Below are 144,179 nucleotides of genomic sequence, written 5' to 3'. Positions count from 1 at the left end.
ATTGATGTTTTGTAATAAATTATCATGTGAAACAGTAACTAGAGCATCATCTACAGCCCACATTGCTGGTGGTCATGTAGATGCCAATCCGGCATTACAAGCCCTGCCGAGACTCTCACAGACATCACGGCGCCTGTCTTTAACGCGTTTACTGGACGTGTGAGAACTTCAATGGCGACATCTATTAGCTGTAATTACACCAACCATTAAGTATTTATCTTTGCTTTGAGGCCTCTTTGCACATGTAAATGTGGTCTGGGGAGAGTCTATATAAGAAGACCTTGTTCTGAAAGCCCCCAGTAGTGCGATTGAAGATCTGAAACTTTGAAACGCAAACATTGACCATGCTGGGAAACTTTTCAGTGGAGTGGCTATCTCAGAGCATTCACACGATGGCACATTGTGGGCATCAGGATGGAGAAGAAGACGCCAAACTGGAGCATATAAAGCCTCATGTGCCTCGCCGGCCCAGCTGCGCTTGCAGAGACGTGCTGGTTCTGCCCAAAACACAGAAGAAAGCATCCCTCCAGAAGGAAGAAATCATGGACGTGTTGAACCCATCCTCTCCAACCGGTACGTATCGTCTCTGTTTGCATGATTATGGTATAATATGATTATTGATGGGCAGTGAATGAATGGTCAATTACAATTAGTCACTGGTGTTTTTGATTTCAGTCTCAGACAGTTGCGGGGATTCCTCGGGCTATGAAAGTGAGACTCAGTCCCCCGGACGCCCGTCTCCCGAGGAAGAGGAGGGCGAAGGGTCCCGGCGCAGGACGAGGACCAAATTCACGTCGGATCAGATCTGCAGGCTGGAGAAAACCTTCAACAGACACAAATACCTGGGCGCCACCGAAAGGGCGAAAATTGCAGAAAAGCTACAGCTCTCTGAAACTCAGGTAAGCAATATGCTCCTTGCTTCTACAAATACTGCCAATACACGCATAAATGAGCATAGCGTTTGCCGTATAATTATTGCAAATTCAATTCAGTTAATTTAACTATTCAAAGTATTGCTTTTTATAGTCTTACATACATTTAATAGCTTTGTCGATTGTTTTTACGAATTGGCCAATGTTAAAGTGGAGGCTAGATGAATGCATGTTTTAATAATGTGTAAATTATGGAGAAGACCTTCAACAAACACAAATACCTGGGCGCAAAGCTACATCTCTCTGAAACTCAGGTGAGCCAGCCTGACCCTCTGAGATACAAACTGCACTTTATTCCTGACAAGAGAGAGATGGGGCTCGAGTGCTGTGCTTGGCCTTGGCATCTTTGATCTTGCGTTGATCTAACGGTATCTTCCTTGTTTCAGGTGAAAACGTGGTTTCAGAACCGACGGATGAAGCTGAAGCGCGAAGTGCAGGACATGCGGGCGGAGTACCTCAGCCCCGGCCTGCTGCCCCGCCTGGCTCTCCCGGCCTCCGCCTGGGTTCAGCACCACAGCCTCCCCGGACAGCACCTCCCCCCGGCCCGCTTCAGCCCGGCGCTGGCCGCTCTCTACCCGCCTCTGATGCCGCACATCCCCGGGACACCAGGGCCATTCCCCCCGGCGGCATTTCAGTCATTACTGTTTCCAGCAAACTATTACTGAGGCTTGCACACTTCTGATTTTTGTGCTGTCTGGTTAACTGGATCGCACTGGATCTCCTAAAGCGTTTTGGACGTTAACATGGAATAATTATGTTAAATCAGGTTTGAATAATATTTTCCCTACGATTTATATGTATGTATGTATGTATATATATATATATATATATATACAAATATTTATTTATCTGAGAAATGTGAATTTATATTTTTCTACTGTAATTAATAAACATATTTATGAATTATTATTATTGCTTGCATCTTTATTCGGGTTAAGGAGTTATAGCGAGTGAAAGTCTATATCCTTTCTACGCCTCTCTCTCTCTCTCACACACACAAATAAACAAATGTTACAGTGTAACTAATACAAAATATTTATGACTGATTTTTAATGATTGCTTCTTTGTTCGGGTTAAGGGTTTATAGCGACTGAAAGGCTATTCTAAATATAAGCTACTAAGTTCTTTATAAACGCAGTAGGATTGAAAGTCTAGATATTTATCAATCAAATATTAAGAATAAAGAATAATTGTATATCGTCTTTACGTACAATTTGCACGAAGGGAAAGTAATCTATCTGAACAGTTTTCGAAAAAAAATATGTATGCATAGATAACACACACACTACAACTCTAGATGCGTGTGAAACAACTACACTACCCACAAACCACGGTGTCTGTTCCCGCTGTTGCTTTGAATGCCACGCCTGTCCTCCCAGCCCGAGCCCAGGCAGAAACATGTGAAAAGCGGCTGCACTGGGATGAGCTGGAGCCCATCGTCCATCTGCAGAGGAGGGGCTGCACTGGAGACATGTGAGTACAGACCAACGCGCCTGAGTGCCATGTCACCCTGTCTGACTTGTAATTGCTTGCATCTCGGTTATAAAAGTTTGCACACAACTCTAAGTAAGTCATTGTATTCGTGTGTGTGCATAGCAAACACATGGTAAATAAGTCAATAGCAGGTCATGCTTGGTGTGTGTGGTGAGAGACGGGGCACTGGCGCAGTTTAACAGGGTGCTTTACAAACCGTCTCAAACCTTTGAGCTTTCGTGTCAAAGAAACGCTTCACCTGCAGCGCCTTCACTGCACACCTCGCATCACCCATTGGCTGCGCTCAGACACGCCTGCGAGTCTGCGCAGTTTCTGCACTGACTGCAGAAAACCGGCCAGTCTGTTGACAGCTGCGCAGCTTTACCGCGGTACTGCGCAGCTGCAGACACTTTCTATTGATGCACTTGGCAATGAATTACAATGGAAGTCGCTTTGCTGCTGTGAATGATTATAATGTGTTGGTGTTTTTGACGTAAGCTGCTACAATCTCCATATTTGATAAGTCTGCTCCGGCAGTTGCGTCTGCGCAGACAGTGACGTTGGGCTCAGACCGTGTCCTGTCTGTTTTATTGGATTGCACTGATATTATATCAGTGGGACTTTGGGCTCAGTGGACATTTCCATGTTTATTGCTACAATATGTAGATATCTTGTGAAATATTGAATTGAATGGGATGTATTTTCCGTCTGTCAGTATTGCGTGTGTGTGTGTGTGTGTCTCTGTGTGCGTGTGTGTGTGTGTCTGTGTGTGTGTGTGTGTCTCTGTGTCTCTGTGTGCGTGTGTGTCTGTATCTGTGTCTGTGTGTGTGTCTGTGTGTGTGTGTGTGTCTCTGTGTCTCTGTGTGCGTGTGTGTGTGTGTGTGTGTCTGTGTCTGTGTGCGTGTGTCTTTGTGTGTCTGTCTGTGTGTGTGTGTGTGTGTGTGTGTGTGCGCGCTAAACCCCAGTACTTCACATCCTCACCTTTTTCTGTTGTCACTTTTCTTGTAAGACATTTGCATGTGTGAAGCAACATCACGCATCAAAGCCGAGATTAGCTCTGGATCACTGAGGGCCATTGAACCAGACAGAGAGTCTCTGGAGGTTTTCACACCCCGGACAGGCGCTCGGAGCCGGCGCAGTCCTGCCACTATCTGTCCCCCACTGAACCGGGGTCCAATGAAAGGTCCACACAAATAGAAATGGTGTCAAATCAGCTGTAGTCATTTATTTTTCGATTTCATGCTGCTTTGATTTGCAGAAATTACTGTTGTTTGCAGTCAGCAGCTTGATTTTTCCAAATATAGACCACCCACCTAGTTTTAACCTGTGAGAGGGGGCTTTTGCGCGCAGAGCCACGACGCTGGAGTCGCTGATGTTTGAAGATGAAAGCCAAGCCAACAAGTGGAGAATGGGTCGGCATTGGACGTCCTGGGACGAGTCCCGCCTACCTGCGCTTTCCCTTTTCCACTGAAGACCCCAGCGCCAGGCTAACTGTTAGTAAAGACTGCGCAGTGTTGTAGTAGAGCTGTATTGTAGCTCAATAGCCGATCTCCCATTGCACTGCAGCGCACGTCATTGCACAGCATGGAAATGAACTGCGTATCGGTGCTGGAGGACAGCATGTGTGTCACTGGCACCCCAGCATTGTTTTCACCTCGTACTTGCCGCCAGTCTCCTCCGTCCTCTCCCTTTAATTAAGCATCATAACTGAATTCTATGGAACACCACTTTCAAGGACACAGAAAGTGCAGGTAATTGAACCCTTTAACAACAGGTATATTCTGTTTGAAATGGCTCTGTACTAGGATGTGCTTTATTGACTCATTTCAGTACTTACTGTTGTCTTTTTCTTCACCATTAAGTGCCGCAGACACTTTGGATGCAGCCAGAGTGGGCTGTTGAGACGTGTGGACCCCCTGAGCTGGAGGGTGAATATATTAGCCCAGCGGGGACGGTCTTGCTCATATTAGTGTCTTGTATACAAATAGTGATTTCCACGCTGAAATGCTTTCCTCAGATAAAGACCCTGTAGAATGAAGTATTTTGCCGCCTGATCTGATTACGAGCCTCTGGTTATGTGCTCAAACTAATATAATGTCTTTTTAATGTTATCAGATACAAATCCAGATTACACCACAGAACCCAGGCAGCGACTGTATTCAAAGGACATTGTGAGGCTCCTGTCATAACGGAATGGATTTGTATTTCTTGATCCGCTAATCTATAACACTGTATCCCCCTCAACCCCAATCAATGTATGGATGATATGTTGCAAGATTTTGGCTTCTTTGCAGACTTCACTGGCTAATAGATCTAACGGGAAACAATTCAAAATATAGACGTCATAATTAATGTGTATTTATACAAATTGCAATATTATTTGTCTTTTATTATTATCATCATCACTATTATTCTTATGCTTAAGAGTTCATCTGACTGCAGATTGTAAAGAACAATAAAGGATTGTAATTTAATTTTAAAACATGATTTAAAGTCACAGAAGAGCAAATGCATCACTGACCCGCAGTTGCTAGAGCCAGTGCAGATTTTTAATCCAACCTTTAAGATAATATTGATTTAATTACGTCTTACTCATACTACACCTGCACAGCGTTTAATGTGCAAAGAAATGTGAGTTTCACAGGAAATTATGTGGTGCTGGTTGGATAAAATATACTGTTCCTAGATTGCCCCAGTAAAAACCCAGCTGTGTCAATAGGTAATTGTATGTAAGAAAAACAATGTGATATATTGTTACAATTGTAAGTCACCCTGGATAAGGACGTCTGCTAAGAAATATAATAATAATTACGTTATTTTATTTTAAGCCTTTACAAGAGGAACCCAGTTCGAGAACTTTAAAGATGTATTATTTATTAAGTGCCAGTATATGAAATATAAGCACCAGCTTGTAAACACCTTTTTTGTGATTTAGGAATTGTTTCCTACATGTTTGTGTTCAGCATTAAAAAGCACAGTCACATGTAATACAAGGGAACCATCAAGAGCTTGTCTTTTCAGTTGTCGATACTTAGACATATTTGTGTAACCATCACACAAAACATCAAGGGTGACCGTAACAACCATAACCATAACCGTAAGACCATACCCTGAAAACAATCAACAGTCCAATGAATGTATTTGTTTGTGTGACTGTACACTTTAAAAGTCAGATATATTCAGAGCAGACAGATTAACACTGGAGAAATATGGGAGCCAAACGGAAAAAAACACACAGAGAACTATTAAGCAGTTCAACATTGAAATGTTTCAAACATACTTTAATGTAGAAAACAAAGTGTGTCTGTCTGTCGGAGTGCATTAGTGACATTTACTAACATCAGAACTAAATAAAAGTCTATCCGTAAGATCTTAAATGAGAAAAAGCCAGAGAGAAGGTGACAGCAGTCAAAGGGAGTGCTCTTCGATTGCTCCACAGGGCGCAGTGAGGTATCCAGGTATTCTCAGTCCACACGGTCCCGGCCAGCCGCTCCAGGCTGCTGTCTGGTGAATTACCTCTGCAGCCCCATTTTCCCATGCCGTATGCCTCTTTACAGCTATCTCTCAAAGAGGTATATGCATAGGAAAAAGGAACAGCGAGTTCAGCGTCTGGAGGTCCTGCTTCCCTTTCAATCTAAGGAGAGACAAATCGCAGGATTTAAACCTCAGCATTAAAGCCTGTCTGTTCCCTGCATAACTGTGGTAACCATTCAAGTTTTTTCCTTGCTTTCTTTCTGAGTCCCTCTCCTTCAGAAGAGAGAGAGAGACGAGGACACAGAAGTGTGCTTGGGGAAAAGTGCAACCAAGCCAGTTAAACTATTTCAAAATGTAAAATCTGTTATATGAAACACATGCTACGTATGGAATCAACATTAATCATCAGCAGGAATCCCAACTGAAAAGTGTATGCAGCATTCATTGTTTTTAGATGATAATAATAATAATAATAATATAATATACACTCATAAATAAGTTTGATGAGGCAGATCAAATAAAAACATGAATTTCCTTCTTCTGAGTTTGGCCTAGCAACATCATAATATAAAATAAACAAATAAATGAACCAACTTACCTTGCGAAGCGGTGCGATGATCTCAGCGCTTCAGGCACTTCCTCGTCACAATTTATTCTTTGCTGGGGACCTTGAAGAAGCTGTAGGAAAACAGAGTAGCTGTTTTCGCAGCGCAGTAATCAGGGCGTCTTTCTTGGCAAGGCCTGCGGCTGCACCTGCAGGAACGGGCACGAACGTATCTTTTTTTCAACAACAGAAACAAAATGAAAACAAAACCGTTTCAGTCTGGATGGTTACTTGCTATTTTCTGTTCTTTTTTTTTAATCTGGCACCAAGTTGTGCGGCTGCATTTTTAAGAGATTGGCTGGCGTTAGAGGCTGTTGTAATTCTAATTATGTAGTCGGACAGATAGTAAGCTATCTGGTCTTTGGACGTCAGTGGTGTGGAAAAGAAGGGGGAAGGACGGAACTACTTGTTCCTAAGAGTTGAAAGTTTCTTATCTCCCAGGGTCTTTCACATCACAGATTGTTGTTCGGGCCTCAAGGTCTGTGGACAAGGCTTCCAGGAGTGATTTCAGCCAAACCAAGGCAGACTGTTCTGCATCAAGGACGAGACAATCTGTGTTTTGCTTAAAGAGACTGAAATGATCTTTTAACTGTTTAATTGCCTCGGAGACTGTCTGGTGTGCCTTACTCGATATTAGACTTCACGACCACGTTTGATTTTTAATCGATACAAAACCCGAATGATCTTTCAGTGTACATACATCTGGTGTTCGATACATTCGCAGCAGTCAAGCAATAAAGTGAATATAAAGTCGAGTCCATTTGTATTTTTGAAATCGACTGGCATTACAAGGCTTTGGCAAATGTGAGGCATGGTTTGTTTAAACTCAATATATTGAAGCGGCTCTAACTCTCTGTTTGAATTATTTCATTTAAAAGAAAGTAAATACATCGGTTAATAACTTCTACTGACCTTTGTTTGCTGTGAATGTACTTGTTTAATATCTGTATTTGTTTGCAGCCATTTAGGTCCTAGTTTAGTACAATATTATGAGTCATTTAAGAAATAGTATAACGCTACCAATTACATTCTGATCTATAACCACTAGATGGCAGCACTTCCAAATATATGTATATTTGAATCCATGGAGAGAGTTTATTCTGTTTATGCTGTTCATATTAACAGTTTAAAGTAATCATTATTAATTGTTTATTATTGTGCACATGTATAAATTGAAATGATTCAATCTAAATGGAATACTCAGTGCTAATGTTTTAATTGTGTCTTACAACCCTTACAAAATACCTGCTAGATATACTAGTTTACACATAAATAAAGCAGAGCTATTCAGTCAGACATAGTGTAAGCAGTGCCATTGATATTATTGTGTTTTGCTGGTGTAAAGCAGAGATTTACAGCCTGTGTTTACATTCATATTCTCACGTGACTCACAAATAGCAGCTGAAAACTGCACAGTAGATGTATATATTTAGTTTTGAATAAAAGTACAATAAAAGTCAAATAAACAATGTAAAACTCAAAGAACAATGTTGTCTTCGTACTCTCTTTGCTTTCTTGTGATCCAGTAGGAAATTACACAATGACAGATATTTGTTTTCCGCCCTGAACTAGAAAGTAAAGCCTCCTGTTTGCCAATCATGACTTTTTGCTGACAGCTGTGTCTGTGTCTGACGTTGCACAGCCTCCGGCCAAATCAATACACTGCGCGGCTCAGACTGTAGTTGTGACACGGCTGTGACTCTGAAGTCACAATAGGTCAGAGACAGATCTACAGTTTAAATATTTATGCACGTTTTAAAAGACAAGGACTTTTGATGCCTACTTGCATACAATCTTGCTTTAGAATTCAGCTAAAAAGCCCCCCCCCCCACCGAAATGTAATTTTATCCCATTAACATGTAGATCACGATTTATTTTTGCATTCATTCATCTCTTCTTCTTGTGAAGGCAGTGCATTTTTGTAGTCAATGAATGCAAATAGCAGTCCGTGGGATGCAAACAGCAGACATTGCAATTAAAAAAAGAGACTTTTAGGGACCAAAAATATAACCCTAATTTGATCCCTTAATTCAGTTAACCCTAGCCATCACCAAAATGTCAAGTCAGCAGTAAAGCAATCCTAAGACAAATCTAGGTACATTTTCCCTGCCCTGCAGTTTGCAGCCCAGCATGCTTATCTGATTCACTTTCCCCAGGTATTTCACAGATTTCCAAATAACTGATTTAATAGAAGCATGACTTTCACAGCTTCTAAGGCAGCACTTTTATTTGAAATGCACACCACAGTAAAAAGACGGACAGCACTTTACTCTGGTTCTGCGCAATGCCATCGAGGTCACAATTCATGCTCTTTTACTCTTTTGATATGAAACAACAACTAAAACGAGTGGTGGAGTGTTTGAAGCAAGCTGTCTTGAGCAATAAAATATAATTGACTCGTTAGAACTAGTGGGAAATAGAGTGTAACTGCGGTGTCCGCGTATCAGTTTATTATGAATACAGTCAAAGTGTTTATCAATACTGTTTGGCTTCTGGGAAAAGTCCACAGTGTTACCAGCCCCTGATGTTATTTACTAACTGTCTGCTTCAAAATGCCCACAGTTAGGAATAATAAACTCAAGTGTCTACCCTCGGTCGAACCCGGCCCATACTTGGGAATCGCAGGGGTTGTGCTGCTGGGACAGGGCGGGCGTGATTTTGACACAGAGTTCTGGTTGTTTCAATATTCCCGTCCTCGCTATCAGACAGCTGCCGTGGAGTAACTTGCAGCTGGTGTTGATCAGAAGTGCCTCCTCTCTTTCCCCATCACCCCGAGTACGAAATCCCCGCAGCGAGCTAATCAGCACACATTCACACACAAGGCAATTACACACTGAAACGGGAAAGAAAATCCATTCGGTTCTCCTCGTGAGTTTCCCCTCCGAAGGCTGCGTTTAATTTTTAAAAGACCCCTGGAAAATGGCACCTATGGCGTGTGTTTCCTGTCAGAGCCTTGCAAATATTGATGCAGTGTGCTGAGGCTGTTTTGAAGTGTGTGTGCGGGGGGGGACGGGGATGATATTAATCCACACAGTACGTTCCCTGGATGATCTGTTCTTGTAGGCATTATTGACTGTTGTCACAGATTTATGCAAAGCAGAAAATCCATAATCTTTAAAGTAACAAATGTGCATCCCCAACAAATAAGAATTGCAGTCTGTTGTTAAGTCATGAATTCCCTTTTAGTGCTTATCAGCCTTCAGTTTGTGGAATTGAATTTAATAGGCATAAATCAAATCTGTTTGATTAATCAGACGCCATCCTTTAACTGAATTGGGTAGTTTTCAATGCTCAGAAAAAACGTTTCACAAGTTAAATCCAATCTTGAACTGAAGTTTCCTAAACTGGCTGCTCGACTTTTTAGCGAGGATTCCTCATCTGTGTGGGTTTTCCATTTGTTTGCCAGGTTTTGTCTTGAATCATTCTGTGCACAGTCTGCATCAATATTTATATTTGTTTTCATAATAAAGATTACAATATGTATGGTATCTATGGAAACATTCAGTGTCCCTGTCATATTCTGTTGTGCACTCACGCAGGCTAAAGCACAGGTTGGATAGAGAGCACAGATTTTGCACATTAGACATTCCTGTGACAATTTCTTAGTGATTTCTCTTCCAAGATCCAGACACAAACGTATTTCCTCGCGTCCCTGATGCTCTGTGCAAATGGGTTTCCAGATTCTGAGATTAATTTCATATTTTAGCAATATATACAACGATCAGCCATATCATTATGTCCACTGACAGGTGAAGTGAATAACACTGATCATCTCGTTATCATGGCACCTGTCAGTGGGTGGGATATATTAGGCAGCAAGTGAACATTTTGTCCTCAAAGTTGATGTGTTAGAAGCAGGAAAAATGTTCAAGCGTAAGGATCTGAGCGACTTTGACAAGGGCCAAATTGTGATGGCTAGACGACTGGGTCAGAGCATCTCCAAAACTGCAGCTCTTGTGGGGTGTTCCCGGTCTGCAGTGGTCAGTACCTATCAAAAGTGGTCCAAGGAAGGAAAAGCGGTGAACCGGTGACAGGGTCATGGGCAGCCAAGGCTCATTGATGCACGTGGGGAGCGAAGGCTGGCCCGTGTGGTCCGATCCAACAGACGAGCTACTGTAGCTCAAATTGCTGAAAAAGTGAATGCTGGTTCTGATAGAAAGGTGTCAGAACACACAGCGCGTCGCAGTTTGTTGCGTATGGGGCTGCGTAGCCGCAGAACAGTCAGGGTGCTCATGCTGACCCGTCCACTGCCGAAAGCACCTACAATGGGCACGTGAGCATCAGAACTGGACCACGGAGCAATGGAAGAAGGTGGCCTGGTCTGATGAATTACGAGTTCAAGGACTCCCCAACTTACAGGACTGCTGCTAACGTCTTGGTGCCAGATACCACAGCACACCTTCAGAGGTCTAGTGGAGTCCATGCCTCGACGGGTCAGGGCTGTTTTGGCGGCAAAAGGGGGACCTACACAATATTAGGCAGGCGGTCATAATGTTATGGCTGATCGGTGTATGTCAGATAAAGGATGTTTTTCCTCTAAGTGGACTCAACCCTCACGTCAGCTTCCTGTTACATAAAGTTCCATGATGTTCATATTGCAATCTCCCTTAAAATGTTTTGCTCTACCAACACAGCATGTTTAATTTAAGTGTGTGTCTGTGATCAGGGTTTATAGTCCATATATCATTACCTGCCCACATGCTTTTGTGCACAATTAAGCCAAGTCTGAAGCCAAGTGTGGAATTTGAGGAACACACAGTTTTTCGCTCCTAATGCACAATTTCACAGAAGGCTCTTTGCTTGTTGATAAAACAAAGTTTCCCGTCCAAGGTGTGTGCGTGTGTGTGCGTGTGTGTGCGTGTGCGTGCGTGTGTGTGCGTGTGTGGGGTGGGGGGGGGGGTGTTGGGCGATATTTCCCTCTTCCTTTTTTTAATTTCGTTTGTCGCAGTATTTTCATTAGCGCTCTGTCAGAAAACCGTTCGCTGCATCCGTTGAGCTTTGAAATGTGTATCATTCTCCACCTCTAAAATCATGTGCGTGTGTGTGTGTGTGTGTGTGTGTGTGTGTGTGTGTGTGTGTGTGTGTGTGTGTGTGTGTGTGTGTGTGTGTATGTGTGTGTGTGTGTGTGTTTAATGTACTCCACCATTAATTTCCTTTTTCAGGAGCAGGCACAAGCATTTGCTTTCTAATAAGTTGAAACAGACAGCAGGAAATGGAGGTCCCATAGCCAAGCCAGAATGTATCTCTGTGTGTAACCAGCAATCTGTGTCACACGTTGACAGAATGGGGCCAGAGGAAGTGAAGATACAGGGAAACTGTAACTTACAGCACATATATAATCATCTGAGAGGATACAGGGAACATACTATTCACCACGCACCTGGCAGGACAGTTAAAACAGCCTTGTGCAAATTAAGAACACGTAGCAAAGCATTATGAGTGAAGATTGCATCCATTGCATAGAACAATGTGACCTTTCTGTCATAAACCACATTATTTCCCCCCCTGTAATCCTCTCGGCAAAATGACACTCTGACTGCTTTATAACTGCTCTTCTAAAGGTCGCACGTGAACGCTTTGTTGTTATTGACTCGGTTTAAACAAGGCCACGGTGTCTGTCAGCGTTCCCACCCGTCGCAGCTCCGAGGGAGTGTGTCGATACATGTCCCACGGGGCCACTGTTTCATTTGATCTGTTCATTGATCGCTTGGCATGCGTTGTGGTGATTTTATGTAACCGGTTCTGCTGCTGTGTCTATTTCAGCCTCATTGCCAGACGTGCTGATTCGAATGTCGCTTGTGCTCAGACCGAGGGGCAGGGGGATGAGTTCGTGTGATCTTGTGATAATCGATTTAGTCATCTTAGCACCGTGGAGATGTTGTTGAAAGTGTTTTCTGGCGGATGAGAAATTGGACGACGAAGAGGTGGACAATGTGTTTTTATTAATGGACGTAGCTGTCTTACTGTTGTGTGTCAGTTGTCCTGGACTCTTTTTGAACTCTCACAAAAGACTCCCAGCATGCATCTGAGGGTGAGTTGTGGGTGAGCATGGACCATTAAACATCTGTATGACATCTCTGGAGCAGCCGATGGAAAGATAACACCTGCAGGGTCAGATACTAAATACAAATATTTGATTATGCATTTCTATTGCAGTTATGGGACCTGTTTGAACAAAGAATATAAAGCAGACAAACACACACACATTAAATTAAGTGATGCAGGACTTTGTGTCCTACCCTACCCAATTATGCTTTTTATACATGGTTTTATTTCCTCTGCACAGTATCACTGGAGGATCAGTGCGATGACCACGACTCGGGTGATGCTGTTATTCAGAGCACTGCTTTGGGTTTTTTCCCAGCTGGTGACACTTAATTAACCTTGAAGTCTTTGTAGCGAAAAACAGAAATGAAACGAAATGAGTGACCCCTGCCTGCTGACACATGCTGCAGGCTGCGAATATACATCAAGGCCCGCGACGCCGCCGCCGTCCCTTCGGAGGGAGCTGTGCTGTATCATCCCTCCATTAAGACTGCGCCGCTTTCTCCAGGATCTCTGTCACCGAGCGCCGCGTCAAACCGAGCGCTGTCAGCGGCTGTCAAAACAATTCAATTTGCATTCCCAGTAATGGCACATTAGCACTTAAAAGGAGATGCATTCCCTGTTCCACCTGCACACAATGTCAGGGACAGTGTCTGCCTTTTAGTTCAGTGGTTACGCATGAAATGTGTTGCATGCTACCAAGTTGCATCATACTTGCAATATTAGGTTTCGGAGTTGAAAACAGAACAAATACGTAAAAAACATTTCTGTGTTTCCCCCCACTGTTATTAAAAACAAATCTAGATTGTATTCAGTCGTTCTCAATATTCATGTATTTTTCACTGGTAATTTGATTAGCTGAGCTGCTTTTCTACCTAATGATACTGTAATAATCCAATTACAGATCAAAGGCTAATTAATTTAATGCTAAGCCTCACTCCCATATATAGTTTTTTTTCTTCATTATAATTTTAAGATTCTTTTTCAGTGGTTCTCTGAAGTGGTTTTTCTTTAAATCTCCCATAGTTGGTGAACTTTCAATCGGGGTGGGGGATCGCACGGACTGGAGAGAGTGTGTGTTTATTTATTGATTTGTTTATTTTAAAGAAAACAAGTATAACACTCCCTGTGGTAGAGAGTTTGTCACCAAGGGAATAAGAGGCCCCATTGCTGACACATCTTTGGCTGCCAGACAGACTTTGAATCTGCTAAGCTGTGTGTCAGGATCTGGCCCGGGGGCAGCCGGTAGCGACTCCACTCTCACATGTCCCTTCAGGTAAAGCTGAAGACAAGAGAGGATGCATAGAGTGGAACCAGTCCTAGATACACATGGAAAACAGCGCCTTTTTGACTGTAAATTAATTATTGTTAAAAAAAACCCGAATGAAATCATGAGAAACGGGAGATTAAACCGATCTGAGGTCGAAATCGCTCCTAAAGTGTTAACATTCGTTCCTCGGCGCCGACAGATTTCAGAGAAAGTCTCCGAGAAAGACCCTGAACCCTTCGATTCTGTCACCTACTTTCCACAAGCGCTGCACACTCGCTCCCACTGCGCTGGTGGGTTTCGAGATGACTGGGTTTTTTGTTAGAGGGAGAAGATTAAATTCCTCAGTGGTCCAAGGTGAAAGTCTTGGCAAATGGCTTGCATAACTCCCCACGGTATGCTCTCAATCTAACCCAGTAGTCTAGCATCTGCAGTGTGAAAGTGGTCTTGTTTTTACTGGTCTTTTACAAGTACATTTTTCCATGGACTCTTCAGCGAGATCCCACAACCTTTCTCCCCCTTTCATAAACAAAAATGCTCCGACTCAACTCTTACAGGCCACTAGTGTGCGAGTCGTTCGGGCCCGGTTGAGAAATAGTCTTGCACCGCCACTCGACTCTCCGCAGGAATCTCACGAAGTCTGATTCAGCTGCTTCAGGGGGATTCAAAAGGGAGCAGAGGAAGAAGGGAAGCGGCTGGACTGTGATGCCAATGCAGGGCCGTCCCACCGCGAGGTAGACCTTGAAGAATCTCCTAACGAAACTCTGGGGTGCGAGGGCCGTGTTATCGAGGGGTCACAAGAGTGGCTGGCTGGACACGTGTGCCGGCAATTAGTTTCCGAGGGGCCCGGCGTTGTGCGGCAATCTGTGACAGTGACAGCCGGCCAGTGGGTACCTGACGGCACACAGGACTCATTATTCCCCACCCTCTGTGTCTCGTTCTCTGAGCTGATGGGTGTTGTCCGTCGTCAGAGACCGGGGGATGCGGTCATAATCCACACATTCAGATATATACAACTTTGATGAGAATAATAATAGCAATTTACTTTATATATTGAAGTTATACTCTGTGTGTAAGCATATAAATCATCCATTATGTCTTTGTAATGGCCACTAACTGTTTTAAAGGCCGTTCGTTCAATTTGTGTCTAGGTTACACTGAATATTAAATCCAAACTGAAAAGCAGGAAGGGTTAACAAAGGGAGATGTTCCACACATTATTTTTTTTACCTGGCAACTATTCTGAGAAGGCGTTTTGGCGCAGAATTGTCCAGGTATCTGAATGTTTTATGTTGATTTGGAAGGAATGTGATCTCGGGGAGAAAGGCACTCTTTGCATGATGTCAAGGATGCCAACAGCTCGGCATTCAGGAGCACACAAAGGGAGGGGGCAGTCATTCTTCCATTTGCTCACCCAGATTGAATCAAGCATACCCCGCCACTTAAAGACTTTTGTAATTGCTTTTTTTTCCTCAACACAAAAGAAGACAAGCGCTTTTCTCTGTTATCATCTCCTAAAACAGAATAGCCTTTGAGAATTAAAAGCGTAACCTTTAAGGACCCCAATTTCAGTCGCTTCTCTTTTCTGTTATATGCCGCTCACATTCTTAACCCTGTGCAGGGGGTGTTGTTGCTTTTTCTACAAAATAGTTTCCTGAAGTACTTAATTATAATTATAATATGCACATTTGTGTAATTGAAACATCCAGCTCATGGAAATATGCTGCTGCATCCTTTACTGACAAAATTATTTCTTAATAAAAACACAACAAGAATCAAGCACTTTGTCACTGATATTTTAGGAAACCTTATAGCTCACATTGCTGTACAGTTTAACCAGTACTATTCTGCATTTTAATACCTTAAAAGCGATGATTGAAAGGGAATGTCTGTTGCAAATGTCTTCTCTCCCAACTATAATCATGCTTTATTTGCATCTGAAGACTGCCGCGAGGAACTCTCGCAGAAGCGGTAAAATGAGCTTTATTTACACACACACACACACACGCACACGAGAAAAAGGCTTGTAGGAAGAGAAAAAAAAACATCTGTCGGAAGCTGTCTCCAAAGAGCGATAAGCGTTGTGTTCAGAAAAAGCCTTTTGTGATTTTGGGGGGCATCATTTGTTGCAAGGAATAATGTGCAGGCGACTGAGCATCTCTCAGTCCGCCCGCGACAGCGTTTCTCTTGAAAGAAGTCGGGGAAATAACTTGTGCTGAGTGTTGGAGGTATAAGATGTTCCTTGGCCCCTGTGCTTTCTCTTTGTTCTGCAACAGCTCACACGCCAGCAGATAATTAGACTAACAGAAGGCTTTGCTTTGTATGGCTGCTCCAGATGACTGAAGCAGAATAATGCAAGCTGCCTTCCCTGTCTATTATCGGGCCTGTGTTCCTGCGCTAGGAAGGGAGTCGTGCCAGTGGTACCCCAACCCTCGAAACTCAGGTGTTGCAGTGTCTTCACAGCTGCTACGAACGGCTCGTTGCGATTGCGAACACACAAACTGTCTGCCAGTGGTGCTGTCTTGGGCACCCAGTTTTGGAGCAGTGGGTCCCAGACTTCCAGGAAGATGCAATTTCTCTCTCTCTCTCAAAAGCAGCTTGTGATTCTTGCTTTATTTCTCACTTCTGCACTTAGTCATTTGTGACGCTTTGCTTGTTTTGTGTTACTTTTAATCTCTGAGTTTGAAGGATTGATGTCGGGGGATGTGATGCAGATTTCTATTTTCTGTCAGTGTATACTTGTACCTTTAATTAATAACCAATGGAGTGACTGGAATTTGTGCCGTTTTTCCAACGCTTTAAAAAAACTGCAGTTTTCAATATAGTCACTAGAGGGAGTATACAGCTCATCGGATAAATAGTAACCTGCCCGAATCATTAGAAGTATCTGTGTGTTAAATATTAAACTGTTTTGATGAAATGGTATAATTTATATGTAATATGTAATGTAATATGTAATGCAATATCATTGTAGAGGCAACACTTAGTTCCTGTAAGATATTATATAGCACTCCAGAAATGTGTAAAGGCAAAAATGGGCATAGAAAGTGTGTCTCGGTTTTCTTAGATTATTTTACATTTATTTTTGAGGGTGACATAATCTTGAACTCTGACCCTGCAAGAACAGATGCGTTTTTAAAGAAACCAATGTTGTATTCAACTGGAGTGAAAGCCTTTGAAGAGGGGAAAATCCAAATCCACACATTTTATAGTGACTTCTTATTATAATAAAATATCCTCCCTCTATAGACTCGCACAGCTGCCTGAGGAGGAGAATTAACAACACCCAGACGGCTGATTCTGCAGATCTGCACGGGAACTCGTTTTAATGGGCCTCAAAACGGGCAGGAGGAGTGAAGTGTTCTCCCACAGTCTGTGCACTGGCTGTCCGCACTCATCCTGGGCTCGCGCTGAGTCTGTGAAAATGAGTGCTTCAGCGTGTACCGGGAGAAGGAGCTCGTTTTCCCCGGTCCTGTGTCCGGCCCTTGCTTTTCAACGTGACTCATGCTGTGAGATTCGTTAAAATAAGGACTTCCCAACTTCCCTAGGCGGATAAAAAATGTCCAAAACCTCCAATTTCTATTTCATTTTTGCAAATGTGTTGATTTGGGCAAGTATTACAGCACAAATTGAGACCCACCCCCTAATCTTGAGTCCCAAACCCCAAATCTGATGGTAGCTTTTCATGTGTAGATTTAAGAAAACCCCCGGCAAAGCAACGGTTGCTGGGTGGGTCATGATTTTAATTTATTCACAGGGGTTGAGTGCTTGTAATTTGCGTCAATTTTGTAATTTGATGTTTTTTTAAAAGCAAAAACCTGGAAATATACACTCACCTAAAGGATTATTAGGAACACCATACTAATACTGTGTTTGACCCCCTTTCGCCTTCAGAACTGCCTTAATTCTACGTGGCATTGATTCAACAAGGTGCTGAAAGCATTCTTTAGAAATGTTGGCCCATATTGATAGGATAGCATCTTGCAGTTGATGGAGATTTGTGGGATGCACATCCAGGGCACGAAGCTCCCGTTCCACCACATCCCAAAGATGCTCTATTGGGTTGAGATCTGGTGACTGTGGGGGCCAGTTTAGTACAGTGAACTCATTGTCATGTTCAAGAAACCAATTTGAAATGATTCGACCTTTGTGACATGGTGCATTATCCTGCTGGAAGTAGCCATCAGAGGATGGGTACATGGTGGTCATAAAGGGATGGACATGGTCAGAAACAATGCTCAGGTAGGCCGTGGCATTTAAATGCCCAATTGGCACTAAGGAGCCTAAAGTGTGCCAAGAAAACATCCCCCACACCATTACACCACCACCACCAGCCTGCACAGTGGTAACAAGGCATGATGGATCCATGTTCTCATTCTGTTTACGCCAAATTCTGAGTCTACCATCTGAATGTCTCAACAGAAATCGAGACTCATCAGACCAGGCAACATTTTTCCAGTCTTCAACTGTCCAATTTTGGTGAGCTTGTGCAAATTGTAGCCTCTTTTTCCTATTTGTAGTGGAGATGAGTGGTACCCGGTGGGGTCTTCTGCTGTTGTAGCCCATCCGCCTCAAGGTTGTACGTGTTGTGGCTTCACAAATGCTTTGCTGCATACCTCGGTTGTAACGAGTGGTTATTTCAGTCAAAGTTGCTCTTCTATCAGCTTGAATCAGTCGGCCCATTCGCCTCTGACCTCTAGCATCAACAAAGCATTTTCGCCCACAGGACTGCCGCATACTGGATGTTTTTCCCTTTTCACACCATTCTTTGTAAACCCTAGAAATGGTTGTGCGTGAAAATCCCAGTAACTGAGCAGATTGTGAAATACTCAGACCGGCCCGTCTGGCACCAACAACCATGCCACGCTCAAAATTGCTTAAATCACCTTTCTTTCCCATTCAGACATTCAGTTTGGAGTTCAGGAGATTGTCTTGACCAGGACCACACCCCTAAATGCATTGAAGCAACTGCCATGTGATTGGTTGGTTAGATAATTGCATTAATGAGAAATTGAACAGGTGTTCCTAATAATCCTTTAGGTGAGTGTATATATATATATATATATATATATATATATATATATATATAAATTGAAAACTCGAATGATCTATAGTATAATTGTAACCACCATTAAAAATAGAAAAGCATAACTGTTATTTGATCACGGTGAAAGCCTGGAACGCCATCCATCCAATTTCACATTCTAATTAGGACATTGGCTGAATAAATAATGAGGTATTTTTCCCTTTTTTAATTGACTTAACAAGGAGATGTTCCAAGTAGCCAGATATCGCCCCCAAACCCGTTTCATATTGCTGTGTCTTCCTGTGTTCTTAAAGTAATTATCCGTCTTGGACAGTTAATTATTTGTGTTATTGTGAATGTAATAATTAAAAATAGAGTGATTAGCTTTGCACTTTCATTGAGCCGAAAAAGGTGGCATTTTTTAATAAACCGTGCTGCAAGGTTTTAAAGAGAAACGGCAGCTTTAGTTTTAATTACTTCTGTTGACACAGATCAGTAAGTTCTGTCTGCAGGCGCGTATCCTGAGAATCTGTGAAGATCTGTTTGCGTGCATCCATCTAATCCTGTTGCATTGATGTCAGAGAAGCTGTGTTAAAGCCAAATGTGAATAATGCTTACCGTGCACGGCAGGGATGCCTTGAATGCCACCTGAAAAATGAAGGACAATGCCTGCACAATGAGGGACTTGGGCCTGTACCCAGAGAAAGTCGTTCTAAGGGTATTACCTTGATAGATTTTTTTCTGTAGGCATTTTTCCACGGCTCGTTGACATTTAATCTCCGAGCCCCGTTTAGTAAACAGATCCCATGCATTTCTTCAGCTCTTCGCTCACACACAATGCGATCTGTCTGCACTGAGAGCAGGAGCTGTATATTTCTCGGGCTGATAAAGGCAGAAGCTCGGAGGCAATAAAGACTTCTGAACTCCAAGTAGGCATTTGTGAATCGCTTGGCACACTTAATTTTCACACTGACTCTTCACTGTTCTCTCGCTTCCTGGAACAGCGGCTCAGACTGTCGGAAGTGTGTGTGTGAGTGGATAAGTGTGTAGTCATTAAATCATATCACATTTACTATCTGTTGCTGCCCTTTTGGGCCTTTTAATGCAGAGAACATTTAAACAGAAGTACAATGGCTGAAAGGTATTTTTTCTGTTTATGTAGGAGTTAAAAATGCTCTTAATGGTCTCTTGAGCAGAAGATTTAATAGCTTTTGGTGACAGGCACAGCAAGTGCTGCCAGCTCAGTGTGATGGGCACAGTTGCAGTGATGGGCGATTATTGTTCATATACATCTGAAGTTGCCGAAATTGAATATTGAGTTATTTCTTTGTTCCCACGTGTCAGTGATTGTATAATATACTCATAGTATTAATTATACAACAGGAGCAGCTACTTAAGTAAAGCTATTGTCAAGCTATCGACATCATTAACAATTTTCTTCATAGCTGTGTTTATTCATCGGACGTTTAAAATGCCTGCAGTAAGATTGCATATAAAAGTTGGCATAAAACACTGTGTGAAGTTGCTGTTATGATGTCATAGAGTATTGATGCAGCTTATTAACTAAAACGACTTTAATTAGTGTTTTTGTTTTTCGTTTCAGCCTCATCTAGGGGAAGGAATCGAAGTACTTAAGACTCCAAGGAGTGTGAAGACTAATCCTGAATGCCATATCAAGCCACTTCAGTGCGAACAATTTCATATAATTATCGAAGCTGCTTTCTGTTTGTATAAATGTTTTGCTCAATCGATACGCATTCTTCAGTTCTCCAGGGTTTTAAATGATAATTAAACCCCGCACGGATAAAATATCCGTTTATCAAGCGCTGGAGCTTCCACTTGGTAGGAATGGCACTTAACTGTCGGTTCAATAGCGTGGTAACTAGCAGGAGTAAAAAAATAATTTTAATTTCAAATAATTAAACGTGCCGTTTCCTTCTACTCAGTTTCAAAGGTGTTGCATCACCACGGGACACTAAACTGTAACTTAATGTTTCTGCTGTTTCCCTGCAACGTTAATAATCTCACTTCAGTGTCTGATTAGCAGCACAAAGTCAGTGTATTCTGATTATTTATTATATATATAAAGGAACAGAAAAGGAAACCATAGCCTTTCTGAAGTTTATTTTGAAAGCAGACTTTTTCTCCTGAAGAAGCTGTAATGCACACAGACCTGGCCCTCACTGATTTTGCTGCTTTTCTCCCGAGCGCTGTTTCAAGTTCATTTAAGATGACAGTGAATAAGTTGAATACCCTGAAAATGAAGCTGTGGAAACATTACAAAGTGTAAATAGCATTATTCTCTTTCTGTAGTTCACCCTTCCCTGTAGTCATGGAAAATAGATTCCCTCCACAAACCGGGCCTTGCTTTCATATGAATATATACATCCTGGCAAAGTGAGGCACGTGGCAGCCCAGGGTGGACAACGATTATGACTCAATGAGAAAGAAGACCAGGGGTGTAATCATTTTTGGTTCGTCGACACAGAAATTAAATCGGATTGTTTGCTTGTATTTGGGTACAGAGCAAATGCTAGGTTATTGTCTGTGAGGGAGCCAAAGAGGTTTCTGACAGTGTAATGTATGACTTCTGCGAATACAAGGGGATACGTGTGATTTGCTATCCATTTTAGCATTTCTAGTACAACTAGGTTAAGCATCAATATGATAGACCCTGTGAAATGTTTTGAATGATTCAGAGATGTGTCGAAATGTGTTCAATTGACTCCCACAAAATGAGTAAATTGATGAATTAGGTCACCTCTGCAGATAAATAAGTATTATTCATGGATCTATAATGTCCATATCTGCGCCAGCCATGTGAATAGTTCTGCTTTTTATACATATGGTGCGAAAGTGTCACCGCAATTCGGGTCAAATGGGCAACAAGTCAGAGAGGCACAGCATTCCCGTTGAGGGGAGGATATAGGTCAGAGGTTTGAGCTGAGGCATCATGTCAGGCTTCAAGTGAGATCACGTCAAGCAAAACGGACTATAGCAGCTCTGAGTCACAGTGACATGACTTTTCTGCACATATAACTGAACACAAAAAGAAACGTATTCATGCCAAGGTCCTTGCTTCCTCTGACGGAGCTTCCTCGTACTGCTTACATTGGGTGGGTTGTAATGCTACAGTACAGCTGTCTGCCCTGCGTTGATCGGTCCAGCAAGGAGGAAAGTGTGGCGGGGGTGGCCTCTGCTGGTATGAAGTGGAAGATCACGTAGCAGCACAAAATCTGGCTTTGCAAGGGGCTGGCACTGTGGTGAGGACAGGGCACTGCCAACACAACATGGGATCCAAACTAGAGCACCCGTTTAGACCGGCATTTAGGTGTGTGTGTGTGTGTGTGTGTTGACATTGGGAGGATTGCTTCATGAATTGGTTTCGCGCTGGTACGATAAACATCAATACTTCTCTTTGAGTATATTGTTGCATGACTTTTTGCTGTATTGACTTACCTTCAGTCTCTCAAAAGCCACCAGGAAAGCGGGATCTCAGTTGGGAGGTCTGCGCCGATGTCAATGTGAACAGCTGTCATGTCTACAGGCTTGTAGGATCTGAGGGGATTAGGACCCCATCAGAGGCGCACTGTTTGATATTTAGTGTTTTTTTCCCACTTTTTCTTCTCATTTTTGTCGCTTGCTTTCACCTTTGTTCCACCAGTTCCTGATCTTCATTGAAATATATTATTTGAAATCAAACGGATAAATTAGAAGTATGTTTTGAACCCGGAAGCACAGATGAACAGCCATGGTTTTGATCCCCCCCCCCCCAGCTAAGTTTAACCCCTACGGCATTTTGATGAAACTGTTTGTTTCTTAGTTTTTGGGGATTTTTTTAACCTTAAAAATGCATGAGAATAAATGCATTGTTGTCCATTTAAATGCTTGTATATGTCCTTTATAAAACAGAAGACCTTGTGTCTATGTAGCATCCATCAATATTGAATATTTTAACGTGTGAACATTTTAAATTCAAATGAAACTGTCAGACATCAGATGTCTCTAAGAGAGAGACCATGTTGATGGGTGATTTGATTTCTTTTCATTTTCGGTTGATTATGTTCATTTTCCACTACAGAAATGTGCCTTTCAGTTGGGCCGTGTCTGTGAGAGGCATAGATCACTACGCCTGTCGGAAAGTAAAGGGAAGTTTCTCATCATGACTACACCCAAAGGTGATCAACTCTTTGCTTAGACCTATTTTTCTCATCTATTTGTAGGGATGGTTGATGGCAGGAATGGTGCAACAAAATTGTGCAATTTCTTTGAAAGGTTTGCATCAGATTTGTGTTTTTTATTTTTTCTTCCAAGCAATAAAACATCTGTATTGGGATTAAAGCATGTAAGGATTAAAAGACAAGGCCTTTATTACTAAAAAACAAAACAATCGCACTAAGGATTATGCATAGACCTGTTTTTCATTATGAAACTACTTAGTTTGAGGAACTGGAAATAAGGTGAATTCTACCCCCAGGGCATGTTCAGGGGAGGTTTATAAAGCAAGATCAAATGTCTGGTATCTTTCCTTTAAAGGTCTGTCTCAGAACTCGGGAGCTTTTAGGAGTTTGGCTGGAAGCAACAACATGTATCAGACTTTAATGAAGAATGGTGTCTTGCTTTTCTGATGCCAGCCCTCAGTCGCTCTCTCACCCTGCCGGTCGTGTCTGTTAGTCTCCCTCTTATCATCACCACCGTGTGACAAAAAGTCCCGAATCTGTGATCAGTGCGTCTGCGGAGGGCGATCCTTTAGTCTACCTATCACAGGTTGAGTGTGGAATAGTCTCGGGGGAGAGTGCACCGCCAGGCTTCCCTCTCTTTTCCTCTATTCTCCTTTTTAAAAAGCTTTTGGCTGCTTTTCCTTTTCACACATTAGGTACCCTGACAGCGTGTCCTTTTGCTGCAGCTTCCTTAACACCATTTTGCCCCTCCGCTTCAGGGTCAATGCTTACATATTACAAAGTCCCCGAGAGGTTAGATTTCGATCCAAAGAGCACCGTTGAGTCTCAGAATGAGTGCTTAGTGAGTTTGGGGAAGAAAGAGATGCTCACATACTCGCACACAGACACACACACTGTGTAATCACTCCAGTACTTTTCCATTTCCAGAGTCTATCCCTAAACAGGTTTGATTATGTTATTTCAAGCAATTTAAAGGACTGGCTGCAATATTTATATTGAAATTAATATTTCATTCTGTGAAACTTAGGGTAAAGTGTCAAAACATTTAATCTGTTCTGCTGTTTTAATTGTGTTGGTGTTTTTTCCCCTTTTCTACGCATTACTTATTTATTCCTGTCTAAATCCCCCAGTACAAAGCTTCATCGCTGAACGTCCTGAACTAAAAATCAACAAGCAATATGCGTCTGCCTTCGTGCCTTTGGATTCAGCTTAATATTTGAAGAAGCTACGTTTATTTATGTCTACTCCCCTGCCACAGTTCAATTAAGTGTGTAGCGGTGCAGCTGTGAAATACTGCATAAAGGAAATTGTGTTAAGTTAATTACAAATCTGCAATAATGTTTAACGACTGTAAGTAAGACTAGTGAATATGCACTACTGTTGTAGTACTGTATTTATATTTATTGATCTACTTAAATTAATTTAGTTTTCAAGAAAATAATTGGATGAGTGTAAGCATACGAATATAACATTAACCGATATGATTTGTGTTAATGTAAAGAGTGACAACTTAAACAGCAGTCATAGATTCAGAGCTTTACAGTGACTGGTTCCAATCACAAATAGTCTGTAGGCAAGATCTGATATTTGGAAGAAATTATTATTAATATTGTCATGAAAAATGGAAGCCAGGTTCAAATAAATGTTTTACTCTTGTTTGTGAACTGAATGGCATTGTGGGAGTCAGTGGTGGTACATGTTGATAATCCCTGAAGGTCGCTTTAAACTAAACGTGTTTATCTCTGACTGGAGAAATCTGTTCCCAGGCAAGAGGGATACCAAAACTTTCTGTGCTGCGTAAACTGAAAACAATGCCCAAGCAGACACAGCAGAGGCCTTGAAGTCCACAGAGGAATTGACTGTTTGAGTCCCAGCAGAGGTAAAGCAACCGCATGTGTGTTTTTATTGCTCATCTATTTACCATCTTTATGTATGGATTCCAAAAGTTCGCTCAAAGAAACTGCAGCAAAACCGCTTTCCGCTGTATAAATGGAGTCTCTCAGATGTCATCTCCCGACTCGGCGGTGGTTATTTCATTGATTGCTCTAGGCACCGGTGTGCTTGCGCGACACTGTCTGTCATTTCAACAATCACCGTCGTAGACAAGCATGTCAGCGTCGGGTTTGCTCAGATCCACATCTTAACGTTCCTGTCTCGCAGCGGCCTCCGTCCCGTTGGTCGGGATTGTGGGCGAAATAAAACTGTTAATAAATCTGTTTCACTCCGTTTAAAGCAGTACCATTTATTTAAGAACAAGAATTTCAGACAAAAATGTTTGAGTTTCCACAAAATTGTTTGCAATTATCTGCATCTTCACATACAGTACACTGGATTAATACGTAGGCTGCCTCCCCTCCACCCCCCAACCCACCCACCATCTCCTGGCCTTCCCCACCCACCCCCAGTTTGTTGAAAAATATTCTGAAGACATTAGAGCTGTAGAAAGGCATCTTCAAAGAGCATCGAAAGTGGTCAACTCCTTCAGCAATGTTGATTGTAAAGTGCTTTCACTTTTCAGCATTGTTACATAATGTTTTTGAATGTTTTGGGGGTGCAAAGTGAGAGTATAAATAAGATCAAAACCTTTTGCAGAGCCTTCTAATGCCAGTCAAAGGAACGGTTGACCAACCTGTAAAAGTTCTGGTTGTGTTCTCTGAAGTAGGCATGTAGCTGCTCCAGCACTGTACTGTTCACCACCGGGTGGGGGCGACCCTTTGACTCGTGGAGACACCTCTCTCTCCCGTCGCTGCGGATGCAGTAGAACCCCTTGGTCTGATTGAAATAGAAGTTTGAGGGCATTATCCTGGGAGGGAGATTGAGGAACTTCTCCACCTTCTGCAGTTCGGGCAAGGGGTCTCTGATCAGGGTGTCTCCGTCGACAATGTGGATTTGGTCCAGCGAAAAGTACTTGAGCCAGTTCTCCATGTGGACGTCGTAGAGGCTCCGCTGAATCGCCTTGTATTTCGTGTTCAAGGCCCCGTTGTGGATGACGATGTCCTCGATCACCTGCACCGGCTTGTGGCTCTCCAGGCGGTTGTAGTAGACCTGGGTGTAGTCGGAGATCACTCTCTCGGTGGGGTCCCTCAGGATCAGCAGCAGTTTGATGGAGCTGTTCATCTGGTGGATCCTCTCGGGCGCGAGGGCCGAGGTGAAGTAGCCGGGTGTTTTCTCCACCGTTATTTGGTGCGCGTAAGAAAAAGGCATCAAGTTCTTGTACCAGTCAAATCCCTTTGCGTAGTTTTCGTCCCAGTCGAAGAAGTGGACCTCGGTGGCGGCGACGACGATCTCGGGGTGGATATCTAGCATCTCCAGCAGGGCCCTGGTCCCTCCTTTGCGAACGCCGATGATGATGCTCTGTGGGATCCGTCTGTTTGTCCCCGGAGGCTTCACCTGGGGAGGGTAGTTTTCGGTCTGATTTGCGAGCAATCCTACTTGGAGCTTCAGCGACTCCAGCACGGCTCCCTCTCCCCGCTGGGAGTACTCCTTGGGGGCGCCGTGCGTCTGGGCCGCCAGGAAGAAAGCTGAAACCAGGAGACAGGCCATGAGCGAACGATGGCAGAGCGCGTGAAGGACGTAGAGGAGTGATGTCTCTGCGGTGACTCCGGGGGAACCTTTGCGATCAAATCATCTGAGCAGGAATTCTTGAGTTCGCATCTGGTGGAGCATTTGGGGACGCTGAGCAGGGGACGCAGGTTTGATGTGCATCTGTGAGAAAAAAAAAAAAGGGAAATGAATTAAATGCACTTACTTAATTGCATCAGGCTGTTGCTTCGCACACAGTGCTTAACTTCGGTTACAGAATTGGCACGAGGAACATAATCGCGTCTCGTTTCATTTAATGCGTCCCGGAATAGAAATGATGGCAGCCGGGCTTCTATCTTTTTTCCTTTCCCTTCTCTTTCTTGGTGAGCTGAACTGCCTCGTGCACTAGGGGCAAAGAAGAACCGACAGCACAGCCCGGGCGTCTGCCGCAAACCCCGGATCACTGGCGATCTCCAACTGTGGCTCTGCACTTATCGTGAACCGTGCTTTTGTAATGTGACTCATTTCCCTGTCATAGCACTGGGAATAATGAAAGCTTGTCTTGAGGTGTGAAAGTAAACTTCCCCTCGATTTGTGTTTCCAATACTACGATATTACTTTTCCTTTTAGTTTTAAAGAGACTTTGACGCACTCGCCTGAGCAAACTTCCCCTTAGTTTTACCATGAGCAACACTGTGAACTGGCCCAGGTGGGGTGGACTTGCTTCCTCTCTTATTATTAGGTTTCTTTAGATGTATCTAATATAGAGCAGGGTAATGCAGTCGGACACACTTTCACTGTTCAGTCATTTCCAAAAACCCAACGCAAATAAACATATATTTAATGAAAACACAGGCATGTGCAGCTCTGCTTATGAACTGCATTAAGTGGTTTATTTATGTAATCATCCACACAACATTAAAGGAGCGTGTATACTGGCAAAGTGGAGCTGTGAGAATATCTGCCTTTGAACCTCAATAAAATCAAATTTAATTTAGGATCAGAGAAATGCAGCTGAAGGGTGGGAAGTGTTTCCTTTTAGAAAGTGGTTGCTTTATATTGTCACCAAACTCAAACGAGCATCTGCAGAATACGAGGAGCGCAAGATTAAAGTTGGAATTTAAAGGCATTCGTTTTTAAAAAGGTGAACCATTAAATGATGTTTACTTTGCTCGTGTAATTAAATCAATGTGAACATTCAAATGAAGGATATGAAAAGGGTATTTTAATCAGACCGATTTAAAATATGCTTTGCTCGGTACTTCATTTTGTTTGCTCCTTTCTTTTCTGTTTTTTCTTTTGCAAGTTATCTGCAAAGGGGAGCGAAACAACATGTTTTCCATTTAGTTTTCCTCCATCGATATCTGCACAGAAATCCTCAATCCCCGTGCACGAATGGGACGAAACGGGCACAGGCAAGGGCTGTGCTGCAGCGATGAAACACCTTGAAGCCATTCTTCCTCTCATTTGTAATGGCAGGGTTCATTAGGAACCTAACCGCAAAAAGAGAATAGATTTTTGCCTCCTTAGAAACCCAATCTATGAAGTTCTGGGGGTGAGATGGCGCGCGGCTGTAGATCACTTTTCCAGAGAAAATGCCACTTAAAGAATGTCAGCTCAAAATCCTCACATCTGTTCTTTTTTGGGGAGGTTACATTTTCAATTTCGAAGGGTCACGGCGAAGCGGCGGCCCTGCTGATGGTGTGGTTGTGCTGATAAAAGCCGCAGCCGCCAGGCTCCCAGGCTCCCGGGCTAAACCAACCCTAATCCGTGGGGCTACAGCAATACGGCCGAACTCCACTTCACAGGAATGCTATTCAGCGCAACTGAAGCATTGGGGCGACTGTTTGCAGCATGAAAAATTACAGCCTAATGATCTGGGCTACACTTCAGACCTGTGCCACAACAATTTATCTTTCTGGAATGAAACATTATCCCGGGGAAAAAATAAATACCATTCCTCAGTACCTGTCATTTTATAAGCTGTAAGAAAAACTTTTGCTTTGACAAACAGAAGCCCAGCAAGGATCACTAATTGTGTTTCCTTAAACACAAAGCGTTCCTGGCCTAGAGTTCCCCCACAATCTGCTCATCACTTTGCACAGGCTGCACCCAACTTGGGTGAGACTTTGGTTTCACGCAGCCAGGTTTTTCAGGAACTCAAACTTTTGTTCCACAGAACTTCAAAAGAGCAGCGCAGAGCCGGGCTGTTTTGAACGGCACTTGTTTTTCCCCCATTGATGAATAACAATTGCTAAGTCTGGCTTGCATCATTGATTCTTTTAATCAGCTTTATCTTCATAAGTGCCACAGAAACAAAGTCACTGATTCGGGGCTCCATAGGAAAGCAAATTGAACTAATTACTCAGCTGGACTGGTTATTTTTAAAATTCTGAAGGAAAAAAAAACTCGTTAATGAAGAGACTGCATTTGAATTAATTAATTCTTTGTCTTCAAGGCAGCGGGTAACAGTGCCATATTGCTTATGGGACTTCATTAGAGATGTATTAATATAAAATAATTATCAATTCAATAGAGCTCATAATTATTTTCTGCTAAATTCTATAATGACTAGACAAAGCCATGGCTTATCAGTTTTAAGGGTTTGTTTATTTGAATATTGGTGTGTCTTTTATGGGTGCTGGCAAATTCCCGTACGTGATGCACAGATATGTGTGTTTAATAAAATAGGGAGCATCTTCTGTAGCACAGCCGTGTCGCTTGGGAACACAGTATCAGAGCTTAATAAAGCCAAGGTGCAGCTTTACATCTGCAGTCCACAGTGGTACTTTCAGTGGGAACAGAAATGTATTATAATGCCCCCCAGCAAAACTCCAGAGTCTTGTTACCACCACGAAGGATGGCCGCCTGAATCGCAGAACGAATATTGCAAATTGAAGTGATAGATTATATGGAGCTCAATAATGCACAGCACTGCTGCTCCAGAGCTAAAAATAATGATCCACAAACAACAGCAAATTACCAGGAGCAAGGTTTCGGAGACGTCTTGTCTTCAGGCAGATAGCCAATAACAGTCTTGGCTACACATCTGTGATCACTTCATCTGCACGATGCAACTGTGACTCTTATGTCTCGCTGCACAACTGTACAGCTCTTTGCGTAATTATGTTCTGAGCTTTGTTTTGCTCCTGCAGCCCCGTCTTCAAAGCTCGAGTCTCTCCCCCCAGATGTTTGTCGCACAATACCGCAGGTTTTTAAATGGACCCTGGTGTCCACAGCGCATGTAAAGTGCTTTTTCAATGTATGCTATACTACCTCCGCAACAGTGTTGTTGAAAACCTTTTTAATACTAAGCCGTGGCAATAATACTAATCAAGAAAGATCAAGTACGGAGTGTTTCAGCATCTTTCATTTCTCCGTAGAAGAGAAATTAAATGAAGGATAGGGTTTAACCCCACTGTCCTTACAAACATGTATTGTAACAGACTTGTGAGCAGGACAGTTTAAATAACCTAAACCCACTTATCTCAGAACACAAAATTTGAAATCCAATCGATAATATTCCCTAATATTATCCAACTATTCTTTAAATAAACAATCTTAAATATATATATATATATATATATGTCGTGGTCACAGCTGTATTATAATGATAAGCCCGAGTTTTATTTTGATTTCATGTTGCATCAGCTGCAGTTATAAATGGCGTTTGGATTTTTCCCCTAAATGCCACATTAAGAACAGACAGCTGTTTTGTAGACACATCCAGTGAAAGACAATTCCCCTTTAAGCCAACACGTTTGTTGCTTTAAGTCATATAAATAATTCAGTGTCATATTTCTATAAATATTGAAGTGCATGCACATCATTTCATCCCAGAGTTGCTGGGAAAACTAGGAGCATGAGATTTATGATGGGGCTCCGGCACAGATCCTGTACGCATTATATTTTTAAGATGTGCTGGAGCAGGTTTTGCCTAACTAGTTACAAATTTCCTCTGGGAGCCATTGAGCTCAAAGAAAGCATCCCGGACAATGTGGCTTGATTGATTTGGAGGAATCTATATAGTGCCTGCTCTGTTGTGGGAGAAATATGCTGCTCCACAAAAAATCCAAGGTTGTGATTTATATTTTTTAAGGCAAATAAAATAGTTGCATTCCTGAAATAATTCTGCTCGATCAGTGCCAAACGATGTGGAGCCCCAGATAAAAACCACAATCATTTGATTACTCCTAGGGCTTTGTTTCCCCTGGCAGAGAACAAAAAATAAATACTTCAGACGTGTAAAATTTGAGATTAAAATTCAAATATTCAAATGCTAAACAGTATATCATTCACACCATAAAACAAAGTTAACCACAAAGTTATCTTATTTGTTTAGGCTAGCAATGACTATAAACTTCTGAAGAACAAAAAGTGATAATATCACCCTTTTAAGGTGTTATAATTGTATGTAAATGTAAGATGTGCTTTTGTTGCCCCCTGGGGACTCGAACACAAACTGCATGTTAATGAGAATATCACTAATTTGCCACATTTTCCCCTTGATTAAACATTTCTAAATCATAACTGCTTTTTATATTTACATTTCTTTCAGTTTTGACAGAAGCACTATAACGACATTTAAATTCCCATACAATAAGAACAAGCCAAACAGATTTGAGCCGTTTCCTCAAATAATACATAAACCAACAAAGGGTGAGCAGAATTTTTTTTTAAATAGGCATGCAAGGCATGCAAGGTTAGTTATATAAGTTGTATCTTTAGTGTTTGTTCCCTGGTTGACCAGACTGTCTCTCCTCACTATTCACAGAGCTGGTACTGTTCAGTCAGTATCTTAGATAAACGTGTCGGCCCCATTCAAATCTGGGATACGGCATGACAGCTCCTTCCCGAGGAAAACAATGAAACGTGAGCTCTGTTTTACGATTATTATTACTTCTTATTTACATCCTGGAACTGGTAACACAAAGGTGACAACACGTCCTTGTTAAAGTGGGCAGAACAGCCAAAGAACGCGTCTTATAGACTCATCGTTATTCTGGAAGGGGTCAAAGGAACCCAGTGGCCACAACATGCTCTCACAGACTTCAGCCTCTGACTAAATCAATATATAAATACATGTATTAATAATTGATTTCACATATACAGCACTAGCCAACACGTGTGGCAGTCTAACCCCCTGTCTCTTTGCTCCCCACATCCTTCATACATCTAAAATCAGTTATTGACGATGCTCTGCGGAGCGTGTCTACTCCAGACACCCTGAGCCGTGGGCTTCCCGGGCAGTGCTGACCGCAGCGTTTAAGTGTCTCTAAAATTAGACTTTGCGAAGTTCAGCAGTTTGAAAGCAGTGGAAGAAAGAGAAAAGTTCAAACTGACGTCTCACCCCTTGCTCGGGCCTCTGTAGGTTAGAGGGTCACTCTATCAACCGGCTTATGGATTTCTCGAGACCAGCATTGGTATCGGTGGCAGCAACGCCACACACAACACAACGCATGGGAGAAAGATAATTTTAATAATATGCATCTTCAAATGTGGCATGAATACAATCAAGTAAAAATAGCCGGCAGCACACACCACCTACATTGCTTTTACAATAATATAAGCATCATAGCATTGAAGCAGTAAAACACTACTGTGACATTACTTGCTTTAATACAATTTCACTGCTTGAGCCCCCGTTCACGGTGTTGTAGGTCAAACCCACATAGTCAGACGGCCTGGAAGTCTAACTAGGGGCTAATAAAGCACTGCCTGAACACGGAAAGGCCATTCAGCCCTTGTGGGCCCGATTTCACACCAGGTTTTCGACCTTCTCTAAGTAGACTGTGGAGTGGGGCGCTTCAGTGAAGTGTAGAGGAGAGGTGGACTACGTTTGTGTCTATTAACACTCGCTGTGATGTAATTGAGCTCCATGGCGGAGGTGGCGTTCAGGCTGACGGTGTTTAAGACCCAACCTGACCCTACATCTCCACCTCAAACCCTCCAGAAGATGGGCATTAAGAACAGGAGGGGGTAACTCCATTTAACAGTACGGTAAACCTGTTTATATCTAAAGAAAACAATAAATACAGATGTGGCATTAATAGCACTACATACTTAGAGACCACATAGGCACAGATCAGTCCTGTGTTTCTGTGGGGCAGAACGAAGGCAAATCTCAGGAGAAAAGATGAAAAAACGATAAAATATATCAAGGGTCCTGGTTACAACCTGATTAAAGTCTTCTTAAAACCTCTACACAAACAAACAAACTTAATACATGTGGTATATATGCAAGAACGTGTCTTTTTTTTTCCCCAGCACAATGCCTAAATCAGAGAAAGATACACGAGAAATGAGGTGCAGGACACGTTTTGGTATTAAATGAAGTGAATTGTAAATAAAAAAAATAAGTGAACGCTTTTGTTTTTCAATTAGCTTGATTAAAATGTGATCGCTCTGTTTGTTTGCAAAGGCTCAATCTATATCCAAGGGATTAAATAGGCAGCCCTGGCCTTATCTGCGGATTATGCTCCCTGTAATATCAAGATTAAAACACTCGAGTTCCACATGCTTCGTAGTTATACCTAAGAGTACAAGTAAATCAATAGGGTTCATTTAGCATCCCTGGAGGAAATGAGAAGTGCATTATAAAGTCAGCGGTGCAGTACATCATGTGAACTATGGAAATGTCACTGCAGTTTGTTTGGGGGCTCCGCAGCAGGAGTTCAGGCCCGAGTCAGGGTCAAAACAGAGGTCGGGGAGAATGAGTCAGCGCTGGGTGACTTAAAAATAACAGGAGAGAAGTCGGCGTCATCTCTCGTCTCAGACATTGCTCAGGGAAGCATATAGTTCAGGATAATAAAGAAACTGTGGAGCCACAAAAGGTGTATTTTACAGTAAATCTGTTCATACTGAGTGCGACTCGAACACGAAGAATACACGAGAAAGAAGCGAAACATTAAATCACACGCATAACAGTTGGGAACAGACGTGCTTTGAAATCAGACGTCACTTTAGATTGCTTATGACTTAAAGGTTTCTCGACAAGATTTCAAGTGGCAATCAAACCTTATATTTGTATTTATCTAAAGGAATGTCCCTCCGCCTAAGTGTTTGAGTCGTAAATCAGCTTTTTAATTGCTTCAGTATTATAAGGATGAGAGAGCACTTGATTATGTCACTAATTCTTCTCACAGACTACACAGCCATTAAATAATTCCATCTAACCTTCTTATGTTGTTGCTCATTTCCGTTTATGGCAAAATACTCCCATGCTGTTGTGCAGCCACTGCTCAGAATTCATTAAACCTGTGTAAGTCTTGGGATTGCTCCGGGTTATAGAGAGGGAGGACCAAACACTCAAGTGGAACAAATGCAGACGAGCTCTTATTAATTCATAACATTTGCCCGTTTCCTACAGCATTCAGTGGGACACCAAGAGCACACCATATAATTGAATACATTACTGCAGTTGCGGAGATTATTTTTGTTGTTGGTAAAACAATCTCCGAAAGCCTTTTGTCACCTTAATCCGTGCTGATCCGAAACACTGATCTCAATGCCACTCCCTGTGCGTACATTACACAAGACGAATATCCAATCTAATTCACATGCTTAGTTTTTATTTTTTGTTCGTTTAGATCATGCAAACAGGTCTGCAAACTCACAGCACAGATAATAGTACAGTACTGGTGTAGGATGTTCTTTAAATATATAAAAAAATATATCACATTTCCACCTCCATCAAAATGCACGATCTGGTCTCAAATCCCACATCCCCCTATCCAACTAGATAAACATTATACATACATGCATCACTTACACAAGATTAACATACTTATAAATGTATTACAGGGAATATTTTAAGTCTTCACTCATTATATTTTAATCGTTTTATAACGTTGACGTACAGTTGCAATTTCAAATGCAATACTCAAGAATCCAGGGGATGGACTAAACTGTAAAACACCTTTTTAGTCCAATAATTTGGGGTTTGTCGAGTGTATAAAATATAATTTATGGGATAACCTTCAAAGACACCAGCAAATTCCTTCGCCAACATGAATTAACACCAGTTCAAATTAACAGGAGGTGGTTTAATTTTCCTTAAGTTAATTAAGGTTGAGTTCACACTATTTTTTTTTTTTTTTGTATGTCTTCTTGCCAAAATGACCAGGAGATTTATTAAATCAAGCAGCAGGCCAAAGATCCTGTAGCTAAATTTGTAAATTGAATATGAGTGGGTGCCGTGCTGATGAATATTCAGTGGGAATCAAGGCTTAATTTTAACAAAAGTAAAGATGATTATACCATGGGGATACATTAGAGGGAAATAAATATGTATGTGCAATTTACACACTATTTTGTTTGCATTTTTGCATAGTGTTGTTGTTTAGCAATGCAGCGATTTCCAGGTGATCAAAGCCACACAAAGGCATTTTGACAACAAAACCACATGCAAAGACACCCCTTTAATCCTTTTACTGATTTCCCATAATCCTTAGTCAACAAACACCCTGTATCGCTGTTGTGCTTATCACAAACTATCCATGCCTAACTAGCAGCGCCATAATTTCTCATCAGTGTTTGATTTACAACAAGATAAAAGATGCATTCATTTATTCATTCAAACAGCTTTTTTTCTAAAGGGTAAATATGTATTTTCAAAACAGCGATGGAGCCATTTTCAGTTCCAGAATGCCTTCTGTGAATTCCATCAGACTGCCAAGAAAGGGTATAAAATAATCATTTTAAAAAGCCCTAGCCAGTACTGTGCGGGTCTGCGGTTCCCAAAGTGTCAGTCTGAGAAGCTGGAAACCCCATCTGTTCAAGAGATACTAAGAGGGGCTGGGTGCAGGGCTGACAATTCAAATCAAAGAACCACTCTGTCAATATGAATATGTGTAACTGTCGGTAGGAATCGCATACTATCCCTCCAGAGGCTGAGAGAGGATGCAGCAGGGCCTCACATTATACACTGTCACGTGTTGCTCTTGCTCTTCAGTGTAGAAGTCCCCCGCACTCTCACGTTCAACTTTTCACCCACGGTCCGTCCCGGGATGTGACCTTCAGGCTGATGGCTGACATTAAACCACACGTGCTGCCCTCTTCACAATTCTGCCACTTGCTCTTGCTGTGTAACCAGCTCAGCCCAAACTTACAGGCAGAACGCTGAAGTGTTGGGCCAAACACTCATTGCTGTCATTTTCAGAAATTCAACTAGTTCATCTACTAATGAGATGTTAATTCACGCTATAACTGCACCACAGGGATTGTGTTACTTCATTTTCAGGTTTTAATGCCGACCATATTTAAATACTTTCATTTTCACGTTGGTTCCAAAGCGTTTTCATTGAGTTTCTCTGTTGTTCAGTTTAGCAATATGCATGGTTTCAATTTAATTGGATATCCATTAAAAGTGTAAAAACAAATACAATAATAAAAACAAAATCTATAATAATTCCACCCCAGTGTTAACCTGCCACACCTGAAATATACAGTATTCTCTCCCACATTTTATAATGCATATCATGAGAACTAAGGTAAACATCAGCTAATCTGAGTAATAAAACTCACATAATATAAAATCTAGGAAAGAAATTAATTGATATCTCGTATCATATCACAAGTGTACAGTTTATTATAACTAGACGTGGAAGGGATGTTTAAGGCTGTGTTATGAGAACGCAAACTGCATTAAGGTAATTGTGCAAACAGTGTTTTGTTTCACAAGACATTTACATTACTGTCCTGGAAGGACATCCAGAAAATCACTTGCATCTCTTAACATGCTTCTACGACTATATCATTAAATTATTCACGTTGGCGTTGTTCTCCCAGAAGAGGTAACGGAGGAGAGTTTTGCCAGCTGGCTGCAAGTTTGTCAGATGGTTTCATACATTTACATAATAACTGAAACTCACTGTGAGCACTAATATTCTTCTAAAAATAACGGAGCATTACTTAATGCTTAACCTTCAGAAGATATCTATCAGGCCAACCCAGGCTGGTGTTTCTTGGTGCTGAGCAGATATATGTTTGTAAATAGTGCATTTGTATATAATAATCCTCAACTGGAACACCACTTGATCAATATCAGCTTCTTAAAAATAAAATGTATTTGAATAGCATGCTGAAAATGACGGAATTGACAATTTATGCATGCCACTGCATACATTACAACTATGTAAATACCGTTTTTTTCAACATTTAGAAATCCCAAAATAGATGTTTCAGGAGATCTGTTGGGGTTATAATACAAATTCAACTCTTCCTGAACTGCTGCTGGTATCTCACAGAGAATAAAGCAACCTAATATTACAGAAAGTCGTCGTCTTATGAGAGCACAATCCAATCAGCGTCAAGGAAAAGAAACGCCCCGACTTGCTTGCTTGTCTTCTGAAGGGCCCGATTCCTTTGAATGTTTACTTCTGGAGATTTTTGTTTGCACTTCCCCCGTGTTGATAAACCATTTCAATCTGAAGTCCCCCATCTAAAAAAATCTGAATTTTCAGTAAACAGGCTGATTAAAGGACGTTTATAATGCATAAAAAGCAAGCACCCGAGTGGAACATTTCTTATTGTGTTGTGCTAAAGGAAGGCCAGGTATATTTTGCACTAATTAGCCGTTTAAATGTAGGTTACACACAAGGCCCTGCATTGAAAGCTGGCTCAGATCATAGGGAGAGCATTTTGCTATTACACAGCTTTAAAAGGAACATTATCTTAACATTATACTCTTATTGCTTTCAATCTTATCGTCTTCTACTCATTACATCAATTCATGAATACGTTAGCAGGGTTTTCGGCCCCTAGCTTATTACTGGGTTCAATTTATTTAATCTATTGTATATAAACTTCTGCAGTATGTTTATGTGAGATACCAAACTATGAAGGTCAACATTGCAATCATTCTTTATATTCAAAAGATTTTCAGGACAAAAAACACACACTTTTTAAAGAATCATTTAAATACATATCCATAGACCTAGCTGGACTAACAGATATTTTGCATGATGATTTTTACTACTACAAATTGCAAAATACACTGTTTTTGGTGATAAATGTTGTAGCTAGCTATTTGGTGGGTTATTATCGCATTAGTATTCATTACAGATTTTACTGCATCTTAATAGAAAACCTACATTCAGTGCTTAAGTGTTATCTGGTGTGAATCATTGATATTTATTTCATATCTGTAACTGTATGAAGTTTACCAGAGCAACACTCCAGTTTAGCTTTCTCGAGGGACAGTGTTAACAAAACGGTCAACAGTGTGCATTTTCCAACTTAACCACATATATATATATATATATATATATATTTCTTTTTGATAATTAACTCTAATAATGAGGTTTATTATCTCTACAGTGTATTATATTTAATATGGTTGTCAGTACTTTTCTGTCAACCAAACATTCATAACACCTGCCTAATATTGTGTAGGTCCCCCTTTTGCCACCAAAACAGCCCTGACCCGTCGAGGCATAGACCTCTGACGTTAGCAGCAGATCCTTTAAGGGAAAAAAGTTGCGAGGTGGGGCCTCCATGGATCGGACTTGTTTGTCCTGCACATCCCACAGATGCTCGATTGGATTGAGACCATTGTAGGCACTTTCGGCAGAGGACAGGGGTCAGCATGGGCACCCTGACTGGTCTGCAGCTACATTATTACATTATTTGTCATTTTAGCAGACGCTCTTATCCAGGGCGACTTACATTTGTACCCATTTATATAGCTGGGCATTTTACTGGAGCAATCTAAGTGAAGTACCTTGCTCAAGGGTACAACAGCACTGCACCACCAGGGAGTTGAACCTTCCAGTTATGAGTCCAGAGCCCTAACTACTACTCCACAGTGCTGCCATATGCATCCCCATACGCAACAAACTGTGATGCACTGTGTGTTCTGACACCTTTCTATCAGAACCAGCATTCACTTTTTCAGCAATTTGAGCTACAGTAGCTCGTCTGTTGGATCAGACCACACGGGCCAGCCTTCGCTCCCCACGTGCATCAATGAGCCTTGGCTGCCCATGACCCTGTCGCCGGTTCACCGCTTTTCTTTCCTTGGACCACTTTTGATTGGTACTGACCACTGCAGACCGGGAACACCCCACAAGAGCTGCAGTTTGGAGATGCTCTGACCCAGTCATCTAGCCATCACAATTTGGCCCTTGTCAAAGTCACTCAGATCCTTACTCTTGCCCATTTTTCCTGCTTCTAACACATCAACTTTGAGGACAAAATGTTCACTTGCTGCCTAATATATCCCACCCACTGACAGGTGCCATGATAACGAGATGATCAGTGTTATTCATTTCACCTGTCAGTGGTCATAATGTTATGGCTGATGTATATATCAACTTCTTATTATCTCAGACAATGACAAAGTCACTGTGGCTTAAATATCAGTATTTTCTCTCAGTCGTACCTCTTCCCTGGAGCAATTATATATTTACTGAGAATTTACAACGTTAAGTCAGACTTAAGAAACAACAGAGACCTTATGCATCACATCTCAGACATATCTATGATATTTGTATTGGTGTTTGGAGGCAGAAACAACTAAGAGAGATATTTAATATCAACTCACAATGCCACATTTGCAAAGCTGCTGAGGACTGAGATAGGTTCTTCATGGAGCAGAACCGCTCTGTCAAATATTAATAATTTCAACCAAGAAAGCTGCCCAGAAAGGCAAGGGAGCAAATATGGTAAATGTCCACAAACTTACCACATATAAGCCCTACAAAATAACATAAAAACATCCCTTTTCTTGACACCCTCAAGTTCTAGATGTCACATCGTGTTACAAACAACTTTCCACGAACAGAGCCGGGGAAAAACAAATGGTCAGCTTCCTTGTAATCGTGACATTGACTTCAGCCACCAATCCCAGGTCAGCTACAGAAACGTTACTTGGGTAAAAATGCAGTCACAAGCGGATCTATCCAACCGCAGCTCCGGCCAGCGGTGAGAATAACTCCCAACAGAGGTCTATCTACGGTGTCTCCGAAAGGAAATGCCATTGTCCCAGGAAGAAGTTGGTTTCTTCCCCTCATAAATGTTATATTTCCTCAGGGAACATGTGCTTTGGCTCCAGTCTTGCATTGCAATCTAGATTTGTCAATTAAACATGTGTAAACAGAGGACAGGAAGTGGCTCAGGCTTGAATTCCCCTGTGCTCTACTACACAACACTACAACATTAGAGAAATAATATTAGTTTTTCTCCCATTACATACAGATACATAATTTTGCACGCTGAGGACAATGTATAGGCCTCTCACCAAGACCTAAAATTGGCTGAATAACCAGTGACTTCAATTAAGTTGGTAAAAAGCTCAGCAGGAATGAAAACCAGACTTTATTGCACTAAAATAAGTATAATATAGGAAGGACTACAAACCCAAATTGAAACAAACAATGTAAGATGCAATATTACAATAGAAGCAACACATAAACTATAACAATGATATAAAAATGGATTCAGGAGTCACTCCCCACATCTCCTTAAAGCCTGGAGTTTAAAACTGCATTGATCCAGCCCACTTTGAGTAACTGTAACATTACAGACAGTTTTCTGTGACATTACAAGAGGAAAATAATGTTTAACCCGACGGATTCTTTCTTTCGCTGTATTGGGGCTCTCAGTCAGGCCTGCACTGTCATTTTCCACCGTGTACTTTTATCTGAACGGTAAAAGTCAGCGCCACTCGCTCTTAACTGAATCGAAGCACACATTTCCCCTACCCGCATACTACAATTCATCTGCAAAATCCAAAACCTCTCATTTGGGTTCCCAAGCCAGCTAAATAAAGGACACTGACACAAATTGTGTAAGTAACGTGGCTCCTAAACTAAACATAACAAGCTTAATGCCATTTGGAAAATAAACGTTCAATACAAAGCGATGAATCTATGTGCAAGGGGGCGTAATAAAAACATTCTCTCTTAATTTATTACGCAGCTTGCAAAAGGATTTAATTCCCTAGACAATGGCTAAAAGCAGAAACTACACTTTTTTTTTTTTCCTGCGGTAGTAATATCCAATCCAGAGAACAATACTCACATGATTTAGGCTTGCAATTGATTTTTGGTTTTAGTATAAACCTTGGAAAGTATAAAGTTGGAAGCAGACCTTCGAGAGAGTTAGAGATAAATCTATACAAATGTATTATTATTCTCATTGTTAAGTTTTGTGAAGGGATGCTATTTTAGTGTCTCTACTACCGCTCTCCTTTACAATGTGTTTATATGAATTTGACTCACTTGAAAGGTGCAAACTGTTCTCAGGAGTTCTATGCATTTTTATGCAGGTCGGACTCCAAAACCAGGCCGATGATCTTTCATCTGAACTTCATGATGTGTAGATTTCATGCAAGAGCATCCTATTTCTTTTCATTGATTGCTTTTCATGAGGCTAATATAATTCAGTGGAGCGTGTCTCACAGGTTTTGTGTTTTCTATTCAATATCTATATATCAAAGATAGGAGTTTGAAATGACTTTAATAAAATGTTTTAATTTTGGAAAGGTGTGTAAAATATAGTTTATAGCTATATCAGTTTTTGTATACTGTCTCTTGTAAAAGAAAACAGAGAGTCAAATCTTTTTACAGCTAAATCTGTGCCTGGAAGAGGTTGTGCATATTTGTCACACTCATTTTGACTTTTCATGCAATGACTGGGCAATATGTGAAAAGCTTAAACAAAAAAAAGGAAAATTGGTTAATGCAAGAGTGTTTATACTTCTACAAAGAATACCACAGTATATGTTTTTACCACGATTATCTTAAAATGCTGATTAACCTTGTAATTCAGCTTGTGCTTCAGAAAATAAGCAGTTTCTTTTGTTTGACTGTTCTGCATAATCAAAGAATGAAGCCCTTCATTTAAATTCTGTGAATGCTGAGCGCCGAAAGTAAATGAAGCCGTTTTTATCAGAACGCTGCGAGTGATGAACACATATTTCAGGAATGGGGAGTCTTTTATTAATAAATCCAGGGAATTCCATTGTGTAGTGTGTATCTTTTCGAGAAAAGTTCTGATTAATTTAATCCATTGCTTCTCAGATTTGCATCACTTGAGCAACAAATTAATTATGTTTTCGCTCACAACAATGGAATTTAATCAGAAATAAACTTGCTGTTATCGTTATAGTTGTTTTAAGAATAAATTAAACGTTTAATGAGTAATTTATCTGTTCGAGTTTCCTCTCTGGGTCCTTTTATTCATGAAATAAATTATCTATTGGCATTTCCTGAATCTCTAGCTCAGAATGATAATGCCTACAAAAAGTTCAATAATGGTAACTAATAACTTTTTCTACTTTTTTATACCATTATACTTTTTAACTCAATTTTATCCCAACATTTAGTTAATTGAGCTGCTGGTTCCCACATGAGATCGTACTGATGTGAGATGCATCTGCTTCACTTCCAGGGCATTTCAGCACTTGGGGAAAATAAATACATACACTAATTTAAATGAGAAATTTCATGCAAGAAAAGTGTGAATCTCCTCAGCTGTCACTAACGAGCCACATGTTGCCACAACATTAACAATTTTGCAGCCAAAAGCTAAATGCAGTCACCCTGTTGCTCAGGTCTGTGGAAATTCTTTTAGTCATTAAACTCTAAATAAACAATGTAATGAATAAATTAATACGTTAATTAATTAATTAAATTAAACTCTTCTTATAGCCTTGTATTTATTATTTGTATTGTTGTTGTTATTAATCATTTGCACAGTAATAAAGTTTGTGCTATCCATGTATTGGAAACAATGTATTTTTATAAAGATGTAGCTCAATAACTCTTTTATACAAATAACTCCACACTGGCATCTCATCCCCCCTCCCCAAAAAAAATAACTTTCTCACAGACAAGGGTTTTACACCTTCTTAAGTCAAACCAAACCAACATTCAAATTAATTGTGCAACTGACAAGTAAATCCAATTTGATATTTGTTCATAAAAAGATTATCTACAGTATAAAATACATTAAAATGTGTTCCTTCTCGGGGGGAAGATGGGAGATTATTTTGAAAAAGTCACATTAATTTAATTGAGATAATTACGGTGTTTACTGCAAGATTTATTGCTCCGGAGCTTCCTGTCAACGTGATAACGAGTTAATGGGCAATCAAAATCACAGTGCTAAAATCATATTTTTATTCTAGCTCTGAATTAAATGAGCATGCTTAAATCATCAGGAATCAGGAATATACATTCAAGATTTTGCATAAAAATGTGTCGCACTTAAATAAGAGAAGGCACATATCTGATCTTCAGCTGAACTTGAACTTGTGGACAAAGATGTTGCATTCAAGTCCAGTCTATGTTTTGCTCCTACTGTGGGGGTGTTTTCTTTCAGGGTGGGCAGATTATAGAAGTCTGAATGCATTATTTACAGCGACTGATCAAGCTATCACGGTGCTTATTGTATAGGGGGTGTTTCTGGCTGTAAGACCCCTTTTGTAAACATTGCACACTTGGTAAGACCCCCCACAGTCACAGCAAACCAAAACATAATTCGCTTGCAGAACTAAATTGAGTCGCATCATTGAAACAGATAAAATCCTAAACGCGGAACTGTCGAACAGCATGTCCACCAGCGCTTGATTAACGAAGCCAAACTAACCATGTTACAAGAGGCCTGCTTTCACAAGCCACTAGTCCTGGATGTGCAAAGTTTTACATTTGCTTCTGGGGACCCCAGGCTGGAAAGGGTGTCCAACGCATGTTTAATACACTTCCAGAGGGTTGTTTTATTCGTTACACCGACGAGGCAGGGCTGGTTTGCATTCAGGGATGCTCCAGTTCCCCAGGACACGGTGGTAATCTGGAGAACAGTGTTTTGCCATTACATCTTTGTGGTTCTGCTCAATCTGAAGCTCGCAACCTGCGAGGACGCAGAGCCACCTGCCTCTCTTCCACAACAGTAACTGCCTGGAAGCCACAAAACCGGATTAACACCGCCTCAGAGCCCAGAAGATGGAGCATAACGGCACGTGGAAGACAGCTGCCATCGCAGGTCATATATAACTTTTACAGAAGAAATGGCATTATATTTTTTCATTAAATCATGCCATATAGTATCTATCTATTTATATCTCTCTACCTATCTATCTATATCAGTGCTTCCCAGCCCTGGTCCTGGAGTAGCCCCTACCCTGCTGGTTTGTGTTCCAACTGAGCTCTTAATTACTTAATTGAACCTTAATTTAACTAATAATTTCCTAAATCAGAGCCTTTGAATTATTTTAAACAGTAGGGGTTTTAAGTTAAGTATTGAATTGTATAAATAACTTACTATTTTATTACACAATTTAATAAGTCAAATCTAAGCAGATTGTTACTTCAATTAAGGTTCAATTAAGTAATTGAGAGATCAGCTGGAACAAAAACCAGCAGGGTAGGGGCTCCTGCAGGAACCCCTGATCTATATATAAAGAAACTGTGGTAAATATTCAAAATAACTGCCCCCATTATTTTAAAGAGACCACCTTCCTGTTGCTTTAACCGTACATCATTTCAATATGTGTAAGATGTGCACACAACCTTCTTCTCAAATGTGTCCCATCTCATCACCTTCTGACGAGCTCGGTTAAATGACTGCCCTCATTATCCTCACATCTCCTTGGAGTAAACGAAAAGGAAGAGAGAAGAAGCCTTTGTACTGTACCTCATTTCAATAAAACACATTTAAATTAAAATAAAAATTTAAATTATTTCTTAAAATATTCCGCTCGGAGGCCACGTGAAAGAAGAGGGGCATATTTAATAAACATGAGCTAATTCTCAAGTCAAAGATCAGTCGAATGTTTAAGAGTGCTTCATTTTGGCTTCAAGCACCACCAGTCTGTAGGATGTGTTTCAGCAAAACGCATCTTAAAAAGCCAAACACACTTTGAGATGCGCAGGAAGCAAATCAGAAACACAGTCCTGTGCCCTTTACCTCAAACCATTCTGCATGAATAGCATCATCAAAGAGAATTTCTCTATAAATATGAGGAGAAACCAGTGTGCACAGCTTAACTACATACATTTCATGAATCAAGAGTTCTGTTCTCAATAAATATAGTCTATATGTTCTATTGTTCGCATTGAATGAATAAATCAGATATTCATAATTCCCAAAATATGATACATTGAATACTACAAACCACAAAGCCTGTCTTCTAGTTTATATCTTGAAACCTCAACTCCCACCAGCTATAACACTGAAGGTTTCCAGAAAAACATTTCTAAGGCTTTGAAAAGCTTTATTTCAGGTGATATGCCGGGTTATTTGCTGCACAAATACTAATCAACTGGAGCAGTAGAATTGAACACATAAACCGGTGCACTCGGCCTCGCCTTACGTGCTCATAAATAATAAAAACGGCATATTAATATGCAAATCCCAGTATTAGCCCAGTTCCTCATACTGTAACGTACAGTGGCTTATTTATTATGTATGACCACCTGATAGGAAGAAAGACTTCCACTGCCACCAGAGCGCACACAAGTCCTCAGTCAAGCTTTATGATGTTTCACAGCCAGACATAACAATGTTAAGGGGGATTAACGGTGGCGGGGCCTCTAAACGCTAAAACTACATGATAAATGAGATCTCCAGAGGCCGCATTAGTTATCGCATTTCGAGATCACGTGACTGTCCAGAGCAAAAACAATTACTTCTATGGGATTTCATGCTTGTAAAAGCTGGGAGTAATCCCAACGTTTCCCAAAAGGCTGGCTGGAAATCTCGTTAGTTGCCCTCATATCGGCCCCGTCAGTGAATGGATTTGAGGGATCATGATTATACCAGAGGTAGGAAATCCCGGAGTGTAAACTCTGCTGATGGCCTTTACATTCAATGGAAGGACAGTGAGCACACGCCGTTGACAAGGCCAATTAATAATTGAGCTGGAAATCACGACCATGCCGTCCCCGTGTTTAGAACCGTATCAGCAAGTTTGTCCCTTAATGGTTCTCGCGTAATGTAGGATAATGAACACCAAGAAGAGACTATTAATTAAAAGCAGATATTAGGACATGGTGATTGAATCTGACACAGATTATGCTGAAAATATTAGAGCTTTAATGATGGCTTACCCGTTCCGAGGGGGATTCCTTAACATTTCCTCACAAAAGCCGGAATACATTTACATCTTAAAATGAACTATTCCCTTAGTTGTTCTTTTTTATTTGAAAAACAAAGACTCATACAATATTCATGACATTGTTTTGTTGTATAACATATATACAGCTCTGGAACAAATTAAGAGACCACTCCAAGTTCAGAAATCAATGTGAAGTGGTCTCTTAATTTTTTTCCAGAGCTGTATATATATATCAAAATTCAAAATCTGAAACAACTTTTAAATATTACTGCCAAAATAAAAATAAATGAATTACAAATAAGACCTGGGAACCTGTTATCTTATAGTCGGCTCGCTGTGCAGGTTGCGTAGTTGCGTACCTCGGTTTGAGAGTTCCACAGAATTATCGATTTCTCCAGAAATAAATCAGTGGCACGATCTCTACATGTTTGCTCAGCTAACTAAACGCCAAGCTTTCCAACCCACAGACCAGAATACACAGTCGGTCTTGTACATTGCAAGTTCCTACCTCAAAGCATTCTTTCATATGGGGGGAATACTTTAGTTTACTTTTGCATCTAGCGTTAGATCAACTGAATGCCATTGAAAGAATGCAGTGGAGTATGAAAATAATGAGCTTTCCTTCGCACTTCATTCTCCATCGCACATGTCAAACTCTGACTGCGTTAACCCCTCAGATAGCAGAGTCCGAGGGAAACTGACCATGGAAATATGGGTTTGCTTAGTCTGCTCGCTCGTGCTTCCAGTAACAATTCCCCAATTCAAATGTTCCTCTTGGATTTCAGTCGGTTTCCAGCATTATCTTCACGTTATACAAAACGTAAGTCATGAAACGTCTGCAAACACTGTTTCTGATTTTGAAATGAGTAACTGATTGAGTGTCCAGCGTTTTAAGGTGTGCTATCACTGAAGCCATCTTCACCATGTTTCAATACGGTTTACACATCTCCAACATATATTGTAAAATCAATTTTAAATCACAGGCTTGTATCACTTGGCACATTTTCATTTACGACGCTGTGCGAAGCAGTGGTCCTTGTCTTACACTTCTGGAAGTCAGATTGTGTCAGATGCTACAAAGAGACCCTGCCTTCATCCAGTAGGGTGATTAAATGTGGGCAGCATTTTCGACGTGCTGCTTGGGATATTAATGTATTTATTTATTTTGCTTTCCTTCCTTCGTTTATTAAGACAAGGTTAAATCCAAAGTGAGTCTTACAAAGGCTTTAGAGAAAGAGAATTAAGGCAACTAATCATATTCTGTTATTAATCAAATAATTCCATATTGTATCCTTCACAGATTTAACAAATAAGATTTAGACTACTTTAGTATCTTATGTTACATATCATACTTATCCATGCTTCCACAAATCTCTAGCATTAAAATCCCCAATGTTCACAAAATTGATGCCTATACCTTTTCTTCTGTTTTTTGTTATTGTAAGCCCAGTTCACACGAAAAGTGAAACCTCCACCTGACTTCACAGAAACAGCATATCTATCAAACAACTCCCACGCCAAGCTTTTAATTACAGTGAATCATGTTCTCTGTAGTACAATCAGCACTTTAAACAAATTATATGTTAACATATGAGCCTGCAATATATTAATTGTAGTAGAGTAGCCTGCACTTGCCATGTATTTGACAAGAAAGGACAAGTAAGTAGACACGACATGTGTGTAATTTTGAGTAAGCGCACTCCTGTACTTGATAGGTTTTATTGATCTAATTGTGTTATTTTTGCTGCACTATAACAATTCCATAATACAATGTAATACACCCCCCCCCTTTCTCTCACACACACGCCTCGTTCAACACCACTGAAACCTTTGTTGTCAGCCTGCTGTGCTCTGTAATGTTAATCTACTATACCCACAGATGGCACAAAAGTACAAGGCACAAAGGGATACGTCTAACTAAAGAAAGTGACGTTTCATGTATTATTTGTGATTGCTTTTTTGCAATTTAATTATACAAAAAAAAAAAAAAAAAACAGTTTTTCACCATGGATATGTCAATGCCTTGAAGCAACACTTCCCATTCAACCTTATGGACTTCAAAGTTCAAGGCCTGTGTGTCAGCCCCAGATGATGCACGTCTGAGGTTTGGCATCCAGATATAGGTAGCAATACACGCCAGGCAGTGTCCTTAAAAAAATTGCCATCACATCCCAGTTGGAAAGTTTTCTCTCCGAGCAATTACAAACGCGACTTCAAAGTTAGCCTATATATGACATCTAGAGCATTTAATCTCACCTCAATTGACTCAATCCGTGTGGTCTCTTTGGAGAACAATTTAACATATAATATGCATGCGCTGCCCTGAGCAAATGAACCCGACAGATGATAGTATCTAGTAATAAACCACAAATGGATACACTGTGACATTATCCCGGTCTTAAGCATTGAAAACACAACAAAAAAAGCACACTCAAGAGTGAAGTTTAGACTAAAATAAAACATGCAATGCAAGATAAGAGAAATCCATCGATGCGCAATCTGAGCGCATCCTGGAAGACAAGCGCCCTGAAAAGCGTGCGTCAAACCATACCTATATTATAGAAGGATCATTTCCAAACACAGCGTCATGCTATTCCTGTTTTCCCATGACTTGAAACTCAACATACATGCAGCAGATCAAGCCCCGTTACCTCGCACGGAGTCGGTGCCAGTGCCGGAATGTGGAAGAGGCATCCTCTCCCTGGATGGAGTTGCGCCGCAGATGGACCCTTCACTCTCACTTTTTAACCCAGACGGCTGCTCACTGCGCCGTGCCGCCGCCTCTCCCATAGAAACGCCTCTCCGGCAGCAGCCGCTTCATCCCTAATGCATGCAGAGTCGGGGAGGAGGGCAGGGTAGATGAGCCACACAAGCAGCCTCTGTCTCTTTCGGAGCCCCTGGTCTCACTCCAGCCCTGAGCCGAGCGCAGGGACGAAATGCGCATCTGGAGGAGCGCTCCTGGCGGCGCTGCAGGAGGAGTCGCGTCAGGTGACCAGGTACACTGGCATGATGCGAGCAGCCTGTCTTCTTCTAATGCCTTCTCAAGCGCTCCTACTTAACCCAAGGAGCAGCACACATGCAGTGCGAGGAGGATGTGCATGGGTGCGGGTGTCCAGCTCCCCTTTGAAAAGCAGTTTCCAATACATGCAACTGCAGAGAAGCCCCACTTCCAATTAAAGGCACGATAAAAACCCGCATCTGAACCGCTTTCACCCTCTTTGGGGGATTCTGATACTGCAGTTATTTTTGAATGCATTTTGCATTTTGGGGGCAAGAATATAAACGAAGTCAGACTTGTATTGCTTATTTGTCTAGGCGTCTGCACCCCAATGTGATGTGGGAATGTTTACAAAATAAAGAGGAAATTAAAGCAGATAAATAAGCACAGACAGGAAATCATTCCCTCTGTGTTGGGAGCTTGGTGGGGTACAAAGTGCCATCTGACGGCCAGATAAGAGCTGAGCCAGGAGGTCAACTCAGGTAATATGTTTGCTATTGTTTTTTTCTTATTGCCAATGCTGTAGCAAACCTAAAATAGCGCCGTCCCTGTCTGTGCTCTCTCCGCTTTATTGCTCGCACTGTAAATAATTTTCCTGTTCTTTAATATGACATCATCACAAGAGTTGGCCAGGAGATATGCAGTTGTCTTCAGCTGAGCACACTTATGCAGTACGCTTTGGTTTATCTTAACTCCTTAAATATTTGAGTCATTATGCAACAATATCAGCACACACACACACACACACACACACACACACACACACTTATACCATATACACACTTATACCATATACACTGGCAGTCACAATTATATGGTCAGTTGGAAATCTTTCTGAAATGCTAACTGAAAAAAGGATGAATTATAATAAACTGATTTTATGTATGAAAATGTGTAAAGATCGTGCAGGAGAGGTTATCTTTTTTTCCTTCAAGACGCTTCACTTATGAAGTCTTGCACGCCTTATCACCTCTAGACTCCCGGTTATGAGCATCCTGAGAGACTGACTGGAAATTGTGTGTTCAGCTTCCAGGCCCCTTTTTAAAACCCCTTCAGACACTTCCGTAGCATTAACGCCTGATCGAAGAGGTGCAGATGAGCATACAACTCCCTTCCTAAACACACGCCAAGGATGTGAAGCTGTTTCTGACTGACAATCTCAATATCGGATCAGTTCTGCGCTGTGTCAATCTTGAAAATATTGTTATCGCGTTCAACTGAAAACATTTTTCATCAAAATACTTACCGTGTGGTTCAGGTGGACAACTGGGGAGAGATGGACCTCAACGCTATTGTATTTGGTTTTTCTTCTCCTTTATATTTAATCTGACTTTGTGCTGAGGGCCATTTCCAAACAAATCCTTCCCCCACAAGTTTCTGAGCATCGCATGATGCTCATATGGTGTGTGGAGCACCAAAACATTTAGAATAAACCATACCTCAGAGAGAAATCACGAGAGATCTCCCTTTGAGTGACATGCAGTGCCACCTGGAAAGGTCTGTCATGCACATGTAGTCCTGTGGATGATGGGGATGTTTCTAAGGGTCCATGATTTCTTTGGGTTGGACCTTGTTTCCCAGTACAGAACAGGAACAGTAGAACAGCACAGATTCAGAGCTGTGGGTGTGAGTCCCTTTGCTAAAACAACTGCAGTATCAGATCAGGTTATTTATATGACACTTAAGGCAAGTGCTGTACAGTGAGGTTCAATAGTCCTGTCGGTGGGTAAGAGTTAGGGCACGTTTGCTGGTGGCGGGGGAGCGTGGACAGAGACCGTCCTCGGTGCTAAAGCCAACACCGACAAATCAGCTGCTGCTCGATTCCATTCATCCAGTCCCGCTTTCTCTGTGCTTATTTTTTGCTGTATGTGTAAAAAAAAAAAATCTAGGGAGGCAGGCAGGGAGTGGGAGTGTTTTGAGCGGCTCTCGTAAGTGTCTATTATTAAAATAAGATAGAGGCTTCGGTGTGTAACAAGCAGAAATCCCATCCTGGGCTTTTGTGACATTTTATAATCCACTCGCACTGTTGCTGTCATGATTCATGATGTCTTGATGGCATTATTTTCTTGTAAATCAAAGACGCCTGTATGCTATCCTATTTACATGACATATGTGTAATGATAATTGCAATAATATAATGTAAGAATCACGGTGTTGTTTCCTTTGCCTGCTATATTTCCTTCTTTTAAATGTTGCACTTGTTTAATGAACATTAATTAACCATTTGGTTACGCAGTCTGTGTGTGTGAGCATTAGTCTTACGCTTTTTAGACCATCACATATTTTAAGCCTTATTTGATTTAGAAATATAGCCCTATGCTTTAAAGTAAATTCACATTTAAATGAGAGACACAGCCTTACATAAAAACAGACTAGAAAGGATTAGAAGAGACGAGTTCTGAAAAATGTGAATGTGCATTTTCTATACATCATTTATCATGTGAACTAGCAGGAGATGGGTATTTTATGTGCAGTATAGGATTACCCTAGTTGTTGTAATATTTTCTGTATCTGCTCTATATTTTAATTTATTTTCATATGGAAATCCTTACCTCTGTGCACTGTAAGCCCTCCTTTTTCCAGGGGGTCATCTAAAGAAAATAGATGTCATATTAGAAAACAAATGCAGAATACATTATTGTCAAGGTAAAGTAAAATGATCTGAAAGTCATTTGCATTATAGGAGCCTTTGAGACTGTGTTAAATAAAAGATCAGTTTTCCTCAGCAATGTGAATTATTTCTGAGATCCTTTTATTCTGAAGAAAAAATGGAAGAAGACAGCATTTGAGGCTGCCAGAGTCGTCCAGTAGCAAACGATATATATATGGGGGGCTTTCGCTGTTAAAAATATATTGTATTCTTGAAGACTGAATTTATAGTTAATTAAAAGAAGGACGCTTCAAGCACATTAATTAAAGCTGCACTCATGATTAATTTATACTTTTGTGTTTTTGTTGTGTTTTAAGAAATATTTGTCAGCAGAGACGTCTGAAGGGAGGTACGCGTCAAAGAACACAACCCTCGTTATAGCTTCGGTAATATATTCACAAAGGCATTTGACTGACTGTAAAAATACTCCGAGGAGTTTGATCAATAAACCAGTCCAATTTACTTGCAGAAAACCGCTTTCATGCCAATGCATAATCATTGTTTTGTAGCATGTGAATTGTCCTGCAAGAGGCTCCTGTGGATCTTTGCTGGGCCGTCAACAGAGCTTATGTAACTGACTTCTCCGTGCTCTTTATTACCAAGGCCGTTGAAAGTTTCGAACACCCATTATCCATGGAATGGTTTTGATTTTTCACTCTTATTTGCCAGGGATGAAAGTGATCTCAGAGTTAGTTAGTTTAATTTCCAAATGTAATTATTTAAGCTAATATGTTGCGGTCTGAACATTCCAAGTGAAAAGCATATGGACTTGTTTATTCCATTGTTCAAATACACCAATCAGCCATAACATTATGACCACCTGCCTAATATTGTGTAGGTCCCCATTTTGCCGCCAAAACAGCCCTGATGCGTTGAGGCATGGACTCCACTAGACCTCTGAAGGTGTGCTGTGGTATCTGGCACCAAGACGTTAGCAGCAGATCCTCTAAGTCCTGTAAGTTGCGAGGTGGGGCCTCCATGGATCGGAAAAGTTCGTCCAGCACATCCCACAGATGCTCGATTGGATTGAGATCTGGGGAATTTGGAGGCCAAGTCAACACCTTGAACTCGTGATTCATCAGACCAGGCCCCCTTCTTCCATTGCTCCGTGGTCCAGTTCTGATGCTCACGTGCCCATTGTAGGCGCTTTCGGCAGTGGACAGGGGTCAGCATGGGCACCCTGACTGGTCTGCGGCTACACAGCCCCATACGCAACAAACTGCGACGCGCTGTGTGTTCTGACACCTTTCTATCAGAACCAGCATTAGCTTTTTCAGCAGTTTGAGCTACAGTAGCTCATCTGTTGGATGGGACCACACGGGCCAGCCTTCGCTCCCCACGTGCATCAATGAGTCTTGGCCGCCCATGACCCTGTCGCCGGTTCACCGCTTTTCCTTCCTTGGACCACTTTTGATAGGTACTGACCACTGCAGACCGGGAACAACCCACAAGAGCTGCAGTTTTGGAGATGCTCTGACCCAGTCGTCTAGCCATCACAATTTGGCCCTTGTCAAAGTCGCTCAGATCCTTACGCTGCCCATTTTTCCTGCTTCTAACACATCAACTTTGAGGACAAAATGTTCACTTGCTGCCTAATATATCCCACCCACTGACAGGTGCCATGATAACGAGATGATCAGTGTTATTCACTTCACCTGTCAGTGGTCATAATGTTATGGCTAATTGGTGTATAATTAAATTAAATAATTAAGTGCCTTACATGTTAGCTATAGTGTAAATTCTTGAGAACGCCTTTCTTTGGGCATTGTGTGAAAAGTGAAAAGGAACAACGGTCAACACATCTTATAGAGAACTGAAACAAATCTTTAGTTCTCTATACAAAGAAAACAAAACATTTGTTTTCTGAAAGGTGGACAATGTGACATTAGGAATATATTTTCCTTTTGTTGCTGTACTTTCCCTCCAGTTTGTCCACTTGCTGACTCGTTGATTTTACACACATAGCACTCAGTGCAATGTTTATTGAGCAGATCAAAATATAAACTCATCTCCAGAATCCCGGTGTTGGGTCAAAAATGATTGAATGGAGAACTGTCATGGTTTTTAATACAGACTTTCCCAAATATATATCCCCAACAATTGTAAATTATAAATAACATCATTATCTTTCCAAAGCCATCTCATAAAAACATAATTGAAATGCCTGTTCATATATGTATTGTACATTAAACTTTTATATCATCACTCTGTAATGTGCAACAACCACATTTCCGCATAATTATTTTATTTTCATCCCGATAATACAACATGATTATGCATGGTCAACCTATCACATCCACAGTGCTTGACTTTTCTGTGCAAAATACAAATGAACTCTTACCTTAGACAACTCTCAGTACCTGTCCTGTGAATTGAATACGAAATTACCAAAATGGCACATGCCCCAAAACAGCATTGAATGAATTATTGATTCCGTCTTAATTAACACTTAATTGTCGTGTGTATGACGTCACAACGACAGCTCATTAAAACGGCTTAATCCGGCTATATTCGGCAATCAGAAGCCGTGATAGTTCTCCTTTAAATAAATCTTCATCAGTTTTTCATTACTTGATTTTCATTTTTTCATTTATGGTTATCATATTTTTACTTATTTGATATTATGTATTGATATCATTTAAAATGGTTGCTGCTGGGCAATTTAATCCAAATGTGATTTGGTAGATAAAACAGTTAAAGCAGCGACATAATTAACATTACAAGTATTGATAAATGACGGTATAGACTAGAGTCTGATTACCCATTTGTAGAGCCAGATTTCTTATATGACTTATAATAAATCTGTTAATTAATTTTCTGCGCAGGACTGGGGGCATTGTCCTGAAATGTAGACTTATGAATGAGGCAGTGGAGTGTTTTGGGTGATTTTTCTGGTTTTGTTATTCACTAGTTTTAAAATGTAATGGATAATTTGTATTTTGTTGCTGTGACTTGCAGTGTTTTCACTTAAATAGGCCATTCATATCTGGTATCAAAAGTAGGAAACTACTGTTTCAAGTGCCAAACATTCCAAACGTTTTGTAGGCTATTTGTACTACCGTACCTTCAAAGCAGGGAATGAGAAGTGTACAGTAATAGATTTGCTTTAGTACAAAAACATTTTCAGTAACACTTTACAATATGTCTCCCAATATATAATGTAGTTACTGAGAACAGTGTAATTATGCATTTGTTAACATGTATATATGCATGGATTAGTGATGCTATAGAAACATGTTGATGAGACCTTCATCCAGCAGTGTATCAATATAGGCTGATGAAGATGAAGATGCACATACAGGGACTACACAAAGAAGTACTCACCCCCTTGGACATTTTCATGTTTTGTTGTGTTAAAGGGATTGTTTCCCCATTTCTTTACACAACCTACTCCACAGTGTTAATGTGGGAAAGAAATGGACGGTGAAAAAACAAATCAATTAAAAATAAAAACCTGAAAAGTCTTCATTAGATAAGTATTCACCCCCTTTGCTATGACACTCCGGAAGGTGCCGCCAATTGCCTTCAGAATTCTCACAATAAATTGAATGGAGTCTATTTGTGTGCAATTAAAGTGGTTCACATGATTTCAGATTAAAGACACCTGTCTCTGTAATGTCCCATAGTTATGTAGTGCATTCAAAGCAAAGATACTACCATGAAGACCAAGGAGCTTATGTGAGTGTTTGGCAAACTTTTACACGTCACGTCCTTTCAAAGATGATTTGTGTTTCTTCAAAGCTTATTATTAACAATTCACGAGCAGAATGTATTGTCACCAAGAGGCAGAGTAACGGATAATAGACAGAGAATTTTCAGTCGCTGTCAGTGTTTTTCCAGCTTGATTCTCAGTGGACGTTTAATACATTACCTTAATGCAAATGTAATATAAGAGGAAAATGGGAGAAGAAAAAAAATAGATGAAAATATTCATTTGATGGGAGCTGTTGAGTCCGTGTTTTTGTATTTTTCATTGTATTCTATAAAAAAAAACTCCACACACAGCTTTACCTCCGAATACTGTGAATCCTCACAAAACAAATGACAGTGAATATCTGCCTGAGGGCAAATCTGACCCTGTCTTTTACATTTCTCAGCTCTCTCTGTCAATTGAGACTCTAGACAATGGGATGGTGAACAACTGCCACACAAGGTCAAGCATTTCACTTCAGTTTTCCTGAAATATTAAGCGCAGGTCAGAGAGGAAGGCTGAATATATGTCATGCTACTTGGTCATCTAAGTGCTGCTATTAAGAGACAAAGAACGGCCCTGCACTGGGCACATTTATATTTTAGCATCTGGTACACGAAGAAATGAGGCCAAGATATGTCTCTTCTTTTCAAAGCATGATGCTGGCAATGGGAGATTTATTAGACATAAAACAGTAATTACAGTCAATGGAGCAGTGAATGGGCTTAGTGGCGAGGCCAGGGTCGGGTTGGGACTTTGAGGCGGCCCTTGATTTCAATGACAATAGCGTCGCAAAGGAGAATTTTCTTTTATTAAAATTGATGCTGTTGTAAACACTACAGGTGAGTTTTAATTCGTGCGAAGACTGCATGTTATTTTATTATCACGTCAGCGTTGTAATTGAATGTTGGAAATGATTGGTGAGCAAACTAGAAACTGAGACTCTATGGGGATTGCAGTTCAAAATAAAATACAGAATACTTAAAATGGCTTTACCCTTGCTGTGCTACATGTGAATATAATATACTCTAATGATTTTAGATTTTTTCCGTTCTACCTCACAGTTTACAGTAAATGGGAAGTTTCTGAAGTATTGCATTACAAGGATCAATAAAAGCAGGTGTGCTTGATCATCTGGGATGACCCTACGAAGGGGTTAAACTGAAGGTATATTGCACAAGTAGTATCAAACTGATATATCCTTTACCAGATCATTTACAGCATTTACAGTGCAGTTATGTGCAATTCTGACTGGATTGTCAAGACCCTTATGATAAATGCTGTAGAAATTTGCTAATTTGGATGATCTAGTTCCAGTTTCAGTTACATCGCAATATATATGTGCAATACAGCGCGTAAGATTTTGTACCAGCTAAGAAATTACCCAAGTGTTAAACAATGAGTTAAATTATTAATTGGATTACATTTAAGATTTGTTTCTCATACGGGTAACTGTAAGTATCCTCCCCTCATCTAAATTACAGAGCAGCTGTGGATACTTTTTTGAGAGTGAAAAATCACTTCTAATCTAACAATGTAACACTGGCATTGTGTCATTATGACTGTACTTCTGGACAAAGTCTTGCTCGGGATCTCCCCGTCCGGGCCGCAGCCTTGAGCGCAAAGTAGGAGCCGCAGAATAAGGCAGTGAATGACTTCAGCTGATACATTTTTCATCAAGTAGGCAAATTCAGATGCAGTTTCATAATACCATTAGGAATACACAGGCATGTATTAATAGTTTGCTATTCAAATGGAGGATAAAAGCAAAAACACAACCAGAGCCAGTGTCAGCAGGAAGGCAGGTATTTGGTTCTAGGTAAGGTGTTGTTTTGAGTTAGAATTGGGGTTAGAATTGGGGATATTTAAAAATGAAACCAAATTGGATTCATATAGATTTATTCATATAAAAGACAATGGTCCCAAAGGGTGATTTGTCTGATGATCACAGAAGTGTGATTATTTTATACAGTCATTATTCAAAAAGGAGTTGTTTTGTATGGATTCATACTCTTCATATTATTACTCTGATTGCTGCAACCATTCTGCTATAATCAACTATGCCAGGCTTAAAAGCACTTTTTAAAAATATTTAACCATAAATCTGAAAACACAGCTGAATGTTCCTTTATAGTATAATGGGACGAGATAAGAATGTTCAAGGCGTTCTAAAATACGAGTCGAAATAAAAATGAATAATTAAAAAAGGATAGAATTTGTCTAACCACCGAGAACTGTGATCTTTAAGTCATGTTAAATAATGGCACATGCTCTTACCTCTTTAATGTGGATTTCAGAGAAAGAGTTCTCTCCAGTTACTACTAACACTTTCACTTATTGCGTTGTTGCACAATTCTGCTCACAACACCCTTGACTTTCATTAGAATAATCATTTATGTGTGCTTCACAAAACAAAACAAACAACACATGTATTTCAGAAGTTATTTGTTAAGCTCCAAAAGAGGACAGTCTTATTAGGCATTTTAAGGATAAGATGAATTTATAAGCAATGTTTGACTGTAGTCTGTGGCATGCAGTCTGCAATACATTTGTTTTGGTACACAGTAAATTAATGTAACCGCTGCTATAATTGGCAACCAGAGGCGTAACGTGTAATAAATGTAAAGAACTGAGAGCAAATTCCACTTCTTCTAAGAAAATACAATGTTTAAATGTCAAACGCGGAGATTGATCATTTGGGTAGTGCGGCACAAACCAGAAGCATGTAATCGTTAAAACAAGCTGCACACAAACACAGACAGATAAGGCATGCAAAGACTGATGAGATAAGGGCATTAATTGCGCCGCAGTCGAGCGCGAGGCACCCAGTTCATGCCAGTTAACAAGATAGTAACTGCAGAAGGATGTGCATCTGTGAATTGATTTCACGTGAAGACATCTGACCTTAGAGAGTCTCGGGTCTATCTGAGTCTTCGTTGCTCGCACTAAAAGCACCGAAATGGCTGTTGCTGTCATTTCTGAAATAAGAGTTGCTTTGACCCAGTTCTCTTCAAAGGAGTACATGTCACGAAGCCGGTCCTTGGTGGCATTGATTGGAGGTGTCAGCTGTGGGAGGCCAGGAAAAGGTAGTATGGGTAATGAAAACATTTCTGTTGCAGCGGGAGTCTTTTCTCCACAAGTGGAGGATAGTTACCCTTTATATTCGCAGAAGCAGTTCAAGAGATGTTGCATGAACCTTCACAGTGCTTTGTCCACATTGGTTAAAAGATAAATTATAAGGTTTTATTCCCAAGCACCTGTGCTTTAAAGGCAACCTTCGCCAACTTAGGGCACCATTCTTGATGATGACCAATTGGAGGGAATACAAATTACCTTTTGCACGAAGAGGATTATCCCCTTTTTTGCTTGAAAGTTTAAGAAGATATAATCTAGCTGGTTAAACAGGTTCCAGTTGATGAAAAACGTAAAAGTGAATTGACTTCGGTCGATAGATTGTTTTACAATTCTATTTTTAAAAATTGATTAATCAACTTTAAGGGTATTCACATACGAGAAAAAATAAGCAGTAGTATATCTTGTTTAAATTCACTGACCGAATCTTCATTAACACTTTGTGTCAAATAGCATTTATAGATTGTAATTGTAACAGAACATTGATTGGATGATGAATCGTTGTCATTTTCCTGTAGACAATTAATTTAAATGTCATTTAGACCCAGTTGTAATAGCACATCTATACACAGTAATTAATGTTTTTTCCACATTGTTAACTACATTGTTATAACCATATATGAGTCTTTACTGTGTGCCGCGAAGAAATGCCCATCTGGAATATGAAATATTTGATTAGACAATAAAACCGCGGTACTGAGTATGCCCTTCTGTATCAGAGTGGCATGTTTGCCTGGCAGGCGTGGTACCAGCAGTGAAGGTATACAACATATTTACCGCTCTTAATCCCACACGGCATGAGAGGCAGATTTCCTGTAAATCGGGTTATTGATTGCCTTAGGAGAACATAGGATTTCTGTGCTGGAGGATTCTTCACCAGCTGTGCAGCCGGCTGCTAATCAGGCGCAGACCCGGATCGCACTGGTGGCTGGGGAGTCAGAAGCATCTTCAGCCTTGATAATTGCAGTGGGGAACCTTTCCCAAATAAACAAGAAGAGAGCCTCAATGCGGCACATTCACACCGACTCACACTCCTCATATATATGCCAGAATAATACATATTTAGCAGTACTGTTTACTGTAGCACTGTAGTATTGTGATACATCTGTGGTGAATTGATATGGTTATTCCTGTGCTTGAAACATTTAATCATATTTTAAGGGTGATGTGAAAATGTAAACATCTACATGATGCACATTTTATGTAGGTGATACAGTAGGATGTCGATTCAAACACTCATTTCTAAAAATATATATTTTTATGTAATCTACTTAATAAAAACACAGTGATATTTGACATATATCAAACTGCACAATTCAAAATGTATTTATTCATATTCTTATTCTTATTATTCCTCAAATTCGCTTTATAACGACTTATGTAAATTAGAGTCCTCTCTGTTTGGTTGTCGTTGTTGATGTTTTTTGAGGATTGTTTGTCCCCGATGCAGTTTTAATGAGGGTTAGGCACCCGAGTAATTGTCATTCCCAGAAATCCTCCCAGTATGACCAGCTATTGGCAACTGATCACCATCACAATACTATGGGTTTTGAGCCAGCAGGGACGTTCATATGGGACTGGTTCCCATTGTGAGTGGAGTTTAGATGCATCATTTAGGATTAGATAAACAATTCCTTCAGGATAATGTTTGTTTTTAACTGAAGCCAAACTTTGGATTCCATTGCTTTAAGATTATATTTATAGCTTTTTGTGGTTGGCATCAACATAAGAGTTGATAATTGTATTGTTATTGTATTTTTCATGAGGCGACATGGCTGGTTTATTGATTATTATCTCTTCTACCATGAGATAATGATTTCCTCTTACAATTTCCCGTACTTGAAATGGTAATCCATAGGGATTTTTTTAAGACCAATGTCACATATTCATTATAAGCAGAAAATAAGTTATTGTGGATGTATATATACATAAATGCGAAATCCACAGGAACAGTGAGGGCAAAACCACGTAGAAGGTATATTGAGGAGACATCTGCAGTATTTGTGATGGTAAATAGTATTGCAATCTTATGAGAGAAACTCCTGCTAAAACTGAAAATTGCTTTATCCTTCAGGACTGTATAATTACCAACAATGAAGGTTTCTCTTACAAGGTCCTCTGTGGATTCAGACACTGAATGCAGATTTCTCATTCCAGTCAAGATTGTTGCATCAATTAGCACACTATTGTTTCCTATTCACGCCACCTCCAGAAAATGACCTCCAACGGAGATCCTTGACACTTGTTCTGCTTCGATGATGTCACAGTTCAGGGAGAGAGGACGTGTCTCTGTTGAGTGTCCTCATCACTCAAGGATAAGCACTCTCAGAATAGGAGACCATCCTAGAAATGCATTTCTACTTACAACATGGTTTAAAAAATGCTTTCCTCTTCACTCTTACAGTTGTTGGTTCCCACCCCCACCCCCAGTATAGTAGTTATTGCAGTAAAACCCTTTTATTTATTTATCACAAATGCTGCCCATGCATCTGTGCTCGGCAGATATATTTCTTGAGTCTTGTGCTGTTTTTTTTTCCCCTTGCCCCTTTTATGACCCTTTTAAAGGAGCGTGGCCTAAATCAATGTGTTATTTAATCCAAGCAGACAACCTTATTTATTTTATTTTTTCTAATCGGTTTCCCTTGTGACTAAGTGGAGCTGAGTGGAGGACTTGTATCCCCTGGATGTAAGCTGCAGACCTACTAAAGCTTATAGAGGAAGTGGGTAAAATCGAGTACTTGTTTGATCAATCCTCTCTTCTTAAACATATGTGTGCCAGTTCTTCATTATGTCTATTATGTCATTATGTTACAAAAATATAACGTTTAAATGTAAATATAAAACTATTGAAATGCTTTCAGACCACTTTTAGTTGTTTTAATTTGTTAAATATTATTGTAGGCATATAGATACACATCATAGACACTTTCAAGTCTTTACCACTTCCCTTTATCACTGTACACTATTCAAAATTAAAGTTGCAAAATGAGGGCAAAGAAGATTGAGGAATTCAGGACGGGGGGTCTGGGCTTCCTCCCTCAGAAGATTTTGAAAATTGGAGACCTGAAATGTGAAAGTCATTTCAAAGTCAAGAAACTTTGCTCAAAATCTCCATGAAATCAGGCAGATTTTGACTTAAACATATCTTTACTTCAAAATCCACATTATGTAGGCAAACTAGACGTGGTTTGTGGTGCTTGTCAATCACAGAGATCTATTGCGGTGGAGCTCTGTGATTGAAACGGATGAGGGTGCACATTTTCCGATTTGTGCGCCTGTTAGAAATAAGCGTCTTCATTGGAAATCAGCTGTTTCTGCCGCTGATGTAGGAGTTTCTAGGTGAACACAAGCAATGGCACCGTGCACCCCCTTCCCTGGTCGTGTGTATGCACTTTTATATTTTGGAGTCCAGAACGTATATAGAGATGCCCGAACCGCGAATCTGTGAGCAATCAACTAACTGACTAACGGGAACACCAGCTCTATAGGACATCCCACATTAATACATCACATCCTATTGGCTAATAACCAGGAGGGGCTGCTGCTAGGTTCCATTCAAAAGTGTCTGGCGGTCCGGATTTGGCCTGTGGTTCGCCTATTGACCACCTCTGGTTTAAACTCTCTCTGTCTGACTGGGAGATACAGTCGACGCCAAGTCACTTGTAAACCCAAAATCACAGCAAATGAAATGGTTATACACCATCAAAAGCTTTAATGCAAAATCAATCTTACAAATCCTTGGCCTCACTCTCAATTAAGGTAATGTATTTCAGTCAAACATGGCAATAGTGGCAATTGAAGGATTATATGAAACTAACAGCGAACGTTGTGAGCCACTACACGGCTGTGACTCTTGTATTGATTAAATATCACATTGTGTTACAAAGTTGTGAATTATAGCATTATACTTATATAGCTACATGTTAGCAATACATTTGATTCATAGTTTTAAATGTATTGCCTGTATGCGTTTACTTTTTCTCGAGCTACACTTCAGACTATTAAATGTATACAATTATAGATCTTGATGAGAGTAATCATGATTCACTGGGAAAAAAAGTGTGGTGGAGTACATGCACTCTTTATTAAGGAAATATGATTACAATTATCAGATTTTTATGTTGAACGTGAAAAGGAATTTAATTCTAGACGTTCGGGGGAAATTATCTAGTGAAGCCAAGCCAGATATGTGAATGCATTCTTGTAGAAGGATGACATACTGCGCTTCTTCAAGAGCTATTCCAGCCGGCCTTATCTTCAGCCGGCGTTCTGGGCTGCTCAGCCCGACTGCAGCCTCAGTCCACGATTAAACAGACCTTCATCCTTGGGATTTACTATAAATATGAAAACACTTGAGACGCTTCCCTCTAAAACCTTCATTAACAATTTACAGTCTGCCAAGAGGTGTCATAAATAACCGAGGAAGCCAAACTGACAGACAAAAGTCACGTTTCTTCTCTCAAAGCAATTAGTTTCCGAAAATAGGTCACCGCTTAGATTGGGGAAAGAGCTAAGCTGCTTATTTTTAAAATTAAGGGGAACGTAAACAGGCAAACAAGCAGTCAGGGGCTGAAGTAGCGTATCGGAAGATGTGCGTCGGCATCAGTTTGTTTTTTTGTTTTTTTCAGGCAATTTGTGATGATGTGTTTGTATGGATGTAATAATTTAGGCATAAACAAGCAGGTGTACTACAACATAATTAACACGTTTAAATTTAGCAACTGGTAATTAAATTTTGATTTCACCCCCCTTGCTCCCATCCTTGCTAATTGCCAATTAATTTATGCACCTGTTTCTTCAGGTGCTGATAGAAACTCATTAAATGTGACCTCCGGAAAATCACCGCCCCGACGAGGAGGCGAACGTGGAGTTCTGAGGGCCGCGGCGTTAACCTTAACTCCCGTAAAGGCACTCACCACATTACTGGTAATAAGTAAGGACACATCTAGTACAATTTCCAGATCTGGGTCTCTGAAAGGGAAGTTCCCAGAAAATAATGGATAAGATTTACTTTGTGTATGAGTCACACATCACGGGAATTAGAGCTCACAGTTTTTGTTTAATTATTTTGTCTGTTGTTATTTTGAAGCCACTGGAAATAATATCCTGTAGAATGTGTGTGCGTGTGCGTGTGCGTGTGCGTGTGCGTGTGCGTGTGCATGTGCGTGTGCGTGTGTGTGTGTGTGTGCGAAAATATTTGATATCTGTTCTTCTCGCACCGTAAAGCAACATGACTGTCATCACAATATCAACATCACTTGTGTATTTTAGTTTTTTGGTCCCAAATGAGAGAGAATCCCTTTTATATTTGCTCTCTTGCATTGCATAATATAATTTTCTCCACTTTTTCTCCAGGGGCACAAAATACCAAGTTTCCCCCAACGCCCTCTCAGCTTGGATCCACACAAAACACCCCCTGAGATAGCTCAAGTTGAAGTTGCTATAAATATGTATCGTCTTGTCTGCAGTGTTTGGTTTAATTTTAATAAAACAGTACATTACTTGGCATTTCATATTCTGGAAGGGTACACTGTACTCTGCCAAGTGTACTATATAAACCTTTTCAATTACTGCTCATTTCGACAGGGGTCTGCGTGCCAGACAACTTGAATGAAAGTGTACAATATAAGATGTGTGAGGTAGGGTACTCAAATATTTTCTCCCAAACAAATAATATGAACTGTGTGTACATGTAAATACATATTGTAAAAAGCTGTAGTAAAACATGAGAAACAGTCAGGTGTCCCCAACAAGCATGATTCGAAAACTGAGATCATTTGAAATGTCAAGCAGAACAGAGCGTTCCTATTAAGGTAAATATCTGCAAAAGGAAAATTACTTTTCATTCAAGCAATTTCGATGACCTACTTCTCCTATTTCCTTTGAGTTGTGCTTTTTATTGTATTGTGCCGTGCATTCAAACAGAGGTAAAGATGTGTGTATGCATTAATGACCGAGTGCCTCTGTGTGTAGGCTGTGTAGAGTTATTTTAAATTGTGGGGATGATTTATGAATCACTGTATAAATGGCACATCCTATGTTCAGGCAATGAAAGTAAAGAAGAGGTAAGAGAGCAGGGTTGAGTTCCCAGCACCATCGCCTACCTAATTATGGGGAAATGATTTTGAAATATTTAAAATTAATATCAAATGCCTACTTATTTTGATCTTCGTATTTTCGTCGCTGGCATTTCTGCATTCTGGACAACATAAAAGACTTTTAGATTGTTTTTTACTTGTATTATAATTTCCCTTGAACCTTCCAAACATATTTGATGATACAGTCAGTCCCTTAATGATTCGGCTTTTTATTTTATTGCACTTATTAATGCAGGTGTGGGGGATTTCAGAAAAAATATGTGATGAAAGTGGAACTGGGTTTACTGTGCTGTGGAAATAGGTATGCTCTGTTAAATATATGTGTTGTTTATAGTTCTTAGACCACAACTTTCAGGTAAAAAAGGAAGATTTGACGTATGTGTGTGTGTGTGTGTGTGTGCGTGTGTGTGTGTGTGTGTTTCAATTTAGTTTCAAAGAAATCTTATTGGGGGGTTGGTTGCTGGAATTGATTGTCAGACTGAGTACATGTGTTGGTTTATTAAGACAGCAATTTCTTGTTTGACAGGACAACCTAAGATAAATCTGAACTAAACCATATGTTGCCATTCCATTGATCATAGCAAGCAACTGCCTTCAATCGAACAGACGCATTAAAGTATCCATTGCATTGAGTGTAACTTTTCCCTCGAAGGGCATTTACAAAAGGAAACCTACATGCAGCTGATTCTAAAGGCGGACAGATTACAACATGCATCAAGCGGAAAATATCAAACTGAAGACTTCACATCTTTAGATAGTACCATCTGTTCACAGGAAACGTATATGACTGCTTTTCAGTATCAGCCTTGTTTTGGTTTACTTAGAAATCATGCAAACGATCTGGGGATGAGAACAAATTTTATATATATATATATATATATATATATAAAATGCTTTGGAGTCGTGAGGTGTCTGTGATAACAGAATGATTGTCTTATTCACAGCCAATGTGTCAACCTGGCTATATTAGGAGGGAGCCACGGGCTGCTGTCACCTAAATATACTCTGCTGATACTACACTTCAGTCCTATGGAAATTATATTTCAGTTACACCTAAGTTACGTCATTGTTAATGATTGCAATGCAAACTGCTCCTGGTATACTAAATTATTCTTGCAGACAAATGATTCTCGTGTTCTGGCTGGGGGCGGTGCAGACTCCCTTTGATCACAGCAGCGGCTGGAATTGTTAAGGCAACGCCACCGAACTGATACTTTCCGAAAAGAAAAGAGATCTACTTCCTGTGTGCATTGGCCCTGCGACAATTTCACAGTTTGATTTTTCGCAAACACTTTTGATTTTGTTGTCCCCGGGGGGAGGGTTGGAAGAAAACATGTTCATGGATTTCCAGGTCATAAAGTTTCAGCATGGTTGCACATTTACATCTACTCCAGTTTGGTAATATTGTTTAGGAGACTTAAATTAACTGGGATCTGGTGAAGATATGTGTGATTCTTCCTCAGGAGTTATGCTGAAGTGAAGGCATCAGTAGTAAGCAAGGATGAGTATTTCTACTGAATTTTTCTCAGGGCATACTGGCTCTAGAGCTTATTATTTCCTACAGCATGATTGTGTGAATTTGTTCAGTGAATAATTAGATGATATTGTTCATCTCAATATACGCAAAGCATAGCCTTCAGTTGAGGTGGACTATATAAGATTAAAATGAATATCAAGCAGCAGTCGGTGGTACCTGTGCTCAAGTGATACAGTGGTGTAGTAGTACTTAGGAAAAATATTAATATGTATTTTATTCTGAAGAAGTCTGCATAGCTGAGTAAACTCTCATAGCCTAAGGATCATCAATATTTAAAACTTCATATTTGCACAGCAGTGAGGGGATTAAAGCGTGCTTGATAGTAAAGGAAAGAGAGGGAGCATATAGTCTGGGAGGCTATAAAGCTTCACTGTGAAATAATGACTTGTACCTGTCACCTACATCATTGCATATTGTCAGTATTAGAAGAGCTAATCACAGCATATTGTAACCACACCTGTCTGTACGTTGGTGCGCATCCTACACACAGAGGATAACGCACATTTGGGAACACAGATGCACACAAGATAATTCCCGTTGACGGACAGCCGGTGATTAGAGAGTCTCTTATCTAGCTGTACTGCAGTGGTTCGCTTGAAACCTGCAATCGGTGTCCGAGGTTGAACGCCACACTGGGGAATGTTCAGTGGCGTCTTAAATAATGTGTAACCTGACAAGTAAACTGTAAAGCAAAAAATCCTCAGTCTGCACTTCCTGTGAATTGTAATTTCCTTCTTCACATTCGAGAACATTTGAGTTTAAGTTGTTCAGATTGATCAGACGAGACTAAAACAGTGAGCTTTATCTAACTGTAAATAGTCTGTGTTGGGATGTAATCAATTATTCCTATGATTCCTATTCATATTCTGCTCAGTGGTTTTAATAAGGTTCAATATATGTCAGGAAGCACTGATTTGTAGATGTGCTTCCATGTAAAATACAGTGTGAAAAGTAATGCTTAATAAAATGTGCATTCAATTCATAATCAACAAAGTAGTCACAGGTTTATGTGAATACAACTTAACCACTTGCTGGAAAGTATCCACCCAATATGTAAATCACTAAATAGATATAATTATTCAGAAGCGGTCTAAAGACGGTTTTGTTTTTGCTACCAAATGCCACAAGTGTCACCAAAAACAAGAACAAAGAACTGGGTTTGTATACTTTGTGGATCAATCTGTTTCAAATGGTTTGTTTGATTGTTGCTAATCAGACTAACATTTACAAACCATAGCTGATCAAATCCAGCTTTAAACAAAGAATACATTATGAAGATGTAATGGGCTTCATTGATACACTTTTGCAATTTGTAAAGCTTTTATCCAGAATTATTTCCCTGCTGGATTTATCCTTGCATGGATGACTTAACATGAGCAGTCAAAGCATCAATAACAACATAAGGTTACCTGCACCTGTCTCTCTATTCTGCAAATGCTCTTGATAGCTCGGTGTGAAGCTCCTGCGACGCTCCGTCGTGTACAATAAATCTTCAAATGATCCAAAACTTAAAAGAAAGGCTCCCTTCACACTTCATTTACTTCCGCAGCAACATAAATCACATCTGAATAAACTAAAAGTGGCCTCTCTGCTAACTGCTTACTTTTTAATTCCCCTTCAAAAACTGTTCTCTCTCTCTCGTAATTGGTACTTATTTAGTTTTATTCTGTTCTGTTCCGCTGGTTGTTATTGTCTGTTTTGTTTTTTTGTTTTAGTCCCAGACGTTATATTCTTCCCGAAAAGATGGATTTTTTGTCTATCAGGACACAGCAACCTGAAAGCAAAGATGTCTATCCTTCCCTTCTATCTTCACTGTGTTACAGTCATAAGCTGTGGGAAATCATACTGTAAAACCGAATAACTAACTATAACAATACAAACATAATGAGGGTCTTTAAGGCCCTTAAATGTAAAATGGTAACTCATTGTTGGCCTCCGGGGAATGAATCACTTAAAGTTAAACTATTTCTCATACTGTATCCGAACAATATCTACATTATAAACAACTCTGTCTCATTTTAATGCAAATCACTTGCATTCACGGGTGGGTGCTAATACCTTGCAGTAAATAAACCCATTTTATTTCGTAATATGTCTACAAGATTGTGTTCTTATTCTCCCACATTCGTTTCTATCTGTTCTTAAAATAAATATGAAAAATGGATACCATTAGGTAAACACCTTTCCCTCAATAAATATCAAACCCCGGTTAACAAACCCAGGACTTTATTCAGTCAGCGTGTGTCACTCTTGGGCCCTGTTAAATGCGTTTGTATGGCGTATTAATTCTCCTTGTCAGGGGCCAGGAAGTCATACGGAGCTGGGGTGGGCGAAGGGGTGAAATCTTGAGATGCGAGATGTGACAGAATATGTAATCAGTGAGGTGGTAAGAAGATTAAGTCTCAGGCTTTCACACATGACTCGCCTGGTGTACTATCTGTAAAACATCTCCTTGCTGTGGTCTATAAGCCAGTCTCTTAACCCAGAGCGCTGTGAAGGAACGCCCCTCCACTAGGAGCTAGTGGAAAAGGATGTCAAAACTGGTACACTGGTCTATCTGGACATAAACAGTGATACATTAAGCAAATTGTGGACACATGCATTTAAACTGCACGAGTCAATGACTTCCATTAGGCCAAACCAGATTAGACCTCTAAGGAACAAACCCAGTTAATTCTCCATGAATAACATTAATAGGCTTTAAATTAAACCCACAATTTGTTCTTGTAATGTATAGCTATGCAGCCAGTCCTCTTCAATGGCTTAGTTGACTCTACTTTTTCAGTGCAGAGTACAAGAAGTGTTACCAGATGAAATGCATATAAAAGTATAATGGGAAGCACTAGGGGAAAGCCCATAATATTGCAGCAACAGTAGTAATTAATTTTATCTGTTCATAATTCAGCGCTGCGATGCACCAACCAGGGTTTAATGCTTTTCTTTCGGAATAATAAATCCAGCACGATATTTCTTTTTTGGAGGCCACGAAATCCCTCATTCGCTCAAAAGCTGCCCCAATATATTTCAAAGTAAATTATTCATGATTTAGGAGTTTAATGATTCGCACATCACAGCTGATGGAAGATTCCTTGTCAATGTCAGGGTGCCAATCAGCATGTATGTTATTCCAGGAGTCCGCAGAATTGGAAATGAGGCGCCGGGAGAGCGGAGGTCCAGAGATCAAAAGGCAGGGGATGCCAAAAAAAAATGCATCTTTAATCCATGTGGCCTTATCCACCTCGCAGCTGAGGGTTTTACTCAGGGTAAACCTCTGCATTAATTAGGCTAGTTTCTGATTTAATGTTGAAACAGCCTTCAGCGAACATCAAAGTCCTTAATAACAGTGCTGGAGAACATTGCATCAAAGTGCCATGAAAAGCTCTTAACAGGAATGATTTCCTACAGGTTAAATTAATGTCACCCGAGTAGCAAATCTTAATTTGAGCAGCGGAAGATTTTCACTAAAGGGGTGATTACATTTATAATAGGCCGGTGCCGTCGAGTAATGTGCCAGACTTTATTCCTTGCCGGCCTTTGTTCAAAGTCTCCAGATCACAATTAAAGGAGTGTAGAGATCTGCTAGATTTAGCGAACGCCATGTCGTTCAGCACAATGGAGTCCATTTTCAAAGTCGAGTTGCAGGTTTGTTTTTCCGTGGAAAGGCTAATGCAAGGCGGCAGACAGGCGTTATGTGATACAGAGCTCTGATGCTGTCTGCTGTCTGACATCTACTAACTGCGTGCGTTTTGATTAACACTCACCTATCATTAGGCAGAAAATCAAGAGCGATTGATTTCTGATTTTTCAAATAAACTGTCACAGCAAATCAATGGGCTAAATCGTTTTCCTGTACTGTGTTCAGCTTATTATCTGCTGTGGATATCAGTTGTGATGTTGCCCAGAGTCCTTATGTCACATCAGCTTTTTGGATCCAAATAATACTGAGTCAGGGTTTTCAATGCAATGAGTGCAAACCCGAATTTAAATATATTTAAATAGTACACGATGACATCTTATCGTATTATCTGATATTGGCAGGAAACGGAAGCGAAGTTCTTCAGCAGTGCTTTTATTAATGAATGCCTCTCTAACGAGCTGATTCCATGGAAATTAATAATTATAAATTCCGCTTATGTTCTTCAAAGATATCTTGTATGTTTTCTCATTTTTGGGGGCCATGATTTTTCAGATGCTAAAGGAAATAATGTTCTTGTTCCATATTCATGTCAGCTTGTCATGTTCAGCGAGGGCATTGCATATTAGTAGGTGGAAACTCCCACACTCCTCAGCGTGAGCGGAGTCGTTGTAGAACAGAACAGGTGTGTTGTGCATTATTATACACGGAGCCAAAAAAACTGCACTCCCAGCGTATAACGGCAATCGTCTAAGAAGCCGATAATAAGCAATTTTGATGTGTGAAATCCTCCCATTTGTAAATTTCAACTCATTTCTGTGCGGTGAGCGAATCGGCGAAGCTAACCGTATCTGACAGTCTGCTACAATAACGTCTCGGGGGACTGCAGAGAAAAGCACCTGTCATAAGACATTCACACTTCCCCCGTGATCTACTGGAAAGTCTGCCTTCCTGCCTCCTTTGTGTTTGTTTAACTACTGATAGGTGTGAATTTGTGTACATTTTGTCATTGAAGATGGATTTTTATGTATTATGGTCAATACTTAATGGAATTACTAAATACCTGAGTCAGTGGGTGATTTGTTTTGGTAGAGTAAAGGTTTTTTATTAAGGAACTATTCCAGTTCATATGGAACTCAGCTTTACCTCGCAAGTGAGATCACATTATTTGTCAGGACTTTGGGAACACAATGTGACATTTATGGAGTTATAAATTCTTCGGGCAGCCTTTTCACATATGTCCCCACAAAGGAAAAGGTCACCAAATCATTAAATTATAATAACGAATGCATTTGTCTGTACCGCCACACTTAAATTTGTGTCACTCGACGAAAGTCAGAGCGTACACCTTGAGGCTTGGCCGCAAGCTTTAAAGGACACATGCAGTCAAGATAATTGTTTAATTAAACAAAACCTTATTAGAGTTTAATTTCTCCACCATTTTGTTCAGTATTGAAGAGCAGCTATATTTCAGACAATGACCTTCATCAGAAGACAACTGATTCTTTCAGCACACATATTTTGGAAACGCAAAATCCCAATTTAGTTTTGAAGGCTTTGGAATCTGTTGAGGCATTACAATCTCTAATACATCCTTTATAACATCTATTCTATCAATTAGATCGTGCTGCATTATTTTTAATTGTCATTACCGTGCATGTATTTCAACAGTATAGCTGGTATATTTTCTGACACACAACCCTGTGAATACAAACTGTAAAAAGGAGTGATTCAACCTGTAGGTAGTTCTAAATTGTTGACCACATTTCCCAGGGATTTTATTGTGAATTAAATTAGTAAATTTATCCTGGAATGATGGAGTTTCTTCGGGGCTTTTAAATGCTTCAGACAGAAATTCAATTAAGATTAATTCAAGCTAAGCAAGCAATTTTTGGGGGTTAGAAGCAATTTCCTTTCACATCATCGGCCACATGCTGACATGAATTCTTATGGAATCAGCGTATTAGGTATTAAAGTTATTAGTATGCTGGTGTGCGGAAAAAAATAATACCTCATCTTTTCATCCATGCTCTTAAAAATCATTTTACCAATGGAACTCTTCTAAACGCTGCTAATACACTGTTAGGAGCAGATAAGGCATTTAAAATATCACAGTTGCATTTCAAAGTTGATCTATTGCATCCGCCTTATTTATTTATGTATGTATTTAGGTTTTTTATTATAAATGAGCCAATCCACAGGCGTTTGCCCGAAGTGTAAGATTTAATCTGATGCCATTTTAGAAAAATGATAGTGGCATTCATGAAATTATTAGTACACTGGTGAAGTGCTTAGAATATATGTTTTTTTTTTCCTGTATATCTGTTTTATGATGTTGGAAAGGTCATCTTTCAAGAAAATGATATATCAACTGTTGCTTATTAGAGATTCCCTGCTTTTAGACAGATAAGGAAATGTATTACCATTTTTACTGAACAAAAGATGAATGGTGATAACTGTTAAATTGCTATATGTTGTACCTTCGAACTCAGCGCATTATCTTTCCTTTTAAGTGAAGCTTCTGGCATTGGACTTATCTACCTGCTTTATTAACCTTCAATAGGTATCAAAGTGGGAGAATTTTAAAGGATGTTGGATAAACCATCGCAGTAAGTGCTGTTTCATTTCTTTCGCCAAGTCATCTGCATCTGCAAGGGCACAGGTTTTGCAAATCATATACTATCCAACGTTAACCGAGATTTTAGAGGGTAATGGGGCATAATTCCAGCGGATAATTGATGCTGCATCGTGGCTCAGTGTCAAAGGAATTACACTGTGTGAGAAGATGGCCAGTTTCATCTCTGTTCATTTCAGTGGACAATCTGACACCATTAAGAAGCTGTGTGTAAAATCGGCTGAACACCACTGTCAGCCGTAAGATTAATGGGGTGTGTGTCTGAAAAAAAAAAAGATTTAAAGCAAATACTGGAAAAGAGGAACAAACATGGTCAACCATCATCTCCTCGTTAACATATTTCACTGCTATCGCTATTCACGAGCAACAAAAATAAACGGCTGCAACCAAAGATGTGGTACTGGAAACACTGTTCTCATCATTTACATTATTAGGAGCGGTTTCTTCAGTGGCTTCAGCACTTTTCTTTTCAATATAGTTTAGTCGTTTTGTTTTGGCTCGTTGTAGTGTGATGCTTTCATTTTCTGTGCTTTCAACGGCCCATTTGGGAAAACGGCTCGGCTTACAGAAAGATAGGAGGACCCAAGGCGTCTCCAATCCCCTCATCAGCCATTCACTCGATGAACTTGGGCATCGCTGCCGAAGACGCCAGGCTGCGGGGCCCAGGAGAGTCCGGCACAGCCCGGCGAGGCTCGACCTACCGCTCAGCACCTGCTCTGTGCTCGCTGCTGCGACACATCAAGGCAAGAGCGTGTCCCAGCTGGTTTTCTGGTTTTCTTCATCAACCAGGGAGAGATGGAGCCGTATCTGTGGCAGAGACAGCTGCGGGGAGTGGAGAGGGGTAAAATGAACGCCTTCCAGCATTTTCCTGGCTTTGTCTTTCCCCAGGTTTTAAAATGTTTTAAAATGCGTACAGCGAGCCAAATTGCACTCTGTCTTTGAGAGTGCCAGTGCGGTAACATTCAGCACCTCTCTGAAATGTGTTTCTAACTATATAGAAGCAACACAGATGTTAAGAAGAAGATATTTCCTTTGGGCAGCTATCTGAGCATGAGAACATTGCAAGTAGACCATTATTAAGTCTTTATGATTACAGTAAGATTACGGTATTCATTTTGCATTTGGATCTGTACCAATACTTGATTTGGGGAAAACAAGTTTCACGATGCATTGTAATGAAGCAAATGTAAGCAGTTAAAAAAGTCTGAGAGTGCAGAGGGGGGAATTAATTGGTTATTGGATCTGAAACATCTCCCCCTCTGGGCGGGGGTTCGATTCCAGCCCCAGTCTGAGACAATCACGAGGAAGCTCCATCAGAGGGTCGCTTGGGGTAGTATCTTATCTGAGCTGAGTTCTAACTAAGGCTGATGTTTCAAGGTGTCTGCATGCATTAGCCACACTACAACTTAAAGGAGCTGATCCTGATAATCTAAGGCTGGCATCCACTGAGACTCTTTGTGCCCATTAAGAAGTTAAAGGCTAGAAAGAGCAGTTGCTCTGCAGTAATAAAAAGTTTGACATTTCTACCCAGAGCAACACCAGAGTGTCCTGGGGAGCTACAAGCAAGAAACCCTCTCCCACCAGGAGTATAAATTGGATATGGCACCGTGCAAGTTGCCATCCTGTTAAAACCAAGTTGGCAGTAACACAGTGTCTGAAACATGCACAGTCTTGGTGTTTCCACAATGCATTCTCCTACGCTTAGCTGGCAGTCTATTTTGGTCTCTCTATAAAAAAAATTGTTAACCTTATATAGATATAGTAAACAAGAATCTCTTATATTTATTTATTAGCAGATGCCCCAAGGTGTTTGACAGTTGCTCGCAGTCAATGGAATAGTTTTATGTGATCTACCATCACCCTCTAAACAAATTGACCCTTGTCCTGCAAAAGAGGTGCATTTGGTAAATTGTAATTACACCTAATTGGTTGGCAGCATAGATGGAAGGTTTTATATCATCACTGCTCTGAAAGTGGTCCTTCATCAGCTCATATTCCAGCTGTATGTGGTGGCAGAGTGAGTAATCGTGTTTCCCCTGCAGTTGCCTCATGCTCGGTGTATAAGCACAAGCCCGCAGCACTGTCTGCACAGCTGTCAATCTGCCATCCTTCACAAGCACACAAAATATGAGAACAAAGGAAGATTGCTAAGACAGGTGGACAGAGACAGTCACTCAGGAAGGATTTGAGCTGAGCCGTCTGAAGAATAAGCATTTTTCTCCCGTGCCGTGAGAGAGCGCCGGGGCATTACAGCTTATATCACTGGCGAGGGTTGGAAGTTATCAATTTTCTGTCTCATAAAGCAATTTCCATTTGTACCAGATAAGAGGGGAGAGAACGGGGTGAGACGGGAAATGCCCTCACCATTACAAAGCCTGCGGTGTCATTTTACACAGGGTTAAAGCTATTAAACTCGAAAAGCCTTTGTTTATGAATTGCTCGATTGGTCTTTTAGTTGTTATGTGAGGGGGGGGAAACATTTTTCTTTCCATTATGCTGTCAACGTTATTAAGTTGAAGCCGTGCCATGATCAATAAGCATCAGATGGCTTTAACTGGGCCTTGATAATGAGGCAGAAACACCAGATTCTTCATTTTATTTTGCCTTGATGACAAGGATGCTACACTTTGAGGTTACTTTGAAGGGTTTTTTTTGTCAGCAAGGAAATGTGTTATAAGATAAATGGATTTGGAAAAATAATCCTTTCAACTTGATAAGTAGAAAATTCATCCAGTGCCTAATAATGGAGGGATGTGTCTAAATCAATCAACCAATCAATCAATCAATCAACCAACCAACCAATAAATGCAGGTAGTTTGAAAAAGCTCAACATTAATAATTCGCGATTTCTTTAAATGTACAAGATTAGTTTAAGTTTTAAGCTATAAAACAAACAGAACATATTCAAGTGAGATAAAATATACGTCCATCATTTTAAAGACAAAATGCTATATTGGTATTCAATATTTTGTTTTCCTGTTCTGACAAATATGTTAAAAATGGATCAATGAGTGACCCACAGAAACTAGGTCAGTGCCATTACTCAGCCATGGAAGAACGGTGAAGGCAGTGACTTGCCAGAACGAATGCACTGAAGGAACTTAAGTGTCTCTCCCCCAGAACCGGATCTTCAGGGAATGCATAAAGCACGGATCTTCGCACAGAAGGCATTTGTATATATGTAAATAAGGTGCAATGCTTTAAGTTTAACATTCTGCCCCAGGAAAAGAGAAACGGATCATTCACAATATAAATAAAACATAAAGAAAGATTTCCAGATCATACTTTCAAAACATCACGGATATAAACGGTTGCGCTGCTGGAAATCAACTGCGTTACGGTATGATCTCGACGGCTTTCCTCCCCAGAAGTGAATTTCCCCTCCATCCCCTCATACGTTTTATTCATTTTTTTCAAACTCAGATGTTTACAGTGTGGCTGCGGAAAATGTCTGACTGCTCAGTTTACTTTCCTTTAATGGGATTTGCTTGACAAGTTGAAATACTTTAGCTCTCAAACTGAATTTTCCACGAGTCGGTACTGATGCGGGCCGTGCAACTCCCTGGGTAGATCCGGGTTCAAACGCACGGGTTGAGTGCATATACAGAGCGCAGGTTAAATCAAGGTCTTATCAGGTTGATCACAACACGTTGAGATGGGACAGGGTGTCAGTTTCAGATAAAACACTGCAGTGGTAGAAACTCCAGCACACATTACAATAGTTGTCAAGATTTGGAGACTGATGTCATATTACTCCCCACACATTATGAAAGCAATTCGACCGAGGACTTCAATTTGCGCGCGTCACTGCGAGAAAGTATCAGCGGGAGAGAGGGAAGGCGCTTGCATTAGATTAAAACACTTGCCTTTGTACAAGAATTTCGTTTCCTTTTGTAACCCTGTCAATGTAGGCGTGAGTAATGTCACCGAAAACAACATGATATTTTAATATCCCTTCTATTAGATTTGCAGTGTGATAATGTATCATTTTAATGGGGTATGGACAGGATGTGTCAGGTACTTAGGTTGATAGTTTGCAGTTAAGATCAATGATATATTCCCACATTCACATTCTTCTTTCCCACGGAGCAGAGTGCAAGGCAATCTGCAAAAATATCATTTTTACAATGAAATATAATTATTTTCTCATAAGTCATCATTACCATAATCAGTTAACAGCAAGTTTAAATAAAATTCCCCCGAGCAATTGTCTGCCAACTCAACTGACTGCCTGGACAGCGATGTCAAAGCCATCTGTAATGGTTGCAACGGTGAGCTGCAGAGCTGTGTTCGCTTTAAACAACACCCGGGAAAGCCATCCGTCTCCATAATGACATGTACGATACGAGGATAACTTCAGCGGTTGATTTTCTGTTTGCTGGCTGAGCTGAATAAGCTGATGAAGTTTATTGGGTTTTGTGGGGGGGTTGCTTTTTTTACTTTTAACTCTTAAAAAAACAAAATAATGCTTTGTACTTGACTGAAGTGTTTATAATTTGTTTGATACACAAGACACACAGAAAGGTCCCAATTACAGCTTACTGACAAGACTGCTAATGGCCCTAAATGCATTACATTAGATATGAATGTAACCCTTGAAAGTGATATTAAGCGTGTTTTCTATACATGAGCACCCATATTTGCATTTTGTACTGCGGCTTCCCGTTCATAAACACTTCACAGCGATCCATTTGGACAAACCAGTGGGTAGAATATTTATTTTAAGCCCTATAAAAATCATGATACATTATTTAAATTAAGTTAAAACCAAAAGGATATTCATTGTTGTCATTTTTGTGTTATTTGTTTATCCTAATCAATGATGAGAGTACCATAGTGCCAAGCTAAAAAACAAACTATCCCTGAAAAAAGAAACTCAATTACTATAATGTCTTGAGCAGTAATTAAGAGAAGATCATCAAAACCAAGTCAGTTTTAATCCTGATATAAAAATTAGCTGCATGCAAGATAAAAACATTACATATTGCACTTCCTAAAAGAAGGATTATGAATTGGCTTCAGCTGATTCATATTTTCTGCACTCCTAAATAAACTGACGTTGCATATATTGGTGTTATTACATCTTGAGAGCAAGAGGGTCCTGTAAAATTAGAAGTGCGATGATATCTGTTAATATAATTGTGAGCAGAATATGCTCTTTGTAGGCGGCCAACGCTTCGGCCTGCTTGAGTCTGAATCCTGCACCCCCCGCGGTTTGAGCTCGGGGATAGGCGGTCGTTAGTGCTACATGAAACCCCTTATCGACAGCACAGCAGACCACCGGGGAAATCGATGGCTAGGGAAACCTGACACAGAAGTACACTGTTCTGCCATCTCTGGGTTTTAAACGGGTTCATGTAGAAAACTACACATTCGCTCCCAACGAGGCTCTGATTATCATTTGCCCCAGAAATGGATCTATCGCCGAATACCATGCTTTAAAACATGTAATACTCTCTCCCGTTGAAGGACATCAATCCTTCACAGTGTGTGCGCTGTCAGAGTGAAAGCTGGTGTGATTAGTTTATGGTATAATATAAAAGCACCGTGTGCAGAAAAGCACAATGCAGCTGCACTGCATATCTATTCATATCAGCAACATTTTGATATCTTGTAGCAGATGTATATTGGAATTATATGTTTTGTCTTTGAAGTGCAGTAGGGAGCATTAAAGGGCATACAGGTGAGGCAGACAACACATTTATTTATTTGTTGGTTTGTTTGTTTATTTCATTAGAAAGGCTTATGGGTCTATAAAATGTGGTAGGTGATGTATGTGGTAGGACTATAAAATGCAAGGGGAGAAAGTCCAACTTAACATCCGCAAAATACATAACGGATTGCTTCTCTACACATTGCCTAGATGTGAAATTGCAATTGAGTTTTTGTCACTGATTGTCATGCATTCGTAGAGCAACATAAGAATGAAGTCCAATATTTCATTTGATATATACAAACCATGTAAATTGTGCACTTTTTATGTGATATTTGTGAATTTTATTTTTGTGCGACAGAAAACTATCAGCCTTTATAACCAGCACTGCTTTGTATACTGCTGAGTGTAATACACAAATCAGTGTCACTCAGTTAAGCAATTTATTTTGTTTCCAATAGCTGCCCCTGCCTTCTTTTTTGCCCTTAAAGAAACTACGCAAACATTCACAGTAATTTAGCTATTTACCAAAGGACAGATATATTTGATCTGCCCGTTCTTATTAATTTGGGGGGGGGTGGGAACACTGAGGAGATGTTATGCCGTGGAAGAGAATTGTCTTTCTAACAGTCCTCAGTGCCCTGGTAATTAATGTTTTTCTCTGAAGCAGTGTATTTGTTGGCATTTTAGGAGAAACTGATTTCCCCTTTGTTTGCTCCAGGGTGAGATTTCTCATACTTGGTTTCTATCCTTCTTAAAGTTGCACAAGATGGCACCAATTAAAAGAAAACCCAAGCACAGCTTCCTTTAATAGATTTGTGTCTGAAAGTCGTGTATCAAAGACTCCCGAATGGAATTCTTTTTTCTGTTATCAACATACTTTTCACCGTCTCAGCCTTATAGGCCCGGGTATTTATTTGGCATGAAATTAAATGTTTGGAAATATAGGTGAGAATAAATCAGCTTAATGTCTCAGGATCACAAAATGAATGCTTCAGCGCTGCTACATATTCATAAAGTAATGATACATCTCAAGGAACTAATCCTCCATTATTGGGAACCGAGAGAATAAATAAATGTAGAAATAATGGGCTTAAGTGCGTGGACAGCCGGGTGGATAGAGGATTGGTCACACCAGGTCTGGCACGGGGGGGACCGGAGAGCAGCCGGTAACAAGCAGTCCGCACAATCATTTTTTCATATTTATCACTTGCACCAGCTGCATGGCATGACTGCTGGGAAGCTCAAATAATGCTGATCTTGGTTATTTTTCCTGACAGGTTGATGGCTGCTTTCTCCCGTTAATTGTTGGTTCTCGCTCTAAACGAGGCCATTTCAAACACTCTGAAGTCGTCAGACTCTTTGGAAATGTACGAAGCCAAAGAAATCGTGTTGTCAATCCCTTTTCTGATGACTGCACCGCGATCAGTAAGAGCTTTGTGCTCAGCAGAGATCTCCCAGACTTTAAAGCCTTTTTCTCCTCCATATTGGCTTAAATCAAAGCATTAATTTAATTTCATCTGGGTCAGAAGCCGATGACAGGCTTTGCTGCGTCTTGATGATGCCTGAAAGGCAGAGACTCAATGCCCTTATTCTGTCGTATGCTTCCATTGGCTTTGACTGCCCAAGACAGATGTATTGTAGCCTGCATGACATTCTCAATAAATCACTATGCTGCTTTTTTTAAACCCACAAAACTATAACATTCACATCTCTTCTTCTTGTTCTGTTTTTCCCCCTCCGAAAATACCCGCTATTTAATAGTTTAAATTCTCTATATGTTTTTCTTTCCGCAAAGAATTTTCTACATTGAATTTGTAACATTTTAGTTCTTTCAAGTATATTATGATACCACCAACACTCTTTTAGTAATACTTCTATTAGTGACACGAAGACTGAAAATATGGTACAGATTGATTTAAGCTCCGCCTTAAAGCGCGTGCCAGTCAATCCCAAACATATGCTTAATAAGCTCAAAATAAACTAGAACAATGCAAGAGCATCGGCCTAATACTTCCTTTAAAGGACTGCCCTCTTCCATGTGTATTTGACCCAAACTATTATTCAAGCCTGGCTCTGACCTTGATTTGCTCCTTGATCATTCAGTCACTAGCTTCAGCTTGTGTCCCCCAAGAGCACAGACCAGCTGTAATCACCTGCTACCTCCTCCCTGCCCTGACAATTCAGCCCATTAATGCCTCCTCTCCGATCTCCTCCGAGTTTCCATTGTTTCGGTGTCACAGCTTCTTTGCCATTTCAACACACTGAATTAGTTGGAGTCATTTCAGTCCGGTTTCAGGATACACAGTAGTGGACACGGCATCCCACAATAAAGACGTGTTCGGGTGATTCTCACTCAGGACATCCATCGGCAGTGATTTTCTTTTGGGTTGTTTTGTTTTTCACCCGATAGTATGTGACTGATCACAGCCAACACATCAACATTCACATGTCTGCTCATCCTCTGTTAGGGTTGGAAACACACTGTTGGTGCTGGAATTCCCCAACTCCTATTCTTTACTTTATACATGGTATGTTTTTCCACTCCAATGCAGATGACACCTGCACAGTGCCTGACATTTCTGTTTAGCTGGGTGGACATTGTCACCTCTTCCACTTCAGTTTGCAGCTCAGTTGTCCTTAGATCCACATTTAACTGGTGTACCGACTCGACTTCTTATCATTTACATATCATCCTCACCAAACCCAGTCGTTTTCGTTCTAAGATTCAGAAACTTACCTCCTTTCCCCTTGTGAAGCACTTTGGGATGTACTGCACACGGTTTGTGCCGCATAAGGTTACGACATGATAACGATTCTGAACGGTGCACTTGTCACATGATAGTGTTCTCTAATTAAAATCTAATTGTTCTCCTTCCACCACTTAGTAAAAATAAAGATATCTGCCCATCGAGGTCTGCGTCTCGGTGTCCTTGCACGGTTCACTCTTGAAACGCGGCATCACTGCTCACAGGACAGGAGAGAGATATCATCGCTGTTCTCAATCACCCTCTTAATCTCCAAAGTGACTAATTAATGGAGCTATTAAATGACCTTGTGTTGTCCGGGACAATGAATGTCTGTGCAAAAGTGTAGGAACTCATTAAAGGAGCGATAGATTACAATTATTGGGCTAGAAACAAAATTAGGGACAATTTGTAAGCCTTACAACTACTCCTGCTTCAATTTCCTTATATCTCGAGAAAAGTGGTGTAAAAGGTGTTTTAATTGATTTAATTAAATTTATATAATGGAATAAACATTTATTATTGTGTATTCTTCACATAAAAGTCATAAAGCGGTCTGAATTCTAACTAACTTTTTTTTTTAATATTTTTATGATAAACATCAATATCTTGAAAGGAAAAGTATTTCTGTTATTGTTAGGTTGTGTATTTTCTATCAACTAAAGCTTCGGAATATTCTCTATACTGATGTTTAAAACAGTTATCATCAGTTACTGTCTTAAAAACAGAATAATACGAAAACGGCAAATAAACGACACTTACGTTGCTAGTAACCGGATCGCTTGAATACTGATATCTGTTTGGAAGGAATTCATGGAAATATACAAACAAACAAATCTAAATATATACAGATAAATTCACTGGCTGGTGCAGCTGCCTGTCATAATTTAGAAAGTGTTTTTATGCTTTAAAGCCCTGAGTTAAGAAAAAGATACTCGACACATTTTGATTTTGTAAAATCCGTTGACAGTTAGATTGTAAAGGTATGCTTTATTTGATGTGCAGTTCAGGAATTTGGCAATAAAAGCTGGTATGTCACACAAAGCAACTGAAAAAGAACGAATCTTCTTCTCTCGCACACAACTTGAAATCAGTCTCAAAATATGAAGTAAAAAATGTGTAGTTCCTAATAATGCTACTCCTTCAAACCTATTACCTCTCATGATTAGTTCAGCAGTTTCTAGAAAGCACCTACCTGTAAATCAATATGTTTCTCATTGCAACTTGGATAATAATATTGTAGAAATATCCTCCTGGCTGCTGTTTTCTTTTATCTACGGCCTGGAATCCACCGATTTATCTGTGAATCCCCCCTTGCTCACAATATATTGAAGCCATATAATCTAATATCAAATCTAAGTTTACTTAAAAAATGTACGTGCTATATTTGTTTGCTCAGTAAGAAACAAAAACATTTTTTAAAGGTGTAATGCGTTATTATATATAAACTTTAGCTTTAAAAATTGAAATGCATGTGTTATGTAAAGCAGAATGCAATAAGAGTATTTTGTACCATGCCCTTTGAGTCATGTTTCTAGATAAACAGTGTAAGTCATGGGAAAGCAATAAAGGGACAGTAAATCACAATGCCTGTCACAGGTCAAGTACAGAGGACATAAAGGTGTGTTTGGTTTTGTTGTATAAGCATAAAAACATACAATACATATAATGCAACAATGGCTAATAATACAGAAAATCCTTCAACTTTGCACAAAGCTAATCTCTCTCCGTTTGTCCTGAAAGTTGCGCTACTCGGGCATGACCTTTGACCTTGAATAACTGATTTTCCCCAATCTTTCTGCCTTGTAAAACCTGTACGGTGATTGAGTGTCGTAACTACTGGGACAGTTATTCAGATCGTAAACTTGCTTCTGTACATATAAAAGGCTTCCGGGCCCAGGAATCGTTGAGTCTGCACTTGACTTGGTTAGATCTGTATAAACAGTAGAGCTTTTATCGAATATTTCACGAGGAAGCTCTGACTGAGGTGATCTGTCTTTTTCCTCTAAAGCGTCAGGGGATATCCGGAGGCGCAGGCAGCGGGATGGAAGTGTGTGATCACATTACACCGGGATACCAACGTTCGTTCACAACATTAAAACAAGCAATGGCATCTCTCAGCGATCAACAACACCAAGGCGTGTGTTAATGCGGTCAGGCGATGCACCTGGCTTGAGGAAGCTCGGGAGACCTCGCTTCACTTTCCAGAAGTGGCGACGCTCCTCGCGTTCTGCGGACGAAGAGATCTAAGCGTGTCACTGTGTTGCACTGGGGGAATTGGAGGTCTGAGCTACAGGGATTGTCCTGACATTAGCAGATGAAAGTCACAACGTTATTTGCAGTTGGTGGTGAAATCAAATGAAGGCTTAGCGGTGACTCAATGAGGCACTTAAATGCCTCCCTTTCTTATCTCATCATGTCTTACTCAAATTACAGTTATTTCCAAGCCTTCATGTGTTATTGTTGAGTGTAATCTCCACGGTCTCGTATCGCGGGAGACCTTGGCTTCTGTAGCCCTGCTGCCGGCTGCAAATAGATCTTCCCTCAGAGAACAGAGATGGGAATCTGCTTCATCTTTCATGAGCTCATCATACAGTTAAGATATATGCAGTACGTTCTCTTTTTTACCTAAAATGTATAATTGCCAACCACTGTTTTCTTCCATTCTGGTGGCAGCCATTGTTGAGTGGAATTCACTGCACTGTCGAGCTGCGCTAGATCTAACATGGCAACACTGATATGGACATGAACGTTTATAGAATCCAAGGATGTTTTCTTCTAATCCAAATTGTATGCATCTGGACCCAAGTTTGATATATACACACACACACACACACACACACACACACACACACACACACACACTAAGCAATGTATTGACGATGTCGACTGTGTGTTTGCAAGAACAGGAAATGAGCCGGGACCTTGTCAGGCATTTCTTTGCCATGGTTCAATATAGTCAAGTCCTAAATGAGCAAAAATATCTTCTTCAGTCTTTGCAGGCAGGAACTCTTTCTGTGCAAATAGAGAAAGAAATGAAACAACTCATTAGACAATCATCCACAGGGAAATGCTCATATTTCTGCAGAAGTCAAAGTGTGCACTGTGACCATACAGCTGCGTATTGTCACAGAAACAGCATTACAAATAACGAAATGTAACATTAAATGTCGCTAATCATGCAGTGCTATTTCTGATGCATGTACAGCATAATCACATATTGAATTGGAGGCAATTAAAAATATTTTTTCCCCCTCTGGTTTCTCATAACCTTTAAATACATGAATTTAAACCACCTTGTGTAGATCTGTCATTTAAAAGTTAACCTAATTACCATACACATCGATACGGTGAAAAACATAACAACATAATTCAATTTAGGCATTTATCTAATTAACCTGAAAATTGTTGTAAATCACATATATACATCCGAAGGCACATCTCTAAAAGCGGTTTCCATTCACAGGTATTGCTCTGAAAAGACATCAAGGTATCTTATTCAGCACCACATTGTCACTTAAATATATCCTAAAATGAAGAAACAAGCTTCTGAGGAACTGTGTCCAGGCTTGGTAGTTTGAAGATTATTTCTTGTGTAGCTATATCTGCCAGATAGGAGGGTGGGGGGGGGACTCTGTTAGCATTCTGCCCAAATCCACTGTAAAGAACTTAAACAGAAATTTAGGTTTCAAAATCTTTCTGACACAGTTTCTACCAACTGGCAACACATCACATCAGAGTGTCTTCGCAGCATAAACCCAACAAAGCCGGTTGTCAGGTTTGTCTGCCTTATCGCACTTCAGACACCCAGTTTCAACCAACAAAGACAGAACACCTTTTATCAAGTGCTTATTTGCAGTCTGACCTGTTTGAGCGGCTGCTGGATTTACATTCGCTTCGCGGAAGGGAGCTTCAGAGGCACGGGGTTAGATACGAAAGAGGCACAACTCCTCTCACGGTGCGTTGAAATTACACGAAGCATACGTCGACTAAATGCGCTAATAAAAAAGGGGGGAAACTCTTTCAGGTACAGATTTTGTGGGGGCTTCTCAGTTCAGTTGTAAGAAACAGCATAATTTATATTAAATGCAGGAATTTTTTAACAATGCAAATGCACTCAAATGATATTCAGGGAATTGGACATGTATGATACCCAGCAACACCTGCTGCATTTTGCCCTGTTGCTGCTTTTGAAAGGAAGAAATCAGGTGTCACCCTAAAGTCAGGCTTTGTAATTTGCATAATACACTTATTTCTGACAGCTTACTGTTATTTCTGCACATCATGACATAGCAATGCATAATTTGTAATAATTATGCAGATCTTTCTTTGAAAAATACAAAAATCCTGTCTGTCACTCGCTTGTGAACACTTTTCCAGTCAAATGTAAACGTGTCCTTTTATCTGAGACAAAACCACCGCAAGTCTTTCATTCACGTGTCTGGGTATCTAAGGAAAGTTACAAACCACGTATACATTATGAGAAGAACAAGTCTCATGAGGCTCTGGATATCTTTATATGCAATATGGAGAAATCATCTTACACATGAAGTCAGAAAGCTATAAGCGCCGCAATTCAGCCTTCAGATTGTTTACAGTAAGTGGAAGTGACATGTAAAGTAAAAGCTGGCACGGACGGGTTTCAATTCCTGAGATGAAAGACTGTAATGAAGCATATCTGCAGCAACAAATATTTTAAGGGCTGACTTCCCTGCCTCTAGGGTCTCTATTTACAATGCAAATGGTAAAGAAAAACATAGCTCTCCTCCGCTTGACGTGCACGAAAATGGCGTATGGGAATAACAGCTCGTCTGACCCTGTCTGTGTCAATACCACTCACTTTTACTTTGGGTGATAATTTCACTAATTAAATCACCACTCCACTGTTACCTACAAATTATGAATCATTGTTTGCTTGCGTTCCCAATCAAAGTCAATCTCAGAGCCACGAATGTTCAGATTTCACCACATTAGGGTCCCACTTCACACCGTCCCCGGGCACCGGCAAAGCTGTCATTACTCTCCATTTCAAAACCTGTTCATAATCTCAGTGTACAGCCGACCTACACCACACAGGTCCGCAGATCAAACATAAGTAGAGCCCACTTATAAAGGAAAACAAAGTAAAAATTAATATTCCTTCCTCCACATTATTGTTATTGCTCTCTTTCTCTCCCTCTCTGGGGTATTTTATTCGGCACCCCACATCCATGAACAAAATATCAACAGTGATTACTAGATATGACAACTGACAATGCCACAATTCAGCACAATCACTCAACTTAATATCTCTGCAGGCAGCCTGCTTCATGGAGTGGTTATTAATATCATCTTCTGACTGGAGTCCAATACAGCGTTAGAGATTCTGCAACTAAACTCTTTATCCCTCACACAGTATAGACTTGTTTAAAAAAAAAAATACTTAGTCGCTAACTGCTCTTTGACTGAAGATACCTTGTGATTTACCCTGGGGTCTCCCTTACCATTCAGTGCATATAAAAGAGGTTTATTTAAGCCAGATCTTCACTGATTACCTAGTAATAAAGCCAGCCAAACAATCAGCATTGAATGAGAAGCTTATCAAGACTGAATGCCAAACAACCAGGGAAGGGAAATTAAAAAGCAGGCGATGTTATTCACCATACAAACGACGCGCACAATCGTCTGGCGCCTTAGAGTATGAAGCACAAACTATAATATTACAATCAATTCTGCAGCAGTATTGCTAGCCGACTATAATACCAGCAGCAAGCATAAGAAAAAAAATACCGGCTTAAAACTGAGCGGCTGTTCTTGTTGAGGAATGACAGTCTCATGAGAAACCTTTACCCCTGATAAGATATATGGTTACGATTGTTATTCACAACCCTCTTTGTAACGCTAGTTATGTTTCAAGAAGAGAAAACGACCCAAAGGCTACCCAAATAGTTGATCACCTGTAGGATTAGCTGTTTTTATACCGTGTGTCGTACTTCTACGTTGATTATATTGTTTGGTTGTGAAATTGTACATGGTTTTCAATGGACTACACTTCATATTCGCATAGGCCTATCCTTACAAAACATAACCATGTATTATTTATGAAGGGAGAGGGTTCATTACTTTGGAAAGATGCTGAAAGAGCACTTATACAGTCCGACAAACTTGGTCACTGTCCGCAGTCCAGATTTCGTGCACACACACGCACAGGTGCACCCTCCTACCTCCGGCACGTTTACTGCTTTTCCCTGTCCTTATTGGGCTCTACTGCTCACTGCCATCTGAAATCAATCGGCAGTGGACGAGTGCTGCTTTCTCTTTCCAGTGTCTCAGCACTACTCGTTTAGCCATTAGTGTTATGGATCCTAGGATTTGCTCCTCGTGTTCCTCTTCGGAGAATATCGGGTCTATAACAAATATAATCAAAGAGGGCTTAACTGGGATGACTCTGACAATAGTCCAGTGAAATCAGAGAAAGAGACACTACTCGAATAAGACTGCAAAATAGACCCTTTTAACCAAAGTATTTATGTCTTATAGAACTGTTGTTATTCCTCTTAGATTTATAGCGACTCCTCAGTTCATTTTTCTGCAACTGTCAATTTTCTGCAAATGTCGGATTGAGAGATTTGCCCTCCATCACCATCACTGTTGTAATGAATGATAATTATTTACAACTTGAGGGACTGTGGGGAATAAGCATTTTGCGAACATCAATCCAACCCACACAAACCATAAACATACACAACAATGTACATATATTTAACAGCATGCCCAACAAACTTTACAAGACGAATACGCAATATGCATTGTTTATTACCACTCAAAGGAGCTTGCTTATCTGAAGAGTCATATTTATGATGTATTCAAGCTTCCCACTGCTTCAGTTTATTTTCAGTTATATTGAAATCAGAACATGCATGTTATAATTCTCTTTTTTAATAATGATAAAATATGCACATTCACATTTTTGTATCACTCTCCCATAACGTTTTGAGGGTAGCTGAATTGCACATTCAGTCAGAGCTATAAAGAACATAATCATAAATTAAATCGAACACATGCTAGATCTTAGGAGACCGCATGAAATAAAACGAAGTCCGTCTGATGTGAGCATTGCCAGTGATCTGCAGCGCACAGGAGAGAGCAAAACTGCTAATTTTCCATCGTTTTGATCTCCGGTTTCTGATACCAGCTTTAAAGTGATGGATGAAATGTTCTGCATGAGGATTTTAGGATTACATACACGCCACTAATAGTTCTCCTGCTCAGAAGTGTCATGCGCTCCAGATATTATGCAGAAGTTGCCATCGCAGCCCTCAAGCTCAAGGAGAAGATGTACATTCAAAATGACTGAGCGCATGATGTGTGCATTGTCACAGAAGACCTGAATAGCTTCCATATAGGATCGCATGCCTTCCCCACAGTCTAATTGCTGGTAGGAGAAGTTTTCTATAGGGGTGATGTATAAAACTTCAAAAAGGGGTGAGAAGAGCTACAAACGAACAGACCAAGAAATATATGTTTCCAGTTCTATAAGGACAGCGTAAACATCACAAACCCGAGCAGTCGTGGGAAAGGCTGTTGGAATTGGAATTGAAATGTAATGTACTGCTCTTCATTGTGAGGTTTTGTAGAGAAGAAACTGAAAGAGGGTTTGAATTTAGCTCAGTGTTTGCGTACATCAGTTGTGGCAGAATTCCCAGTCTGTTCAACGGCAACCTTTCTCAGACAGGTATAGAAGTGAAGGCTGGAGTCCATTTTAAACCATTATAGTCAGAATAGTCTATACGAAAGAGGCATTACTTAACCATCTGCCAGTACTTTCATAAGCACCCGTGTAAATCACAAGACATTATGTCACCGCAGCTCTAGTGGATTGTATTCGAAGGGCACAACTTGAACAAGTTCAGATTTCCTTTTCAAACACAAACCCATGAGTAACTTGAAAGCCATCCAGTGAAATAAATTGCGTTTTCATAATGGTCCTCGTAGCGTATGTATATAATGCAAATCACACCAAAGCAAACACAACCCAAACAGCATATTAGTGAAATGAATGACAGAAGGCCAAATGGGGACATTGCCTGTGTCTCTCATTAGGGTTGAACTCTACACTTTGCTCAGCCTGTGCATGTTGTCTCCATCTGCAAAGCGGCTAATCAGTACAGGCTCTTGATGCTTGTTTTATCATGATTGCATTTGCAACTGCAAACACATGCATTAGCCACACTAATTCAGAACATCTGCCTCCATGTTGCTTCCTCACATGATGTGCAACATCTTGATTGTCACTTTGGCAAGACGATCGATATTCCTAATAAGCAGCAGGGAGACGGGCTTCTGCTTTCTGCTCCCAAAGCTGCAGCCAGCCTGCGCTCAGGATTCCCTTTGAAACCTCTGGAGGATGGCACACGACTTCTCTATCAAAGCCTTTAATCATTGTTGCGTGTGTTTTTGATGTTTAATATCACAGGGCTGATCGCTGTCACAGTAGATTACACTTCCATGGCTTTAAGTACGGACACGTATTCATGGCTGGTCGGAAAGCGTTCGGATCCTTTCATGTAAGCCATTCTAACGTGAACACATTCCCATTCTGTAGGCCGTTCCTTAAATATTGAGCCCATATTCATATTAATTGACTTGCTGCTTCTCCACAGTCACTATAATCTATTATCTCTGATGACTTAATTTCCTGAGTTTTTTTTCTCTTCCATTAGATTAGCTGTCCAGACTAGCATGTTGACAGCGTCAGCCATATTAGGCACTAACGGCTTCTTGCTACTTTGTTTTGGTTTGATTGCCTGTTATCTGTATTTTTCTTTTTACTTTTGATCTTCACATTAATTACGTAAGTGTGAAATGAATGTATTGCCATTGAAGGACGAGTTGCAATATATATATATGTTACTGGTAACTGTATAATCATCAGCACTATATTCTGTATCCTCCTTACACACATCAATCTCCGGGCTTTCAATTCTGTTAAAATGCAATCAATTTGCAAACCCTCTTTTTAAAGCCTCACAGAAAAGTTTGGGTCTTCATTACCTTGCTGAGTTGCACATATCTCTATTTATTTAAATACCATCTTGAGTCCGATCTCTACTGCGGACCTCGTGTCTGAGCGCATTGTCAAAAATGTGATTGTTTTTTACTCCAACAATGCAACGCGTTTAATAATTAATCTAGCGTGCTTTGCTACAAATCAAACTGTCGTCCTTTATGTGCAATTGTCTGTAATAAAAGGAAAGTGATTTTAAATTAGTTTGGCACACGTGTACGTTGAGGAAAGTAGCTAATCTCCTTTGCAATACAACTTCTGACATTCAAGTTCGTGTTCTGCGGGCATTTGTTTTCTGCTGTCGGGTTATTCTGATATGACAATGTCTCTTCTAAGTACTGTAATAATGACTGTATTGTGTGTTTATAGGAAAATAATATTTTCATCTGGTTTTATTTAGAAATATTCAATACAATTCCTTGACTCTCTCAATGATAACATGCATAGAACAATATACTTTTTCTGCATGTCGCAACACATTACTTAATAACAAAGTGCCAGCTGTATAATATCATTTAAATGAAACCAATTCCAACATTGTCACATTTGTGCAAGCAAAATGACAAGCAAGTAGTAAGGCGTCTGTTACATTTTAATAACAATACAGATATTAAAAATGGGTAAATAATACTTCGTCTCTTGGTTCTAAAAGTATTATCAATGTCTATATGCAGTGTTTAATCAAGCTGTGCTCACAAAAACATTACTGATTAAAATGTTGTCATGTTGTTCGCTTGCAAAATGAAGCTGTGAGCTAGAAGAAATTATATTCACGAGGTCAGGTACAAACATGTGACCTGATGTTGTTTTAAATGGTTTTAGAAATCGAAGGTGTCAAATCTAAACCACGGAATTAAGCATGATTAATTTGGCTTCTAAGCCTTTACCTAAAGGGTTTTCGAATGATTCATTGCCGATGGTAAATAACCTCTTTGTTTTAATTGTTTCCATCACAAGGTGAAAATAGGTAGTTATTACGAGGCAAGTGATTAATTGAAGGCTCTTTTGATTAGATGTGACCTAATCTAATTCTACAGCCATAGCAGAAATATGAAAATGACCAGGCCAGCAGAAAATTAAAATAGGACGATTCAGGGACCCTTTACTAAACAACATATTGAGTCTTTCCCACAGTTGATTAGGATTGAGATTCAGGGTTTTACATAACAAGTAATTAAGTACATAAATGCTCTTTGAATACTCTAACAAGTATTACACTCTTAACAGAATGATTAACAATCCTTATACTGTAAATAATGCCTTCAGTAGTCAAGCCCTAAGGTATTCCATTGTAAATCATTCTGTCATCGCCAATCACTATTAACAGGCGTCCATTCTGAGTTTTTTACATGAGTCTCCAGTCGCAGTGTGTAAAGTAGAGATCCAGTGTAATTCGTAATCCGTAAAGCCCATTCTATGAGTCATCCAATTTAGTTTTACCCGGAAGAAAACTGTTGTCACCTTCTCACCAAGCTGCTTGGCGATGGTCTTGTAGCCCATTCCAGCCTTGTGTAGGTCTACAATCTTGTCCCTGACATCCTTGGACAGCTCTTTGGTCTTGGCCATGGTGGAGAGTTTGGAATCTGATTGATTGATTGCTTCTGTGGACAGGTGTCTTTTATACAGGTAACGAGCTGAGATTAGGAGCACTCCCTTTAAGAGAGTGCTCCTAATCTCAGCTCGTTACCTGTATAAAAGACACCTGGGAGCCAGAAATCTTGCTGATTGATAGGGGATCAAATACTTCTTTCCCTCATTAACATGCAAATCAATTTATAACTTTTTTGAAATGCGTTTTTCTGGATTTTTTTGTTGATATTCTGTCTCTCACTGTTAAAATACACCTACCATTAAAATTATAGACTGATCATTTCTTTGTCAGTGTGCAAACGTACAAAATCAGCAGGGGATCAAATACTTTTTTCCCCTCACTGTATATGACAAGTTTGTTATGTATACCTATACATAAACAAGTTATCTTTTAAGTGGAGAATATTACCCAAAGGGGGATGGGACATTGAACTATTCTATGGGGAACTCATGAACCATTTTTCTAACTAAACAGTATTATTACAAGCTATTAAATGAACAAAATGTTTGTCTGTGTGTATGAGTACAGACACAGCTATTCCAGTCCAGTCAGAACTACTGGCATTTTATGAATGTATTTTTCCTCAGTCTAAAGTAAATATAAGTGTGCATACAGTATGAATATGAGAACAGAATCATATCTCTAGCTCAGAAAACTAATTAGTCCACAATCAATGGCTCTCATTATTCATGGGAAATAATTACTTTCAAAACTTTCGCTAATCTTTCTTACTTGGTGGTAATTTGATAAATCCTCATTGGGAAATTAAATCTTCTTAAAAAATCAATTATGTTACTATTTTTAATGCCTCTGTTGATCTGACATATGTATTTATGTTTCTTCCTGGTTAGAGGCAGAAGACTGTTACTGTATCATTTCATGAACCTTGTTTATTACTGGGAACAAGCTTTGCTGGCTTTTATTAGCCAGGCGAGAGTTTAATTCTTTATTACATAAAAAGAATGAGAAGTGCATTTATTTTGTCTGCAGTTTGATGACATCAGTAATGCCTCGGCCTCCATTATTTTTAAATAAGGAGCATTCGTCTTTGCCTAACACAGCTGCATAAAATTTGACATGGGTTATGCAGGGGGGAAAAATGCCTCTCTAAAATGACATTATAACAGACTATAATTGAAATGGTAATAGTAGAGGCATTATCCATTAAATCAATGTCCTCGGGCAAATCACATGTAATAGTTTTGATGCAGATTGCGCTGTGGAATTTATATTAATAATTCTAGGCATGAATGGATCTCAACAGTTATTAAGTTCGGGAATCATATATCTTTTTTCATTTTAACGGCAAACATTTGTCACAGCCGGAGAATTAAAGGCGAAATCCTGCTCGTGCCACTGAACCCGAAAACTAAAGGGTTCACAAAGAGACAAAAGTTTTTTTGTGCCACTTGTGTCACAGTGGCAAACTCTCGTTTCGATAAAGAGGGTGATCCTGAAATCGCGCATTCTTCCAGCTTTAGATAGCGGAGTAAATTGGTGGTGAAATGCAATCGGGCAGCACATCTCAGTAAAGGTTGAGTCATTCGAGGCATAAACCCATTTTAAGAAAAATTTGGATCAGTGACTTAAGTTGAAGTGAGCTGGAGATGATGAGGAGAAGAGAATTGTAAGAATGGGATCAACATTGTAGTCCTGCATTTTAAGAGATAACTACCATTAACTGACATGTATTGTTATAAACTATAGTTCTCACTTATACAAAATTCTCACCAACTCAATGTTAATGACTTTTCTGTCTTGTTATGAATTTGTTTGCAGTCCCTCGACCGGTTTTATCAGCATGATGATGGTCTGTTATGTTCCTTCCTTGGAGAGCCCTTAAACAGATCTAATTACTAGCCTTCAAATTGGTCAAAATGGCACGTGTTTTTAAAGCGGAGACATCCTGAGAACACAGCTCTTTGTTGCTTTACGTAGGGGGAGGGTAATACACATTATGGTTTCATAAAAAGGTTTCACATATCATGTTCAGTATAATACCAGCTCATAATAGCTATCACAATCCCTGGGATTTAGCAGGTAATACAATTTAGTTTCAGTTTACTTGCTCCCATATGAACACAATCAGACTGAAACGTGTATTTCTCCTGGTGGATGGCAACTGTTGCCAGCAGCGTACCAGCAGGATCGAGCCGGTTTGCCCGTTAAAAAAGAAGAAAGGACAGAAATGTCAGCCCACACACGGAGTGTTTAAAAAAACATCAACTGAACACTTTAATGATCTGATCTAAATGCTCAGATGGGCTCCTGTGAAGCAATGCACACGTTTAACCAGTATTTTTACGAGTTTAACAGTCATATGTCAAAGCGTGATAATATTAAGATTACTTTAACACATACTTAACACATACTTAATTCAGTCTGTTTTATTTCATCGCTTAAAGCATGTAAGACTACGTCAACTTCTTTTCAAATGCATTCATACCTGTAACTGAACACCGAACTGAACAAATATATATATAACTACAGAACAAAAGGCAAATTGTTATCTGGATGAAATCTGTGTGTGTTTTTTGTTGTTGTTTTTACTGATTTCCTAAACCAGTAGCTCCCCGAGACCAACTGTGCCATTGTTAAGTTCAACTGGTTTCCAGCTGTTTGGGATCATCCCAGCAATGGAGAGCAAACAAGATTAGCAGCCATCTCGAAACAATGTAAATCACAGATACTTTTACTTCATACAGTCAGCAATTTTTACTTGTATATGTAATAACCCTGTTTCACAGGCCAGCAGTTTCATAATAGTCTGCATTACGTTGATTGCAGTCCATAAATCAATTATTTTACAGCTCTATTAATTGTTTGCCTTCCTCCGTGGGATTCAACTCAATAGCAAGATGATTAACCTGAAATTAAAATCCATATTTGCATTGTTACCTAATTGCCGGAATGGAATTTTCCCTTCCTGTTCCACACAGAATTGTGATTCTCTGAAATTAATGTTATTCACAGGATGAGTCAATATGAGGCCCCATCTGCCTCCTTGTTGCTCTTAAAGTTGGGCCACTTCTATTTTTACTCCATTGTTGTGTATCCTGTAAAGTCATTCTGACAGGATTTCACCTCATAATAAGCCCATATATAGCAAACTGTTGACCATTTAATTACAACTCGTACCAGGAGAAGCCAGAAACACAAACTATAGCTGCAGCTTCCGGCACTGAGAAAAAGAGGTGAAAAACATAGAAAATAATGACCCCTACGTCAACAGCATTTTTACCTTAATGAACAAATTATGCCTGAGAACATACAATCTGTAAATCTAGGTATATAAGGGTTGAACAAACCCGACTGAATGAAGGATGATGGTCTTACATAAAAAACACAAGGCCGTCTCTCTCTGCACTTGTAATTAAAACCTGGAGAGATTGATCTCTTCCCAAAGTATGTAGCACAATTTTGAGCAAATGGATTCTACGTTTCTAATCCGAATAATAAATAAATACATACATGTATTAATTTGTTCGTTAATTAAAGTGCCATCTTCCCTGTTGCTAGTCTTCAACTCAGTTTAACATCTAGTCTAAAATAAAGGCTGGTCTCCTGTGGTGCTCACAAACATGAATGCTTGTGAACATTTTTCTAATGCCAAGATTATCAGTGTAACACATCTTTTAAAATAGCAAACTGATAAAATATCGCCAGTATCTCTGTAGACTCTTTTGTGATGATCTGAATTAATTAAAATCTACTTTATCTCATGAAGTCACGTCGACAAATCAAACGGTATGTAAATTACGCGGTCTATCCATTAGATATTCCTCTAGCCATTAATCGTCAAATGCAGCGTTCCAAAAACAAGGCTTGTCATGTTAAGTGAATTATGTTTTAATCCAGGAATTCATCCCATTTAAACAAAATACATTTCCCTTAATGTTGCTATGCTATGCCATCGTACTGTTATCAAATCCCAACAATCAAAAGAAGACTTAAAATGGGTAATCCCTCTCAAACAAATACACACAGCGTTGCGTACGTATAAGACATTGTCACGGTTAAAGCTGAAAATTAAGCACTTTAATCATACTCTATCTAATACAGGTATTTGAATTTAAACGAATCCGGACGCTGAGGTTTCATCCACTATTATTGCGTAAAACCATAAATGTCTTTATTTTGTGTTTCGTCAGCTGCTCATAACAAGAGTCCCTTTTTAACAGCTGTAGAAACACAGAACGGCGATATTTCCCCTTAATCATGATCTGAACATGGTTATTTCTAGAAGGCAAATGAAGAAAACTTGAATTTGAACTCCAAGCTGGGGATAAACAGTTGCTCAAACATGGAAGAGGACTTGTCAGAATTTGGTGTCCTCTCTTCTCCAGAAGAAAGATGTATTTTGTGAGTAACATTATATATATATCTTCTGTAATCTTCTCATAACTAGACACTAATACTACGAGAGAGAAGCCATAGTCTGTCATCTGCGCTTAAACACAGTTATATGTTGGAAGGAGAACTGGGTGGCCTACACTTTATGACACATAGTTGAATGCGGTTCAGGTCCCAGGTGGATCTCAATATGGTCTCCTACCGGCAGCACTCCACACTGCGAACCGCAGACGGGAGTTTTTACTCAACCGGAGTTCATGGCTGAATAAAATAAGTGGTTTTAGAGGCCAAGAAGGAGATGTATCTCCTTAGCAATTATTAATAACCTACATTTCCTCTCGGTCTCACAGGGGGGCCCGCAAAGAGCAAATCCACTACTCATCACAAATCAGCCTGAGAAAGCATGTGTAGCGATGTGTGTTCAACGGTTGTGAGTATATCTCCCTTTAAGGAGCACTGACAAGAGGGAAAAGTATATGTGGCAGCTTGAATACATTTGTTATGTCCTTAAAATATAAATATTGATATCAATTCAACATATTTCAATGTCTGTTTGTGTTGTATTGAAATAAAAAAGGATTGTGTATTGACATATTTTACAATGGAAATGACGATTGATGTTTGGAAGTAGAATCCAATGCTGTATTTTTAAAACTGTTTAGTCTTCAGTTGTGTCTGCATATTGGAATGATGTATTATTCTATTACTGTATTTCTCATCTCTTAAGTGTGATACACACTATTGTTTCAAACATGTGAAGTGTTTTCTTTCCTCCAAAAAAAGAATTACTGTTTACAACACTCCTTTATAAGGAAACACACTTTTAGAAACTTGAATTGCACCTCAGGACTTGTAAGTCACATCAACGCAGCTTCTCAGAGAAGAGGAAAAAACACAAAAACCAAAACAGTTTCCACCGAGGAGCAGATCTGTATTACATAACAACCATCACATTCGAGCACCACTGTAACCAAACGCATCACAATGAAAAACTGAAATGTATTGTGCGGTGCCACAGAAAATATCAATCTTCCCTTTCAATAAACCAACAAGTACCGTTTCACGCTGTCAAACGGGCTTTTGAGAGTGACGGAATGAAAGTGTGTCTTTTTAAAAAGCATTGTCCAGATCGAGAGTGGTCCACTACTTCAGCCAGGGTCAACCAACCAGCTTGCATCGGCTACACTAGCTGGACACCCACAGGGTCATAAGATATTGTTTCTTAATCCTTTTCAAGGGCATATTATTCCACAGGGCTCACAGATGTTTCTCTGAGAGCTGCAGAGGAATGAAGCATTCAGTTGTCGTTCTTTAACAAGCGCGGGTTTCATCACCAGGATGCCGAAAACGAACATTAATAATTTCTGGGTTTAGTCACCTCGGCTGATTACCATATGTCAGAGAGAGAGACGCGATCAATGGAGTCGCCCCAGCGGAGGCCTCGGCTTGAGATTCACGTGGCAGAGGAGCTAAAGACCCTAACCCTGCCCGCGCTCACTCGTGATGACTTCAGATGCCGTCGGTGTTGTACCCTTGCAGTGACAGCTTCTGTCAGTGAATGAATCAGCCAGCAATTAAAACTCCTGACAGCCCCGAAATATCAGCGCAAAGATGCCTTATTATTATTGTCCTGTGCCGTTACGCAAATCCCAGCAGCTGCAGCGTGAAGGGGATTTTTTCTTATTTAATTTTATTTCCTACTGTTGCTCGAGAGGCAGGGGGTGGCTTACATTAAGTTCCTCTGGTTTGAGAATAACACTCAGCAGAGATTACCGGTTTTGGAAAATTCTCGCAAGGAAAAGAAGCGTAAAAAAGATTCTCCACAGAAGGCAACACAGAGGACGTCTTTTTTTGTTTTTGTTTTTGATGTTAGCAAACGTATGTGAATCCACAGATTCCTTATCCAAAGTGAAAGACTATCCTTTTCTATAAGAGAAATAGTTGGTTTGTTATGTTTTGTCCATTTTGAGGGGTAAATGTGTTATCTCTCAGACAAAGCTGCAATTTAAACTTCCAATATATATATAAGCTGTTATATAGTAATAATGCATAACCTGATTCTGCAGTGTGTCTGTTATTCCTGGAACTGAGATGGTTAAGGTTAGGATTAGGGTCGGGTCTTGGTTATATTGTCACAGGAACAACAGTTACACAGAGAAATGGTTGTGCTAGTAATTATCACACAATACTCACAATAACACTATACACACACACACACACACACACACACACACTCACATAATGTTCTTCAAATGTTAACCTTAGACTTGTGTCTAGACATCATGCAGCCTTTCTTAGCCACAGGCATCCACTAAGGAAAAATAAATACATTCAATTAATTTTAGAAATCATCTCATTCTTTTTAGAAATCAAATTTAGATGATTATTTTCTTCAGGAGGTCACAAAGAGAAGACTGATGAATGAACTGATGCATGAAGCGACCGAGATAATTATATTTAACGAAGTCATAATAAAAAGCACGTTCCCCACAATCAACTGCCATTTCCATACAATCTGCAAAAAACTTTTCCAGCTCCTCTTTTATTACACAGCATTGTTTTTTTTGGTTTTGTTTTATTCTAATGATCGTTTCCTATCTGTGAAGAACCGCTGGGGACTCAGCACTTCAAATCAACTGGGGTCACGGGGTCAAAGTCTAGAAGAATAATCCAACACATGAGTGCGTTTCGGATATTGTTTTCGGGTTTGGACGTTGTTAGTGGCTAAACCATTCTGTGCTCAGTTATGCTTACTTTCTGACTCGTGAACAAAGGCAGTTTTGTTCTAATGGGAATTCGCACTGCAAATGGAACCTGCTGGGTAGAAAGCCATTCAAGAGCTGTTTTTTATTCAAAACTGAAAGCAATAAAGCACTGCAGAAGTATATTCACTTTGCAAATCTATTAGATGTCAAGGTTTTTAACTCTGGTTTCATAGGAACAAAACTGATGCTCCATTTATATGCAGTGGGCAAAAGGCAGCCCCCGGTTTTCTATTTATCACTCAAATGTGTGTCTTATATTCAATTGCATATATAGGATCTCTGTAAGTGTCCGTGCATGGCACTGTAACCAAAATATGAGCACACGAAATCTAAATCAATCAGGCTTAACTATACAGCTTGACAATGCTTGTGCCACTGCGTGTGTGCGCACATGTGTTTGTGCAGCTTTTATCCTTAAAAGCTCGCTGGCTGTAACACAATTTCTGCATCGAATCCTGGGAGGGAACGTGTCGTTTCTGTCTGCTCTTGAACCCGGCATCGAGAAATGAGATCGAAGGTGTGATGTTCATAGGTGTGGAAACGCCGTGACACACGCCATACCGCTGGAGCACTCGAGAACAAAATGTGTTCGATTCTGATGCACTATACAAAACAAAAGCACTTTACTGGACGTATGCAATCCAATATGGCTCTTGGAGCAATGAAACCAGCTAGCCCTTAATCCTAAAGCAGTAATGTCAGTAAGTCAATAAATACCAGCCTATCCCAGCTCTTAATAACCTTGACTCTTTCAGGCCAGAGGTTCAGAAACATTAAACACAGAAATCCTTGCAATCAAGCTTAAACGAGTGTGTGTGTGAGTGTGTGCCCATATTGTATTTCGCTTTTGGCAAATTCACAGTGCAATTTCTGTCCAACCTGGCTCTGCTCAATCCATTTCTGTATTATCTCGGCCTAAAGGGTATTCTTTCACTCAGTACAAAACTTTACATGGCTTTGAAGACAGAAACAAATCTTTCACATGTAATTGATTGGGGGTTCGTTGTTTGTTTTATATGAATAGCACATTTCGGATAATAAAATGAGTAAAATTCACAACTAAATGAAAGGCAATGTCACCCTCTGATCTTCATTCTAAACAGAAAGCACTTTGGTTTTTGCATTTATATAGCGGTAGAATTGTGGTAATTGAATTGCATAGTCTAGGAGTGTGAAAACGAATGCTTCGAGAATAAATCACCCAGTGGAATAAGCATGCAATTCCACTGATACATGCTATTAACATTAGACAGACATGTTAAGTGTTGAAGACGGCTGTTTGACTGGAAGGAGGATAACAACTTTAAAATCATTTCATTTCTTATTCTGGCCAACAGGCACCATCACATTCCTATTCACTTCCAGCTGGGGAAAATTCAAACACAAATCCCCAATGCTCAGTGCAATTGCCCTATTATTGCCCAGTCATTTGCTAAAGAACAGTCTTCTTCATTCTGTGAAATCTGTATCAAAGCCAGGTGCGAGGCAGGCCACATGCTGTGCGGATGGTGATAGTGACAAGTGAAATTGCTGCTTGGAATTCAAGTGTAAAATAAAATGTGTGACTGCTTTTTTTTTTCTTCTTCAGCTGCTCGTGGCAAACATAAGCTGGGTAGGAAAGCTAAGAATAGTGAGTGAGCTGTAAGAGAAAATAAATAAATAAACAAAGCAGATAATTAAAAGAGCCATTTCACGCTTGCTTTTGCCATTAAGCTTTCGCTGGAAGCCGAAAATAACTCACAGGATTGCACTTCCATGGATGTGAACCCGAGCATCTGATCTGTGAAGTACTGGAGAAGTGGAAAGTCTACACACACACACACACACACACACACACACACACACACACACACACACACACACACACACACACACACACACACACACACACACACACACACACACCCACCCACCTACTTGTTTGACTATATTTGTGATTCCTTTCTGACAACCTCTTATATTCCCCTTCCTCAGGCTGAAATTTCATCAATCAATTAGGACCAAATAAGAGATCACGGGCAACTGAGAAGATATGACAAACCGCACAGAGATTGATATGCAAATTGACAGGCCTTTTCACAGACGGATAGGCACCGATCGCCCTGATGGATAGATTGACAGTAATAAAATGAATTAAAAGACAGAAAGTCACTCGCACACTTTCTTCCGCTCTGCGCTCCCCTCTGGGACCTTCACGCAGGCGTTTCCTTCGATGCCCATTTCGATGGCACCTGTCTGAGCAATGAAAGGACGCCGGTGGTTCATCAATAAGGGATTAAGTGCACAGGCCGACCGCCACACAACAGCTGTAATGGATTCGCAACCTAACGGTAGACATGGGCTGAGAAAGGTGAGCGAGATGCATGTTCCTCACGGCTCTAATAGCTGTAGGTGAGAGAATATTCATATTAAGTAAATCAGAGGCGCACTAATCCTAATCATTAGGCCCCCATCGCAGAAGCATGATACTAGACAGGCAAGTCATTAATCACCGCGTTACACTTGGCTTTGAGTAATTACCCACGTACAAAGAAAGTTTCAAGGGTATTTTCTGAAACTACTGGTTTTTACGTCGGAGGTGTTGCTCAGGTCATGTAGCACTTCTTTCACAGGGAGGAGACGGTCTGCCCGCCGCTGATGAAACCCCGCGCCTGTCCTCATTTATCACCAGGCGGCACATATTAATTATGTGACACCTTGAGAAATACAGCAGAGGGCAGGTTAGCAAACGGTTTACCTTTAGATTAAAACCACAACAGGGTAGGCCAGGTTCTCAAAAACATGGGAGGCCACGGCGAATGAGCAATGGGAATCCAGAAAGGCTTACGGTCATATTTTAATATCCCTAATGCTCTTCCTTTTGTATCGTTTTAGATTGAGTCCACTCAGAGTTTTCACAGTAATTATACAGAAATATAGATAGAGATAGATGGATGGTTGGATAGATAGATAGATGTGTCCTTCTCTAATGATGAAACTGAATAAAATACATTGAATAAAATATGTACTGTATATACCTTGTGGTGTTCATTCAGCATCAAAGTGCACGATGGAGCCCACGATCTTAATTAGCCCGACTCAGATTTGTATTTTCATATTTTAAAACATCGCGCAATTAGCATGCTTGCCTTGCTATAATCCTCATTATCTCCGTTCCTATTACCATATGTTCTGCTTCAGCCAATTAATTAAGACCTCACCAAAACAAAGGACATCGCAGGACCGCTCGGCTCGGCTCCAGGCGTCATAAAAGGGAGAAAATCCGACTATCGGTGCCAGTTAACTAGTAACCAAGACAGTTAATTGATCTTCATTACCTTAATTGTGGCTCTAATGCAGAACTCAAGCTAATAAAGAGGCTACATTGTCCAATGATTCCATCAGGAAACAACCTTGCAGGGTGTATCTGACCTTGAGTCCTGTACATCACAGGAGGGGACAGCTAGATCTTCAGAAATGCATCCATCTCCAGTGGGATGTCCTACAGGCTATACTGAATGGTATTAGAGACATCCGTATGTAACGTCAAGGCCCATGTCTCGCCTCACTGGGCATTCACAGTTTATTTGTCTGCTTAATATTTGAATAAACATGGCTCAGTTTAAAAGCCTTACATCTGTTATGCAACTGTCACCCGGCCTGTGTCCCGAAAGAACTGACAAGACCCTAATTTTGACAAGGTTTCCTCCTTTCCATCTTGTTTGTGATCCCCCGTCACAAATGAGATAAACTCGTGCATATGTATAAGTGAAGGTGGTCTGACAGCATTCATCACTTTCCTGTGCCTTGTATTCTGTAACCAACGCCGGAGAGAAGGGAGCAATTTGCAGACAGAAGACACAAGTCACATGACCTGCTCGTTCGTGCTGCTGATCTAATATTGCAGCATCCCAGTACGATGAATAGGATTACTTTATATCACTTAGTCGAGACGCCTTCGATTGCAAACACTGCGCCATATCCGCTTGTCGTGCAGCTGCACAGAGAGGTTGTGTCTTTCACATCAGGTAGCTATTTCTTTCAAATCCACAAGTGTATGCTCATGTAAATGCCCTATAGAAAGTCTATATAATACAATTGGTCTTAAGAATGATGAAATGCAAATAAAATCACCACCTGTTTACGGATTCTTAATTCAATTTGTTTCACTATAAACTGCTACACGACAAGCACTGAACATTGGGTTGATGTCTTGCAACTTTAATGTGAGGAGCTTAAAGCTTTCTTCTGCGGACAGCTTTGCAAAATTTGAGTAATTATTCAATTTTACAGTATCTCTGAATCCATATTGTCTTTGTTAAATTCAAATTTGTACCCATAATCTCTATATCGAAGGCAAAGGTGCGTGAATTTGGAAACAGATCCCAACTGTATTGAAAACCTTCCTGGGATCTTTCCAGAAAAGGAAAAAACTGAGAAATCATCAGAGTAGCGAAGCGAATGTTTTTTTTTTTTTAAACCAGTTAAAAATCACTTAAGCGTACAAGCCCCTTGCCAGCAGTGAAGACGCTGATCATCCAGCTCAACACAAGTTGCCAGTACAGCCTTTGAAATTAATTTTCTAAACATTACTTTTATGTTCCAAAACCAATTCCATTCCTAGTTCAATTCTGACATCCGTGTGCGGCCGACGGTTGATTAAACACTGTGATTAGCAGCCGCTGTCCTGTTCACGTCTCTGTCACAGAATAAAATATGTAAAAGTATCTCTGAATGTATCTATCATTTCAAAAGAGATTAAAGTCTTGCTAGCTACACTTGTGCTGGGCAGTATTTTGAGCCAGATTCCTCATTAGAAGTCTGCAGCTTTCCTAGCAAGTGACTAATGCTTACTGTGTAGTTGTGACGTTTAAAGCCCCTTCAGATTTTGTCAACCTGAGCTTTAGTTCAGATTTAATGCCAGATCCTAGACCTGCCTGGTTAAACCTCACTTCACTGTGCTTCATATCCGACAGTCCTTGCTGGCTGTTCTTTGATGGCGTTTATGTTATTTATTCTTTCGCCAACATGGTTACAGACCGATTAAAACTTATATTATGTCATGATTAATAAACGCACAGCTAAACGGGTTAAACTGCTCATGATTACATTACTAATAAAAGCCCGTTGCTGTGCGTATGATGGCAGTGAATCCGACATCTCTGTTAATGGTGTCTTTCTTGGCATTAGAGATCCCTTTATAAACACTCCAGTGCTCGGCAGGAGATGTTGATTTTCCTGTTCCACCGAGCTCTCTAAGTGATATGTAGATCAGTCTCTATTTATATCGTTAACCCTGAGGCAGCTGGACTGATCCCATTTATCTGGCCTAGACAGCGGAATACGCTAAAAATATATTTGTTTTACATTCTGCATATCATTTTCACTGTGCCTCTTTTTTTTTCTAGGCTCAAATGTTAACGTTTCAGGCTTTTAAGACCTGCGCTGGACATGAGACATTGAAAAGGTGGCCATAGTGGTTAAAATGGCCAGTTACCTTGAACTGAGTTATCAAGCGCCGCAAATAAGTAACGACGGATTTTGCGGAGCACCGTTTCAACACGCAGTCAAATGGACAGTCTGGCATTGATCTCTGTGCTTCCCTACGTGTCTGTAGTACCTTAGTCTTGTCATAGAGGGCGTGATTATCCAGCAACATCTTCCTCTCATAACGGGCGTATCTCCTCAGGTCTCGATCAAAAAGCTGAGGGGAAAGAAAACAGATTTAAAAAGGCACCGTTTCAGATAAACCCCAGATGTCAGGTGAAGAGCACATCTTGACGGCTTGTTATTATCATCATCAGTTTTATTATTATTAATATTATTACTATAAAAACAGAAAACTCCTATAATAGTTGCACTACCACAGCATATAATAGTGTCCTTTCCGATTGTTCTGCTCACACCGGCATTTAGACATTAATCTCTTCAAAAGCCACATTAGGGCTGACAAATTCATTTTAAAATGTATTTTATTAATCTCCCTCAAAAGCTTTTTTTGTGTGCATTTGCAATAATCTTTAACCATCAACTGTACTTTCTGATAAATCATGTTTAGATTCCAGGCTAGCGAAGGCTGGAGTGCATCCTATTGGCAATTTCATATTTTCCCTCGACGCATCGCACTCTGCGGGTTACACGGGGTCTCTGATATTTGTTTCTGAGAGTAAGAATCAGCCACGCATGTGCTACAACATCCAACACACACTTAAAGCAATTTAAAGCGTTTGCTGCCGGCAAGAAAGTGCAAAACATGTTTCAATTACTTGTTTCCGTCTTCCATTTTTTTAAGCAGTCTCGGGTATTGATGGGTCTGCCTTCCCCTTGAACCAATCTGAACCCATGTCTCGCTGTGTACCAGACATCAGAGCTAGCTGCTGTGTTATGTGTCACCACAGAGGTATAACGTCCTAGTGCCTATATCCTGCCTTTGCACTAATGAACCGCTGAACGTCTTCTGAATTCCAGTGATGAATCAATTCTTCATAGATCCTCGAACGGTTACAGGGATAGGACTATAGAGGCCCCATCCATGCTCCCACTGTTGCACAAGTTAATTCATAGCGACCTTTTCAGCTGAAGTCTGCGGGCTACAGCAACCAGGCAGCCCACAACTGAGAATTGCCACCGCATGTTTCTGCAGCAGTTGTTTGATAGCTTCTGACTTCATCTTAAAGAGACATGATTTAGAGCACGCAGGACTGGGATCTCTTGCAGGCATGATGGGATATCTCCCAGGTGCAAAGAATGTAATTATAGCCGACACTTCGAAGAGCACTTTGATAAGCCACCTGAAATGTGTACACAAAGTTACGTCACCCTGCCCCTATCAGTTTGTCAATGCCATCAAGAGTCACCTTTAATATTCCCTTTAATTGCCCTTTTTTTTTACATTTTCCATGTCGTTTGAGTTGGGATGCAGGGATGTTGCTGGGGGTTAATTAATATTACAAGTCAGGGTTAAATTAAACTGTTTTCAAAAAGCTGCAGCTTTGGCATTTGTCACTCGTAGCAGAAGACAGTGAAATAGATTCACGTTGAATTACAGCTTTTGGAATAGAAATATGGTATTTGCACTTTTGTATTATTATGATTGAGTTTTGGGGAACTTAAGAGAGTATACTAAATATCTAACTACAAGGGTTTATAGTCTCATATTTCTGAGCTTTGTACACGCAATGTTGGGCGATCAATTATCACAATATGTCTTTCTTTATGTTTCAATGGAGCATTTTTTGGTAGATGTTTACCTTGTTGTAGACAAATCCAAATCTCTGTGTAAAGGAGTGGCTAAATCAGCTGTGATGGATACTTGCTCTATCACAAGTATACATATATACGTTTTGCAACTTTTTGTCTGTGTCATGAAGCTGTGTGTGTACTTACCCTTGAGCCCGTCCAACCCAAGAGCGCAAAGGCAAAATGGTCCACAGGGGGAAGGACGAAATCCACCCGTATGGCTTTCCAGTCTTTACAATCTACACAATCCCTCTGCCTCGCACCGTCCACAAGCGACTTCTTCAGTTTCATCATCAAGAAGCACTTCTCAAAGTGATCCATGGCCTCGAAATTTCTGCTCGGCTGTCTGGTGTTGTCAAACGTTGATTCTACAATATCGTAATACAGCAGAATGCCCTTGAGAGGAAGAGGTGAGGAAAGACAGCATTAGTACTTCTCTGGGGACAATAACAATGCTGATGAGAGATTTTGACATGTTTTAATAATGCCCGCAGTGTGGATGACGGTCCATTCAGTCTGATATGTATATATTTTAAACCCAGAAAGATTAAGGAAAAGAAAAATAGGTACATTAAAGCACTGGCTGATTGGCAGAGATACAAAGATTGTCAGCTTTCAGCTTTGTACCATGCTGTGCCTTTAAACCACATCATGAAAATTGTTTTGACTGCATATTCTGCATATCAAGTGCTTTTATAATGTTTAACAACAACAAGGGAGCCTATTTTTTAACCTTTTCAAAGTCAGTTTAATTTAAACTACCTGCACTTTAACTTGGCATTATAAAATGTGTATAGTTTCACTTCTGTGATTGTCAGGCAGCTGAAGGATAGCTTGTATGGGGAATACTGAATAATATAATATATGCTATGCACAAAACATAATACTGAACTTTAAATGACTGATTTCAGAGAGTATTAACCCATAAGAACCATATCAATTATTCATGCATTCTAGAACTGTACAGGTTATATGAATTCTCTGCAAAAGTAAAAAAGTAAATCTTTTTGGTCGAGGATATTGTACATAGTTGCAAACTACATTAGCAATAAAATAATAATGGGAATGTACTATAATTGGTATGCAAGAGACAACAGATGCATAGCTTATGATAATTTCATAGATAATAATTACTTCATGATTTTTAAGTGTGTCATTTTCAATATTTGATCCCGTTGGAGAAAATTACACATCTTGAACACGATTCATCTTTTTACTTTTGTATCTGCAGCTTTTTAATTTTAGTGCTGTGAAAAAAACAATAAGTGCCCCACATCCTATATATCTTAGCATGAGTCAAAATATAAATCATGGGATGCCTGAGTGTACACCATAGGATTTCTCTCTCTCTCTCTCTCTCTCTCTCTAACTGTTAAATGTCGCAGCGGGGGGGTGAGGGAATCGCTTAAAAATAAGACATTGATGCTGTAAAGAATAAAAAGATTTGTCTCAATCGGCCTTGGATGAACTAGGAGGCATACTGATTTCCTCTGGGTTCCAGTCCAAGTTTATTATTTAGTTCCCCTGGTTCCTGAACACCAGGGCGATTAACATTCAAAATTGTCAATTTAATTCCACACTTCCGCAGTAATTGTCAGGTTACAGTGCTCTCTTCGGCACCCATATATCTGCAGTTTTAGTCTCGTGAAGCAATAATTGTTACAAAGGCTGGCGCCCCACACTTCAAAACCACGTCCATTTTCGTCGGGGGAGCACCAGGGTTTTAGAGCTCGCTGTTATTGCACAAGGATGTGTCTAATTATATTTTATATTTAATTCAGTATCAGGCACAAACTGTCAGTCCCATTGCAAAGGCAGACCTTGTCTTGCTGAGAAATTATCAAATATATCAGTGCAAAGCCGTCACTCAGACATTGAAATCTGTGCGGATGTCTTTGGTACCGCCACAAAAAAAAGTAATCATGTTTTTAAAAGAAATCATCTGTGGGAAACGCTTGCCTTGTATGGAGTTTGTGAGATTTGTGTTGCTTTCCTATTTGATTTGTTGTGGAACTATTAATGAATAGTTTATCAGTAGTGTATTGGTCTGTAGTATTGGGTTCTTTCTGTCAATGTGTGAGTTTATTGTGCTCTTCTGACAAAGCACAGTTGACTCAAATCAGCCAATTCAATTATTTATTTAAACTGAATTATTTTATTTAAATGTTTACATACAGTTGGTGAAATTATTAGGTACAATCTTATTAAATATAATATTCATTTCTCCATAGCTTTGCTTGGAACATCTCTGTGACGGCCAAAAAGGTTAGCTTATTTGTTTTTTGGAAGAGTATCAAAAAGTGACATTGTTTAGGACTTCATCACCAGACACACATTCTGGATCAAATGTCACTTCCCTGTGACTAAGAAATGACAATGTATAATCTCTTTAAGTGGTGGATTTGCTCGTTTAGCAGAATATGCCTGCATTTAAATTTGCTTTGCTTTACTGAAAGTATTAGCTGATTCCTTCACGTTTGGAAAACCTCGTCACTGCAGAAGCACGATTCTCCGAAAATCATAAACAATGGCTTTGATTGGAGACGGATTAACTTATTTGAATTAAGTGTTTTGAAGCAAACCCCAGTATTTTCAAAGTTCTTTGTACATATCACAGAGAAATCCAGGTCTTGTTTCTTTGTATCTCTCATGAGGACAATGATATACTTACCTAAACACTTACTCATCATAGTTTAAACTGTCAATTGTATAAATGGAGCAACTGAGACACATATGACTCAGTGTAAAGAAAATGTATTCATGTCATCGTTGAATAGAAACAGTTCATATTAAAACAGTGGCAATAAACAATACTGCATGAACCATTGGCTTTAACAACTAACATTTCACATGACGTCTACAAGGTGATAAATAAACCCAATATTTTTGAATTAGTGTAAATATAGTGTCCACATACATAGTCCAATAAAAAATACACTTAATTGGCTTAAAAGCATTTATTCCACTTTATATCAGTGCCATATAGGTTTTTTTTTTAATTCCAGTTAAAAACTTAAAGAAAAATACCTGTGGAGAAATCAACAGGCCTAAAATACAGTCGGTTCATAACTAAACTGTTTGCTCTGCCCTCATCACAATAGACAAGCCTTTGAAATGACTCTGAACACCATAATTACGCTGTCAAACTGGTTATAAACAAGTCTGTAATTTTTTTAAACTTCATATTGATTCTAGATCAGAATGATGCAGTTTATCCTCTCTTCCTCTCTGCGGTTTGATTTAATTGCTGTATCAGGAAAACAAAAAGCCTATATATTACTGCAGTTATTGACGTCTGACTAGTATTTGTATTTCTTTGTTTTAAAAAGCTTTCAACCTGTGTCACAGAATGTATCAGGAAGTGGCACTGTCGTTCACGATAAAGAAAACCATATTAAAAAGCATTAATCCTTAAAATATTATAAGACAGTTAAGATGTGTGTTTCTTGACTGAAAGGCATGCATATATTTTTGTCTCCATCCTCTGTTTTTATTTTTGCTGCTACCTGAGGACTAACCTTCGCCGCAGCTTCCAAGTAGCGTTTTTATGACTAAAAATGTATCAAGCACGTTTACAAGGACATTTTGAGATAGATATATTTTTCCACCCCACAGGCTAAAAAAGGCTATAATATTAGGCCTTTGTGATAGCTTACTCCTTGAGGGTGAGATTGGAGATGACAAGGTTACAAGACTTAAAGTCAACCTCTGTTACCTCCACTTAATCACTGCTTCCCAAGTCTCTTGGGATCTGTCAGGTTTCGCAGCATCTATTCCGCACAACGCCGGGCACTTCTCGTCCTTTTTGTGTTTGTCAATTTACCCTTTTGTGCCTGGTTGTGAATCCCTCCCCACGTCCAGATTGGAATGTCACAATGTTTGGCGAAAACATCTCAAAGGGTTTATTTTTCGGTCAGGAAGTGACGCAAAGGGCAAAGCTAATTGTCTGTAGATCTGGACCTCTGAGGCAGAAACGGCCACAGAGTATTTTTAAAACCGGCGATGACAGAGAAGGGCCCTGCAGCCGGGCTTCAGAACCAAACGCTTCATCAAGTATCTCTCTCCAGTTTCTCTTTTGTGAGTAAACGTTTACCATGAGGACTTCAGGGGAGGCAGGTGGCACTGAGGGACATGTTCCTTTCTTCTTCCTTCAGGCGTCCCGCTATGATTGATTTCTTTGCTGATTGTGTACAGGGACCTTCTGAGAGGAAAAGACATGCTGCCACACGGCAACCTCTCCCAAGTATTCAAAGTCCTTCGTGAACTAATTCCACTTTAATCCTGTCTATTTCCACACGGCTTTGTGGGCGCCTACACTCTAGAAGAGCTCTGAGACGCAGCCTACGTTGAAGGCTGAGATCAGCTCTTTTGTTTATCTCATTATTTATACACTCAGATGTACTTGACTTCACGAGCATCCTCTCTTGCCCGTGACGAGTGCAGTTCCCTAATTCTCCTTCTCCCAGGCCCCGGCAGACACCCCCTCCTTGCTTTTCATTAGCACCTCTTTAATATTCAGAGCCCTGCTTTTCTGTTTACTCTTTCCTTTCTTGCTCACGAACAAAAGGTAAAGCAGGGAAATTGTCAGGAAGCTTCCGCTCAGTAATGGCCCACAATCAGGATCCTTTCTGCTTCGTTACGAGGGGTGAACCGAGACCCTGGCAGGGTTTGTTCGTCTTCAGAACCTATTGTTTTCCAAGCACAAATCTCCAGAGACAAGTGTCATATCCCCAGCTAACATTCGATTACATTTTACCAAGGCTTGACCTACTTTTACAACACGAGTGAATAGATCTGTGTTTCCGTGTGTTCAGAGCAAGCACCCCCTCAGAGCAGGTTTGTTCAAGACAATGTGAAGGAACGGCAGCCCCGCTTTTGCATGTTGTTATTCCTGTCGCACTTTATAAGCCAACCTCATTGAATATGATTCAGTTGTGCTCAGGGACAGCAACTTCATGACAAACCCAGTATTGTTATCAAAAAATACAATAATAAACTGTACACAGAAAGCAGAAAGCTTGCAAATCTACAAAGAGATGCATTTATAGAATATGGTTATTTTAACAGCAAACAGAATCTCTTAATGTTAACCCTTTGCTTCGTCATGAAGTACTGTACAACTTTAGATGCTCTGTACCTGATTTTTCAGTTCATTAATTACTTTATTCAGAAGTCCCTTCTCCTTCCCCGTCTCTGGAGTGGTGATCAGAAAATCAATATCATGGCCGAACTCCTTCCCTCTAAAAGAGAATATAAAGAGAAGAGATGTCATGAATGCATCATAATGAATATAGGAAAAGGCATTAAGTGAAATTCTCTCCAGTCACACGTATTAACCGTAATATAATGCAAGACTGGTTGGTCCTTAACACAATAATACTGCTAAAGCAGCAAGTATTGTAAGGACTTTTTTTTTTTTTTTTCAAATAACCAATTGGTCCCACATCATTAACTAAAAAGCTTTTTATTGGCACAGCTGTCAGAAAAATAATTTGCAGACATAATTGGATTATTATAGAATAACTGCATTAAAACCAAAATAGGAGCATTTCACGATTTCACACCAAAGCCATTCTGGGTTTGCAAGAATCTAATAAACATACAGCCTCTACAGCAAACTACACATCCCTCTGGTATCTGCAATTCACTAAAAATTATGTTTTTTCATAAATAAATAAATCAAACTGATTGTATTGCAGAATGCCTCTTTTGGAGAACAAGTAAACCCTAATTTCAACATTCAAAGTTCTCCTTGGCATGCAAAGCAGAGAGAGAGAGAGATAAACATCTGTATTTGCCAAATATGTTATAAGTACCTTATTTCTAAGTTCATACACTCTCACGATTTCACAGAGGGGTTACGTCACCGTACTGTTACACAAACATTATCCTCCTGGTATTCTTTCCAACTGAGGGAAATGGATTAATTTGCATTATTCTGCGTCGGCCGGCACTAAAGCAGAGCTTCTCCAACAACACCTGTACGGTGTCAACACAATGCATCATCAACACGGCTAGGGAAACAGTTGGGTAGAATAAGATGAAGTATTGTCTGAAATGCAGTGCTTCTCTTTGATATTCAAATTCAGTGTATAAGACATAAATGAGAGACAGGTGATGAGTCTCAAGACCCAGCAAGTGAGGAACAACCTTGTTTGGCGGTTGAACTCTACACTAGCCTATATTACCAAAAATATTGGGAATATAAATGCAAATACCAAAGTACTGCCCAATTACACCGGTGCACAGTTTCTAGTGTATCGAAAGCTATCGGTCTGTAGTCTCTTCCTTATTTGCCTGTCAAGTTCATCCCAAAGATATTCTATTGCATTTCAATCAGGGTTTTAGCAGTATTTTAAAGTCTAAATTGGCTTTTGGCTTTTGGATGTTGTGCTTGTGTTGGAAGACCTTCAGTGTAGAATCAGTGCAGGCAGTACAATATTGTTCTATATGTCATAAAATGAACTGCCACGCCCAGGAGAAAATTGACTTCTACACACATGACCTCTGTTAACAGTGGAAGATATGCCATTGCTCCATTTATATAGCAAATAGAATAATTTAAAGAAAGCTACCTATATATAAAATAGACTACTGACAGGAGAGCAAAGCATGAGTTTACTTTGTAGTTATTTCCACAGCATGAATCATATTTGCAATCGTTTTTTGATCTCCTCGCCGACCACTGATATCAGCATGATAAAGATGACACACAAGCGCAGAAAAGGAAGAAAGAAATAATGTGTCTGGCAGAGTCAGTTCAGAAGTGTGGAAAGGTCATCATACCAGAGCTAATTCAGTGTAGAAAATATTAAACGCTCAGCATTTAGAATCCACTGAGGCTTGCTAATAAATTTCAAATTCACTTGAACATGGGGAAATCAACTAGAAACATTTTGATTAGAATGGAAGAAACCTGTGTTTCATGTTTAATCGGAAGAGAATCGGGAAATAAGGCTTTATCTTTTCTGGTACACTCTGCAACCTGAAATGAAATTGAAGCAGTAAGTTTATTGTGAGGCTTAAATTACCGTCATATTCTGCCGCTGTTAATACATTCAGAAAACGGTTTCCTGCAGCAAGACCAATAAATTATATGCAGAAACAAATCCGTAGAAATATATGTGTAGGCTATATATGCACCTGTGTTCGTGTGTGTTTACAGGTATAGATATATACATTATATATGTACGTTATATATATGTACGTCTGTTTCAGTAATGTATCTGTTAAGGTGCATGTTATTTGCTATTTTTATAGACACGTTCTTTAGAAATCAATCCAACAAACTCAAAAACTATTATTCTCGAACAGATTTCATGAAGAAGCCATTTTTAAAACAAATTCACAGAGCAAGGATATGAATATTGGCCCTTCTACCTGCTGATTCAGCAATACAAAAGCACCTGCCATCTCAGGGTACTCTATACCACGTTTGTTAATTGGGAAAACAGTCCTATTGAGTCGTTTAAAAAAGACTAGCTCAGGACAGTTTTTTGCTGCGCCGGCAGATTTGTTTGTGTTCTTGATTAGCATCATATCAACCACCAATCAGTTTTAAAACATTTAAAATATATACGTTTAAGCGAATACGCAGATAGAAGTGTGCTCAGCTGGTGCATATGTGCATTGGAGCCAGCTCTGGCATTTAACTGCCATACATCTGTGCATATTCTGCATTTAGATCAACTACCATCAGCAGAAAATGTGACAGGGTGACAGAAGCTTCCTCTATGCTGATGAAAGAATCCTTCTCTAATGCTACACCTTGACAGCCTAGAGTTATTTAGCATTTCTTGCTCTCAAAACCCGCCATTTTAACTTTGCAACGTTAAATACATTCAAAAAGGGACTGATAGGCATTTCAAAGCTTTAAATGTGAGTTGCTTAAATACACAGATTTTTTCCCCCCCCAGTCCTGGATTGCAGCATCAGCCTCTAAAAGATATATAGGTGTGTTTTCATACAGTGTAAGTATCTTATCAGCAAAAAGTGCCATTTTTAAGAGTTGCTATTATAGATTAAATACCTTTTCCCCTTTTTGTTTCTGTTATAGATATGCAAGAAAGCCAAGAGAAATATGTGTGAATGCCTTGGATCTCATTAAATGTTCTTCAGCGGGTTTGCGGTCGAAAGTGGAAGGACCCCTAACCCGAAAGGACACACTAAAGGCTCAGGACCAGTGTGTAAAGACATCCAAAAAAACTGCCTGACAGCTTACAGAAAGGACTGAGACTTGCCTGATGATCTTGGGTCTAAACTTAAGCAGATCTAAGAGACATTTTGATACATCAATCACAGATCGTATTCAGCACCGTCCAAAGAGTGGTGTCAAAATGTTGACCGTACAGAAGGAAATAACTTCAGACGTGTTTGAGTACAGCTCTGCAACTACTTTCTTTCAACTTTAAAGCAATGAATTACTTCGCTATTTTATTAATTAAAAATCTAATTACACAGGCTAGTTGAGACTTAATGAAACAGTACAACGCATTAGGATGAAGTTAAAACACAACAGGACGTTTTTGTGGCCTGTGTGTCTTACTCACAAAGAACCAATGATCAGTTTCATCACCATTTGCCTTTTCTCTCTCTGGTGAAACCTCGACAACACGAAGAGGTGGACGGGTCACCGGGCCCGTTGGAAAGCACACCCAATCTTATCTACGCATCAGGAAGTCAAATGTAAATTAGTAATGGCTTCCTTTGCCTTGTTATTGCTTCCTGCTTAATCAGGTAGAACTCATTCGCACTTTAAAAATGGATAGACACCATCGCGGCTCACGGCTCTATTTTTAATCCTGTAGATGTGGCGCATCATCGCTTGCTTTCATCACTCTCCTGCACAAGGGCTCAGTTTTAATTGCATTAAGATCGTCTTTTCTGTGGTTTTAATTTAATGAGCAGTTTTCTATCCTTCAGTAAATACATAGCAATTAAATGCTTTTTTTTTTTTAATATCAACATTAAACTGACTCTAGGCTTTCAATTTCAGTGTTGGTGGGGCAACATCCATTGTAATAATAATCACACATTTAATAATACTACATTTCAAATAGTGTATGTTCCACCATAAGAGAATGAAAGCAAACAAAGCTTTATAGATTATAGTTTTTTTATTTACTGAAGCATAATGATAACATAAACTGATTAGTAAATAAATTAAACACCAACACTTTTAAACTTGAAAGCTTTGCTCAAGTAGCAAAACCCAAGATATTAAAACAAGACACCTGACTCCAGATTAACAGGCAGCTTATTAAAGCCATAAATTCATGCTGGCTTTGAACATAGGCAGTGCTTAAATCCCCGTAGGATACGTTCTCTTCTTTAAAGCCTCTGTTCCTTCCTGTGAGATGTTAGTTGTTTATCCTATACCACTTTTGTATATTGTTTAGGAATTTATCTAATGTATTTTTAGGCAATAATTTATAATTGTATACACCTCTAAAGTTTAAGACATTGGCAAATCTAATATAATTTCTTCCCCTTTGCACATCTGTAAATTTGCATGCATAATGTGTCGGCATGCTGTACACTGATATATGATCTGAATATCTGTGTATCTACACAAAGTATATATAGATAATATCAAGGCGATGTATAAGCAGCCTATGTTGATACATATTAATTATGTCTTGCTTAATTGGCCTTTAGTCATGGTACATTACATACAAAGCTATGCTCATGTTAATGTTTCATGTGTACACATTTTAAAGCTCATGCTGGTTACGCATTCATGTAATGTTATTTTCTACTGAAACAAAAGGACAACTAGACAGACCAAGAGACACAGATTACGTAGCTAGACATCCTCCAGAACAATGTCTATGACTCTCAGCACCCAGTCATAGAAAGAGCACACTTAGTGAGGTTTCACAGAAGAGAAATTAGACTTATCCCTGGGCTGAAGAGATATGACGACTGATTAAAAGAGCCACACTATTTTAGTCTCGGCAGGTGACAGCTGAGGGGAGACTTGACTGAGATCTTCGAAACACCAAAGGAAATAAATCAGTTTCACTCTAGCTAGAACTTATCCCGAACTGAGATAATGCGGCAGAACAGACGGACATGAATTGAAAGTTAGTAACTGGAGATTTGGAACCGATAGATGGAAACACTTTTTTTCCCCCCTCCAAGTTTGTCGTAATTACTTTCTCAAATCACACGATTGAATCTGATACCCTGCCAAGCCTCAAACGTAGGATACAGGCGGTCATAAGTCGGATGTCGTTCAGAGCTGAAAACAGGAGATATTTCTTCACATGGGTTTTTGCAGCGGTGTGGAACAAACTTCTGGTCCATGTTGTTGAAGCTCTTTCTCCTTGGAATAATTCATAAAGAAACTGCATGTGATTTCAAGTTCTCAGCTACAGAATGATGGACTGAATTCCTCAGTGATGTTTAAGTGCTTTTTCCTTCTAAATTAAAAGAGAAATCACTTTACATTTACTTAGGTGTGTTCACAATTCAACGTATTAAATATGAATGTATGCAGGACTACAACTTGCTGCCTATTTTATTGTTTTATTCAGTGACTATCTTAGGAAACCCTAATCAATAAAGCAAATAAAACCGAGGACAGTTCAGGTTGTTAACCTGTGTCCCACAACGGGTGTCAACTGTTCCTGAGATTTTTCATTGAGATGCTATTTTGTGGGGACATTAAATCAGATCCGTTTGAGTTGTTCTTGTGGTCTTATATCCTTCTATCTTTCATATAATTTCCCCTATGCATGCTGGGAATTGTGGGAGTTTGCTCAGATATTATGAAAGCCTGTGGCAAAGCACAGCAGTGGAAAGCTTTGTGACACGGAGGTTTCATGGGAATTGACCGCAAGGAAATACCTGCGCTAATATGAATACAGAGCAGGCCCATCCACCGGCATCTCGTTAGCGCCGTCCGGCAAGGTTTGGGCCGCGGCTCGGGCCGCGGCTCGACTGTGAGCTGTACTGTACCGAAGCTACTGCCCATGCGGTTCACTGAGGTCTGAAGCCATGCAGCTCCCACAATGCACCTGTCTGATTGATTTCAGAGCAAGTCTAAACTGGCTGAACTTATATTCAACGTACTGCTTTCAAAACAGAACAAAGCAAACCTCATACGGTAATTTGAAGTGTTAGTGTGTATATATATATATAAAAAAAATTAAAGAAATTAAATAATATGATCCTACTCTAGCTATAACAGAAGCACCGAGAGGCAAATTGACCAGTCTGTGCCTCTGATGATAGAAGTGGCCCGAAGGATGAATATATTAATGTTGTCTTTACACAGTTCATCTATACTTACAGAGATTTGCTATTAAAATTCCAAGATTAGAATCTCTGATCTGTTAAAAAAAGGGGGGAAATGTTAAAAGCAAAAACAAGACAGTGATAAAATGTCTATGCTTCATTCTTTTTACCTGCTGTGCGTAGAATCTCATTTAAACTGCCTTCTAGCTTGCTAAATAAACAACAGCATTAGTGTCAGTCCTGGGGAGAAACATCCCCTCCTTTCAAAACAGCCTGGTTTTGCATTATTTAATGAAGCACCGTGGCAAAGTATTCCACTGCTGCTTAATACTGGGAAAGTGCAGCTCTTTGGTTTCTATAATAAAACACCTTTTTTTTGGGGGAACCTGGCAGAAACAGAATAAAGTGACGTGAATGTGGTTCAAATGCTTGTACCCTATTTCTCTTTGCCATGTCTTTTTTCAGCACATGTTCTGAGTTTGTTCATTTGAAGTTCACATGTATTGAGTGACAAGGAGTTCTCGTTTCTTTTTTATCCTAAAAGCCTGTTATGGTGCAAGGGGGCATGTTGTTTACTGCAGTGGCTGGGTAAATATTGCGGGGGATTTGCCAGGCTTTATGGTTGTCCTCGCAAAAATCTTTAGTGGCTTTAAAATCAGAAAACCCCTAGATTTCGAAGAGAAAGATCAACAAACAAACCAATAGAGTGAAATAGGATCCAGGCACTCAGTAACAAAGGAGTTTGCAGAGCCTATACGTACAGCCAGTGGAAATATTGAAATATAGTCAGGACATATATATTACACACACACATGATTTCTCCAGGACTGGGAAATAAATGTTTTCAACAACCTTAGAAAAGCAAAAGACAGACCAATGTTTGTATCATTTCTATAGCCACGAGGTAATTCTGTTCAGGTTGAAATCTTTCTCTGGGCAAAATGAGATCCAGCGTGGGTCCGTCGTCTTCACAGTTCACTGCTAATTCGCTTGGTAACAGATTGGGAAAGCTAGGGGGCACTTGTTTAAATGCAGCTTCCCGTTTCCACACTGACAGCAGGCTATTGAGTGAAGGAGCTGTCATTAGTCAGTACTCGAAGCTACTCCGACAGTAAGCCAGGGAGTTTTAAGGAAACTGCAATTTTTAAAATGACTCTGGATGTTGAAATAAATAAATACAAGGTGAAGACAACAAAATAATCATGTTCCTGTTGGATGAATACTTAGTTCCAGGTTGGGTGCAGCATTGAGGAGCTGTACTTTGACGGAGACCATCTTATGGTACATGGCAGCTCTCGAAAGCCAAGCTGAAAGATCGGAGGGATGGGGGGATTGGAAAGGTTTGGATTCCAAAGGCATGAAGCTAAAAGAGATGTTATTTCCACCCTGGATGTGGTACAGTTCTGTTGAAGGTCTCACAGCTTTGGATGCTGCTGCCAAAACATCTCACTGCTTCCCTGCCCACCTCTGCCACTCAGCCGGGCACTGACAGAACTGCCTTTGACAGCCTGGGACAGACTTGGAGAGTGTCGTCCCCTTCCACGGCCATTTTCGGGGATGAGGGTTCATTGGACAGAACATTACAGGTGTTCATTTGGACACAGACTCAAGGAAAGCTGTGCTGTTTAACCAGTGCTGCCCCTATCAAGTTGTACACACAGTAGTGATTTTACTACTGTGTGTACTTTATTTGATTTGTTGTTTATGTTTTTAAAGGCATCAGTCGCCCATAAATCGTCTTACCTTCGAAAGCCACCCGTCAGTGCCACGATAGCGTCAGGTTCGAGCCGGCGAACAATGTCCTCTACGATCTGCCCGACTGCATTGGCTTCTGCTTTGCTGACACCGGCAAAAATATCATTGTAGTACAGAAAGCCTGTCGACGGTGAGAAACAGAGTATTCAATTCATCTCTCTAACTGGCTCAGCTGTGCAGTGGGAAATGGCCACCATGAACAAACAAACATGCTGAATAACATCTCAGTAAAATGATGTACGGATGAGGTAAACGGGTGTGAAACAGGCATTTTAGAATTTATCCAAAGCATTGAAATGGATCTTGGTTTTGTATTTAATTTACTTGATTTAAATGGGTTAAATCGGTGGCATATGATCTTTAATATATTTAGTATAGACTAGACTAGTTTAATGTTTCACCTAAACGATGTCATCACTTCCTAATGCTTGTCCTTAGAGGGTTCGAGGGTCCCATCCTAGCCCTGTCTGGCCCACTATAACCCCAACCCATATTCAATAAATAAACCAGGCTCCATCAAGGCACGCCTGTTTAAGATGTTAAAGTATCTAGTTCTGTGTCTGTTAAAAAACTTTCTTGGCGCACAACAGAGCCGATTCAATTAGCTCTGGCTAATGCAAAGCAGGACTTTAAAAATAAATCACAGGCGCTGCCAGGAGTCTCCGAAACCATCATCATCACGGGTCCAGTTTGTGTGCGCCTGCTAGAGTTCAAAACACAGATTCATTTATTTTCATTTTGGCAATTCTGGGTAATGACAGAAAGATCAAAAGGAAAAAGACAGAAAGCAAAGGCAAGTCATGCTGTGGTTTACTTGTTAGTGATATGTTCTGTGGCAAGGGCTTGAATCTGCGGAATTTAGGACTCATTCTTAATCGTTTTCGAGAATCCGTGCCTGTCGTCTAGATATTAATTTTAGCCACTGCTTATGATTGCATATATAAACAGCACAGCTCTGTGGGAAGGATGCTATACTGGGGGAATCATTGCTCACCCTGTGGACTCGTTGGTGCCTGGTAAGCCACAGGACCACGGTAAAGCAAGGTAAAGCAACCCAGACTAATTTAAGTCACTCAAGCAACACAGTGTTTGGACAAGAGCCCACCATCCCATTGGGAGTTCTGCACACAATCAGCGATGACATCGACCTGACATCTGGACTCTTGCACTGAACCTGTACTCCCATCTGAGATTGGTATCACTTAATTCACTTCCATGGTTTAATATTTTTAAAACAGGGGGCTTTTTAGACAAATTAGATCAGATTTAACGTAATACATGTCATACAGTGACTTAGAAATGGATTAATATCTGGCAGCAAGAGAGAGAAAATATTAAGGGAAAAGAAATACTTATAATCTCGATATTGTAGTATGATAACGGCATTACCATGATTAAAACAAATCGTTCTATCGACGGGAGAGAAGGACAAAGTCATATTTCAATCGTGGCCCCCCCTCGTGTCTCAATTTTCTGGTGGCACAAACAAAACAGAACCGACGAGGTTAAGAAACGTAATTTATTATGTAGCATGGTTTATATAAAGGACAAACGCTGTACAGTAAGGCACTTCCTGTAGTTTGTCAATAATAATGTTCTTCCTTTGAGACTCATTTGGGTTTGATTAAGCTACGTTCTCCTGCTGACTCCTAAATGCAATACTTATGACTTTCCAATACAGCCATACAATAAATGGGCCATTTCCGAAACAACGATTACATCCACTCTGGTATTACATTGAGAACCATGATTGCTTAGAGGTTTTATTTTAATTCAATACCTGACCATATCTGGAATAAGTAATACACTACACATGCAATGCTTCAATAGTTGCCAAGGAGCTTCCTATATCAATACAACTTCACTCTCGATTGGAAGTGATGGGATTTCAGAGGAATCTGTCGAGCGTGTCCCTCATACAATATCATTTATACTTCCCAGAGAACATGCAAACATAATTATGTGGACCCCAAAGACATATTCACACCATGTCCAGGTCAAATTAGGATGCATTGACTTGTAGTCCCATAGATGGTTTCCATTTCTATCCACTGACGTACAGTTATGTTTCAGATAACATACTGAGATCTTGTTTCACTTATTTAATTGGGTGCATTCAATTTATTAAGATGTGATTCATTTACATCTGAGTTAACAAATCTTAAAAATAATCTTACCCAAAGAAGATGGTTTATTTACAGTACTTTCAAACTGTAAAACTGCCTAGTGGCTTGTGCATATAAATTGTTAGCTGCTGATAAATTCCACATACTCACTTTTGAAGTATTTTAAACCATTTTTGACCGTCATGTAAGTTTGCCCACAGTTGACAAGCAAAATACATTAATCAGCTTTCACTGGCAGCCTGTTGAGTATCATATTAAACTCAATGCTCTGCCACTGACTTTTAAAGTTGTTAATGCAAAGTATCCCATTATATGAAGAGGCTAATCCTGTGCCTTATCCCCCATCCTTTCACCTGCTCCTCGCTGAGCCTCAGCCATTGACTCCGACGCTCCCCTACAGACTTATTAAACGGTGTACCATCTCAAGGAGTAATCCCTCAAGGTGAATTTCCAAAGTCTCTGATATGACTCGAGCATTAGAAAGATTAGCTTAATTGATAGACCGCTTTAGCAAATGTAGAGATGACATTATGTGGCTCTCAAGCCTCCATCTAAAAGTTTGGGTGTAGCTTTTGTGTTACACCGGTGATGGTATAGCCACTGAGGAATAATGCCTATGTTGTCACAGTCATAAACATTATGAATCTATCAGTCACATCAAAACAAAACGGCCAATTCAAATCCCTGAATTATGGAATTCAAAAGATGAAGTCATTCACAGTACATCGCTGGAGACAACGTGGGGTGTGGGATAATATAAGAAAAGTTTCATAAGTAACAGCTCTGTCAATGCACTTAAAGAAGCTCTAAAAAGTACTGTGAACATTAGGGGATTTTTCTATCTAGTTACTGAGGAAAGGTAAGTCAGAAGTGCCATGCCGGAGGTGTCCGTGTTCGTGGAGATTTGTGACGCTGGAAGTGGAAACGCGAGGCTTGATGCGATGTGAAAGCTAAGGGCTTTGGCCCTTGCATTGCAATTAGTGTTCCAGCACCACAGATTCGCTCGCACGGCTGTTGAGCAGTAATTTGTATTTGTGACTGCAGAAAAGCATTTTTCCCCATGGGTGCTGAAGTGTACCTGCTGGATTCATTTATTTTTCCGAAATCCTGGTTTTGGATATGTCGGACATGTCTGTTAATTAGCTTAAATGCGTTTGTTGGCTTGCCTCTCATTTTCACGCCCCGAGCGGGTAAAACGACTGTACAATTTCACAGGATTTCTTATGCAGAGACACACCACTGAAATTAACCATCTCTACACTCGGCAGGAATTTCTATTCCTTACTTAATCATTTTTTGCTTTGGGTTTAGTTTTTTTCCATGCTGTTCATTATTTGCCTCCAATCTTCTGGTATTCGAAGATGCATCATTGATTTGCGACGAGTGCATGTGGGCAGCTGCTCGTCACGGGCAGAGACATTTAAATATTTTACAGATGAAAATAAGATAACACATTGCTTCATTAGCAGTCATTGCCCTTGCCACTTCTAATGGTAGTGAACATGGTGCCATTAATAGAGGTACTATGACAGGAAGATGATAAAAATGCAACATGGGTGTTACCTGCTTTCTGCATTTTTGTATAACGGATGGTGTCGTCAGTTTGTACGTCTTCAAAGGAGCGAAATCCTTTCCGGTACCATTTCTCTGCCGTTTTCAGTCCAACCCCAAAAACACCTGTAAACAGCTGAGAAGGAAAACACAGATCTCTTCCAGGCATGTAGGCAAAACAGCGCAGGGACCACAGCTCGAACCAGCTGTGGTGGAGCGACACAGGACATTGTTCCTACTCCAACGATATTAGCATCACTTCTCCAGAAACACAAATGTCAATGGACAGAACCATCCTTTTAGATTGCCAATGAATCAGTGCAAGCAGGTTGTTTGTTAAACCAATAGCAAAACCCTGAAAACACGTTCTGTATTGTGAATTGTGATACACACTCATTCTGCATGTGTCTGAGACAGGGTATTATAATAAGCAAACCACTGCAAAGCTCTCAAACCTCTCAAGGTGTCCTACAGAAGTCCAGATACTTGGAAAACATCTTGCGTAACAATAGTAACTAATCTTATTTAAAGCCTTCGAATGTTCTCACTGTTTTCTGCACTAAACACAAAGTTCAATACACATCTGTTTCTATATATCTTCTCCCAGTGCAGTGTAATGAACTCTGAACTTCTGAAATTATTCAATACCATGTTAAATAAGCTGACCTTCATTGTCTGGTATCTGTCATCACACAACACATGCTGAACTTTACAGCATCGGCCATATTCAAGAATTTCCTGTGGAAGAAGAAAGAATATTGATCCTCTTTAGAAAAATAAAGTCGGTTAAGTACTGTGTTCATACATCTTCCAATATGTCTTGTTTCCAAAGTGGAAAAGATCAAATATACCAATTAGAGCCGAAACGGCTGTTGAAACAATAATATTAGTTTTAAAATAAGTATTCCAATAGATTTATGTCAGCTGCAACTAAGAGGTTTAAATAATTACCACAGACCCTCTCCGAAGAATATTTCACAGTAATATCATATTGATCACAAAGCAAAATGCCACAGATATCTCGAAAGCGGCGCCAAACAGAAACACGACTTATTTTAATATTTTAATTCCACATCCTCACAATTAAGAACCACAACGGAGGTCAGCATGACAGAGAAAACAGAGCACTTCTAATACGCGTCTACGCGCCGATCACGTTGGTGTTTTAATTAGTTTTCTTTTATCTTCTCTTCCTTTTTTTTGTTCTCTCTCTCCCAACCCAGGTTCCCATGGGGGGGGGGACGTATCTCGAGGCAAAAGAGCGCAGGAGCAGAGCTGCTGATTTTATCACAAACCAAGGCCGCGCACCACGGGCTGTCTGAACGGATAGACGCTCACAGCTGGATGGAAATTCACTTGTCAGTTGCCTCCCAGGGCCCCTGTTACAGCAGAGGGAACGAGAGCAGGGAAGCTCTGCATGTCCGACGGCACAAAATGTCACTCATCTCGCACGGAAGACTGTGCACCTCCGAGGCGGCGTAGCACGCGGCAATCTGCTGTTTACAACTCATTCGGCGGACTGATATATGCAGATGTTTGTTGCTCTTCGTTTGTTGTTTATTGTCAGAAATGTCTGCCACATTTTTTGGGCAAACTGATGATCAGCTTAGATTATATTTAAAATGTAAGAATGAGTCATACTGTATTTGCTGCAAGATGAAAGGTGGTGTTTTTGTTTGGCTAATCTCTTCTATTCCGTTAATCATTTTGCGTCGAGTTTCAAATTGACATAAAAGGACTAAAAACTGACGGGTTCTCATTCGATAGAGAACTCGTCTTGGCAACGTCAGAGTGTGTTCCAGGAGGTAACCTTGGTGTAGCACACATACGTTTTTTTAATAAATATTTCTTGATGGTTGCTGACAGTCGGCAGTAACGTCTGGCCCCCTGTGCATGCAGAAAGGGGTCAGTAAGTGGTCCAGCACAAATCCCAGTGACAGTTGGTTTAGTGCGAGGTATTTCCATGTGAAAGGTCCCAGACTAGAAAAGCAGAAAACCTGTCAAAACAGATCGCGCTTACAAAGTACATCACTGAAATACTACCTCGATGACAGCTTTTGTTTGGTCTCCCAGACACGGCAGGCCTTGCAGGTCTCCTAGGCAGCGGACAGTGTGCGGCAGGGATTTCAGCAGCGAAGCCGCCCGTAAGAAGGCCAGACAGGGTCCCTCGCTCTCGCTGAACTCATAATTTTCCGCCAAGATCTCAAATGCGTCCTGCAGAAAGAACCATTGGGAGAATTTGTATGAAGTGTGCATCAGAGCAACTGACCCATCACAACACACTTCGGACATGCTATACTAGATGCTGGGCGTCTCATTGAAAGATGAAGAAATGGCATTTAATTGTTGAGTTGGACACTCTCCCTTGGCACTGGTGATTGGTGATAAAACAATGGGAATAAATCAAGTCATTGTGTGTGTAGTGGAATGTATTCTTCGGAAAGAGAAACAGGAAAACAATGGAAACGTTTGATATGCATGTCTCAGTCCACTCTTTCTCTAATGTAATCTTCACAATTTACTTACAACACATATTTATAGACTTCAAACCTCATCTGTCTGTTAGAGCATCATGGGATACGGTCTGTCTTGTGAAGCCCACTGTACCAAACCTCGAATATTTCAATTGGTGTAAAGCCCACAAGGTATTAACAAGTAGTGTTAGTTCTATGTTTAGCAGCCCTGCCAGTTCACTGATGGAGCCGTCCCTGCAGAGTTAAATAAACTGTAATAGAGTTATGTACAGCGCATTGAAAAAGGCCTGGCAATCCAATTCCACATATAGGCCAACGCTATATGTTTGCAAGCAATAACCTGATCAGAAAATAGTGTAGAGAGGGCAAATATGGCTTAATGGTGAAATACAAATTTACTTTATTAACTAACCCAATTTTGTGGGTGGCCAAAACCTATTTTGCTTTGGGCATTTGGACAGTTTGCCATATTAATACAACAAAAAGCCATATTGCCTTGGACTGTTTTTCTCAGGCCATGGAGGCCACCATAAATCATCTCATATCTCCTCACGACATTGAAAGTTCAATAATTCACAGTGTAACGCGGGAACTGAAAGAAAATGACGGTCAAGCTGCAAAAACCGTCTGCCAAAATGTCGGTCAAGCTGTGAAAGCAGAGGGACTCGATGGCATCTTATTAGCATCTCAGGAGGCTTCAGTCTTCTTGCACGGACAAGGTAGAGAGGAAGCACGGTGGTTGCCCAACAGACACAGGTCACAAGCCACCCCGGAGCTGCGCGTGCCAGTCCTCCAGGGCTCGGCCTACACAGATGGCGGACTGGTGACCCAATCCGTCCTCGTGTCAGTGTCTGATTAGCAACACACACACAGACCCCCCTCTCCCATTACTACTCAGCAAGTTAATTAGTTGTTTTAGCTCTGTTTTAATTGGGAGTACAGAGGGTTTAGCCCCCGCTGTGGAGAGAGCGGAAGGAAAAAATATGTTTAATTTAGCGCCGTTTGAACTTCAGTCGATTAGACAGGGGGACTTTAATTACTTTCAAACAGAACCATTGAAACAAGGAGCGGATCCACGTTTTGGAGATTCTGAGATTGTGCAACTCAGCCATGTGCTCAGCCTCTCAGTGGTATTGATGCCTCTGTTGTCAATGAGCAGGTGTCTGTTTTCGGGGTGTGAGGGCGAGCATATGGTTCCCAGCTCCATGGGACAGTTGCGACTTTCTTAATATGCATCAGCACGCGTCCCCCGCTTATTATTTATCTGTGTCGTTCAGGAGGTGTGCTCTGCGGAGGTTTCCCGACACGAGGGTGGTGGCAGCTCTGACTAACTCTTGCATCGCTACTCTCAGAGAACGTCTCACAGCAAGATCAGACTCGCGGCCATCTTGAGAGGAGAGGGACTCAAAGCTTACTTGCCAGTCATTATCAAAGTCAGATGTTAACAACCCCAAAACGTCCCAGATTGTACAAAGGGAGCTTTTTCTTATCCAACTGGGGATTTACTATATTAATAAAAGGGGACAGGCTTGAAAGTATATGTCAGTTTGTCCCCGTGCCGGCAGGAAAGAAGGTCACTGCAGTTGCTGAGCTATATCTTCCAGTAAAAAGGCTCTTTCAGTGGGGGCCCGAGGGGAAAGGCAAAGACAGACCCCGTGGGGCCGCGGAGGTGTGGGAGTCCGGGCTGTTGAGACAGAAAGTCTGCCCCGTTGCACTTATCATAATACGCTTAGCCAGCCTTATAATTCTCTGTGTTTGTTTCAAGCTGTACAAACGGAGACTCAAAAAGCTGCTTCCGTGAAATCTAGGGCATCTTGAATATATCACATTAGTTTTAATTTATAATAAAGGAATTGTTCGGCTCACACTGACCGCCTGACTCGTCCCACCGGTGCACGTCGGCACACGAGGGCTTTCACACGTGACTGTGTGTGTGGCCAGGCTCTGCCGCCTTCAAAATCACTGACCCCAAGATTGTGACATTTCGTTAGATTTTTTTTATGTTATCTCAAGGCAAATAGAGATAGAAAAAAACAGAATAGAAAAAAAAGAAAGATATTAACATAAAGCCTTTTTTATGCATTTCTGTAAACAGAGATCTATCCCCAGACCACCCTAACAGAATGTCAATGATGTAAGCAGGGAATTCAAAAGGAAGGAATATATGTTTGTTTTACGGATGAAGGTGGGAAAAAATTAGCTTTCGCCGAAGGAGACGCTATAAGTAATTCTGTTAATGTTACCCCAAGAATTATACCTTAGTATAAAAGGCTGAGGGTAGATAAACATGTCCTAGTATGTTTTTAAGACCAGAGCGCAGGTTTTAAGAACGAGAGTTGCTTCACTGTAGCATGTCTCTAATTTCTTGGCAGAGACCCTCTGGCAGTGAAGGGCTTTCTGGCTCCAATGATTTTGCAACTTCTGCAAGTACTATTCATAGATTTGGTGGACTTGGGAGAAATAAGACTTTACAATAAATAAAAACAGCCATCTGTATAAAAATGGACAAAAGCCTGTTCACATATGCGTCTCAGAAGAACAGCGTATGTACGGATGTTTACAAGACCATCTTTTAGTCTGTGTTTTACAGGTGATCTCACGTGAACGAGAAAATATTATCTTCTTTTTTCTGTGCTAAAAGTGAGCATTTTAACGGTGTAATCCTCAGAAGGACTGGGTTCTCTCGAGACACACAGGAGTCTAGTTCACAGCCCGGCCACACAGAACATACACGGCCATCTGCATCCTGAACCTCTTTTAATTCAGCATCTAGTGAACCGTGTGAGACAGATCAACCACCAAAAAAAAAAACTGTTGGTTCAGCCAAGCACTAAGGACCGCACAAACAAATCCACACACTCCGTCAGGATACTGGGCAACAGAAACGAGATGAAAGACAACTCCTACCCTCACACTGCACCTCGCTGGACCCTCCTACAACAAAGACTTTTATTTATGATATAAAGTACATCTCATATGACAGATGGGCAAAGTGCTTAACATTTTATTCACATCAGCGATTATGATAAAGCCGTCTGGGTTGAGTCCCTGGACACGCTGCCACTCTCCACACTCTGACAGGGAGTGGACGGAGATCTTAAAAGCTGTGATGGAGGGATCATTAGTGGGGAATTAAGAACTGCTAAAAGTCTCGGGGAAAAACACTCAGTGCAGTATCAATCCGTACACAGATGTAATGTCCCCACCCACATGGATTACGAGAAGTCTTGTGACCAACCATTTGATCTAATTGGATCTACTATCATCAGAATACTTGGATTTAATGATAAAAAATGTAAACTGTCTCTGATGGAAAGAGACTCGCCGAATTGGATAAAACGGAAGCAAAGTGTTTGGGATTCTCTGGTTCAGTAGTTTCCCCTCCCTTTGAAAGCTGTGTTGAAGGATCAGATTGCTATTTTCTAGTCAGTACAGTAGCTACAGTTTGCATTTATTGCTACAGCTACCCATATGCTTTGTTGTATCAAGAGAAACATTAATGTCACACTTTTGCAGCCTCGTGTGTTACTGGTGCAGTAAAACTGTTGCTGGAAGCTCTATAATGTTTAACAACATATAGATACGGCTTAGATGTATAATTATATAAACTTTTCCTTTATGTATAAATATGCATTGAAGTATTATTTTAGAACTCCTTGAGGATTTTGTTAAAAAGAATATATATATATATATATATATATATATATATATATATATATATATATATATATATATATATATATATATATATATATATAACTGCACATTACTCAGAGTTAATGTTTTTTAAAGTGTAATTAGAGTCTATTATTCCTAAAAGAACATTCTCAAACAGTAGGGTCCCACCTGGCATTTTAGAAGTACACTGAAAACAAACAAAGATCACATTTTATGAATTAATAATGCTTAACAAAAACTGACAAGTCCTAGAAAGCAAGTCTGGCATTAATTTGCTGACTCTGTAATGATTCAGAAGCATGTGAGAGAGTTTACTGGTATCTGAAGGAAATGCTGGGGAGAAAAGTGTTGTTTTTCCGTTGCTGGCGCAGGCTCTCCGGGGACGCTCTGTGTGAGCAATGTGCTTGAGATTCGTCCCTGCAAATTAGGCAGATGGGCTCCCCAGACAGGGCCTCGGCATGCCCTGCTTAATAAGCCTAATAGAAATCATCTTTAACTGCTCAGACCCTTCATGTTATTAATATACCTTCCAGACGTATGCATTTTCCAAACGTATATTTTCTTTTCTGTGCTAGACACTCCGATTTATTATGCAATCGCCAACTGGATAAATCACTAGAGGATCTAACGCATTGTTCTGCAGTTTCATTACCTTCGCAGTTTCAAAACAGAAGCACCTACAAGAATAATAAACTAATAATAAACTTTTTTGCAGAACAGTAGGGTATTTTCTGCTTCCAGTTACTGAATGCAAATTATTTTCATCTCATATTTTTGCCATGAAGCCCCCTGCTAATTCACAGTGCATGCAACACACCCACACACTTTCTGACATATCACATTATGAGTAAATGTATAGTTAATTCATAACAGGTTTAGGTGATAGTTCATTTATTTATGGTTTATTTAATTTAAATAAGACTTGGGCTCTAATTGTGTAATTAATTATAACAATTTCTTAAACACTTGCTGTTCTGTGCAAGTAGAAGAACACAAAGCATTTGTTAATTTTTGTTTGGAAGTATAAGCTAACATAAATATCTCACAGGAAATATAAAAAGTATAATTTGCATATCACAGTCAAATAATCTAATCTGCTAAAGTATATAATCTATATGATTTATGACCCAAAGGTGACAGACTTCTTGTTTCAGTATAATTTGTAGGAATGTGTGTTCAGGAAAACATTGATGTATACAATAATACAATACAATGTAATACAAAAATAAGCATTCCTATGTGAAATGGATTGTTTTTCCTTCAGGCTGTTATTTTGTTTTTGTTTGTTTGTTCATGTTGGCGTGGTTTTCTTTCTCAAAGCTATTTCCCAAATGTGATTTAATCACCCCCAGTTTAGTCTAAAACATACATTTACACATTTATTTCAGTGTGTACAAAAGATAAGTTTCCTTGCACTATAAACACGCTGAGATCTGTTCCTCCAGCTCATTTTCCAGCCTTGTCTTGCCCAGATGGCATTGGTAGGAATCCATCATTGTTTATGTGCAAATTCACCTCAAGTGTCCCTAATTGTGCCATCTCTGCGCACTGCAACCAGCCCGTGCCAGATTTCATGTCGGTTTCAGCTGTTACTCTTTCATCATGGGATATTTGCGGATGCTACTAATTTGTAGGTTAATACTTTTGTCAGACAGGCATTCTGTCAAAGCAAGCGCCTCTCTTCTCACTCGCCATATTCCGGAGAGTTGATCTGAAAGGGATTTAATTGTGTGTATTTAAACACACATCTCTCTTTCTTTGCTGCTCTTTGGAAGATTTTTTTGGCATTACCATACAGTGGAATTTTCTTACAATCAGGCATCACGACACAATTATAATTTGGATTTGTTTACGGCTCTATAATGTTTTTGCAGAGTGCACAGCGTGTGAAATGCAGAATATATTGTCCAGTACCGTGAATACTTTGTTGTGGTTCTCCATGGTTGTCCGTCTCTGACAAGAGTAGTGAGATATGGTCCCAAATGCAGAGGGCTGTGGGCTTTCTTCAATCAAAGGGCTGTTTTCCTAAAAATAATAATAATAATAATAATAATAATAATAATAATAATAATAATAATAATAATAATAATAATAATAATAATAATCAGTTGTAGGGTTTTTCCATTTCATTATCTTTAATGTATCAACATTTGTAAAGAGCTGCAACTTCACAGCACTGTTCCTATTCTCTTAAACCCTTCTAGGTATGAGATATCACTCCATCTGTGAACATTTATTCAGGATCACAATTCCTGCATTTAAATGTCACAAATATATAATTCTAATTGCACATTAATGCTAAATAATGCACGGAAAATCTGTGTACAACATGTGTTTTGTTGATGTTGTTGTTGCTTTACACTTTATATAGAGTAACAAGTGTGTTGAATATTTCAAAGATAAAGCTGAAGAAAATCTAATAACATCCCAGCAAAGTACACAAACCTGAGCTCTTCTGATTGCGTAAAATGGTATTAAGCGCCACAGAAACTGCACCGAGGAATGTGGAAGCTAAACAAAATATTGTATTAACAAGGGATCAGTCTTCCAGTCGTTTCCTTTTAATCATATTAAATGTGCATTCATTTACATCAGAGGATGCATCTCCAGGGCTTTTGAAAAAAACAAAACAAAACAAAACAAAAACTCCTTTCCACATTTACACTGCATTTGTAACTATTAATATTGTTCTTATATAACAAGGAAGAAGACGCATTTGAAATACACTAGAAAATATTTGCATGAACTGTCTGACAAATAACTGTAAAAACAAAAATACTTTATATAAGGGTACACAAATATAATGGTTTATAATGTAGAATGTAGTAACAGATTGTTAATATAGTATCAATAACCAGGTTGTAACCTTGTAATTGTATAATGATAAAAAAGGTCAATTGTTCTCGTATATAAACCCCCTATAAATGAATTCAGTGTTAAATATTTGTGTGTACCAACATCTTTACAGTGTTTACGTTCTGTAGCAGAAATCCAGCTGCATCTGTAAATAAAACCAGTCAAGTGAAAAGGTGTGTGAAGAAAAGATCTACGAGGAAAACGAAGCCGGATGTTGTGGAGAGTGTCACGTTGTACATTTTTCCCTATTTAGCTTATCTGTCGTATCCATTTTACCGAAATGTAATAGAAAGAGTGGGTCCAGACGCTAGATATGTTATCATACAGAAACACATGTTAACTTCACATTACATTAAACATCTTGAGCAGCTTCATTACTTTGTTTCACACTGAAATAAACTAACAAGCTCTTAACATAGCGAAAAGAACATGCATTGAATATCCTTTAAGCTAATTAGCATTCTTACTTGTTGAGGTTTGTGGTTGAACTTGCAGAAGTGCTATTATTTCCCACGCTATAGCAATCTCTCTCCAAATAATTGGTATTCACAAATTCCACGAGTATCATGATAAATGACTGTAGTTAACCTGTAACATAAAGAATTCAAAGGACTATAATCCAATTTTCCTCATGTAAATTGGCTTATTTTTACTCTAGGAGAAAATTGCTGTTCATTTGTAATGTATCAAAAGGATTTTAGTTTTAATATTTATGATCAGGGAAACAATTACGCCTTACAATGGGAAATTCATATTATGTATAGTTATAAAGAATATGAAATTTCAGCATTTGTACGCAAAGATGTAAAGTTCAAGAGGTTCACATATATATTTTCAGAGTTTTGTTAATGTTCTTGTTACACTAGATCTTGCTCCTACTCTCTATAGCAGCACTATAACCTAAATATAACTATAATTGAAATACATCCCAATGCTAGCAAATCTACACACACATAAGTTTGTAGAAAAGCAACATCAACCTTACCAACTGGAGACTCTCACTCTAACCCTAGCCAAGACCAAAATAAAACCCTAAATATATATATATATCCATCTATGGCAAAACATAAGGGTCGCCTTTTCAAAGTGTTTGGAAGTCATTTCCACCGAGGGGCCCAGTAATGAACGCGCTGGTATGGGACTTCCCAATCGGGGAGGTGAATCTCATTTGCTCAACTTGCAGAACAAATCGCCGTCCAGATAAACTACTACAAAGTTTTTAAAAATTAAGATTCTATCCCCAGAGGCTCAACTATATTACTTTTTAAATTGAACCGAGCTTAAAGTGGCGTTAGCCTTTCATCTGACTTTTTGAAGAGACTGTGTGCTGGTCTAGCACTCAGACAGACCCACACTGTTAATGGTGGTTTTTATTCAGCGTTTTAAAACGGTTTCTTGACATGGGTTTGTCTGGACCAATTTTCAGCTCTTTGAATTGTATTCTTTTGAGCAGTGGATTTGCTATAACTAGAGCTCCCTCTTTTCTCTGCTCTTCTCACTTCATTTTGTCTGGCCAAGCTTTGAAATACAGTTTGTGACAGTATTGTCATCAGGAGATTCTATTTCCAGTAAAAGGTTAATAATACTTTTTTTAATAACACAGTTTAAGGCATTAATTATAGGAGTTCATGGAGGCTTTTCCTGCATAAGTATAATTTTGTCTTGGAAGTAAACAGCTCTGGCAACAATTTTTTATGCAATTTGTTAGTAAATACTTGGTAGATATTATACCAATGTTCAATAAATACAGAACACAAATTAATACACTATAATGTCATCTGCATCTATGGTTTAATAGATACACTTTTACAATGTATTTTTTGTTCACCATTCCTTTATACCTTTCAGAAGTGTAAGACTGCAATATGTATAAACAGATATGGCAAACAAATGCTACAAGATCGTAGGACTAATAAAGAAATACAGCTGTTTCTCTCATTTTTTGTAGAAACTCAGCCCAGTCTGCCTTTAATATTCATCGTTCTCTTTATATAACGAATCCAGTGCGTAATATGACTTGAAAAGATTAATAGTTACGAATGGAAAATGAACAATGCAGCGCGTTGATGTTCATATATTCGAATCAAATACTTCAGCATTTCTCTGGCATTGACAAGCTGTCCACAGTTTTCTTGTGTAAAAGAGGACAGATAGTTCTCACTCACAACCAGATGTTTTTATTCACCGTGTAAATAAAAATAAAGTGTTATGTCTGTATACTCTTTTCTTTTCAAGCTTTCAGGGTTCTTAGAAAGTGACTTAAACTAATCTAGGGTACCTCTCCAATTAGCTTCTTTTGTGTGGTGACAATAGATGTTAAGTTAGATGTGACTACGTGGCTGTATTTGATATATGTTTATACTTTCAAATTTAAATGCAATTAAGGATAAGTAGATCACAAGCTATTGTTGGTACTGCTTTGTGTGAGCTGCAGGGTTGTTATTTCAGATCATGTGTTTTTTTCTCCCCCGACCTACATATATTCCAAAACTCATTCCTTATTATGCTCAGCAATTCGTGATATATATGATCTTCGTTAAATCTCCTTGACTTCTTCAAAATCAGTTAACATCAGTGGTAGATCATTAAACACTGGGAATTCAAAGGCGTTTCTCCTCAGCGTCGCCTCCTCGGTGTTGGTGCTCCATTTCATGACTTTATTCTGCAATGATGCCGAGATTCGTACAATTATACCTCTATCACAATCGTTTCATTTCTGCCTTGGTCTTACCAGGATAGGGTTTTTTTCATCTCTGCTTCTCTCAATTCACCTCTGCTTTGTGAATTACCACTTTAGAAATATTGGGATTATATTCAGTTCCCTAAATATATATATAAATGTGTGTGAGAGAGAGAGAAAGTGTGTGTCTGTGAAAGAGAGACAGAGGGAGAGAGATAATAAGTGTGTGTGTGTTTGTGTTTAATCATGCTCTCATCAGAGTATTCACATGTGTCTATTTTAAACTTACTAAGATACGGGAGACAATACCACGTTTTTGCTCAAAGTGCTGAGACACAGTTTGGTCTGACCCTATTGGCTTACAGCACCACCTAGTGCACGATACTATCCAACACACACTTAAACTCTCAAGTGAGGTTGAGCAGGGTCACTCTCTCACCACCAGCCGATGTCTGGCCTCCACATGAACAGGTTCTCCCGCCGCCATGGACTCAGTGAACCAGGAGATGTCCAGCACCTCCGTCTCGGGCAGGACCCTTGGGCTGCTGTTCTCCAGCCACGGCCAGAGCTCGCCTGCGGAGTTGGCCTCGGCCACAACGTGGGTGACGGCATTGCTGGACAGGAGAGGAGCAGAACGGACGAGGATCAGACAAGGGTCGTGTGATGCTCTTATTTATTAAAATGTAATCCCATAAATGACAAATCATGAGATCTAAAACTGGAACACTTAGGACCACACAGAAACCAAACGAATCACAGTGTATCGAAAATAATCAAGATATATAACCAGAACATATTTGTTCCACTTGTGTTTGAGAGTCCTTTCAACCAAGATCAACATCTGCAAATAAAGTGATTCAAGTTTAAGTTCGCTCTTCCACCCAAGACTGGGCTATGAGGATTAGAAAGCTATTAAAATACTTTCCGTTTCAAAACAAAATTAGTAATCGTTTTGATCACAGACATTACAGCGATGAGAGGCGTTATATAATGGTTTAATGTGGTAAAATGTGTACCACTCCAATCCCTGAGAACAATTTGAATCCAATCTAGAAAGAAGGTTTTTAACTACGCCGTATTCTGAGCCCTAATTATGTTTCACTAGCGCCAACGTTGTAGATGTATTACAGGCCGCAAAGCTGCGCTGGTACGGTGTGGCGGTGTAATTTCAAACGGTGCCCGCTCCTAATTGACAGTCTGGGACAGCGGCTCGGGTTTTCACGGCGTTGTTTAATTGTCACAGCAATTATTGCGGCCGAGCAAAGACATCATTATGTTCAACACTCCAGCTTCTCTGTCGAAGCACAGTGGAAAAGCTTTTAGCTGCATTTGGATTTCCGGAGAAGCATCCTTGGTCCAGTTCTGATGCTCAGGTGCCCATTGTAGGCGCTTTCGGCAATGGACAGGGGTCAGCATGGGCACCCTGACTGGTCTGCGGCTACGCAGCCACATACGCAACAAACTGCGCTGCACTGTGTGTTCTGACACCTTTCTATCAGAACCAGCATTCACTTTTTCAGCAATCTGAGCTACAGTAGCTTGTCTGTTGGATCGGACCACACGGGCCAGCCTTCGCTCCCCACGTGCATCAATGAGCCTTGGCCGCCCATGACCCTGTCGCCGGTTCACCACTTTTCCTTTCTTGGACCACTTTTGATAGGTACTGACCACTGCAGACCGGGAACACCCCACAAGAGCTGCAGTTTTGGAGATGCTCTGACCCAGTCGTCTAGCCATCACAATTTGGCCCTTGTCAAAGTCGCTCAGATCCTTACGCTGCCCATTTTTCCTGCTTCTAACACATCAACTATGAGGACAAAATGTTCACTTGCTGCCTAATATATCCCACCCACTGACAGGTGCCATGATAACGAGATTATCAGTGTTATTCACTTCACCTGTCAGTGCTCATAATGTTATGGCTGATCAGTGTATGTTTCAATTAATTCAAAACAGTGGAAGTGGCTACGAACAACATTTTATCATTTACTTCTTTGTTTTTAAGTAGCTATAGTCCATTTATACTCTTCAACTGTTTATAAATGTCACCTTAAAACTCAATTAATTACAATAGCAGTAGGATAATGGCAGAAATATATGACTGGTGATATTAAAGCTCTTAGATTCAAGTAGGTTAAAAGTCAGATGTTTTTTTTTTCCTGATTATAATTGTAAAATTTCTAATGAGGTTTACAGATGATTTACTATGGTGTGCATGTTCCATTCAAGAAGAGACAAATCTTCCGGGATAAATCTACAACAGCAGTGAACCGATTCTATATTGGGGTGAATAACATGTCATAATATGCACTTATTCAATTCACTGGTTCGTGACTCACACATTTTGGTCTGATAACCGAAAAATAAAGGTTTATTACAGGATTTATTTATTTACTTATTTTATTTAACTCAATTGAATCAAGTCTACTTAGGATTGCTAAGGTCTCAGGCATGATTACACTGTTGTTGCAAGAAAAGGGTCGTACTTGGCACAGTGTTCATATTTACTTGTATATAACCCTGGCAGTGCCTTTATACCATAGCTGCGTTCTACGTCTTATCTTTGTTGTGTCTGAAGCGGGACTTCGTGTCTCAGCATACCAGGCTCAGAAATGTATGGATTTTAAGGCCATTCTCTCCCATACTTGTTGTGATTTGACAAGTTTAGAGGTTGATTCATTTTTAGTCTTAATTAATGGTGAGAAAAACTTGCATGGATAAGAATTTTTGCCTTGGCAACTGAAATCTACTTAGTAGCACATTTTTCATAATAATTTAATAATTATTGCAATTTTGTGCAATGTCTTCATAACAGATTCAATGCATCCATCATACATCATCATCATCATCATCATCATCATCATCATCATACAAGCACTGGTTTAAAACACAACAGATACAGATGTGCTTTCCAGAAACAGTCCCCAGCTCTTCTGGACTCACACTAAGTTAACATCTGGGCATATTTTGGCAGAGGTTTTGGATAAGACTTGGTTAAATTGTGTGTGATGTGTAGATCTATGGTATTGGTAAGCATAATCATTGAAATATACATTAAATGTTCAATGCCAAATCTAACTGAAAGTCTGTAGTTATTTATTTTCAGAGGTTTCAGCTGGGGCTGGGACTGGATTTAGATTTGTCATTTAAACTATTTGATTGCTTGTGTTTTTTGTGTGTTTGTGTATAGAGAGGAACCTGGAAGGACTGTACATTTCTGATTTATTTTATTTCTCAGGTGTTATTTCTTGCATGCAAATGATAAAGGCACTCCCTTTGAAAGCAATGTTTCCACAGCGCCCCCTGCAGGAGAGGAGAAACTGTATACAGGGAGATTAGGTTAGGAATCCAAATTGGGTAAAAAGGCATGGTCTCCCGACATGATAACTCTATCCACATGTTGCAGACATCTTCAGTCACTTATCATCTGAGACTACAGGAGGAAGGCTCTGTATTGCCTGATAGCAAATAACCTGGGTTCAGCTAGGTACATTGTCCTTCAGCTCATGATGTCATTGATCAGAACAAGTGAACGCAACTCCAGCCGTGCTGCACGTCTCCCTGTTTTCAGGGCACAATTTGAGGATGTGCAAAAACAGGAACTGTAGAGGGACTGTGAGTTTACAGTGTGCAGATGGCAATAACACAGCCATTCGCTCCAACAGCAGACCGCACTGAGGTTTGGTTAAAATCTTTAAATAACAGGAAAAAAAAACACCCTGCTTAAAGTGAATAGTAATCTAATTTATTCAAAAACAAGATTATATATGCGCTGACATTTGTTTTCCATCTTTAACCTCCATGTGATTCACATAGTTCACACCATGCCTCTAAGCTGAGATAAGTTTTATTATAATATTATTAGTATAAGTAAATAGGTTTGAACAGGTGAGATGCTCTCAAAAAAATGTTAAAACTGTTTTCTAGATGTTTCAACTCACAGCCCCAAACAAGACCCTTTATTTCTCACAACAGACCAATAACACCTAAAGAGTACGGATTAGGCAGAAGGATACCTCAGAGGCCTGTATATATTTGTAATTAGCTTAATGCAGTAGTAATAATGCACAGAGTAATCTTCTATTTTACTTTGTAGTTTTTTTATTGCTTGCTGTGCTTTGTTTTTCAAACTGAATGTACAAAAGCGACACATTTCTGAAATTTCAGTTTGAGGTGCATAAATTTGTATTTCCTGTGGTTTATTTCAAACGTATCAAAAACTCTGTAACTGTACAAACCTGCAAGCTGCAGATCTGGGAATGATGCCATCTTAATTGAGCCGACAACAGTTATACCAGTTTTACTGCAACTCCCACTGGTACCTGTGCTGCAGCTGTGACCGATAACTTGGCAAAACTTAACAGTGTGCCAACCTAACAGTTCACAATAGATGTTAATTAACAATAAAGAGTTTACTTAAGGAAAGTAATCAACTGGTGGAAGTGTTATACTCTTACTAATGTGAATTTGTCTCAGTTTGTCTGTGTAAGGCATTACTGTTGTTTTTGGTGGTGCTTTAGTCTTTTAATTCACTTTTTTTCATAGTGCATTAATGTATAATTAATTGATTGGAGACACATAATGATGTCTCCGTTGCAATTGCCATATATACTGAGCAAACCACAGGATGCTGAGCACAGCCAGTATAACTGCAATACATGTTCAATTGTGTTTTGAGTATAAAAGTTGTCCATTGGTAAAGAACACCTCTTTGACTCAATTTAAGGTTCTCAAAATGTTGAAGCTGGAAAAATAAATCTTGTAATATTCTTATTAAGGGTTTTTGGAAAGAATACATACCTTAACACATCCTCTACTTTGAACCCCTTCTTCCTCGCTAGACTGGTTAGAAAACTCCTTCTGCTTGCCCCCATCTTTCTCTCCACGAGAAAAATCACCACTTCGCCGAACTTGACCTCATACTGACACGAACTGCAGGAGTCGTTCGGTTTCTGCCTTTTCTTAATCGGTGGCCGAATGGGAACGTGAAGCATTTTTGTGTGGGAATTATATCACACTCAGTGGATTCTGGCTGGATTAGGTCCTTTTCTTACTTATATTTCTCTCCCAGCTGAGAAAACGCCCCCTGTGATGTCATTTACTTTGTCTTTATTTTTCTTTTTAGAATTTCAGACAGTTGAAATAAACAGACTAGAGTGCCAAACAGGAAGATTATCTGATAACAAAAGTGGTTTTAATGTAACAGTTATGGATAAATTGTCAGCACTGAATGAAAGTAAACTATATCACAGAGCAGCGGTGTGGCAGGCCCAGTCCATGGGGAAGTTGCCTCCACTTACACGAGTCTCGCACTGAAATATATTTTCAAGAGGTTCATCCTTAACTCATCATCGAAACAAAACAACAGTAAACAGCTGTTCAGATGCAGTTTTCTCTCTCAGTTAAGATACCTTTGTAGCTTTCTCCGTTACAATTCCATTGATGAGTAAATGCTAAAGTTATATTATGTCAAATAAAAAAAGCCAGAAGACATACACTGCACTCTCTCATCACTGTAATTCACCCTTTTATAATTCTGACTGGAAATAAAGGTCAAAGTGAAAGCTACATGCAGATATGTGTCATTATTAAGACTGACCATCACAGAAACCAAATTCTTGAACGCTGCCAATTGTGAAATGCTGAGGGCTCAGTCTGTTGGAGTTTGTTGGGGGTTGTTTGTAATCGACTGTGAAAAATAACACATTTCAGCTGATAAAACACAGTACAGTCCAATACTGGGCAATCAAGACCCTTCTGTCACGGGGATCAGTTTTTATTGGATTGTGCCTTGTCGTCATTGTAAAACAAGCCTGGACCTTTTCAAATATGAATGAAATCACATTAAATCGAGGTCCATCACATTAAAATGATAAACATATATTACAAACATCTGAAGGCCCAGTCAGGAGGCGCCACGGCACACAACTGGCTCATTTTCTTCATAATGAAACTGAGCAGCTGCATATTGATGTTGTTATCCACGACACTCTGTCCTTTCCTGCAGCTGACATATGGCTGGCTTGTGATTTCTTAGATCCATTATTGAATTTCATACGTCAAAAACGCATACAGTTGCATAAAGTGTAATCAATTCAGAAATACAGAAACACCTTGACGAAAAAACAAACAAATCACCTCGGCCAGATGGGATATTTCCAACAGTACTTAAAGAAATTAGGGAAATTATTTATAGGCCGCTAACTGAAATATTCCAAATGACACTTAGAACAGGGGATGTGCCAACTGACTGGAAGACAGCAAATGTCAAACCAATCCACAAGAAAGAGGACAAAACTGAGCCAGGAAATTACAGACCAATCAGTCTCACCTGCATCACCTGTAAAATGTTGGAAAAAATGATTAGACAGAAAATAAAGGAGCATCTTAATGAAAACCATATTCTTGGAGATAGTCAACATGGGTTTAGATAAGGCAGATCATGTCTTACTAATTTATTTGAGCTTTGTGAACATGCAACTGCAGCTGTAGATCATGTGAAAGCATATGATATGATATACTTAGATTTCCAAAAAGCTTTTCATAAGGTTCCACAACAAAGACTGATCCTCAAATTGGAAGCTTGTAGGCATTCAGGGTAATGTAAGTAGATGGATTATGAACTGGTTGATGTCTAGGAAACAGAGGGTGTCGATTAGAGGAGTCGCTTCTAACTGGAGTGAGGTTGTTAGTGGAGTTCCACAGGGATCAGTACTAGGGCCTGTGCTTTTTCTAATCTATATTAATGATCTGCACTCTGGGATAATTAGCAAACTTGTCCACTATAATTACACTATGGGAAGAATAGAACTAGATGAAGTAACGCATGAGAAAGACCTAGGAGTCTATGTGGACTCCTCACTTTCTCCATCCAAACAATGTGGGGAAGCAATAAAAAAGGCAAACACAATGCTAGGGTATATTGTCAAAAGTGTAGAGTTGAGAACAAGGGCAGTGATGTTCAGACTGTACAATGCACTAGTTAGAGCTCATCTGGATACTGTGGACAGTTCTGGGCTCCACACTTCAAGAAAGATATCGCTGCTCAATGTTGACACACTAACATAAGTCCGTGTGTTTCTCAGTCTATTCAAAGGGACTTGGATAATATTCAGTGCTGGGATGGCAGATGAAATTTAGTGTGGACAAGTGCAAGGTATTACATGCAGGTAATAAAAATGTCCACTATAATTACACTATGGGAGGAATAGAAAGACCTAGGAGTCTATGTGGACTCAAAATGCTAGGGTATATTGTCAAAAGTGTAGAATTGAGAACAAGGGCAGTGATGTTCAGACTGTACAATGCACTAGTTAGAGCTCATCTGGATACTGTGGACAGTTCTGGGCTCCACACTTCAAGAAAGATATCGCTGCTCTAGAGGCAGTTCAGAGGAGAGCAACCAGACTTATTCCAGGTCTGAAGGGAAAGTCCTACTGAGAGACTGAGGACCTGAACCTTTTCACCCTGGAACAGAGGAGACCACGTGGGGACTTGATCCAAGTCTTCAAAATCATGAAAGGCATCGACCACATCAAACCAGAGGAGCTTTTCCAGATCAGCAGGGACACACGCACCCGGGGACACAAATGGAAATTGGGCTTCAAGGCATTCAAGACAGAAAACAGGAGACACTTCTTCACACAGAGAGGCGTCACAATCTGAACAAACTCCCCAGCGATGTGGCTGAAGAGACAATTTGGGAACATTCAAAAACAGACTGGATAGGATCCTTGGATCACTTAGGTATTAATGGACACCAAACGAGCACGATGGGGCGAATGGCCTCCTCTCGACTGGACACTTTCTTACGTTCGTATGTTCTTATGAAAGCCTAAGCTTACTGGAGACTCGAACCCTAATCCATTTATAATTTAGAACATCATTGTTGTTTAGTGCAGTAGTTCTTGTTGCACAGTACTAATATGGATAAGGTTGTCTTGGGTCTTGTTTACATGGTATTAACTTCTAATATTGATTAAAATTAGTAGTCCATGTAAAATTTTAAATAACTGAAACAATAATGATAAATAATATTTAGTGCCGACTTTGGTTTGTTTTCTTTATACAAGAACTGCACAGTAAACTGCAGGTTATCTAACTCTGACATTAAAGTTGTTATAAACGACACTCATATGACTGGCCGGTTACTCAACCGTTAAAACTGTATACATTTAAATTCAAATTCAGATGAGCTTTATTGACATAACTGGAGTAGCTTTCATTTCAGAGACACGTAAAACTAAATCACTAAGTAAAGGTAAGACAAATCGATTAGGGACTAACTAACTAATGTTTTGATCATTTACGTTGAGCGTTGTGTGTTTAATTGATAACGAGGTTTTGGCGTTTTTAGATTAATTATATCATAATTGTGGTGGTGAAGTGAGTAAACTGTACAGTAGTACTATTGTTATCTGTAGTTGCTGGTACGTTTTTAGTCATTGATTTATATATATATATATATATATATATATATATATATATGCAACAATGGAAACAAACCGCACATGGTTCTTGTCAGACAAATCTCAGCTACATAGCTAAAAAAAATCACAAATTGTTTCCCCATAAATGAATACTTAGTAATACATGCCCCAATTTGAATTCAGAGGGTTAAAAGGAAGACGTGTAAGAAACGTGTTTTCAGTTGTTGTTCTTGTTTGTGGAGGCTCCGTGGCAATAACTTTACGTTCACTATTCCTTTAATGAAAATAATCTTAAATTATCATATTATCAAAACATTGGAGCCCAATAAAGCGTAATTTCCTATCATAAAAATACTACATTTTACAAGCCTAAAATAGCCTATAATGATACAATTAGGATGATTATGATAGGGAAAAAACATGCCCAAATATATTTTCCTCTTTAATGGGCTATACGCTCAAACATAGAAAGACATTTTATTCTCACAGCACTTGCATTACTCTTGCATTGAGGGTTGTTCAGAGACAGTTGCTATGAAAATGTGTTGATGCTACTTGATGGACACAGAGTCCAATCTCTCACACCACAGACTGTTTCAGTTTCTATCACAGCTCCAGGGTATTAAGCACAGCTTTATATTGAAGAAGAACGTGCAGATTTTCTCACCACACAAAATAAAGAAATACATTTAAAACATGTAATGTCATTGAAAGATACAAATAAGGAATTTCTTGGCTCCAGCATTTGGTTTTCCCAGTGGAAATTCCGGTCCTCATACAAGCTTGTATTGTTAATGGGATAGTAAGTATCACAGATCGCAGTAACGACAATGCTACTCGTTGTGTAAAGCCCTTCTGTGCCCCCTGGCATCCACAGGTCGCTGACTCTTTGATCCCCTATGGATAGCATGCTTTCAAGATTTGCCAGGACCACTTTCCAAGAGCGGGACGCCGGTGCAGTTTTGCAAACTATGGCAGGTTGAGGCTGGTTCATAAGGGGGTGTCCGGCCTACAGAAAAAACACTGCACATTCTCACAGGCATGGCGAGTTAACCCCACTGTCCCATCTCTCTATCGCGCTCTCTCTCTCTCTCTCTCTCTCTCTCTCTCTCACTGCACTACTGTAGTGTCCGTGTTATATTTATTTCTCAGTTTATATGCATCTTATTTAGTTTGTTTCACTTGTCATCGTCTGTGGTTTTGTACCGACTGTTTAAATGGATATGGAGCTTTCTGGCAGTGATCTCCCTCCATCAGCAGGCACGGGAGCCGGATTGGTGGCTTCTGTCTTTTCTTCTGCAGGATGGCTGCATTCAATCTGGACTTGGTGACTCGAAGATTGGCCGGTGGGAGGTGGCGAGGGAGGGCGGCCAGCAGCTACTGAGAGAGTGAGTGTTGAGCTACAGCGGGGGCCACCAGCCATCCCCCTGGGGCCCAGGAACACCTTGAGTCTGTGTCTGTGTGTCTGTGTGTCTCCCTGTCTCTCGGTGATGCAGTGACAGGAACAAAGCCCTTGTCCAGGAGGTGATTTGGGAGTCGGGGGCCAAACGACAGCCTCTGTGTGGTGCTGGAGACAATGGAGGCCAGGAGCAGGTTCGACTGGGTGGAAACCAGCACCAGGGCTGGGAGAATATTTCTATCTTTCACTTGGGAGGTAAGGAAGGACTGACAGACAGACGCAGAGAGTCACAGCGACACACACAAAGCCGTAACGAGCGCAACCATCCCAGTCAGGAGATTTGGGAAATTTTTGTGGACCAGGACGGCAACCTGGGTGAGTTTTACTCCCGTCTGTTGTCCCCTTCCCTCCTTTCCCTCCTTCTCCTCTCCATCTCCCTCTCCCCCTCTTCCTCTCCTCTCCCTCCCTCTCTCTTCCCCCAAACTGAAGTGTGCGTTTCCCTGTGCACAGATCCGAGAGAGCCCACGCAGGACGGCGCCCCTCTTTCCCCGTCCGCTCCTGCCCCTCGAGGGAGAGATGATCGAGATGTCTTCCCCGTGAGGACTGGAGGTTGAGAAAGGGTGGAATAAAACGCCATTAGAACAACAAGCCTGGACCT

The 144,179-nt window shown here is 40.0% G+C and overlaps 3 protein-coding genes and 1 long non-coding RNA gene across 4 annotated transcripts; 1 reads left to right on the top strand and 3 right to left on the bottom strand.

The window, feature by feature from the left end:
• Positions 1 to 317: 317 nt before the first annotated feature.
• LOC136716017 (homeobox protein vent1-like) lies at positions 318 to 1,683 on the top strand. The gene is made up of 3 exons (XM_066693490.1): positions 318 to 573; positions 676 to 899; positions 1,319 to 1,683. Exons 1-3 carry the CDS (start codon positions 345 to 347, stop codon positions 1,595 to 1,597), a joined length of 732 nt encoding a protein of 243 aa, XP_066549587.1. The 5' UTR covers positions 318 to 344; the 3' UTR covers positions 1,598 to 1,683.
• A 3,967-nt stretch (positions 1,684 to 5,650) lies between these two features.
• LOC136716140 (uncharacterized) lies at positions 5,651 to 6,880 on the bottom strand. Its single transcript, XR_010805123.1, has 2 exons — positions 6,478 to 6,880; positions 5,651 to 6,039 (listed from the first exon to the last, which is right to left on the bottom strand). It is a non-coding gene; the product is annotated as an uncharacterized LOC136716140 (long non-coding RNA).
• An 18,527-nt stretch (positions 6,881 to 25,407) lies between these two features.
• On the bottom strand, positions 25,408 to 48,684 carry hs3st1l1 (heparan sulfate (glucosamine) 3-O-sulfotransferase 1-like1). Its single transcript, XM_066693071.1, has 2 exons — positions 48,236 to 48,684; positions 25,408 to 26,707 (listed from the first exon to the last, which is right to left on the bottom strand). Exon 2 carries the CDS (start codon positions 26,543 to 26,545, stop codon positions 25,601 to 25,603), a length of 945 nt encoding a protein of 314 aa, XP_066549168.1. The 5' UTR covers positions 26,546 to 26,707; positions 48,236 to 48,684; the 3' UTR covers positions 25,408 to 25,600.
• Positions 48,685 to 81,340: 32,656 nt separating this feature from the next.
• dntt (deoxynucleotidyltransferase, terminal) lies at positions 81,341 to 138,687 on the bottom strand. The gene is made up of 11 exons (XM_066693083.1): positions 138,494 to 138,687; positions 134,136 to 134,307; positions 130,072 to 130,182; positions 124,049 to 124,219; positions 122,672 to 122,743; positions 122,018 to 122,141; positions 118,317 to 118,449; positions 110,470 to 110,572; positions 105,480 to 105,728; positions 103,714 to 103,797; positions 81,341 to 83,374 (listed from the first exon to the last, which is right to left on the bottom strand). The coding sequence occupies exons 1-11, from the start codon at positions 138,685 to 138,687 to the stop codon at positions 83,288 to 83,290; spliced, it is 1,500 nt and encodes a 499-aa protein (XP_066549180.1). The 3' UTR covers positions 81,341 to 83,287.
• Between the last annotated feature and the right edge of the window lie 5,492 nt (positions 138,688 to 144,179).

The sequence above is a fragment of the Amia ocellicauda genome, chromosome 20 (genome assembly GCF_036373705.1).
Source record: "Amia ocellicauda isolate fAmiCal2 chromosome 20, fAmiCal2.hap1, whole genome shotgun sequence".
Classification (NCBI taxonomy): domain Eukaryota; kingdom Metazoa; phylum Chordata; class Actinopteri; order Amiiformes; family Amiidae; genus Amia; species Amia ocellicauda.
Note: the sequence above shows the minus strand (reverse complement) of the source record. Positions and strands in the feature narration are given on the sequence as shown.

Bases quoted from the DNA above. Each gene is read 5' to 3' on its own strand.
- dntt (XM_066693083.1), bottom strand. From the start codon at position 138,687: ATGCTTCACGTTCCCATTCGGCCACCGATTAAGAAAAGGCAGAAACCG. The intron at 118,450-122,017 runs GTAACACCCATG...CACCGTCGACAG, and splicing joins TACAAAAATGCAGAAAGCAG to GCTTTCTGTACTACAATGAT. The intron at 103,798-105,479 runs GTAAGTACACAC...CTTTCCCCTCAG, and splicing joins TGGGTTGGACGGGCTCAAGG to CTTTTTGATCGAGACCTGAG.
- hs3st1l1 (XM_066693071.1), bottom strand. From the start codon at position 26,545: ATGGCCTGTCTCCTGGTTTCAGCTTTCTTCCTGGCGGCCCAGACGCAC.
- LOC136716017 (XM_066693490.1), top strand. From the start codon at position 345: ATGCTGGGAAACTTTTCAGTGGAGTGGCTATCTCAGAGCATTCACACG. The intron at 574-675 runs GTACGTATCGTC...TTTTGATTTCAG, and splicing joins GAACCCATCCTCTCCAACCG to TCTCAGACAGTTGCGGGGAT. The intron at 900-1,318 runs GTAAGCAATATG...TCCTTGTTTCAG, and splicing joins TACAGCTCTCTGAAACTCAG to GTGAAAACGTGGTTTCAGAA.